The 144,179-nt window shown below is 38.6% G+C and overlaps 2 protein-coding genes, 1 long non-coding RNA gene and 1 pseudogene across 7 annotated transcripts; 1 reads left to right on the top strand and 3 right to left on the bottom strand.

Moving 5' to 3' along the window:
• Positions 1–52,500: 52,500 nt before the first annotated feature.
• On the bottom strand, positions 52,501–75,566 carry LOC103879248 (leukemia-associated protein 1). 5 transcript variants are annotated; one of them, XR_001896871.2, is made up of 3 exons: positions 75,176–75,566; positions 74,495–74,547; positions 52,501–53,097 (listed from the first exon to the last, which is right to left on the bottom strand). XR_001896871.2 is itself a non-coding variant. In XM_017951253.2 (2 exons), exons 1-2 carry the CDS (start codon positions 75,294–75,296, stop codon positions 52,982–52,984), a joined length of 237 nt encoding a protein of 78 aa, XP_017806742.1. In that variant the 5' UTR covers positions 75,297–75,505; the 3' UTR covers positions 52,501–52,981. The 5 variants fall into 5 exon arrangements, 1 of the variants encoding a protein (XP_017806742.1); XR_001896869.3 differs by having other exon boundaries at positions 74,495–74,740; positions 75,176–75,285; XR_639784.4 differs by adding an exon at positions 73,099–73,199 and having other exon boundaries at positions 52,992–53,097; positions 74,495–75,292.
• LOC101000475 lies at positions 57,590–58,392 on the bottom strand (annotated as a pseudogene).
• Positions 75,567–75,682: 116 nt separating the features above from the next.
• Positions 75,683–113,318, top strand: LOC100999664. Its single transcript, XR_162894.5, has 6 exons — positions 75,683–75,914; positions 82,091–82,182; positions 85,315–85,394; positions 89,479–89,545; positions 107,046–107,124; positions 111,995–113,318. It is a non-coding gene; the product is annotated as an uncharacterized LOC100999664 (long non-coding RNA).
• Positions 113,319–137,477: 24,159 nt separating this feature from the next.
• KCNRG (potassium channel regulator) lies at positions 137,478–142,620 on the bottom strand. The gene is given in 3 exon segments (XM_003919501.4): positions 137,478–137,802; positions 141,956–142,044; positions 142,047–142,620. Coding segments are annotated over 3 exon segments (819 nt in total). The 5' UTR covers positions 142,536–142,620; the 3' UTR covers positions 137,478–137,561.
• Between the last annotated feature and the right edge of the window lie 1,559 nt (positions 142,621–144,179).

The raw sequence follows: 144,179 nt of genomic DNA, 5'->3' as shown, positions 1-144,179 counted from the left end.
TCACATTCTACTTCATAGTCCAACCAAGTTTCATAATGAAAATTTTTCTCAGCCGACATCTCAAAAGCTTTATTTTTCAAATACAGTTGATTTGACCAATATCACTGTGGTTTGGAAATGTTTTTCTTCCTGTTGGTCTCTGCCATGATCTCCTCTGGATATAGTTCAATTAGATGCCTTCTCACTTTTTCACAAGTTGTCTGTTATTGTAAAAGTTTGGGAAAACTTTGAAAAAGAACTATAAAACGTTTTCACTGTCAATAGAAAAAAAAAAAAATGGATTGCTTGAGCCAGACACAGCTCCCCGTAGAGCTAACCTTTTGATCCTGGAATCCTTTCATGCACTTAAGTCTTCACTAGCGTCAATGGGAGTGTTGTGTATGCAAGGGCAGCAGGATCAAGTTCAGTCTCTTCTTTAGTACTCTGTAGCCAAGTGGGGTAGCCAGCTGAATCTGGTTTAGTTAAGGAAAAAAAAAAAAAAAAAAAAAAACTTTCCTGATGCTTTGAAGTTTTTTGGGCAGTGTAATAATGTCAGGATTTATAGGAGGTTATTTTGCATAATCCTTAATAAGATATTCTTATGGCTTCAAAAAGTTAGTGGGATAAGAGAAGCAAGAACCTCCAGCACTCATATGAAATATTATTTTAAGTTCTGGGTAGAAATGGCTCATAATGCATCTTGGGAAGACACATAATTATAAGACTGTCCAACTGTGTGTTCAGGCAGGAATGCACCTAAAACTATTCTTGATAGAAAATTTCTACTCTATCTTTAAAAGATAGAGATATAATATAATATCTCTCAAAAGCTCTGATGAAAAAAAAAGAAGCTTGCTGGAGGATTCTACTATGTGTGTGGATTAAATAACTTTGTGACTAATCCAACTATTTGAATCAAAACAAGGCATTCCTTTAGAATCTTTATCACTCTAACCTCACACTCACTCACTGATGAGGACTTTTTTCCAGGCAAGGTCAAAGGGCTGACCAAGGTGATTCTGCACCACCAAGTAGAAAGGAGGCTGGAGAAGGGAGAAGTGCTGGAGCAGGACACAGAAACCACAAAATCTCTCTGCTGGAAGCCAGTTCACTTTATTATTACCAAGAAACTGAGGTTCACTTTCTGGCATTTTGGCCTGAGCATTAAAATTTTAAACTAACACCATTGAACACAACCTACTATTTTTTTAAATGAGCATTTTATTATCACTTTGTGGAAGGGTACTGAAACCTCTGATTTAGTATAATCATATGAATATGATTTATTCATATTGGGAATTCAGCAGCATGGGCAACAACAACTCAGGTCTGGGGGGAGGAAAAAAAAAAACAGCCTCACTAAATAAGTGATGGTCCCACCAGGGGTTAGGAGTGAGTTTCTCATTGGTTAAGAGTGAGTTTCTCAAGCATGCATGTTTCAGTAGCGCGATGAAGCAAAAACAAACAGAATAAAGGTGAACATTGTACTTAGTAGTTGGAAATGAAGTGTGTCATTTTAATATATATGAATAACTGATTTTTCCCCCACTTTTTGGAATCCAGATGTTGGTAATCTTTGCTTCCAAATAACGATTGCCTTTTTAAGAAATCTCTTAAAACTTTAGTAGTAGTCCTCAGACAAAAAGACACTGGGTCTGGGCGCGGTGGCTCATGCCTATAATCTCAGCACTTAGGGATGTTGAGGCAGACAGATTACCTGAGGTCAGGATTTCGAGACCAGCCTTGCCAACATGGTGAAATTCTGTCTCTACTAAAAAATCAAAAAAAAAATTAGCCAGGTGTGGTGGTGCATGCCTGTAATTCCAACTCCTCGGGAGGCTGAGGCAGAAGAATCGCTTGGACTCGAGAGGCAGAGGTTGAAGTGAGCTGAGAACATACGACTGTACTCTAGCCTGGATGACAAAGTGACACTCCATCTCCAAAAAAAAAAAAAAAAAACTGACCTAGAGGTAAAAATATTCAAATTCCCTATTTTGCTACCTCTGACAAATGAGAACTATGGGTCCACACAAGTTCACTTATCAGTATACCCAACTAAAAGATGCATCTTTCCCTGTTTGGGGGCATATGATAGAATTATAAAAGTAAATGACTTCATTAAGATAAAATAGGCCTCCGGTGTTTCAAGACAAAATCACTGGGCAAAGAACAGACAATGCATAAAAGAAATACATAATGGCCAATAAATATACAAAGAGATGCTCAGCCTTGCTTGTAATGTAAATAATGCAAGGAAAATGAGTACAGCAATTTTTATATCAGAATGGCAAACTCTAAAAGACTAACAGCAATGTATGCATGCAGGCGAATGTGTGGAAACAGACACTTTTGTGTACTGCTCATGATAATGTAAATTTGTATGACTTGAGCATAAACTCAGCCAACTCAGCAAGTTTATCACTATCAAACTGTTAAATGTTTCCACCTTTTGACCCAACTTTTAAGAAGGTTTCCTTAAACAGATAATTGTACATGTGAACAAAGAAGATGCAAAAACATATTAATTGCCATGTGATTTATAATAGTGAAAAACAGAAAATAAATTAGGTCCACTAATAGAAGATTGGTTAAATAAATTATTGCTCATTCATTCAGTCATTGGTTGAGGGCCTACTGAGTGCCGGGTAGTATTCTATATACAATATATATAATGCATCCATTAAAATAATGATGTAGATCTATAGTGATTAGTATGGAAAAGGTTACAAAAGTATGTATTGTATTTTTTCATTCTGTAAGAGTATGTATATGTTTACCTATATATATTTATATGTGAATATATATGCATTGAAAGTCATCTGTAAAGATGACCACCAATATGTTATATTACCAGTGGTTATCTCTAGGATTGTTGTTGTTAGTATTGATCTTTATGAGAGTCATCTGTAAGGATGATCACCAATATGTTATACTACTAGTGGTTATCTCTGGGACTGTTGTTGTTATTATTGATCTTTATATTTTTTCAATACTGCTTGAACATTTTTACATAAAGCTATATAATCTTTATATTCTAAAAATATTAGGAAAAATTTTGGAGGAAAAAAAGAAAACTTTTGGTCAATTTAATCTTATTAATATGCAGGAGAAAATACCAGACAGCCACAGAATTCCAGAAATCCAGCTGCAGTTCTAAGAAGTAAGACACAAAAGCAGATGCTTGCCCACAGGATGAGGTAAACAGGGACGAAGCACAACGGTTCCATAGAGCTGAAATGCACAATGCAGCTGAATGTACTCTACTAAACTCAAAATCCAGGCCAGCAAAGTCTCCAAAGACTGCAAAGGCTAAAAACTAATAACAATAAACATATCATACACAGGGCTTTTATATAACTTGGATGTCATTTGCATTGAAACATTGGTCCTTTAACAGTCTATAATGTTCCTTTCTAACTCTATATATTATTCTTCTGCCTTTAAAAAATAATTTTCCATGCACCCTCCCCATCCTTTTAATCCTACAAGACAGTTTTCAGTCTGAGCAGGTGGGGAATGCATACCTTGGTTTAAAGGCTAAAATACACTTGGCTTTACCTGATTTATGATTATCTTAGCCAAAGTATCAAGTGCATATCAATGACACTATCGTAATGCACATATATTTCCTTATTCTGCCATAATAAGTAGAATCAACAGGATGTGCATCATAAAGATAAAGAAACCATAACACAGAGTGATATACCAGACAGAACTCACGCTAGAAATTCTCCCATGAATCTGATGAATCTGAATACATGAATAGCTGGCTCAATATGAGCAACAGCACAGAAACTTACAATCATATCCGATCTTCTTTCTGTTAGGAATGAACATTCACAGATTTCTCATGTTAAATGCTTGCAGCAATTTCTTAAAAGCCAGGACTTCTACTGTGAGAGGTGTACTACATATTCAACTTTGAATTTTTTAAGTTTTTGTTATGCTGTTATTTAATCTTACTGGGTTACATTACATTTTTCTACCTTGTACTATGTATGCACATAAAACAGCTGCTTTCTGAAATCCATATAAACTTCTGCTCCAGGTCTTTAAGATGGAATCAAATCCCAGCAGTAAGCAAACACCTTGCTTTCACGGTTTTTACGATAAAAATTGAAAACGAAACTTGAAGACATTTGGTTCAGTCAAACGGAACAAACAAAGCAAGTACTGTAGTCTGGTGTCTTTTATTAGGCCAACTTTTAGTTCTGAACACTCAGCTCTCTTGACTACACAGAAGTCTTAAGAACACATGTTCATATGCACATGTATCTAACTCTACCACAGACCCATAAAATGCATCAAATATTCTACCTTTGTTACTTTCAAAAAACTGTTTTAAGGAATCAGGATAACCAGTCAGGGGATTTTTAAAAACTGAGAAAAATCTTCCGTGGCATATGACCTTTCTGATTAGAGAAAGGGCATATACAGAGGGTTGACCAAGCTTCAGGTGGCCATTGTTAGTGAAGCCAAAAGACTTGTTGACTTGAGTTAACTGTGTTACCTGTGCCAGAAGCACCAGGCTCCCTCTGGTTTCTCAAACTTACTCCCCATTTGTTATATTCTTTAGGCGAAAACTCCAACCTCAAGTACTCCGCTAGTGTTCCTAAAAACAAATTAGGCTCTATAGATCTGAGTGTCTTGCAAAAGCAAAGAAAATTTAGGAAGTCCCAAAAATATCACACTGACCTATGTATTTTTCGGACATGCACCAAGTTAGTGAGAATAGGTCTTGTTATCCCTGTTGGGCAAGAAATGGTAACAGTTCAGGTTTCTGGGATTTACATTAATAGTTCAAAGTTAGACAGTGTGGTCGGAGACAGAGTGCAAGTCCTCTCCTTGCCTGCCAAAGCACGTCCTCACTGTGGTTGCTTCTTTAAGAATCTTTGTGAATGAAGCATTAAAGGAAATGATTAAAAGAGAAAGAATACACCATGTTCATTATTCTGATGCTGCAGAGTAAAAAGTTGCTTTCATTTTCTTTAATGACATTTTTGTAGAACGGTATCAGAAGTATAAAACAGTTTAATCTCAAACCTTCTTAAATAGTTGAAAGAAAAATCTCTAGGCTAACAATTGAAGTAGTATAATCTTTTCTCATAACTATTCAGGAATAAAGGGCTTATGTTTGGTTTTGTGTGTGTGTGTGTGTGTGTGTGTGTTCATAATCAATGATTCATACTGAATCAATACCTTTTGTGGTTTTATTCAATAATATGCTTGAAGTAATCAAGAAAATGTTTAACCTTGATTCAAATTTCAATACTTAAAGCTTGGTAAATTATTTAAAACTTCTGTGCATTCAAAGGGAACAACCAAAAGAGTGAAAAGAATGGGAGAATTCACAAATCATATATCTGATAAGGTGTTAATATCCAGAATATCTAGGGAACTTGTATTTTTACAACAACAACAACAACAACAAACCTGATTTAAAAATGAACAAAAGACTTGAATAGACATTTCTCCAAAAAAGATACATAAATGACCAAAAAGCACAGGAAAAGATACTCAACATCGCTAATCGTAAGAGAAGTGAAAATCAAAACCACAATAAGATATCACTTTACACTCATTAAGATGGTCACTATCAAAAGAACAGAGAATAACAAGCATTGTGAGGATGGGGAGAAACTGGAATCTTTGTGCGCTGTTGGTGGGTATGTAAAATGGTGCAGTGATTATGAAAAACTGTATGGAGGTCCCTCAAAAAGATTAAAAATAGAACTACCATATAATCCACAAAGATATTATGCAAAGCAAAACAAGCCAGTCTCAAAGGACAAGTATTGTATCATTCCACTCAAATGAAGTATATAAAGTAGTTAAAATCATACAAACAGAAAGTAGAAAGGGAGTTTCCAAGGGCTGGCAGGGAGGAGAGAGGGAATCGGTGTTTAGTGGGTATACTTTCAGTTTTGCGTAATGAAAAAGTTCTAGAGATCTGTTGCACAACAATATGAATATACTTAACACTGTTGAAATATACATTTTAAATGGTTAAGATGGGCAGGCACAGTGGCTCATGCCTGTAATCCCAGCACTTTTGGAGGCCAACGCAGGAGGATAGCTTGAGACCAGAAGTTCAAGATCAGCCTTGGCAACATGGAGAGACCCCATTTATACAAAAAATTTAAAAATCAGCCAGGCCTGGGGGCATGCATCTGCAGTCCCAGCTACTCAGGAGGCTGTGGTGGAAGGAGGATCACTTGACCCTAGGAGGTCAAGGCTGCAGTGAGCCATGTTCATACCACTACACTCCAGCCTGGGCAATAGAGTGAGACCCTGTTTCAATTAAAAAAAAAAAAAGAAAAGAAAAATTAAGATAGTTAATATTGTGAAATTTTTTTTACCACAATTTTTAAAAATCTTCAATCTAAAAAAAGGAATATATTGTCAACATAAATAATGAAATAAATTTAAACAACAGAGTTCAATTCATTGAAAAATATTATACTAACATATTGTTTGACAAAAATAATAAATGCACTGAGTTGTTTTTGTTAACATGATTATACTTAAATTCTTGTGGTATTTATAATAATGTATTTATGTCATGGCAATATAATTTTGGGATTATTAAGCCTAGAAGTCTAGAAAAACTTATCCACTGTGTTAAACTAAACGATCTCTCCAACATTCCATCTGAGTCCAAAATCCCATAGTCCTTATCTGTTTATTAATAAGAACTAAATGGAACACTTCTTCCATTTCTTAGAGACACACATACACTCTGTATCTCAAAAGCCTAAAGGAAGGAGCAGTTTACATGAAGAAGGTATAGTGTTGAGGAAAAACATTTGAAGTCTTAAAAAAAAACTACAAGGACCCTTCACACTTCATAGGCCTCACCTTTATTCACTGAAGTATTGTTTGAGGGAGATCTTATGTATGTTTTAGCTGGTTGAATTTTTTAACCTCCTTCTCATCCCTGCTCCAATTACTACTTACCACCAAATAACAATTAGATATCAAGAAAACTGAGCCTGTGACAAGGTGAACACTGGCTCAGCCTCTGCTGAAACAGTCAAAGGCATGAACTAGCCTGGCTCTTCTCCATATCTTGTCTGGCTGAGGTCCACTTGGCTTGGTGTAGACTTAAAGGACCAGCAAAGAGCTTCCACAGGTCATCTGGTTGATTCTCCAGGAACTTAGGCAAGCCTCCACCTATCTAAACCATTCCTTCCACATCAGTTCCTGTCTTTTTTCCAAAGATCTCCAGAAAAAGAGACGCCATGGTAATGCCTTCTAATGTTTAACAAACCTCACCATTGGGAAATCCTTCTTTATTTCCAAGCTAGCTCCCCGCTGCTGAAGTTAAAGATTATTTCCTTTTGTTCTCTTCTCAGCAGCAGGAGAACAGCTGGTCACCAGTCTCCATATAATAACCTTTCATATACTTGAAAACTTTTACTAAGCCACCCACTAGTTTCTCTTTTCCAAGCTGAATAATCCTAGCTCCTTTAACCTTTCTTCATAAGTCTTACTTTTCCAAACTTTTAATCAATTTTGTTCTTCCCGCTGTATTCTCTTCTTGCCCTAGTTTGTGTAATAGCCTTAGACTACTGGAAGTGAAATCTGAGCTGTTAAGGCACTACAGTGGACTGGAGAGGGAGTTCGAGGCCTGTGAAGCAGGAGCTAGGGGTGGCAAGCTGGGATGAGAGAGAAAAAACTGGAGAAAGAATTCACACAGTAAAGATAATCTTAGGAGTGGTCTTAACAGCCATTCTAAATTTCCCCCAATTTCTTGCAGATTCATCATATTTTCAAGGCTGTCATTGGATAACATTACGTCCAGCTTTAAATTCTGTGAATGTCAGTCTTGACCAACATTTGGAGAACATGTTTTCCAAGGCATCCTTCAGTACAACTTTAGACCGCAATAAAATAGGTCATACTGGCTGACTCAGAAGAATGCAAATCTCCAGTAACTCATCAGCTAATAAATGCTGAACACAAATATTAAACACACACCAAGACACATGGTTTGACTCTATCCCAGTCTTTCATCAAGAGATAGGGCATAATAATGTCTGAGACAAACATTCCTCGTTCTGAGATGGTCTGACACGCACTGCAGTTTTGATCTAAATCCCAGGTGGCAGAAAGTCCTGAAGATGTCAAGGTGTTTAAAAGCACCCTGAGTTCCTGTGCCCCAAAGGAAACATGCCATTTGTAACTCACCGAAAGTTTTCTTTACAAGTGTATTTTTTCTATTTTTATTAAATAAGAATCCATGAATAAATGTATTCAGATGTATAAAGTTAAACTTTTTACTCTTGATTATTATAGGAGAGTTCAGAGAAAGAAAAAAGGAAGGAAAGAAAGATAGAAGAAAAGACGGAAGGAAACAAGGAAGGAAAGTGGGAAGGAAAGAGAGAGGGAGGATGGGAGGAAAACAAGGAAATAAAGAGGAAGAAAGAAAGCTGGGTTTTGCAAAATTAAAAATGAAACCTTTCCTACTTTGTAGCCTCAATAAGGTTAAACACCTTGGCAAAATACTACTTCTGTTACACCCATTTTAACAAAGTGGAGCGTTCCACAAGTTCTCATTTCTCAAATACAGCATTTCTATTAAAAGTGCCTTTTTTAGGACATAATTTTTCCCCAAATAAATGGAGTTCAGTTTGTATTTCTCAACTGTAGATGAAATTATATTCTTCAGGACCAAGGCAGCTGCCTTAACAGTTGTATGCATGTACCTGCATACATCTGTGAGTTTTGTGTATATTTAGAATGTGTCTTTAATTAACCATCCTATTGTGTTGAACGAGTTGGTCTTAACCACTGATTGAAAGGGTTGAGTTGCTTATCAAAAACAAATTGTTGCCATCTGTATAATAAATGACGAATGGTATTAACACCATAATGAAATTCAGAAATCAAGATTGATAAGGAGAGGGATATTTTTAATACCCAAATATTGCTTTTTTCCCTCTTCCAACCTCCAGGTACTGAAAGAAAGTCAGGCAGCAAATTGCACAGATGGGCTCTTACCTCCTACTGCGGAGCCGGAGGTAGTGAAGGTCTTGACAGGGGCATTTACATTGCAATGTAGAATCCAGGGGTGCCAGATGTACAGTGGGCTCCTTTTATGTGTCTTCTGGCCTGACTCCTCTGACTCCCACCACTGTAAACTGAAATGGATAGCACAGGACCTGGCACATAGTCTACATGGCCATGTTCAAATAAGCATTTGCTGAACAAATGAAGACAAAAACTCATAGTTTCTGAATCTCACGTTATATTGGCACCAACACTTTTCTGTAGCTGGAAAAATTAAGACAGATGAATAAAAGGCCTATCTGTATAGCATAAACTGAACACAGTGGCCAGGTGATCTTTTTATCCAGTTGTATTATGATCATCTGATCTAATGAAGATGTCATGGAGTGTTAGGAGCCCACTTTGAACTGCTTGGTTACAGTGCTATTTATTAGAAGCATATAAAGCATGTATTGTCATGACCTAAGTTACCTACCCAGAGTAATTCAGGATACTAATTGCACAGGGCCAAGAATTAAATGCAGGCATCCTGCATTAGGGTTGTACCTGTTCCCCATTATATAATGATCTCAGTTCCTTTGTGACTAGTTATGGCTGTATTCCATTGTCATAAACTGAACCCCCACAGTGGAGTGCTATATTAAAATGGTATTGGCTATATATCAAAACATTGCCTATTTGTGAACTTTCTTTCCAAAAAAAAAAAAAGCATAGCAATAACTGCAGTGTATCTTCAGAGTCACAAAATCTAAAGATCAAGAAACTTTCAACTAAAATGTAACACATGATTTGTCTTCATGGATTTAATGAATGGCTTATTACTAATGGTGGTAAATCAACAAAGACTCTTTCCCTAGGACCAGGTGCCCTACCTACTGATCTTGGACACTTTTCTCCTCCCTCCCTAACAAGGATTTTTAGAAGCTCAATCAAACCAGACTCTAGCTCCTGGAATACAAATCACAACATTCGATAATATGTTATCATTCCCAAAGGACTTTATATTTTAATAAGAGAGGAAATCTAAGTCAGTCAGTTTCTAAATTTAAGCAAAGGAATAAGTTATCAATCTATGAGTCCATCATACCAAATAAAAATAGAAATATAGTATAGTGGAACTTATAACTTCCCAGGATTCTTTACAAAGTCTCATCAGAAAAGTCAAAGATGATCAAGGCACCAGGGAATCTGGATGACCTTTTCCCCCATACTCTGAAAGGAATGTCCTGGACTCAAATTGAGATAAAAACTGGTACAGTAATGATGAAAAATATGCCTTAAGTTTTGATCAGTTCAGAGTAGGAAAAGGTCAGAGAAGGGCCTCTCATATACATTTTGCAGGAATGTAAAACAGGATGACCTTTCTGTAGGGAAACGCAATATCAAAAGACACACATACATCCCAGTGGACTCAGGGTTTCATCCTAGGGAAATAATCAAAGATGCGCCCAAAGATTTGGATACAAGATATTATGCAACACTTTTTAAAACAAAATAAAATAACTTCAACCAACCACAATGTCCAGCAATAGGAGATTGAGTAAATAAAAACAGACATCCGGTCGGGTGTGGTGACTCATGTCTGTAATCCCAGCACTTTGGGAGGCTGAGGCAGGTGGATCATGAGGTCAGGAGTTCAAGACCAGCCTGGCCAACACGGCGAAATCCCATCTCTACTAAAAAATACAAAAAAATTAGCTGGGCGTGGTAGCACGCACCTGTAATCCCAGCTACTGAGGAGGCTGAGGCAGGAGAATCACTTAAACCCATGAGGCAGAGGTTGCAATGAGCCAAGATCATGCCACTGCACTCCAACCTGGGCGACAGAGTGAGACTCCATCAAAAACAAACAAACAACAACAAAAAAAAAAAAAACAGATATCCACAGTGGGAATCACTGTGGAGCCATTACTGTGAACTAGCTGGGGCAGTGGATATTGACTAGAAAATACCTCCTCACTCCTAGTAATGCAGCATGAAAGATCACAGAGTGTAGAATACTGTGAATGGAATGGCCTGATTTAAGTAAAAAACTCTCACACATGGTCATATATAAATATTTAAATACTTACATCTATTACATTTATATACTTACATCTATTACATGTATCTACTTACATCTATTACAGACCTTAAGAATATACCCCAGACTATAAATGGACTTCCCTATAGGGAATATGACTGAGAAAGAGAGAGTGGGTTGGCAGAATGCAAGAAGAGAGAAAGTTTAATTTTCTGCTTTATAAAATAAAACTACATATATATAATTATAATTATATATAAGTATATATAATTCAAAAACAAAAATTAAAAGCCTTTAAAAACCATCTTTTGGAATCAACACATGGGAAGCAACTCACAATGTTTCCCCAAGTGAAAAAAACAGTACAAAATGATAGAAACAGCCAGGCGCGGTGGCTCACGCCTATAATCTGACCACTTTGGGAGGCTGAGACAAGCAGATAAGTTGAGGTCAGGAGTTTCAGACCAGCCTGGCCAATATGGTGAAACCCCATCTCTACTAAAAATACAAAAATTAGCCAGGCATGGTGCCACGCTCCTGTATCCCAGCTACTCGGGAGGCTGCGGCAGGAGAATCATCTGAACCTGGGAAGCGGAGGTTGCAGTGAGCAGAGATCACATCATTGCACTCCAGCCTCGGCATCACAGTGAGACTCCATCTAAAAACAAACAAATGGAAAAACAAACAAATGATAGAAAAAATATGATTCCAACTTTGTAAAAATAAATCATAGATGGCATAGAATATGAGAGAAATATAGAGAACCAAAAGGAATGGAAATATATCAAAATATTGCTAGTTAGTTCTGAGTGGTGAGATTAAGATCGATTTTTTTTGAATTTTATAAACTTTCTCAGTGAACATCGATTACCAGTATAACGGATAAAAACATTAAATATTATTAAGACACAAATTTTTAAAAATTGTAGGTTCAATAAGTTAATGGCATTTGCTTTTCTAATACTGTTTGGACTTCAACCTTCTGACATTGATATTTGTTTTTAAATACTAAGCGGGGTTACTCTGAAGCTTAAGATGTCAAATTTTTACAGATGAGTTTGCATTTAGCTCACTATGTTGTGCATATTCTAACAAAGATGTAAACTGTTCAATGAAGGTAGGGACCTTATGTAGTGGGCCGACACAGCTGACAAAACTGAGGTCCAAAGAGTTAAAGTGATTTGCCAAAAGCACAAATCTTTTCATTTAATGGAAGAGCTGAGATGAGAATTGATTCTAACTCCCAGTCTAGTGTTTTTCCATGACATGATGTAGCTATGTTTTGGATGAGAATCACTGAAACCACAACAAAAATAGCACTTTAAGAAATGTACAGCATAATGGCCAATGGATAAAATTTGTATGTGGCTTCACAGAAAACTGGTAAGTCCAGCAAAATACCAGGTTCCAGTGTCAAAATGCCATTGGCTTTTCTGAGAATTATATCTAGAGAAATGATTAGATTCGACCTAAAAGGATACTTAAGGGAACTTAATTTTTATTCTAATAGTAACACAATTCAAAGCTGAAATGAACACATCTGGTTTCATTTTCTTTACTGATTAGGATAACCAGAGATTCTGAGACATCATGTATGACTCTGTCCTTTATTTGATATGCAAATAAAGTTCCTGGCTTGAGTGTAAATCTTCTACTTTCAGCATGCCCCTCATAACTAATTATTTTTTATATCCCTTCCTGGATCCAAAAAAAAAAAAAAAAAAAAGCTTGAGGTATAGTTATTCATTAAGAAAGGCATCCTTCCCACAAAATGCCTACAGGCACAATTCCCTAAAAAAGGAGAAAAAAAGTAGGCCTTAATTAATTAGAATCCAGATTACTGGGATAATTGCCAATTCTGCTTTTTTTCCACCCTTCCCCAAAGGTTGTGACCCAAATCCAAGGATAAAACGCCAAATGGAGGGAAGGAGGGACCACATGGCCCAGGGGTCAATTTCTATTGCAACTATGAAGCAGACCCATTTATTAAGAGCCACATAATGTATTAAATGATATTCAAAGATTACCAGAATCATGTTGCTTTCAATGGGACCAGACCCTAAAAACTATTCTCACACTGCCTGACTCACATTAAACATCCCCTACACACATACACACCCTCCAAAACAAACAAAAACATCCATAACCTTCATCCCTCTCACTAATCAATCAAGTTTGATATAACAGGATATTGGGCACTTTCACCTTTGCTAACGGAAACCTTGCTTTGTACCACAAAGCCAAACATGTTATTCTTTTTTTTTTTTTTTTTTGAGACAGAGTCACTCTGTGTCACCCAGGCTGGAGTGCAATGGCACAATCACGGTTCACTGCAACCTTTGCCTCCCAGGCTCAAGTGATTTTCCTGCCTCAGCCTCCTGAGTAGCTGGGATTACAGGAGTGAGCCACCACGTCTGGCTAATTTTTGTATTTTTAGTAGAGATGGGGTTTCACCATGTTGGCCAGACTGGTCTTGAACTCCAGACCTCAGGTGATCCGCCCGCCTCAGCCTTCCAAAGTATTACAGGTGTGAGTCACTGAGCCCAGCCAAACATGTCATTCTTGATCTCAACAATGAACTACAATTGCTTGGGACATGTCGCAAGCAATCCTCACACTTAAAGGGGCTTAATGCCTATCTTTCCTACACAGGGCATCCCATCCTAGTTATGAATTATGCGCATAACTGACTGACAGATTCAGGGAACCAGAGTGTGGCTATGCATTCATTCGTGTCAGACAACATGATGTTTTAAGAAATGGGGACCTGGAAGCCCCTCTCCCTCAGTTCTATTTCATCAGACCTAGATATAAATGATAGTTCCATCTGAACTAGAGACACCAAGAAGAAAACTTGGTAATGGGGTACAAATACATCCCTTTCCACACTCAAGTATCATTGTCTCCCTTCACAATATTCCCAAATTTGAGGCAGAGGAAGTAGAATCCAGAATATACAGTACCTTAATTTATTTAAGCAAACAGAGATTAAATGAATGGGGAAGAAGTGACACACAAATCACAATTTGTTAAACTGCTGTTTAACTTTTAAAGTAAATAAACAAACTAGCTAGTTCATATAGCCAGATTTTTATTTGTTTATTTATTTTTATTTATTTATTTATTTTACAGAGACAGGGTCTCACAAGTGATCCTCCCATTTCAGCCTCCTGAGTAGCTGAGCCTATAGGTGTGCACCACCAAGCCCAGCTCATTTTTTTTTGAGACGGAGTCTCACTCTGTTGCCCACTGCAAGCTCTGCCTCCCCAGGTTCACGCCATTCTCCTGCCTCAGCCTCCCCAGCAGCTGGGACTACGGGTGCCCGCCACCACGCCCGGCTAATTTTTTGTATTTTTAGTAGAGACAGGGTTTCACCATGTTAGCCAGGATGCTCTTGATCTCCTGACCTAGTGATCCGCCTGCCTCAGCCTCCCAAAGTGCTGGAATTACAGGTGTGAGCCACAACGCCCGGCCTTATTTTTTTAAAGTTTTTGTAGAGATAGGGTCTAACTATGTTGCTCAGGCTGGTCTTGAGCTCCTGACCTCAGGCCATCCTCCAAGTTCGGGATTGGTGCTAGGATTACAGACATAAGCCACTGTGCCCGGCCAGAATTTTAAAAATATGTTCTGCGACCTACTTGTATGAGATAAGGGCAGATGAACAGCATTCAGAATAACAGCAGAATTATAATCAAGTAGGCAACTGCCAGGTTATACACTAAATTTGTATTAAGCCCAATCCCTATACTTCCTACATGCCTGATGCTCCAGAGTAACAATTGTCATTCATAACCCATTGAAGTTCACAGCAGTAATTGTGGTATCCTAAAATGCCTATTAAAAAAGTCAACTAGATTAAATTATATTTAGTATAGTTATACCAATCAATATATGTCATATTTTTTCTCATATGTTAACTAATTATAAACTGGCAAGTCACATGTAATGCAGTCTAATTAGTCAAAAATAGTTCAATACTGACCATTTAAAACCACACCTGTCTTAGTACAAATATGATAAGTAAACCAGAAATACAGAGCCATACTGACAACCAGGAAGCTATCAGTGCTGTACTGTCTCATCATCTAATATTACATACTGAAATATTTAAGTATTTCCAAATTTTTACATTAGTCCTGATAGCACATCAATAAATAAACATCAACAATGTCCTAAGTGCAGAAATCAAGCTGGTTTTTCTTATCCTGGCTTCCAGAATGTTCTGACCACTGCCCTACCACCACCACCCTCTCCCACACACAGACATTTTCACCCTTGAGACACTGCAGTGTGAGGAAGAGAATGGAGAAAGAAAGGGAAGTCTCATGACTTCTGAAGTTGAAAGAGGAATTATGTTCTGAAAAGGAGAAAGAAGATGGCAGTTTTGCTTAATTCAAGTATTGAGTAAATATTGTTGCTTAATCATTTTTTAAAAGAGACATTAGTGGCTATTTTTTTGGCACAGCTGTTTTTATATTTAATTTAAAAGGATGACACCATGATGTAATTGAAACTTGTGTCACACACAAAAATCGCTTTGCCCCTCATGCATAACAACATCCTGCTCCCCCAAACCCAAATCATACCTTTCACAATATGGCCTTAACCTGTGTCCTCAAATATGAAGCAACCTAAATGCTAAAGTGAAGAGCCTGACACAGCTAAACTGGGAAAAACATGAAGTGGAAATGTATCTCCCTTGGAAAAGTAAGTAAAATGTATGTTAAGGAAATGGGTAATTCAGGGAACCCGAATATTCAAACAAATTCCCAGATGTTTGTGCTGCTGTCTGTACGTTTTAAAAAGGAAACAGCTTTTCATTACTTCATGAATCCTCCCTCATTGTGAAGACGATTTCAAAGCCTCCAGCATTTAAGAGGGAATGTCCGTTCTCAGAGTCGTGGGATTCCCGCTGTGTCTCCGGCACCAAAACGTTCCAGAAGCTCACGGAAAAAGCTCAGGCCTGTAAACATGTCTGATTTGGATCTCCCCCTCCTAAGTCTATGTTTATATATTGATAATTAAGATGGATTTATGAAGTTCAAATAATATCACATTTCATATTTCTCTAATCAGTATCTCAAAACAATTAAAACAACAGTCATTTTAACATTAACAGCATAGGGAGGACAGCCATGAATCCCCACACCTTCCCCTGGCCATCTATATGCTCGCACCGGGAAGTTGTAACTAGTTCTGGCAGTGCCAATGAATGAACACGGTTAAAAATCAAGCAGAAAACAGCTGAATGTGCACGCTCAGCTACATGATTTTCACTGTCTAAAACTGGGAAAAAAAACTCAAACAATTTTCACCCAATTTGGCTTGCCTTTCTCGCCTGTAAATTGCAACACTGCCAAGTTGCAAGTAAAATATTCTGCCAATTTCTCAGTTTTGTGAGCAAAGAAAGAAAAGAAAGCATACTTTCCCTAAAGGAATAAAGTGTGTGTCTCTGTGTTTGTGTGTGCCTCTGTGTGTGCGTGTGTGTATTTACAGCTGATTAATTCAACATCATATGGGACTCCTGTCCAAATTTTTCAAAATACACATGCACACACATACTTGGTGTGAGATCATGAAAAGTAAATCTCAAATCCAGACTTAACTGAGAGAGACTAGGAGAAATATTGTTAGTATCTCACTTTCTACTATTGTGCAAGTTAGATAGGAACTATCTACCGCTCTTCTAGATCTTTATTCCAACATGACTCGTATCACAAATGTGATCAAGTGACTAGTTTCAGCCTCCACAAAAATGAATTTAACTTCCAGAAAAGGTCCCCAAAATGAATTGACAGCCAAAGACAGTTTCAGTTCAGAAATGCTGGTAGTCACGGTGGTAGAGGTTCTAGGGTAATGTGTCATTGAGATGCGAGGATGAGGCTCTGAACTCAGGAAGGAACACTCAAAATGTCCTGCAGGCATTATGAACAGCAGTCACTGAATGCACTAATATCCTTCCTCAGACCTCACTGCTTTTTAAAGACAGCAAAATATTGAGATAGATTTTTAATTGCAAATTCTGAAAAACAGCCACACCTAAGCCTTTAATACCTCTCTTTCTTCTCAAAGTTAGGAAAGTGGTATGCTCAGTGTCAAATAACTAATGCTGATTGAAAATAGTCAGAATGCCATTGCAGATGAAAAGTGAAGTTCTAGTGTGTGGGACAAGAACCCAAATGCATTGTCCACAATGTCTACTTCAGTACAGCCATTCTAGAATTTGCCCATATGCATCAAAAGCCTTAAAAAGTAGTATGCCATCTGGGCACAGTGGCTCACACCTGTAATCCAGCACTTTGGGAGGCTGAGGCAGGCAGATCACTTGAGCCCAGGAGTTTGAGACCAGCCTGGGCAACATGGAGACACCCTGTCTCTACAAAAACTGCAAAAACAGCAGTGTGTGGTGGCGCATGCCTGTGGTCTGAGCTACTCTGGAGACTAAGGTGAGAAGATCACCTGAGTCCAGGAGGTTGAGGCTACAGTGAGCTATGATCACACTTCACTGCACTCCAGAATGGGCGACAGAGTGAGACCCTGTCTAAAAAAAAAAAAATAGCATGACATTGTACCCCATAAATAGATACACCTACTCAACAATTAAAAATAAAAATAAAAAAATAAGTAGCATGCCATAAATACTCAACAGACACACACTCAGACTACAGGATACTCAATGTAGCACTATTCATAATAGAAAAAAAGGGGAAATAACTCAAACTTTCAACAATAAGAAATTTGTTAGACAAAATGTGGTACATTCTTCCATCGGTGATGATACAGAAATTTAAAAATCATATTCTAGAACAATATTTAACAACATAAAAATATCTGCATATATTATTTAGTCATAAAAACAAGTTAAAACATATTTGGATGTTATATATGTTATCCTGCTTTATAAAGATATAAATGGAGGGATAGACATCAATGACAGCATTATCTCTGGGTGATGGCAGGGAAAGTAAATTTTGTTTCATTCGTTGGGCTTTCCTGTATTTTCCAAACTTTCTACGATAACAATATATTATTTATATAATTAGATGAATACTTTTATTTTTAAAATTAGCCATGTGTGAGTCTTACAAGAAAATTGTTTTCTTTCTCCCTCTTGGTCCTATCCCACCACTCACCCCCTAAAGTGCAGCCTGAATTTCACCAAGTTTCCTGAATTCATGTGGGTTCTTTTCCTGATTATGTCAAATGGAAACAGTCCTAGAGGAAATTGGACTGTAAAAGCCAAATGCTTCATGAGTTCATGTTCAAAGAAGGCAAGTAAGGACCCTGAGTAGCCAGAAGAATCTGGTGATGAAAATGAGCTGTTAAGTGGATTCATTACCTTGGTTTTTACTAATGAAAATGTTAGCAGCTTTGTGTTCCTCATTTACATTTTGAAGCAAAATGATGGCATTTCATTCATTTATTCATTCAGTCATCATATACTTACTGTGCACCCCAGATGTGGCTGCCTATTTCCAGGCCTGGAATACACAGAAGGCAAGACTTGATGTCAGGCCCCTCAGTCTACCGAATGCATGGCTGTTCTAGTGGTTGTCAGGGCATCCCTCTTTCTCATCCATCTTCTTCAGCCACTGCAGTTCCTTATATATTAGATTTTTTTAAAGTTTTATTTGAATAAAACATTCCTTTGCTTAGAAAAAAAAATGTTTAGAACTTTTTACTGTACTTTTTTTTTTTTTTTTTGAGACAGGGTCTCACTCTGTTGCCCAGGCTGGAGGGCAGTGGTGCTATCTTAGCTCACTGCAGCCTTGATCTCTCAGGCTCAAGTGATCCTCCCCCTTAATAGGTGAGACTGCAGCCACGTGCTACCACACCCAGCTAATTGTTGTATTTTTTGTAGAGACTGGGTTTTGCCATGTTGCCCAGGCTGGTCTTGAACTCCTGTCTTTGCTGTACTCTTACTAGATCGACTAGATGCCCTAGAAGTGAGTGGCATCCACTAATAGTTTTAAATGAACTCAGGGGTAAAACTATTAACCAAAATGCTCCCCCCCTCCATATAATGTTTTATAATTTATGTTGCCTATATCTGCTTTGAAGACTTCCCATCAACCTTTCCCATCCATGGCACGCTGAATTATCTAAATCTGTTTGAATCCTTAATCTCTGCTGGTAGAATATAACCACATCCTTGTCAACATTGTCAGAGGCTGTAAAGCTGTCTTTCTCTAGGCCACCTGACTCTAATCAAGTGGTCCAGCTCTCTTTCGCAAATGCCCGTGGAAGCAGACTTTACAAGAACTATTGGAAAACTTTAAAATGAAGAGTTGGGGCCAGGCACAGTAGCTCACACCTGTAATCCCAGCACTTTGGGAAGCTGCTTGAGCCTAGGAGTTTGAGACTAGCCCGAGCAACCCAGGGAGACCCCATCTCCACAGAAAATCAAAATATTAGCCTGGCATGGTGGCACATACTTGTGGTCACAGCTACTTGAGAGGCTGAGATGGGACCATGGATTGAGCCCAGGAGGTTGAGGCTGCAGTGAGCCATGATTGCACCACTGTACTCCAGTCTGTGCAACAAAGACCTTGGGCATCTGTTACAGCACATTTTTATAATTTACCTATTTATATGTCTCTCACCCGCCAGATTTGGGCTCCCTTTTGGATAAGGAATTTTCCCTTATCCCATATCTCTGTATCTATAGGCTCAGAAATCTCTGTATCTACAGGCTTGGCATAATTCTACTGTTTCCAATAAATGTTGGGTGTTAAATTAATAAAAGAAAAGCAACAATAATAATTTATCAAAATCTGATCCTATTGAACTAGGATTGTTTTTCTACCAATAGATTATTATGACACACCTGTTATTAGGGTTCATATGCTTTTTCTCCTATAAAATCAAATTAAGCTAAACAATTAAAAAGCACTATAAAAAAAAAAACTTTTTACCGTGTTTTGGGTTTTAAGAGTGTTCTATGAGGTGAACAGTATAAAAATAGTCACCCAGCTGTTTTAATTGAGGAAACAGGCCAAGGAGGGATAAAATGACTAACAAGTACTCACAATTTTTACTAGTTTCATGGTCAAGGATGTAGTATAGCATAGTGAAACAAACTTTGTCTTTATTGCTGGGTTTGAATTGGAGCGCTGCCATTTACAAGCTGTACGATCTTGAACAAGTTATTTAATTTTTCTGAGGCTCACTTTTTTTCTGCGCATGTACAGGGACAGACAGCAGTCCCATCTGAAGGATTAAGTGAATCTAGGAGAGCGTTTGGCACATGGCAGAAGCCAAGCAAGCCTTGTTTTCCTTCCTTCCTGATAGGCTGTCTCCATTAGCAAGGACCCAGTTTGTCTTGATCAGTGTTATATCCTCAGCACACAGCACAGTCCTTGGTAGGCAGAAGATATTCAACAGATATTTGCTGAATTGATTGATTGATGTAATCCTAGGATTTTCATTTTAAGTAAAAAGCTTTTTCTTGTACCTATAAAGTTTTATCAATTTATAAAATTATAGCATGACCATAATCCCTTCTCCAGTCACAAACCTCACATGGCCTACATGCTAATGACAGCCATCTTCAGTCACAACCCAGGGAAAGTGACCTAAGGGAATTTCCACTTAAGTGTAAGGCTAGACACACATGTGCTTCTCTGTGTAATAAAGCAAAACTAATAGGTAAGCATCTCTTTATTCTGAAAATTTTCTAGCAAGCAATGGCAAAGAGAAATTAATTGCATTCTGTTAATTTAATTTGTATAAAACATTCTTGGTGTTTATTTTGATCTCCTTAAGTTTTTATATTGGTAACCCTAAAATATAATTTATAGAGATATTATAAGTTCATCCAACCCTATTTTTTTCATAGGAATTTAAAATTTTCAAACGTGAATTCTCTTAATATGTTTCTTTTTTAGACTCATCACCCTCTGGGTTGGGAAGGCACTCCATGAGAAAAGGGAAAAGAACGCAGGCTTGAAATCAGATAGGTCTGCCGCTTACTCGCCAAGTGGCCTTGCATAACCTCATTGAGCCTCATTTTTCTAATCTAAAAAAATGGAAATAAACATACCTACCTGATGGAGTTGTCATGAGGATTAAAAGAGACAATATATGTCAAGGGCCTATGAAACAGCAGGCACTCAAGGAATTGCTGTTCCCTCCTGCCCCTACCAATAATGCTATAAAAGGATTCAATTAAAGGCATCAAGCCTGAATATTTTCATAATTAATCACTGTAACATCAAACTACCACTTTTTTTAGTCTAGTTAGTTGCAAGACCTTTCTTTTGTTTCTTTGGCAGAGTTAGTAGCCTTTGACAATCCTGAGCCCTGGAAATACTGTGAAGGCCTTAACATTTCCAGAAAGGACTTTTTAAAGTCTAATCAGTTGCAAGAATTTTCTTTTGTCTTTCTAGCACAGTTGTTAATTTACGGCGATTCTGAGCCCCAGAAATACTGTGTCTGCAGAGAGGATTTTGAATGCTATATAAGAATAAGGGCTCAGTCAATACACAAAAGTCATTCTTCTATGAATGATCTCCCAGATTTCTTCATGGGACCTCCCCAAGCTACCTTAAACTAAATGCCCCACTCCTATAACCCAACTTTCTGAGAGCATAAAGCCTGCTCTCTATTCTCCAGTGAATTCATATGTCTTGTATATATTTCTCTGTATCTTCCACTGGATGGTAAACTGTGAGGACAGGACAGTGTCTTGTTCACTATCTATGATTTAATCTATAACACCAATTCTCTAACTACAATATTCTTACAAAACTTTCTGCTAGATGAGTTCTCTCAAAAGCACTTTTTAGTTGCATATTGTTATTTTAAAGTCTGAAGTATTAATCATGTGCAATAGCACAGGGATATATGTGGGGCCTGGCAGGCAAACATCAGCTCCCTTGATAAAAGTGAATCCTTCAAATCTTCACATCAGAAGGAAACGTAGGGGGTATCTGATCTAACACAGCCCTCGGCTTCATCTGCTGTGCACCATGAAAGTCCTATGAGGAACTATTCACCCCTGGGTCCCCCTCTCAGGGCCCAGGCTCCTCTCCTCAAGCTGTCTCTCTGTTCCCCCAGCAGGTCCTCTGCCCTCTAAGTTTCAAGGATACTGAACTTCTTGTGAGTAGCCCCCAAATAGCCACGCTCCCTTCACTCTGGATCTACCCAGGTATCCCTTTTCATGGCATCCTTTAATTGCTTTTTTTCTCTTAAGATAAAAATTGGATTGTAAGCTGTAAGGACAAGAACTGTCTTCTTCACTATCCTCTTCCTGTGCCTGACATGCAGTAGTCTCTCAATAAATATCTGTTAACTGAATGATTTCCTTTTGGCAAGATTTTCAGAAACACTTGACTAAAGAGTAAACGGAAAGCAAATGAGAAAGAAGCTTAAAATACAAGAAGTTCAGCCAGGAAAATACAGATTTCCGATCCTAGTTTGGTTGCAAGGAACTCTGGCCTTGTCCCACCTTGAGACTGAGCATCCTGTCTTCTTACAACAGGCAGCAGAACTTCTCAGGCCTCCTTTTCACTGGGAGAGAGTTTTCCCAATGCCTCCAGATACCCACCCTTCACACATACCGGCCTAGGTCCTGTCTCCTGGTCATTTTCATGCCTTTCTGCAGGCCATGTGGGACTCTCCCTACCAAGTGGGCCAGATAGGCCTTTCCCTCCACACTCTTCCTAGAGGGAAGCCCACCTCCCTAGCAAAGCACAAGACCTCTCCTGACTGGCCCAGGAATGTGGAGAACACACAATGTCCCAAGAAAGAGGTACATGTGTGAACAGGGGATGAATCTTTCCCAGGCCTGTAACCCACCTTTTGTCTGTGACCAGCTGTGTGAGGAAGAGAAGAAGAAAGTCCAAATTCACTTTACAGGCAAAAATACTTAGAGGATTCTAAGAAGGTAATCGGCCTTGAGTTCCCAGATTGTAGAGTTGGGAAACTTGTGTAATTCTTTTTGGTCGCAGAAGAAACCTGAACCTGAGTTAACCCCCTGCTCAGAGGCCACTGGGGCCTGGAAATGCCCTTATGAAAGCTCTGTTCAGGCCGTAGCCTGAGGCTTCCCTGCCATTGGACCACGGGCAGAGGCTCTCTCTGAGGGGTAGGCCGGCCCCTATTTGAACGACCTTGGGCCAGATTGTGTCCTGCACCCAGAAGGCCAAGGCCGCTGCACTGCAGTGGCTGGAAGCTCTGGGTCAGGCAAGGTTTTACGGCTCCGAGCGGCGTCCCGGACCCACACCCCAAATGCTTCTGTTGACTGACAGAGACCCGAAAGATCCACAACTAGAATACAGAGTTCCCTCCGCCCCTGATCCTTTCCCCGCCAGACTTGCCTGAGCTACGAAGCTCTAGAAGCGGTTTCCCCTGCGCGCCCCTTGCTCCGGGCAGAGCCAAGCAAACGCCTCCAGTTTTGCTGCTGCGCCAGAGCCCGCGTGAGCTTCCCTTGGCCGCCGTTCCTTCGTGCCCCTGGCGGGGTCGCCAAGCCGTCCCCTCTGCCCCGCTGCCGAGCGTCCCTAGGTGCCGGGACACCAGAGGATCCAGGGAGCCGAGACCGCCCCGACCCTAGACATCCAAAGGGGAGAGCCCTTAGAATTATTCCCTGGCCTCAGGGCTTGGGTGGAGGCTGGGGGTCCACTTCAAGTCTCGGTTTGCAAAAATAATAGCATGTCCTGGTCACACTGATGCCAGTACCCCACAGAAGGCAAGGGATTGATTCCGCTGGCCCTTCAGGCGTGGCGTCCAATTTGCGCAAAGCACAGTAATCCAAGACCTTTGCGCACTGAGGACTTTGAGGGGACACTGGACCGAGACCCATCTTTTCAGAGCAGCTCCGGGCCGGACTTAGAATTTTTTCTCCCAATTCTAACCGGGATGTACAGCTCTGAACTTACAGTGACCTCCGCGCAGTGTTCTCGGCTCTGCGTGAGCGGGAACCCGCTCAGGACTCGGAAAGATTCACACTAGCACCCGGGGCTTGCAGACCATTGGAATGGAGGGCGAGGAAATAGCTGTGTATGTTCACGTAAGGTGTATTTTTCTAAACTAGCTAAATAGAACTAAAAAAAAAATAAAAATAAAAATAAAGTCCTGGTCCGGAAGCCAAGACTGCGCCCCTCGATCTGTCCAGATTCCCTAAGGGCGCCCGAGTGATGAGACGATATTGATGCCCCAAGTTTTCATAAGCAGGGCGCTTTGAACTTGGGTGTCGTGTGCAAGATGCACACACTGTGCCCACGCACTCATCTCCGCCGCAGCCGCGTACTAATTAGGTGCGACTATCCTCCGGCTCTCTCAGCAGGGCAGCTAGGCTCCTAGAGCCTGAACCCTTGCGGCACACACCAAGGTCACTCGCTGAGACTTGCCTTTTCATTGGGAGAAGGGGCAAAAAGACTGCGCGGAGCATTTAAAACAATATGAGGCGGGAAAGCCTATAAGGGGAGGCAAACTGAGGGAATTCTCTTCTATTTAAAGAGTAGTGCAAAGTTGCCAGGAAACTCGCTACTGTCTATTTACTCCCCGAGAATGGGCCCCAAAGAAAATAAGCCAAGACCAGGTGACCCAGTGGGATCCGCGAAGCGGCTCCAGGAGACTCTCCTCTCCAACGACTCCGCACCGGGACAAGAGGATCAGGCAGATGGGTTTTCTCCACCCGTGGGTACTACAAACTCCTTCTCCATTTTCTTATGATTTTTAAAGGGGAAAAAAAGCGCACCCGTCTCTCTTAAAAGTGGAAAGCTGAATAGCCTCAATATAAAATTGGCGCTCTGAAAGAGACAAGGTCTAGATAGATCAGTCTGCCGACGAAGGCTGCTCTAGCAGAAATGCTAGAAGCAAACGAGTGCTGACAAATTTCGTTTTTACTGTGGAAACTGGTAAACGAAATCAGGTGGTAATAGTTACCTATTGGAACCACCAAAAAATTCGAGTTAATTTAATGTGTTTTGGATTTAGCATATGTAATCACCATTATTTTTATTTTGCCTAGATATTTCCATTAAGGTTTAATAAGCTATTAAAGTTTCCTGGATACATTTTGTGTGTGTGTGCGTGTGTGTGTGTGTTTAAATAAGTGGAGATTACATGAACCAGAAGAGAAGTTTGAGCATAATTTTTTCAGCCACTGGGAAGTCTGTATTTCCTGCCAAAATTTTCAAGGACGGGGATTAGAAAATGGAGAGAGGGACACTAAATACTCATTAAGCACCTATATATGTAAGCACCCTGATAGAGCTAGCTTTACAAATTTCATTTCATATTAATAATTGTCCACCAATAGGGGTTCTTTTTTAAAATACCGAAACCACCTTCTTCTGCACCCAGACCTCAGATGGACAATTTCCATAATTTTATTTAATTCGAAAGAATTTCGTTCTTGAGACTTCCTTCTTCGAAGTGACATAATTGCCAAGGTTAACGGGAAGATCCATGCTTAGTGGTATTAAAGTCTGTTTTAACTGATTACATCGTTAATGTTAATCCTAGTCTGGGAAAAAAAAAGTGAAGGTGAGTCTTAGCACATGCTGGATTTCTCCTAACTCTTTGGTCCCTGTAAAAATAGATCCCTATAACTGTTTGAAAGGGGAAGGAACTTATCACTTGTGAGGAGAGCACCGTCACTAAACTCGATGTGCAAAAAAGAGAATATGCAAAGCAAAACTTTTCCGTCGCTGCAGATCAAAGGAACTGAAAACATGACCCATTTTGTGAGGGCTATGCAAACACTGTGGCTTATATTGACCATTGATAAAGGCTGGGCTAGACTAGCGGGATACACACACACACACACACACACACACACACACACACACAACTGGATACGATGGACTCCAGTACCCGGAGCTTTAAAAGGGATGGGGGGCGGGGGGTAGGGAAAGGAGTTGACAACCAGATGAAGTGGGGAAAAGGAGGGGAGAAGAATATAGTCAGGAACTGCAGCAGGCAGGTAAATCATCAAAAATTCAGTTCCTGCAACTAATGAAAAAAACAATCTCACTATAGTCTGGGGAAAATGGTTCTCTGACGCAAGCCTGATGGTGAGTCTATTTATCGTGTTTATTTTCCGGACTATCAAAAAAGGTATTTCGAGATTCAACCAATTGTTTTGACTAGGAGACAGAAAAACGGACCAAGCGTTTCCTGATGTAACGCACCGACCGCGGCAGGGCCCAGCGCAGAGAGCGCCCGGAGCTGCCCTCCCGGGGCTGCTCAGAAAAGATGCTCCCCATGGCCCTGAGAGAGGCGAGCCCGCGATCGGCCTGAGAGGACTGCCTGTGTTCCGCGTGGGGCCTGACTTCACCCTTCCTTTGGAGGAATATGCCTTCAGTTTTGTTCTGGAAGGGGAAATGGGCGCAGCTCTCCACGCGGAGACCAAGATTCCCAGGCGCTTGACAAACTTGGAAACTCTGGGACCTTCTAAACTGAGTTTCCCTCGATCCGCAGAGTTCCTTGTTACCTACTTTACCAGTGCTAAAGGACTGCAGGCCGAGGGGTGCTATTTGAGAAGATTTTTTTTCCACGTCGACTGGAGAAGCGCCGCCGCCAGTTCCGAAGGCGACTTGCCGACCTCAGCGCCCCGGACTCGGCGAGGCACACCGCCCGCCCCTCCGCGCCCGCCCAGTCCCGCTCACGGAGAGAGCCGGCGAGGGAGTATCTTCTCCAGCAGCCAGAGCTCGGTGCCAGGGCGCTCTCCTGACATAACCCTGTCCAGGGGGGCCAAGACGTGCAATAGCCACCGCTGGGCTCCCCTGCTGCCAGCCCCATCCTATTCCAGCCAGCGTCTTCCCTGGAAGAGCCCCCAGTAGCAGAAACTCTGGCCTCACACCTCCCGGTGCTCCCGGCTTTTCCGGCCCTTTCCGGGATCCCACACCCCCACCCCGCTTCTCCCCCGCATCGGGACCGAACACTGGCAACATTCCCCACGCCCATCCAGCCGCGCCATTTTAACCCCTCAGAGGTTTCCGCTGCCGAAGGAGCCGGCCACGGAGAAGGTCCATCTTCCCCACCACTCTCCCCGCCCCGCCACCCCGGGCCCCGCCTGGGTCCTCGCCGGAGGCAGCCTAGAGGGGATTAGGAAATAACCCGGTGGTGGGCGGAGGTGGGAGGCACGCTACCTCCGGACTCTGGAAACTTTGGCAAAGTCTCGGGAACACTTGTGCTCCCCCAGGATAGTTCTCTTCGCCTCGCGGCGAGAGCGGGGTGTTCGAGTTTCTTGGCACCAACTGCAAAGAGCCTCTCCCTCTCCCCAGATCCTTTAAGGACATGTGATCTGCAGCCTCAAACTTTCTCCTCTGGTCGAAAAGCTTCGTCAGCCACTGCTAGCGACCCCAGGCGAGGCCGGGAAGGGAGCGCGCTGGTGTGGGGTCAATCAACCACAAGCCTGGCGCGCAGAGGTCGACTGAGGCCCTGCGGGTCGAGATCCCGTGCCTTGTTTGCAGGAGAAGCCCCAGGGGACCCACGCGGGGCGTGTTGCCCCAGCTGAAACAGGCGTTCCCTTTTCCAGATCATATTCCCCATAAAATCTAAAGCCAGATGCATCGTTTAGGCAACTTCCCATTTCACCGAGAAAGGCACGGATTTGTTTCCAAATTGGACTCTAAATCGAGGTTTCTGATGCCGGTTCCAATGGGGTGAGCAAGTCTGGGGCTTTCGATAGCTCTTGGGGACTGCCCAGACGCATAACGTTTTAGGTACCGAAGTCTGAACCTAGCCCAGGCAGAGCATCATTTGTGAACGCGGAGAAAAAAAAAAGGTGGGGTGCACAGCAAAGGCAACCACGGGCTTTCACATCCGTGTGCGTCCTTTTTGTTTAAACAAAGGCGAGTAGAAAACAGCAACTTCATAATTTTAGACGCACAGTTTAATAAGATAACCCAATCGAACCTGTTTCACAAAAATATATTACAAAGGAAAAAAAAAGAACTTGCAACAAAGTGAGAAAAGTGACTTCGTATGAAACCAAAGAGCGAGCATGGTGAAAGCAGGCATTTTTATAGTCTGTTAAGTCAAAAACAGCTTTTGCTAAGTATTTTCAAAGAGGAAATAGAAGGCTTTTTCTAAAAGAAGTGCCTAGGAGGCTATTTCACCTGTAGCTCGCCTCTCAATTTGGGCGGAGTGGGCCGTCCTTTTTACAGTTGGGACTTTCTGGTATTTACCGTTGTGGTAAAGAGGGGGGAATAAAAACCAACAAAGCTATCTGGGATTGACTACTGCCTGTTACCTGCAAAACATTAGCAGGAAACCAAGACTGCCTTCCCGAGGTTAGCCTAATCGAACTCCATCGTGCATCTTTGAAAATTACAGCTGTTTTTGAGTCCTGTTAGTAAAATGAATAATCTGCGATGCATAGGCTAAACAATGCAAACAGGTACACAATTACAAGTCTCCCAGGTTTGAAGAGCGAGGGGGCGCAGTGTGAAGATGCCTCCGAGCAGCCAGAGGTGTAATAGCCCTTGGCTGAGCCCTGAGTCAGGTGCCAGTGAGAGGAAGCACAGAGTCATTTACTCGTTGAGAATACTGCATTTCCACTTTTGACTCATTAGGATCAATAGATTTTAATACCTGCCAAAATCCACAAATATTGCCACAACAAAACGTGTTATTAAATAAAGTTAAGTGTTCATTGGGCTTAAAGATGGGGTTTTTCGACCGTTTGGCTACATAAATGTGCGAGAGCAACAGAGCGAGCGGCTCGCAGGCCAATCTGCCAGTATTGGTTCGCTGGGAAAGGGGGCGAAACCGAGGACACTTTTAAGCTGACCAGATTGGGGTTGGCTGCCCTACCTGCGGGGTGGCCGTGGGGAGTTACCCTCAGCTCTGAAGATGCCTCCCCTTAACTGAAAACGTCATTGACCGGTAAAGCCGCCCATGCGGGCCGCGCCTCTTCCAAGTCTGCGCAGGCCGCCTTTGTCCCTGCAGTGACTGCCGCGAGGGCAAGGAGCGAGAGCGGAGGATGTCACCAAAGTTTACTGAAGTGTTTATAAGCCTAGAACTCTGGTTTTTGCGGGGAGGCGGGGTGTTTATCCAACTTCACTGTAGCAACAATTCTGTGGGCCTCGAATCCCAGGAGGCCTCCGTGCACCCTCGCTGGCCGAGCCGGAGTCCGGGCCTCTCCCGAGGATCCGCAGCCAGGGGTCAACGCTCGCCCCCGCGCCACACTCCTTTGCCTCGTCGTGCTTTCAGCACGGTCCCATTCAGTCTGGAATTTCAGCTCAAGACCCGGGCCAAAAGTTCCCTGCGGGGCTGGTATATTAACATCCGCGTTCGCTTTTCCCAGGGGCACGAGGGGCTCCGGACAACTTCTAGCAGCTCCCGGGCGCCCTCCAGGGACCGCCCCCACCCAGTTTCTGCGCAGCTCGGGCCCCCACCTTCGCCTCGCGACCCCAGATCTTGGCCTCCCACGGCCGCGCTCGGGGAGGCTATTGCGACTGATGCGCCCCGGGTGCTTTCGTTTTACTTTCGCTCCCTCCTCTCCGCAGCTGGGAAGACTGCGCAAGAACAAAGTAGTGGCGAAAAGCGCGTGTCCTGACAAAGTGTCGGGGACACTGCAGCTTGGCCCGAAGCTAGGGCGGGGAAATGAAGGCTGAGGCCCGAGGCCTCGGTATCTCTGCCTCTCGCTAGTGTGGGACGGGCCAGGGGGCCCTGCCTAGTTTTCTTCATGCAAGGAAAAGTGGTTTGTAGATATTCAGAACAAAATTGGCGCGGAAACGAATTCGCCGTCTTAGGAGGGCTGTGGCAGGACACAGCAGAAGCAGGAAGACGGGCGGCCAGGGCCTTTGCCTAAATTGGAAGGAAACCAGGAGAGACAGCGCCAGCTCCCCTACCAGGCTCCGAGCACCATCAGGTGTGAGGGGACCAAAGCGCCGTCCGGTTAACAGGGGGGTCGACTAAGCTCCACGTTTGGCAACCCAGCAACCACTGCACAGGTTCGCTTTGGTTCCCCTCGCCTTCTTTAGAGCGAGTGCACACATTGGCAGCTGATGATCCCACCGCCTAAAGCCTCCCTCTTAAAAGGCAAGCCTGGAAAGGTTTCCCAAATAGAGACAAACTTACTACTGTCTTGACTGGCCCAGCGAAAGCGCTCCCAGGTTTGGAGGAGCCCAGTGCCCAGCCAGGAAGCTCGGCTCGGGGTGTGCGAGTCCTTGAAGAGTCCCCCACGGCCTGCGGTTGGGCCGAATGACGGTCTGTGCGCGGGAACGGTTTCCCCAAATTCCTTAAGTAATAACTTAACCCTTCCAAACTGTTCATCACACTGTTCAGCTGCCAGGAAAGGTCCGACGCGCTTCTTGCCCTCGTCCTAGCTCAGCTCTAGTTTCTTCCACCAGTGATCTGAGAAGCTAAATTATTTTATTCCCACCCTGTAAACAGCAATATACATAAATCACTCAGGGAAGCTGCTAAGGCAAATAACACTCAACTGAGCTACTTGCACTTGGTTTTATTGTAAGGCCTTCCTCTGGTGTTCACCGCTCTCCTTGTTTACATCAAGCTCAGGAACAGAGGCTTTAGGCCGGTAGGGAGCTCAGTTTCATTTCAAGGGTATGGCAAGGCCTCTCATTTCGTCATAAGGTTTTTAAGGATAGTTCGTCTGTTTTTGTCTCACATCTAACTCCCAGTAACTTCTCAAAAACTATATTCCTCAAACTGTAGCTCCGGTCCGCAAACTCCTGGCTCCCTAGCTGTCCGGGAAGGGGGACTCGAGCTCGCGCAAAGCCTCGCTGCACCTGCGGAGGAGGGAGAGCGTCTGGGTGCGCCGTGGAACGCCCGCACCGCGCTTCCCGCGCTCCGCCCGCCTGCCCGCGAGCGGCTGCGAGCCACCCCCACATCCCTCACACCTCTGCCCTCCCCAGTCCTGCGCGTGAGCAGGGGCTAGCACCGCAAGGTCTGGAACAGCGGCGCGCGAGGGGCCTGGGGACAGGTCAGGCTCCCGGCTCCGAGGCGAGGCCCGAATGCGCGCACACTCAGCGAGCGGGGCGGCGATTGGGAAGCCGGAGGGGAGAGGGGGCGGAAGTTCGGGACGCTCCGCAGCACTCCCACAAGTCCGGGGCCCAAGATCCTCGCCGGGTGGCGAGGGCGTGGGTGCCCACGCTGTGCGTGACGCCTGAGCCGTGGCCTGAGCCCACGAGCTGGGTGAGGCCGCTGCCGCCGCCGCCGCCGCCGCCGCCACGAAGCCTGGCGGGCGGCGCGGAGCCCCGGGGAGCTGGTTTTCCCGGGCGGGCACGTGACGGGGTTGGCAGCGTTCGGGCCCCGGCTGGGAGGGGGAAAAAGCGGGGAGCAGAAGGCCGCGGGCGGGCGGCTGGCGCGCTGTGTACTTAGGTCGTGTGCTGGGGCTTTTCTCTCCCAGGAGCCGGCGGGGGGAGGGTAGGGGGAGGGGCCACCGCTCCGCCTTCTCCTTTTCGCAATGTTGACGCAATCTATAAATAGTGGAACAAAAGGACCAACTTCCTCGGAGCTTTGCTGAAACTGCACAAAAAATCGAGCCGGGGGGTTCCCTGGTCCCCGGCGATGGGGCGGGGAGCGCGGCGCCGGGGGAGGGGGCGGGCGCGGCGGCGCGGGCCCCGCCGAGGGGGGACACCTGGCTGAGGCACAGCTGCCGCCGCGCCTTTCCGCGCGAGCCCAGAGCTCCGATCCCTGCGCGGGCTCGAGAGCTCGCCCCGAACGGGGGTCTTCCTCCTCCGCCGTTGACAGGTCAGTCCGTACCGCCCCTTTCAACACTGTGGGCTTTCTTTTTCCTCCCCCGAGCCTCCACTTTTAGAAGGGAACTGAGAGGAAAAATAGAACGAGGCGCTGCAGCAACTGCCACCAAATCTGCAACCCCAGCAGTCCACGGCAGGGGTGGCCGAGGGGGCTCAAGGAGGCGGTCCCCGCCTGGCCCCTCGTCGTATGGCCAGTGTCTGCGCCGCAGCCAGAGACGGAGGAGGCAGGACTGGCGTGCGCCACCGGGGCGGTAGGGAGAGCGGAGGCGCGGGCCGCCGGGCAGGGGTCGAGGACTGGCTCCCGGCTGCTTCTCCCGCCCGTGGGCCGACCCCCGGAGGCTACGCGTCAGGGCCCGGAGGCCGCTCCGCGCGCCTCGCTCCCTCCAAGCTCGGACCCGGCGCCTCCGCCTCGTCCTCTAACTGCTGTGGGAAGATGGAGCGAGAAGCGCTGTCGCCGCACGCCGCCGTGCCCCTTGGCTCTGGTGCCCACGCAACCAGCAAGCACTGAGCTGGGGGGCAGGGTGGGACCGGGGCACGCTCGCTTCTCGGAGCCTCGACCTGAGCGCGAGCGCCCGCCGCGCCGCCGTGGCGGTTCCACAGGGCGCGGGGAGGGGGCGGAGCTGGCGCTGTTGACAGCGGTGCCGGAGCGGGGAGGGCCAAAGTTGGGGAGAGGGGGTGGGGGAGAGGTGGGAGTCGGGGCTGGGGGAGAGCGCGCGCGCGGGCTTCGGCGGGGATGGGGGGGCCGGGTCATGTGATGTACAGACACCCCCGCTACAGGCTGGCTGCAGGGGTGACGTCACCACCCCTGACTGCAGGGGGTGGCACTTCCGTTCCCTCCCGGGCTGCTGCCCAGCCCCTGGTACCGCCGGCTGGAGCCCTTTCGCAGTTTGAGTGGGCAGAGGGAGAGAGGGGTTTTCCTTCTGGCCCCAGCCCCTGACTGCCTTTCCCGCCGTCCGGAGTCCCCGTCCTGGGACCGGAACGGGAGCCGCTGCCACCCCCTCCCGACGCGTCCCATTGTGTGAGCCGGCGGCGCAGGGCGGAGGCTGGTGCCGGCCCCCCGCAGCTCCGCGCTCCCGAGGGGGCGGGGGCGGACCCTGAGCAGTCAAGGCCAGGTCCAGCCGCCCGCCAGCTCCTCCTTCCCCAGAGCGCCGTCCGCGCGCGGGAAGTCCGACGCTCTCGACTCGGTCTGGACGTCGCGGCCTCGCCCGCGTCCCCGGGGCGTCGGGTGGTGAGAGACCCGCTGGGCCGTGCGGGCCCGCGGTCCAGCCCAGCGGGTGTGTGGTTGGAGTCTGTTACAGCCCCGAGGGACGCGATCCCAGCAGTCGTTACGCGCTATTTGGGGAAACTCGGGGTTTTGGTGACTCAGCGCGGTGAGCGCTATTTATAGGTAGAAGCGTTAGGAGAAGGGAAATAAGCTTCGCTTGAATCCGTCCGTTCCTCCGCCCGAGGACTGCAAAGAGCTCCGTTTGGAGGCAACAATTGAAAGACTTCTGAAAAAGATTTGGCAGTTAGAGCCTGTGCTATAAGACAGCAGGCCTCGCCAGGAGACTAGTTACAACAGTTTGTCTGAAAAAGTTAGAACGTTTTCTGGAGTAGATGGAGGAGTTTAAGGACACGTTATGACCCGTAGACTGTCTTTTTGGGTGTTAGTGTGTGAACCACGAGCAGTAATTCAGGTGAAAACCGAGCAGTCCTCCCAGTACATCGCAGACTATCGAGAAATGCGTTGTTAGTTGCAGGATTTGTAAAATACACATCATGTGGTGGATAGGTATAAAAGAAAACTGAATGATATTGAAAGTTACTATGCAATATTCTGTAACAGGAAGGTGTGGGTGCCGTTTATCTAGAATAAAAAATCTGGGGATTATAAATTACACGTTTATAATCCAATTTCTCCCTCCCGAAAAGCACTACGAAAAAAGGCCTTTGGTTCTTCAACAGTGTATAAATGCTACACAAACAGTTTTGGCTTCACTTTGTGATTTTGATTCTTTTTTCCCACCTCCACCCCAGTTTGTAAATCCGAGAGGTAGATGTTAAGAGAAAGCAATTGCCAGGTTAGCTGCAGGGAGGCAAGAGTTCACCCTCAGTTTGCTTAGCCTGCACAGCTTTCTGTAAGTAGTGTGACCGGAGGTGTTTCTTGAAAGAAGGTGTGGTTTCTTGGATGGCAGAAGTTAGGCCATTTAAGAAGGAAGGAAAGGGCCTCTGAAGCTGAGCACGCAAAGTGGCATGTACCCGGGCTTGTAGTGAAGAACCACAGCTAGATCAGTATAGGTGGAAGGTGAGGCCAGGTCGGGCAGGGCTTTGTATACGTTGCATGCTGAAGAATTTGGACTTTAGCCTGAGACGTACAAGTTTTTGGGGAAAACATACCTTTTGGGGGGGGGGGGGAAGCAATGGGCTCTTTCTCCAGAAGAAAAAATGCGCTTACATACCTATGCTAAAATTTTGCCTATAATTTTAGGCGGGTTACTCTGCTTTGTGAGTAAATTCCTATTCTGCCTCAGGACTAAAATATAGGAAAGGGAGAGCCATGAAAGGATTTTTAATGGAAATGTCATATTGAGGTGTACACTGGTTGAAGTCCTGGAGACTTGAAGATGGAATGTAAAACAGCCTGTGACCTAAGTAAGAATCAATTAGGACCACAGCTGTGTACCTAGGGATAGTGGGGATAGAGAAAAGAGGAATTCAAGGAAATAATTAAATTGGTGGAATTCCATTGGTGGAATGGAAAAACTGGTTGGTTGGCTGTATAGGGCAAGAGCAAGGGATACCCAGATTTCTGGTTTAGGATGTGGACTAAAAGGAGAAGTAGGCCTCAAGTCCAGGGGAAGGAACTCTGTTTTGTCCCTGTAGAATCTGAAGTATCAGAGAACTTCAGATTGGTAGCAGGGGGTGTTGAGGTCGTCTGGCTCTCTGGAGTCATTAAAATGTAGGTGGTAGCTAAAGCCTTGTGGGGGCTTAGATGGACCACAAAGGGTGCCTTGTAAGAAGTGGTCTGAGGAGGGAACCTTGGGAATACCCACATTCAGGGGAAGAAGGGGAGCAGAAGGAATCTTTGAAGAACAGTGATGAGTGACTAAAGACAGAGCGGTGTCCTTAGCATATAACTGATGAATAAATCCTGCTTCCTTGATAATAGAAACATGTTGCTGCTTTGTTCCCTTTATATGACTGAAAAAGCTGTGTTCTCTTGAATTTAGGAGGACAGTGAAGATAGGAGAGGATGAAATCTTGCTTTTCCCTTTTTATGAAACTAGAGATACCTAAGGAAGAAGAAAAGGAGAAATGGAAGAAATCAAACTTTCTCTTTCCCCTGCTCAGTCTCCAAGCCCTCAAGGAAAGGAGTTGGGATAGACTGAGTCCCCTTGATGGTGTTTTTTGCACTTCAAAACCACACTTAATCTCCAACAGTTAGTAGCAGAAGGTGCTAAAATCACTGTCTGGCTAAGGAAATAAGGAAGCAAGCATGGAAGGAAATGGTTTTCCTTTGCCTTGTCCATTTCCTTCCTTCCAACAGGTTAACCTGTTTCAGTTAACCTGACTAGGGATTTATTGGAAGCAGTGACTCAAGTACAAAAACCACCCCAAAATTTAGTGGCTTAAAATAACATTACCTTGCTCAGTATAGAAAACTTGTTTCTAATCCACTGGATGACAGCTGGGGCAGCTCAAAGGCTGGGGCTGGCATCATCTGAAGGCTTGTCCACTTGCCTGTCTAGTGGTTAATACTGAATGATGGCTGGAACCTTAGTTGGGGCTATCAGCCAGAATACCTACACGTGGCCTCTCCATGTAGTCTGGCTGCCTCACAACAGGGTGGCTAGTTCCACAGGTCCTAAGACTGAGAACCAGATGGATACTGTATCACAGAGTCTCACTCTGTCACCCAGACTGGAGTGCAGTGGCACAATGTTGGCTCACTGCAACCTCTCCCGGGTTGAAGCAATTCTCCTGCCTCAGCATCCCGAGCAGCTGGGACTACAGGCCCCCACCACCACGCCCGGCTGATTTTTGTATTTTTAGTAGAGATGGGGTTTCACCGTGTTAGCCAGGATGGTCTCGATCTCCTGACCTCGTGATCCACCCACCTTGTCCTCCCAAAGTGCTGGGATTACAGGTGTGAGCCACCGCACCCGGCGAAACTGTATAATTTTTTATAACCTAGTCTTAGAAGCCATGCTGAATTATATCCATCACTTCCGTTTGTTAAAAGCAAATTACTAAGGCCATATATGTTCTGGGGAGGGGAATTAGACTCCACCTTTTAATGGTAGGAGTGTCAAAGAATTTGCAGCATGTTTAAAATCACCACACATAACTTCAGATAAATAGATTTATAAACAGTACGTTTGTACATTAGAAAAGTTTAAACATAAGAAACCTAATAAATACCCTCTTTTTTATATTAGAATGAAATATAAAAACCCAAACATTTAAATGTTCCAGCAAACCTAATCCTGAGCCAACTTAAATAGGCAGTCTGTCTCATAATCTTCCCATACCACCTTCTCCCTGTGACCATTCCCTCCACATCAGGCCTCCTGTACACACATACCTGTCTGCCAACCTAGATAGGACATTCACAGTAGCTGTACCTCCAGGGTGATGAAAACTTTTTTCTTTGACCTCCATGAGTTGTCCCAACTTTGGACCTCACAGGATCACTAGCAATCAATGGCATAATGTCCTTACTTCTCAAAAAAGCAAAATGCTATGGAGAATATTCCAGTAAGTAATTTTATAATAATAATTAAAACAAAATGACATTTCCCAAAAGGGACAATATGCTTTTAGATGTTACAATATTGATGTTTATTGGGGCTTGTTTATTCATCAAAGTCAGTAATTCTAAAGGAACAGTTGAGGCTTTAAGTATTTCATAAGAATATGCATGTTTCCTATGAAGGCAATGTAACACTTGATTATTACAATAAAAAAATGGATACTTCTCCCACCTTTATAATGCAAACTGATTTATTTTTATTTTAAACCAGCATATATAATTATTTGTTTGGTAGAGATGCTCAAGAGTTATCCCTCTAAAAATCTAAAAATACTACTTTTCATTGAATAATCAAGGTTAAATAATCTTTTCTTATAACCTAGTATCTTGTAAAATTCTCCCTAAGCTGATAGTAACTTATACCTCTTTGGTGGTTTTTTTTTTTTTAAAGAAATACTAAATGTGCTTCCTCTGTTACTTAGATATAGTGCTTAGGCCATTTTGATAATTTGTACTTTCCTAAAGGCTAATCCCTCTAATTTTGGTAATTTTGCATATTTATATTTATGATGAGTCAAAATCACATTGTAAGTTCATACTGTAGAATACAGGTTTTTAAATAAGTACATCCAGATAAGAAGCAAATGTATATTTATGAGCCCTTTATTTTTTGGTGTATTACTTAATGATGTTTGAAGTAGCTTTTTAAAAAAATAAAATGAAACTATACCTTTGTATTTAAAGTTTCTCGTACAGTAATGATTAAAAAAAAAAAAGGGATGCAGCATTCAGGATAAACTGATAGACTTTGCTATCAGCTCCAAACTGTACTTACTTCTCTGTGAGCTCATAGCTACCATGGAGGCAGCCCAAAGGAGCTTAAGTAAACACTAAAATTACATAATGCGGTTCTGAAGGAGCAACAACCCCAACCAAACTGTGCCATATAGTTTCACAGATGCTGTTTTTCTGTATGCCAGAATGCTCTCCTATCTATAGAATGACTTCACAGTAATGATAACATGAAAGAAAATTGGAAGAGGGCCAGTCTGTCTCCAGACATTTTGAATGAAAGCAGGGTTGAGGAAATTATTTCAAAAATTTTTTAAAACCTTATAAACTAAGCATTTAGTAGCATTTTGGAAAGTGCTATAGTGAAACTGGCACATCGAGAAATAAATTCAATACAGAAAATAGGATACCAGGATCACATAGTTTAGGGTCTTAAAAAAGAATGTATGATCTTGCTAGCTAATAGTAATAATGCTCTGTCCACAAATACATTAAGAAGTAAATGCAGTCTTCTTAAGTAAAAGACAAAGAATTACATGTCCTTAAGGTAGTAACGTTATTCCTATGAATATGTGAGTAAAAATTCAACTTTACCTAATTAAATTACAGAAACAGACCCCTCCCCCGTCAGATTAACAAAGATTGAAAATAAGTGCTAATAACCAGTGCCACTAAGAATGCAATAAAACTTTCAGTCTTGGCTGGGCTAGATGGCTTAAATGCCTGTAATCTCAGCACTTTGAGAGGCCGAGGCAGGCGGATTATGAGGTCAGGAGTTCGAGACCAGCCTGGCCAACATGGTGAAACTCCATCTCTACTAAAAAATATATAAAAATTGGCCGTGCAGGATGGCGTGTGCCTGTAATCCCAGCTACTCGGGAGGCTGAGGCAGGAGAATCACTTGAACCTGGGAGGTGGAGGTTGCAGTAAGCCAAGATCATGCCACTGCACTGCAGCCTGGGTGACAGAGCACACTTGGTCTCATAAAAAAAAAAAATTCAGTCTTATCTATTGCTGTATTACCTTTCTGGGGTCTTAAAAATGTCCAGCTCTTTGACACAGTAGTTCCACTAACAGGAACCAATCTAAAGGAGATTATCAGATATGAAATCAAAGATTTGTGCATATTCACTAGAGTATCTACACAGAGGAAACAGTCTGAATATTCAACAGTGAGACAGTGGTTTAATAAACCATGGTATATCAATCTAACAAAATATGTATCTCTTAAAAATACTTAATGACACAGAAATATTAATATTTAATATACACTTAAGGTTTTTAGGTTATAAAACATTTCTCATTTATTTAAAAATACATGTATATTTCCTGTGCATTTGTAAAATGCACAGGAAAAGGATGGAAAAAAGTACACCAAAATGTATTCTGTGATTATGGTCACTTTTACCTTTGTTTATTTTCTAAAATGAGCACATATTATTTTAACAATTAGGGAAAAAAATCATTAAAGCTAAAAGATTTTCTTCTAAATATTTAAATCAAATGACATATATTTACAACTTTATAGCACAAGGATAGTTAATAAAGTAACATAACCTATTAGTTACTTTTCATAAGTAACTTTTCATTTTGCATAGTTATAACAGTATCTACCAGTGAATAATCTGCTTACTAAAATAATGTATAGGCAAATATAGAGTATTATGCAAAGGTATAATTTGAGGTTTCACATTTTGCTGGAAAAGTTGTTCAGGCAAATGTTGGTAGAATCTGTAAGTTCATCTGTAAAGCTATTGTACATTAGCTATTTTACAATAGTATTTTTAAAATTTATTACTTTTAATTGTGGCAAAAGTTATAAATGGTAAATATAAAATTTACCATTGTCACCATTTTTAAGGGTACAGTTCAGTAGTGATAAGTATATTCACATTGCTGTATATGATACTATTTTATGGATAATGGCTATTGATTTTATAAAAATACATGCTCATTTATAAATAATTCAAACAACATAGAAAGTTACAGGAAAGTTTTTAAATCTCAGATGCTAGCTTTTACCATCAATATAAATGAATATCATTTTAGTATATATTTCTATGCATTTCTATGAATAAGATCATTTTATTTAAGATGAGAACATTACAGTATCTTTTTTTTTTTTTTTTTTTGAGATGGAGTCTCGCTCTGTCGCCCAGGCTGGAGTGCAGTGGTGCAATGTCGGCTCACTGCAAGCTCCGCCTCCCAGGTTCACGCCATTCTCCTGCCTCAGCCTCCAGAGTAGCTGGGACTACAGGTGCCTGCCACCACGCCCAGCTAATTTTTTTTTTTTTTTTTTTTTTGTATTTTTAGTAGAGACGGGGTTTCACTGTGTTAGCCAAGATGGTCTCGATCTCCTGACCTCGTGATCCGCCTGCCTCGGCCTCCCAAAGTGCTGGGATTACAGGCGTGAACCACCACGCCCGGCCGAGAACATCACAGTACTTTTAAATTGAAAAGTATTAAATTTAAAATTATTCTAATTCGGTGAAAGAGAAATGGAAGGAACTGCTGAACTTTTGAAAATGTTTATTTGTCACAGGAAAGCTTAGTTCCTAAAATACCCAAGATTTTAAAAATTAAGGCTTTAGAGACTTTTTAATCTGTATGTTTCAAATTCAGAAATGCCAGCAGACTCTGCTATGAAAAATATATTTTTATTGGTTATGTTATTGTTTTTACAAAGTCAAGTTTTAATGTTTGTTTTGTAACTTTCATTTCTTTAGTTATTTCATCTTGATCTGTACTTAAAAATCCAGAGCTTACAACATGCTGTGGTTCTGTATATCTTACTTATTAGTTTTGATTCATCACTTAGTCATCTGCTCTTTACTAAGAAGTTTTTTTTCCCCTAGATGGACTCATAGATGCTATATTTGCCTTTTTTTGTTAATTCCTGAACGGCACTTATTATTTAGATATAATAGTTTTGGGTCATGCTGGCTTTGCCTTAAAACTGTGCAGACATTTTTCCTTTGTTTCCTGGCTTCAAATATTGCTTAGAGGAAGTGTAAGGCCAGCTTGATTTCCTCCCTCTTGTAAGTGATTTAGTTTTCTGCCAAGAGATTTGAAAAGTTTTTTCTTCACTCTTTATGAGCATATGCCTCAATGTTGAATATATGTCCATTTTACATTGAACATTTTATTCTGCAGACTTGTTTATTTTGTGGAAATTCTCCTCTATTACATCTTTAATTGCCTTTTCTGATTCATTTGTTGCATTATATATGCAGGGGATGGATCAGCTTATATTATGACAGCTTTGTGTTACTTCCACATTATCTTCTTTGCAATTTCTTCCGTGTATTTTTCTTTTTTTTTTTTTTTTTTTTTGAGACGGAGTCTCGCTCTGCCGCCCAGGCTGGAGTGCAGTGGCCGGATCTCAGCTCACTGCAAGCTCTGCCTCCCGGGTTCACGCCATTCTCCTGCCTCAGCCTCCCCAGTAGCTGGGACTACAGGCGCCCGCCACCTCGCCCGGCTAGTTTTTTGTATTTTTTAGTAGAGACAGGGTTTCACCGTGTCAGCCAGGATGGTCTCGATCTCCTGACCTCGTGATCCACCCGTCTCGGCCTCCCAAAGTGCTGGGATTACAGACTTGAGCCACCGCGCCCGGCCTTCTTCCGTCTATTTTTCTACTACATTCATTACAATATATTAATTTCTAGAATTTCTTAAATTCATTTATTAACTAGAATTTGAGTACCTACTATATATGTCAGGCACCAGTGGTAAATATGATCACATCCCTGCCTTTATGAAGGTTACATTTCAGTTGAAGATGGAAGAGGAAGAAATAAACTTGTAGTGATAAGAAAAAGAAATGGAGGTAAGGAATTGGGGCGGGTGGGGTGTGGGTACGGAGAGGATTGTGCATTTCAGATAGAGTAGTTAGAGCAGGCCTCTCTAAGAGGGCATTTGAGAATAGGCCTGAGTGAAGTGAGGCAGTGAGCTAGGCAAAGACCTGGGCAGTCCAGAAACGAGAAGAGCACATACAAAGGCCCTGAGGTGGGAAAGCAGTGTGCTCAAGACAGAGTGATTAGAGCCAAACGAGTAACAGGAAGTGGGTGGGAGATGAGACTAGAGAAATGGATAGGCCAGCCAGATCACCAAAGGAGCTATACACCCTAGGAAATAATTTGATTTTTGTTCTAAGTGTGATGAGGAGCCGGCAGATGGTTTATGCTGTAGAAGAACCACTCTGGCTGCTGCTAAGTATTTCAAGAGTAATCACTGAGTATAAGAGATTGGTTAAATGGGTGTTACAGGACTGAAAAAAGCAAAAAGAGAGCACTGAGATAACAGAGTAACTTGGGGAAGCAGCTACTGCCCCTGGTACTGGGTAAACACAGAAAGACCTCAAGTTCCTAGAACCCAGGAGCTAGGAGGAGGGACTTGGCAGAGCTGGAACCCTGACCTCAGAGAAGGAAGTGCTGCCCATCAGCTGCTGGTACCCCTGAGAGGGTCTGTTGGGACTGGTGTAGGAGAGCCAAACATAGTTGCAGTTTTGAGCTAACTACCATTGTCAGGGTGAAGGCCCATAGCTGGGGCAACACTGACAGGCACAGAAGGCCTATGAGGGAGAGCAAGTTATTTTCCCCTCTTCTTGACTTCTAGTTTTTCCCTACTACTCTGTATTGATGAAACATAGCAGGAATTCAGCTGGCAAAGCAGAAATAAAGTTTGCAGAGTCCCAGTCCCAGCGTCACAAAGCAGTGTGTATGGAAAGGTTTATTGGTGAAAGACAACAGCTTAATAACTGGGACAAAGAGGAATTAAGGACAATTTCTACATTTTTGCCCATAGCAACTAGAAATGATGCCATATATTGACATGGGGGAAGATGTAGGGAGAAGTAAAATGTGGAGGAGAAGAAAATCAAGAGATTTGTTTTAAATATGCTAGCTTTAAGGTTCTCTTTAGACATCTGAGTGGAGTTGCTGGACAAGCAGTTGTATGTGAGTCCAGAGCTCAACAGAGGTATCAGGGGTAGAATGTAAGTGTTAGGAGTCCTATGATGGTAGACAGTATTTAACACCAAGAGATTGAAGACATGACCTTGGAGGGAAATGAATGTTGATGGTGGGTATGAGGAATATGCCTGGGACTCCCAAACATTTGAGAAGAGGAAAATGATCTGGCAAGAAGGTAGTTGGTAATCTCAACAAGAGCACTTTAACTGGTGCTGTGGAGACAATAATCCAAACTGGAACGGATTCAAGAGATAATGTAAGGTAAGGAAGTGGAGATTGCAATTATCGAGTCTTTGAAGAACTTTGATATAAAGGGCCTCCTATTCCCTTTCTAAGCAGATGTGGATATGGACTGTAGGGTGATGAGGGAGAAACTGAGAATGCAGGATACGGAGGGGATAATAACAGGAACAAAATGTTTGAATATGCAAGAGAAGATGAGACCTAGGACACAGTAGAGGGGTTTGCCTTAGATAAGAGCAAGGATAGTTGATCTTTATAACAGGAAGAAAGTATATTTGAGTACAGATAAAAGCATATTGGTAGATTCTATGTGGGAAGATAAGTTTCTCTTGTGACAACTTCTATTTATCAATGAAACAAGATTTGAAGTGAGGAGCATGGAGATGTGGGAGATTTAGGAGAAAAGAGATGGGACGTAATCATTTTGGAGAAGATAAGAATGAATTCATTAGGGGAATGTTCTGGGACTGCCAGTCTTCCCTCTTGGTGAGAATTTGACTTCCAGCTATGTCTTATTTCATTTCTTGCTGTTCCAAATTTATTTTGAAATAATTGCATTCTTTTGGCCTCTATTGCCTTAGGTTGTGGACATTTTCTTTTTCTAGCTGATTCTAGTAATGCTTTTAAAGGAGTTCTTACTGTTAAAAGAGTTCTTTTAAAGGAGTTCTTACTGTTGTTTTTCCAGTATACAAAATATACTGTTGTATACTTTTTGTAAAGTATATGTGCAGAGAGATTCTGTGGTCTGTTTTCACTCCCCATTTTATCTGGAAGTCTAGAAATGTGTTTTTATTTATTTATTTATTTATTTAACTATCTATTTATGAGACAAGGTCTCACTCTGTTGCCCAGGCAGGAGTGCAGTGGCACAATCGCACTTCCTTGCAGCCTTGACCTCCTGGGCTCAAGTGATCCTCCCACCTCGGCCTCTCAAAGTACTGGGATTATAGGCATGAGCCACTGCATCCAGCCCTAGAATCATGTTTTTAAATGGGGTACTACACTTCATATTTTTTTCAGATCACCCTATGTATAGAAATATAACAAAAGGAGTCATATTAATATTATATATTACAATAGCCACTATTTACTGAGTGCCTGTGAGCCAGGCACTATGCTAGGTACTTTACATACATGAGCTTTAAAACTTATAATGACCATACAAGGTAAATCTTATTTCCAGTTACTTCCACAAGAAACCTTTTTTACTGATCGTAAAATCTTACCTGAACCTCACACAGCTGATCAAAATGAACAAAGTAAGCACAAATTTTTCTTTTTTGTGTGTCAAAAATTAGCATTTAAGGCCGGGTACAGTGGCTTATGCCTGTAATCCCAACATTTTGGGAGACCAAGGCAGGAGGGTCACTTGAGGCCAGGAGTTCGAGACCAGCCTGGGCAACATAGCGAAACCCCATCTCTACTAAAAATACAAAAAAATTAGGCAGGTGTGGTGGCATGTGACTGTAATCCCAGCTACTTGGAAGGCTGAAGCAGAAGAGTCACTTGAACCCCAGAGGCAGAGGTTGCAGTGAGCCAAGATTGCGGCACTGCACTCCAGCCTGGGCGATAGAATGCGACTCCGTCTCAAAAAAAAAGAAAAGAAATGCAAAATAATAGTTTGCAAAAATGCACCACACAAACCAACTTTTTAATGTCATATTATATTATTAAATTCTTGGTGGGAGGGTTGCTGACAGACTCAAGGAACTTGGTAAATTAATTGAGGTATCCTTTCTCAAATTACCTTCATCATCAACTAACATACTGAAAGCCTGCTATGTCAGAATACTTAGTACATTGTATTAAACCATTATAATTTTATAAGTGATAGGATATGTATGTGTTTTTTGGAAATTTCATTATTTGGATTTAAGTAATACCAACTTTTCTCTTGGTCAACAATGTTTATACACACACATAAACATACACACGTATATTTATATTCGTGATGATACGGAAAACATATTAGTATATAAACACATATCTGATTATAGAAGTAGTACATGGTAAGTGAAGAAAGTGTGAAAATAGGTTAAAATAAAGAAAAAAAATATTTTAAAGGACACCAGGAAAAAATAACCAATAGTTCCTTTATTTAGAGGCAACTGTTGAGAGTTGACATATTTCCAGGCAGTTGTTTAAGCTGATGAGGTTTCAACTGCTTGTGTACACTGCCTTTTTATGTGACAGTGTATCATAAATGTTTCCTCAAATGTATCATAAATTGAAAACTCCTCAAAAGTTTCAGTGTCTGCATAATGTTCCTTGTATGGATTACTACTTCCCTAAGTGGTTATTTATTTTCTTTACTTATAAATAATATTGCCATGAGCATTTTATACATAAATCTGTTTTCCTAAACTAGAATTCCTAGAAATGAGCTAAAAGGTCAGCATTTTTAAGCTTCATTATCTGGTAAAATTTTTGCTGTAAAAATTAAATTTCACTTTTAATTCTCTGTATATTTTAATATCAAAAATAAATCTAAGGAGAAAAATTTATGTGGACTACCTTTTAAAGTTGAGAGTCATATTCAAATTTAGACCCAAGGTTTTTGTTTTGATTTTATTCTTAATATTTTAACTTTTAAGGAAAAGTCTGCTCTTCAAAACCAAACTGTTGCCTCCCAACTCAGCATCAGTTTAATCTCACATGTACACCACTAATTCATAGAATAAAATGACAAAAGCAAATGAAAAAATAAAATAGTTATCAACTGTAATCTAGTCAGCTCCATTACTCAGTATTATTTAAATGAGACAAAGAAATGAGTTGGGTTCTCCCCTAAGAATGTTTAAAGTTGTACTGAGTATGATACAGAATTTTTAGGAAACATAGGATCTCTATACATCTTTTATGACTCTGATCATTATCATTCCATTGTGCCCAATACTACTCCTCGAATTTTCTTTTTTTCTTTGTTTTGAGACGGAGTCTTGCTCTGTCGCCCAGGCTGGAGTGCAGTGGCCGGATCTCAGCTCACTGCAAGCTCCGCCCCCCGGGTTTACGCCATTCTCCTGCCTCAGCCTCCCGAGTAGCTGAGACTATAGGCGCCCACCACCACACCCAGCTAGTTTTTTGTATTTTTCAGTACAGACGGGGTTTCACCGTGTTAGCCAGGATGGTCTCGATCTCCTGACCTCGTGATCCGCCTGACTCGGCCTCCCAAAGTGCTGGGATTACAGGCTTGAGCCACCGGGCCCAGCCTACTCCTCCAAATTAAAAAAAAAAAAAAAAAGACAGATTTAAAGTAAGTTCAAACTCTTTGGTCTAATTTTCAGTACTTTCTATAATCTGGTCTGCTCCAACCTCAAACATAGCATATTGTAGTAGAAAGTAAAGAGTGCTGAATTTGGGAAGTAAGCAAACCTAGATAACACAAGTAGCAATGCTGGGATTGAAACTTTAGGTGAGATATTTAATTTTCCAGGTGTTAAGTTTCCTTTGCAAAATAATGGATTTTGATTAAATGATCTCTAAAATCCCTTCAAACTTTAAAATTCACTGTTTATGTATCTTTCCTGCCCCCAGTATATAAGAATTTGAACCTACATCTATCTGATTCCCCAAGTCTGTGCTCATAAACTGAATGTGCCACTTGCCACTTTCCCCCTTAAACCTTATTTTAGCTGCAGAACCCTTTTTTGACTTGACCTATGAAACATATGACAGAAAATTATTTATCTTGAAATTTTGTAATATGCCACAGTTTCATTGACAGAAATAATTAGAAAAATGTAAAAAAAAAAAAAAAAAAAAAGAACTAATTTTAAAGTCTGAGTTTAGGTCTCTCCCAGAAAAGTATCACAAAATTAAATACCCAGAAAAATGCATTAAAACTGCAGGATTAAGAGTTCTGATTTGGGAGGGAGTAGAATCCAATATATTTGCAAATTTGTAGCCAATAGTATGAATAACTTCTATTTCTTAGTTTTGCCCAGAAAATCAATTATTCCTCCAAATAGTTTGGATCTGTAGTATATCCAACTTTTTTTTTTTTTTTTTGAAATGGTATCTCACTCTGTCGCCCAGGCTGGAGTGATGTGGCAGGATCTCGGTTCACTGCAACCTCTGCCTCCCAGGCTCAAGTGATCCTCCCATCTCAGCCTCCTGAGTAGCTTGGATTACAGGCGCGTGCCACCATGCCCTGCTCATTTTTTGTGGTGGTGTTTTTTGTTTTTTTTTTTTTGGAGAGCCGGGGTTTCACCGTGTGCCCCAGGCTGGTCAAGAACTCCTGGACCCAAGCGATCCACCTGTGTTGGTTTCCCAAAGTGCTGAGATTACAGGTGTGAGCCACCACACCTGGCCAACTATATTTTCATTTATTATTCTTTGAAAAATATTATTACTAAGTGCTAACTGGCCACCAGTGCTGTAGCTTGGAAAACTAAGACATTCATTTAGTATGTACAAAACAGGTTGTATTAAAATTCAAGATGTGAAAATTGAAGAATGCTTCTATGCTTTTTTATACTATACATGTCATTTCAGAAAGTCTGAAAGTACATGCCTCTCTCTAGTCCTTTCACTGCCATAAGGAGCTCAAAATAAAATGAGGGTCAAGAAAAGTATTCTGTTACAGTGTCACTTTGAAAACTGTCAAACTCAATATTTTTGGTCTGGTTTTGATATACATAAATAAAATACATATGTATACAGATTTTATATAACCATATTTACATATATCACATTTTTTCTTTGAAAGTAATGTTTTAAAATTGTAAACAGAATGTGTTAACTAGAGAAATGTTGGAAACCACAAAAGTATTGTCATCTGTAATTCCACCAGCCAGAGAAAAACCAATGTTAACACTCATGTTTCCTTCCTGTATTTAAAATATATAGTTGCTAATTACTACAGTTGTATATCTTATTTTTGTCACTCAGTAGTCTATAATGACCGTTTTTTCATGTTACTGAATAGTTTTGAAAACCGGTTTTTAACATCTGCATAGCATTCCAACATACAGATACACCAAAATTTATCAGTCTCCTCATTTTTAAACATTTAGATTGTTCCTCAATTTCTGCAATTATGTAGAGATATTTTTAGAATCCATACTCGTCAACTAATAGTCAAAATACTATTGTTGGCTCTCTCTTCTGTCTTGTTCCTTTGTGTGTGTGTGGGCAGGGGGAAATTGTTATTCCTTCTTCTTATGTACTCCGGCCTATACATGGCTTTCTCTCAACATGAAAACTCCACTCTGGACAATGTTATACAGCTTGTCCTTTCTCCTTTCTAAAACAGTTATCATCCCTGAGTGAGGTCCATATTTCTGCAGCTCTCCTGCAGCAAAAGAATGTGAATTAAAGCCAATTCATGCTTGTATAAAGTCTGGATAGTGTATATTTTAGCTTTAACCAAAGTTGAAATCCAGGAGATTAAAACTCCACCAGCAGACAAAAAATCATTTCTGTTAGCTATACTGAAAATATGACTTAGCACTACATAAGTAGGGAGACAGGGAGTGTGTGTTAACTATGACTTAGCTGATTTTGCCATGATCCTGAATGTGCTATTATATGAATTGTTATTACATTGAAACATTACAGTATAAACATACAATTAGGAAAAGTAAAATTTAAGGTTTTTAACTGGTAAATTCACTGAAAAACTAAAATCTGCTGTCTAGTTTTTGACTTTTAATAGTATTATTTCAATAACTATCACATTCTGTATTAGCTTTGATATTATTTCTCCACTCATGGAGTAAAGTAGAGAAATCAGAGAAGTGACACAGTGCTTTAAAATTAACTAGCCGGGCACTGTGGCACACACATGTAGCCCTTACTACTCAGGAGGCTGAGGCAGGAGGATAGCTTGATCCCAAAAGTCAAGGCTGCAGTGAGCCAATCACACCTCTGCATTCCAGCCTGGGCGACAGAGCAAGACTTCATCTCAAAAAAATGAATAAATAATAATAAATAAAATTACTCTCAAAAACTTCGAGTGAGTGAAAAATCTTTTCAATTTAATAGCTTGTTTGGGAGAAGAGTATAACCTCTGTTGTGCCTTGGTGAGAGTTAAACATTTTAAAAAAATAATTTCAAGTTTCTGTGAAGCACTTGGGCCTCTATAATATCAACTCGAAATCTGAAGAAATGCTCATGTTAAGAATTATTTCAAATAGGCCGGTCGCAGTGGTTCACACCTGTAATCCCAGCACTTTGGGAGAATGAGATGGGCGGATCACCTGAGGTCAGGAGTTTGAGACCAGCCTGACCAACATTGAGAAACTCCGTCTCTACTAAAAATACAAAATTAGCCAGTGGTGGGTGGGGGAGGAGGGCGCCTGTAATCCCAGCTACCCGTGAGGCTGAGGCAGGAGAATCGCTTGAACCCAGGAGGCAGAGGTTGTGGTGAGCCGAGATCGTGCCATTGCACTCTAGCCTGGGCAACAAGAGCAAAACTCTGTCTCAAAAAAAAAAAGAAAAGAAATAAAAATTATTTTGGCCAGGTGCAGTGGCTCATGCCTGTAATCCCAGCACTTTGGGAGGCCAAGGCGGGCAGATCACGAGGTCAAGAGATTTAGACCATCCTGACCAACATGGTAAAACCCCATCTCTACTAAAAATACAAAAAAAAATTTTTAAAAAGCTAGGCGTGGTGGTGCACGCCTGTAGTCTCCGCTACTAGGGAGACGGGCAGTAGAATCGCTTGAGCTCAGGAGGTGGAGCTTGCAATGAGCCGAGATTGCACCACTGCACTCCAGCCTGGCTACAGAGGGAGACTCCGTCTCAAACAAACAAACAAACAAAAAAGTCGGCCGGGTGCGGTGGCTCACCCCTGTAATCCCAGCACTTTGGGAGGCCGAGGCGGGCAGATCACGAGGTCAGGAGACCATCCTGGCTAACACAGTGAAACCCCGTCTCTACTACAAATGCGAAAAAAATTAGCCAGGCGTGGTGGTGGGCACTTGTAGTCCCAACTACTCAGGAGGCTGAGGCAGGAGAATGGCGTGAACCCAGGAGGCGGAGCTTGCAGTGAGCCGAGATCGCGCCACTGCACTCCAGCCTGGGCGACAGAGCGAGGCTGCGTCTCAAAAAAAAAAAAAAAAAAATTTCTACCAGTAGCTCTGGACATTGTAGTCATAGATGGGAGAATATTTAGTGAAAAAAGGAAAGTTTTTAAGGGATATAATCCAACTCCCATTTTACAGATGAGGAACATGAAGCGCAGGTATGTGAAATATCTTTACCGCTCAAAGCAGTGTACTTTTTTTTTTTTTTTTTTTTTTTTTGGAGAAAGGAAGGGGCTTCTAATACTAGTATGGCCTACTGCCTGCCGGTAAATAAAAGGTTATAGGACTAATGTGTAGCCATCGCTATTGGACAAACCCAAGAAAGAGATCTTATTTTGATCCTAAGTATATATTTTCCCCTCAAGATTCTTGTTGGAAGATCCATTTCACCTTTATATATTACCATAGACACAAAAGGGAAGTTCCTTTACACAAATCGATATTCATCCACAATAAAACCCATGAGAAGTTGGAGTTAGTTGGCAAAGCCACAGCATTTTACCACTCCTAGGAGGAATATTTACCTATATTCATATGTATGCATAGCTGTAGCCTCAGTTGTGCTTCAGAAAAATCCCGTTTGCATACATTACCATGTAAATGGTGACCAGTGGAGTTGTGTATCATAGGGACATTGCATATATGTTTTATATATCAAATTAATGAGGGTAGGCTAATTGCCATAATAGGTCATCCCAAAAATATATAGTGGCTCAAAGCTGTTCTTGCTAAACAAGTTTACTACTTCTTTACTAGTTTCCAAGGTCTTTCTGTACCTAAGCATTTAGGAGCTAACTTCCAAGGTTTCCTTGGAGGGGTCAGTCTGTTGGGAGTGTTTTTTAGGGACAGGAGCTTAAAGTTGTTGATTTCTGTAGTTGACTTAAAGAGCTTAAAAGTAGTTGACTTCCATTCTCATCCCACTAGCTAGAGCTTAGTCATATGCCCACATCTTAACTGCAAGGGAGGCTAGGAAATGAAATTTATCTGTATGGCCATGAAGTAAGAACATGGATTTTGATGTCTAGCTGGCTGTCTTTGCTTACTTGAGTGCCCCCCTCCTTCCCAAATTCCTAAGTGGTTACCAAAAAATAAACTAGCTGACACAATTATGCTTCAAATAGAAAAAGTTAATAGTGAAACAAAGGGACTTTTATTTAAGAATTAACCTCTATCCTTTACCTCCTTTAGGCAGAATTGTTAATGCATACCAATAGTCAACTAGCAACTGAAATCTCAAAATGAGGAAAACCCAAATTTTTACAAGCATTACCTTTACATACATATTTAAATGCAGTTTGGCTTGGTTTTCTTATTCCATTACTAGTCAAATTCAGAACTCAGACTTACAGTTCCTTGCTTGTTTTAGGGGCTACCCTATTATTAAATGATGTTTGAAAAATACTCAGCTTTTTACAACAAAGATAGCAATTCCACAAATGAAAACAGCAGTAAGTTAGGTCTGTTTGTTTCCTTTGGATAAGTTGTCATAATCCTCAAACTGTACTCAACTATTCAGTTTTTCATAGAAGCACTGCATGGTTGCACTTCTGAAATCAAAAACAGGAACTATGCCATATAAATGTCAGTAAAACTAAAACTCAGTTCTATGGTTTGATGTTTCTCTTCCCCCTATATTTTCATGTTAATGTCTGATTTTATGTGTTCTTAGAATGACTGCATAAAGGTAAATGGTAATCTTACCTGATTCGTTTTCTTTGACAGCCTAACACAGTTTTAGGTTGGGTATGGGGGGCATGGAGGAAACCTGTGAAATAACCTAATATTGTAACTTTCATGGAGGTAAAGGAAAGGGCCAAAGAAACTGCTGTTAATTTGGCATCATTAGAAATTGCTTTATTACTGCCAGAATACAGTAAAGATAGATAAATAAAAGAGGCCAGAGTCTTTTAACTATTTGAAAATCTACTACAGAAAAAACTGTTACACTTTGTATAGTCTTATTTTGATACCTGAGCAATTCCTTGAATGTGTTCCACTACCTTAATTCCTTCATGAGACAACTAAGGAGTGGCTTAAATACTGTGAAAATCCAGGATATCCCTGCTTGTTCTCTGTGAAGAAGTAGGAGTCTTCTTATAGTTCATTTAATATTTCCAATATAACATAATTCCACATAGGTTTCTATAGAAATTCCAAGAAAATATTTAAACTGACCAGTCCAGAAGTTTTACATTACTTCAAATATTTCTGGAGAAATGTTACACATAGGTGTCTCTGTAACTTTAAAATGTTTTTCTTTAGGAAACTGTTTCTCTTCTTAGTTTGTACTTAAACTGAACACTGAAGGAACAATTTACAAAGTCACATACTATAGGAGTGAAGTAACAAAAAATAGAGCCTGACTATCTAAACTCCCTTGAAAGACCACACTGACCCAGAAAATAATGGCTTAAAGACAAAAAGGTACCCTTATTGTTTACTTTTTTTTTTTTTGCAGCATATGAGGCACTGTTGAGTGGCACATACAATATATATACAACATTTAAGGCATTATCTTTTGATTTAAAATACAGAAGAGATATGGGTATATGTGAGAAGTAACATAAATAAGGGTATGTTAATGAAGTGCAAACTACACATAATTGCTAAAGAGATGTGGGAAATGAAGTTATTTAACTCTAGATTGATATTGGGTAGAAGTTTGCTGGAATAGGCAATTTTTTTTTTTTTTTTTTTTTTTTTGGAGACTGAGTTTTGCTTTGCCCAGGCTGGAGTGAAGTGGCATGATCTCGGCTCACCGCAACCTCCGCTCCCCAGGCTCAAGTGATTCTCCTGCCTCAGCCTTCCAAGTAGCTGGGATTACAGGTGCCCGCCACCACGCCTGGCTAATTTTTGTACTTTTAGTAGAGACGGGGTTTTGCCATGTTGGCCAAGCTGGTCTCAAACTTCTGACCTCAGGTGATCCACCTGCCTCGGTCTCCCAAAGTGCTGGGATTACAGGCGTGAGCCACTGTGCCCAGCCAGCAAATCTTACATAGAATTTTTAAGGAGTAGTGAATTTGGATTGCCAGAGAAAAGATAACCATTCATTCATTCAGCAAAGGTTTATTGAGTGCTTACTGTGTGCCAGGCACTGTTCTAGAGGCATAGCAGCAAACAAAACTGTTATAGAACAGAAACAGGCAGGTCATCTCTCAGATATGACACTTTGATAGGAACACAAAATACAAATAGGAGAGCAGAAAGAGATGAAATACAAAGGGAAAGAGCTGGTATTGGGCTTATATTAATATTAAAAGGCCTTACATGCTAGATGTTTCTAAGTGGGAGAAACATGCTGAAAAGATACATGGCATGAATGAACTTATGTCCCTATGTTCAGAACAGACTGCTTTCCCTTCTCTGTTGGTTGGCTTCTAGCCTCCTAGGAACCTTTATAATCATCAGTGTGATCCAATATAAATACTGCACATATGAAGGTTCCCCGTTGAGGAGTTTGGAAGCAAAAAGGGAAAGAATGGCTGGAAAAGACTTCAATCTTCTGTCTCCTTTTATCTTCCCAATGGCTAGTAGAAAATACTATCATCAATCTCTTCCTTGCAATAATCTCCCATATGATATTTGTCTGCATTGTGACTCAATTCCTGAAGGTTCTGTTCTTTATTCCTTTCTGGTAGAATAACTGAAAAGAAAGGAGATTACATTTACATTTGCTTTTTCCAGTCAATCAGGTTTTTCTTATTCGCCCAGCGAGTTTGATGCAAAGTATTTTATGTTTTATATAGGCTAGTGGGGACATGGGTATGGCATGATGAGGCTATATAGTACAAGCTTGAGATTTAATAGCTTGAATTAAATGGGCAATTTTTAAAATGAAAAGAAACATATCTGCAGTGCCTTACAAAGAAGTAACTATAAGAAGTAACATGTTTAGTGATCATTTATAGGGAAGAAATAAAATAAGGAAATGAACCTAAGATTCTAAACTTAAAGGTCCAAAAACTTGTGTTATCACCAATAGTAGCCAAGAAATTTGGAAGAAATACCTTGAAAAAAATAAACTTAATGTCAGATCTAAGTGGGATATTACTAGAAGACAGAGGACAAGCTTTCTTGATAAGCTATCTGGCCTGCTGATGTACATGTGAAAGTCATCATCATACAGAAATTGAGTCCAGGCGCAGTGGCTCACGCCTGTAATCCCAGCACTTTGGGAGGTCTTGAGCCCGGGAGTTCAAGACCAGCCTGGGCAACATGGCAAGGCCCCATCAATACAAAAAAATTTTAAAAAGTTAGCCAGGCATGGTGGCACACCCCTGTAGTCCCAGCTACTCTGGAGGCTTAGGCAGGAGGATCACCTGAGCCCAGGAGTTAGAGGTTGAAGTAAGCCTGCACTCCAGCCTGGGTAACACAGCAAGACCCTGTTTCATTAAAATAAATAAATAAAAGAAAGAAAAATTGATTGACTCTCTATGGACTAATGAGGGAATGGAATGAAGATCAAATGTTTATGTATGAACTTTGATTGTAAGATAAGTTATCAATTTCTGACAAAAAAATTGAGTAATATACTGTATGATTCCACATATATCAGTTCTAGAAAATGCAAACTGGTCTATAGTGACAGAAAACAGGCCAGTGGTTTCCTAGGGAGAGGTAAGAGGAGGCAAGGATTATAAAGAGGCAGGGGGAACTCTTAGGAATGATGGCTATCATCAGTTGTATTTCTTCCTTTCTAACTTGAATGTGGTTTATTTCTTTTTCTTGCCTTTTCCCTGGTCAGAACCTCTGATGTTGAATGAAAGTGGTCAGAGCAAAGAAAATATCTTTGTATTATTCTTTATCTTAGGAGGAAAATGAAAGCATGCAGTTTTTCATCGTTACGCATAAGGCTATCTGTAGGATTTTTATAGATGTCTTTGGTTGAGAAAGTATCCTTCTATTCCTAGTTTGCTAAAAGGTTAGTGTTTTTGTTTGTTTGTTTGTTTTTAAATCAGGAACAAATACGGGATTTTGTCAGATTTTTTGTGTGTGTCTATTGAGATGATCAGATTTTCTTTTTTAGCTTAATATAGTAACTTACAATGATTAATTTTTAAATTTAAAGCAATGACATATTTTTGGGATAAACCTCATCCAGTAATACTAACTTTCTTATATCTTGTTAGATTTTACTTGTTTAGTTTAGAATTATTGCATCCACGTTCAAGAGGGAAACTGGGCTATAGTTTTCTTTTCTTTTAATGGCTTTGTGTGGTTTAGGTATCAGGGTAATGCTGGCCCCAAAAAATAAACTGGCAAGTATTCCTTCCTCTTCAGTTTTCTGGAAGATTTGTGTGTAATTGGTATACACAGTGTTATCACTAAGTGTTTGGAAGAATCTACCAGTGTTTTGTGAGAATATTTTTAACTATTAATTTAATTTTTAAAAAATAGATATATAGCTTTGGAGGTTATCTATTTTTTCTTTTTTCTTTTTTTTTTTTTTTTTTTTTACACAAGGTCTCAATCTTTCACCCAGGCTGGAATGCAGTGGCATAATCAAGGCTCAATCTTGCGAGCTCAAGTGTTCCTCCCACCTTAGCCCTGCAAGTAGCTGGGACTACAGCCATGCGCCACCACACCCAGCTAATTTTTTTGTATTTTTAGTAGAGATGGGGTTTCTTCACATTGCCCAGGCTGGTCTCAAACTCCTGGACTTAAGTGATCTGCCCACCTCAAACTCCCAAAATGCTGGGATTACAGGCGTGAGCCACTGCACCCGGCTCTATTTCTTTTTGAGTAAGCTTTGGTAGTTACGTCTTTCAAGGAATTTGACCATTTCATCTAAGTTGTTGAGTTTTATTTGCTTAAGGTTTTTCATAATATTTCATAATATTCCTTTGTTAGCCTTTAAGTATCTGTAGAATTTGTCATATTTCATCTCTCATTCCTGATATTGGTAATATGGGTCTTCTCTTTTTTTTTCCCCCTGAGCAGCCTGGCAAAAGTTTATCAATTTTATTTGTCTCAAAGAACCAGGGTTTGGTTTCATTAATATTCTCAATGGACTTTGTTTTCTATTTCATTTATTTCTACTTTGATCTTTATTATTTCTTTTCTTTTGTTTCTTTGTGTTTAATTTGTTCTTCTTTTCTAATTTCTTAAGGTGGAAGCTCACTGACTTGAGATCTTTAATATTTTCTAATAGAAGCATTTTGCTTATAAATGTCTTCCTACATACTGCTTTAGTGGCATGCCACAAAATTTGATATGCTTTGTTTTTATTTTCATTCAGCTCGAAATGCCTTCTAATTTCACTGCGCTCCTATTTTAATCAATGGGTTATTAGAAGGTTATTTAGTAGCATGTTATTTTGTTTCCAAACATTTGGGGATTTTCCAGACAGCTTTCTGTTATTGATTTCTAATTTTAATTCTACTGTAGTCAGAAGACATACTCTGCATGATTTGAATCCTTTAAAATTTACTGAGACATGTTTTATTGCCTAAAACAAGGGCTGGTAAACTTCTATAAAGGGTCAGACAGTAAATATTTTAAACTCTGTGGGCCACATATGATCTTTGTCACATATTTTCTTCCTTTTTAAAGAAATCTTTCAAAATGTAAAAACCATTTTTAGTTCATGGACTATACAAAAACAGACTACATTTGGCCTCAGGGCCATAGTTTGCTAACCTCTGGCCTAGAACATGATCTATTTGGGTAAATGTTTCATGTATACTTTAAAGAGAATATATACTCTATTACAGATTGAGTATCCCTTATCCAAAATGCTTGGGACCAGAAATGTTTCAGATTTCAAAGTTTTTTGGATTTTCTGAATATTTGTATATACATAATAAGATATCCTGGGAATAGGACCCAAGATAATTGGGTCATGTTGGTGCTCAAAAAATTTTGGATTTTGGAGCATTTTGTATTTCAGATTAGGGAAATACTCAACCTGTACTGTTAGTTTGGTTACAGTGTTGCTTGAGTTTACTATATCTTTTTAAGTTTCTACTTCTTTTAGCAATCATTTAAAGAGGGGTATTGAAATCTCTGACTGTAACTATGGTTTCTTTCTCCTTGCACTTCTGTCAGTTTTTGATTTACATATTTTGAAGCTTTATTATTTGAGACAAAACTATGTAGGATTATTGTATCCTTCTGATTAACTAGCCCTTTTATTATTGGCCTTCTTTATTCCTGGTAATATTATTTGCTTTGAAATCTACCTATTTCATGTTAATATAGCCACACCAGTTTTCTTTTGACTAATGCCAGCATCAGTATGATATATCTTTTTTCATCCTTTCACTTTTTTTGTTGGTGGTGTTGTTGTTGTTTTTGAGATTGAGTTTCACTTTGTTGTCCAGCCTGGAGTACAGTGGCATGATCACCACTCCCTACAGCCTTGACCTCCTGGGTTCAAGCTATCCTCCCACCTCAGCCTCCCGAGTAGCTGGGACTACAGGCATGCACCACCACACTTGGCTAATTTTTTGTGCAGGCCTCAGACTCATGGGCTCAAGTGATCCTCCTGCCTCAACCTCCCAATGTGCTGTGATTACAGGCATGAGCCACTGTGCCTGGTCATCCTTTTACTCTTAATGTTATTATGTCTTTGTATGTAAAATGTCTTTTTTTTTTTTCTGTCTCCCAGGCTGGAGTGCAGTGGCGTGATCTCTGCTTTCTGCAACCTCTGCCTGCTGCATTCATCCAATTCTCCTGCCTCAGCCTCCCAAGTAGCTGGGATTACAGGCACCCGCCACCATGCCTGGCTAATTTTTGTGTTTTTAGTAGAGACAAGATTTCGCCATGTTGACCAGGCTGGTCTTGAACTCCTGACCTCAGGTGATCTAACTGCCTTGACCTCCCAAAGTGCTGGGATTAAAGGCGTGAGCCATCGCACCCAGCCTAAAATGTGTTTCTTATTGACATTATATAGTTGGATCTTGTTTTTTATTTTCCCCCAGCATCCAAAATTTTTTGTTTCAAGACAGGGTCTCCCTCTGTCACCCAGGGTGGAGTGCAGTGGTACGATCATGGCTCACTGCAGCCTTGACTTCCTGGGCTCAAGCGATCCTCCTGCCTCAGCCTCCCAAGTAGCTGGCACTACAGGCATGTACCACCACTCACAACTAATTTTTTTTTTTTGAATTTTTTTTATAGACATGGAGTTTCACTTGTTGCCCAGACTGGTCTTGAACTCCTAGGCTCAAGTGATCTGCCCACCTTGGCCTCCCAAAGTGCTGGGATTACAGGCATGAGCCACTGCGCCCAGGCTAAAGTCTTTTTAATAAGAGTAGAGGATCCAGGTTTAGTTTTTATAGCCTTGGCTGGCCCATCGGCCTCTGATGTGCTTGAACTTGGAGTGGTCACAGGGCTTAGTGTGGCTGTGCTGGGTTCCCAGGGCCTTGCCAAAATGCCAGTACACCTCTTGGCCCTTGTAAGGACCAGAGAGCAGGATGGTGCCACAGCCTTTGAGGGTGTCCAGGGCCAGCTGGTTGAAGGTGAGGATCTTGTCCCCAGCCTTGGCGATCTGGCTGCAGGCCCAACTGCTCACATGCAGTGCACACACCTTCAGTTTGGGCACGTCCTGAACCCATTATGGTCCCCACAACCACAGCTGTTTTGTTTTCCTGGCCAGAAAGCTTCATCTTCCAGATCATCCAGGAAAGAGACAGAGATGGCCATTTGGTGCAACTCATAAATAACCTCTTCACCATAACTTGGTTGAAGGTAGAGTTTCTTCTGGCCAGAAACATATACAGCTTAACCAACAGCCTTCAGTAGATGTCCTGGCTCTTGGGCTCCTGGTGTTGAACCTTTCAGTCGTTGTTGTGGCAGGAGACGACTTCCATGATGGTGCTTCCTGTTCATCCAGGTCCAAAAGCAGTCTTGCTTTTTATCTGACAATCTTTGCCTTTTAAGTGGGATATTTAGATAATATACATTTAATGTGATTGCTGATACGATTACAGTCTATTGCCTTGCCATTTTTCTATTAGTTTCACCACTTATTTGTTCCTTTTTCCACCTTTTTTTTTTTTGGATTCTATCTTATCTCCTTTGTTGACTTATTAGCTATAACTGTTTTGTTATTCTACTGGTTGCCTTAAGGCAGTATACATCTTCAATCTACCACAGTCTACCTTCAGTCTACCTGATGGTAAAAAATCATTTGTTTTCGTATGTCTGAAAACATCTTTATTTTTGCCTTTGTTTTTTGAATGATATTTTGCTGAGTATCAAATCCTAGGTTAACATTTTTTTCTTTCAGTACTTTATGTTCTACTATCTCTTCACTTGCAATGTTTCCAATGAGAAATCTGCTGTCAGCCTTATCTTTGTTACTCTATAACATGTGGCTGCTTTCAATATTTTTTATCACTGGCTTTGAATAATTTGATTATGACATTCTTTAGTGTAGTTTTCTTCTTGTTGAGTTCTTGGATCTGTGAGTTAATAGTTTTTGTCCAATTTGAAAATTTTGGCCATTATTTTTTCAAATATCCCTTTTGTATCTGCTTTTCTCCTCTCCTTTGATGCCTTTGATTATGTTTACATAAGGATTCTGGAAGTTTGTCCCATAGCTCACTGATGCTTTTGTCATTCTTTTTTCTCTCTTTCATTTCTGAATAGTTTCTTTTGCTATATCCTTCAAGTTCACTAACCTTTTCTTCTGCCATGTCTAATCTGCTACAAATATCATTAGCAGATCTCAGATATTGTAGTTTTCATCCCTAGAACCACACTGAGTTTTTAAAAATGTCTTTCATGTCTCTACTTTCTGAAAATATAGAATATAGTTATAATAATGTTCACTGTCTTTACTAGTTCTAACATCTTTCTCTGCTTAAGGTCACTTTCAGATGATTGATTATTCTTATCATTGTGGATCATTTTTCCGGCTTCCTTGCGTGCCTGGAAAGGCACTGTGAATTTTATCTGTTGGCTGCTGGATATTCTTCTGTTCCTCTAAATGTTCCTGAGTTTTGTCCTGGGATGCAGTTAAGTTACTTGGAAAAGTTTGATTCTTTGGGTCTTATTCTTGTGATTTGTCAAGGAGTGCTCAGTCTATAGCTCATTACATAAGGAAGAATAATGCAATACAGCTAAATAATATACTTCAAGGCAATCTTTAAGTTTAGACTTAAGATTAAGTCTAATCTTAAAAGACTGCAAAAGACTTAACTAAATGATCTTAGCAACAAATTTAATCCTCTAATAAAAAACATGAAAATAATAATTTCAGAAAAAAAATCACTTTCATTAAAAACTGCAAAGCACTAGAAAGAAAAAGTGAGAGGGACAGAAACTGAGAACAGTGGGTACTTCACAGATTAATTTTGTGAGTAAAGATGACTTTTGTTTAAGAATTGGTCTCTACTATATGAATGTATTTCATTCTGAGGATAGTGGTTAAAAACAGAGACATTAGGGGCAGACAGACTTGGATGCACATCAGACTCCTCCACACATTAAAACTCAACATGTATGAGCCTCAGTTATCTCATAGATCTATAAAATGCCATGTTATTTTACAAAGTAATCTAGAAGAATAAAAACTCTTAATTTCACCAATTAAAATATACAGAAAAAAGGAACTTAACCATTCCCTGATAAGCAAGCAAACTATACATCTAAATTATACATCCAAATATTGTCCCCTTTTCTGGCTCCCTCACAATTTTCAAACGGTTTTGAATGAATCAACAAACAATCACAATTTTTAAAAAAACAACTGTAGTGACAGTGTATGATTCAAACCCTATACAATATTATCTTTGCTTTTTTCCTTGTAATACAACTATTATTCTATCTATATCAACTTAGTAACACTTAATTCTAGAGCCCCATAATTTTTCATTTGAATATAAAAGATAATGCTATCTCAAATAGATTCCAATGCTAAAATTTAATTCCATGTAACTCTTTACGTAGACAGCATACTGTTGAATATAAGCAGTCCAAAGTGAATTAATGCTTGAACCCATAACTGACAACGTAAGTTCATTATTCTTGAACAAATCTTACTTGGAAAAATCAGGTTAAATCATTTCCATTCCTAAAGTATGTATTAGCTTTTATGGCCAAATATGCCTTTTTCAAGAAGACAGTACAAAAGCTATATGAATCCCTTTTGTTTTATTCTACCAATCACTTATTTTACATTATTACGTATTAGCAATTTTTGTTTTGCCTAATAACTGGAACTGAAAACTTACCACACGAATAAACCAGGGACACTCTGTAACTCTTGACTAGGTTTTAGGTTTTTAAAAAGTAATGCAACTCATAATTTGGTAAACATATTAGAATACCACTAGATAGGAATCTTCAATAATTAGAAATCAAGAACCTCTGCTCACTCATTTTTGTGACCTACATTTTTTTTTCTACCAATGAAGGCTTCATTTCAGAAGTATTGATTTGCTTATTTTTACTCCAGTTTTTTCATATTCCAGCAGCCTCTTTCATGTATCCTATCTATTCCTTTCTAAAATTCTACTGTTCTGAGCTCTGAGCTTTATGTCCCAAGCTTGAGAAACAACAACAACAACAACAAAAAAAAAACTCTAGTAGTCTACTTTGTATCTTGGAGAGTACTAAAATATTTTTAACCTTTTAATTCTGAGAACTGGGGTGCTTTCGAGTTACCCCCAAAAAAAACGTAGGAAGAAGAAAGGAAAGCTGAAGGGAAGGAGAGAGGGAGGGAAAAAAAGAGACCACTCTTAGGATGGCTTAAAGTGGTTTTGTGGGGTCAGGTAGATAACTTATGTCTTACCTCTTGTTATATGTAACTCTTTCCCTTTTGGTGTAATTGGAAAGACCCTCAACTAGGAGTTAAGAAACCCAGACTTTAGTTCCAATTTTGCTACTATCCTTCAATGTAATCACTAATCTTCTGAAATGGGACCAGGCATGAAGAACAAAATTATTACACCTGGGCCAGGCGCGGTGGCTCACGCCTGTAATCCCAGCATTTTGGGAAGCCGAGGCGGGTGAATCATGAGGTCAAGAGATCAAGACCAGCCTGGCCAACATGGTGAAACCCCGTCTCTACTAAAAATACAAAAATTAGCTGGGCATGGTGTCACGCACCTGTAGTCCCAGCTACGCGGGAGGCTGAGGCAGGAGAATCGCTTGAACCCAGGAGGCAGAGGTTGCAGTGAGCCGAGATAGCGCCACTGCACTCCAGCCTTATGACAGAGCAAGACTCTGTCTCAAAAAAAAGAAAAAAAAAAATGTATTACACCTGAGAGGGTTTACAAGTCTCTGGAGTCATAATGCATGGATAGTTGAAAAGTTAATACTCTTTGGAAAAGTGGGGCTATGGCCCTAGCCAGCACGTGAAATTATTCTATTTGTATAATAAGATTGTCTCATGGCATTAATAATGATGAAGTATGCATGATTACTAGGGCAAATATAATATAAAAGGATACTTCTAAATTTTTACTCTGTGAATTTCACAGTTTCTGTGACACTCACATTCGAAGAGGGTGAACATCAATCAGTCTACTCCTTGACATACACTAGTATAAGTAGTCTTGGCTAAACCGTAAAACAAAAATGAAGGCTGGGTATGGTGGTTCACACCTGTAATCCCAGCACTTTGGGAGGCCAAGGCAGGCGAATCACCTGAGGTCAGGAGGTCAAGATCAGCCTGGCCAACATGGCAAAACCCCCTCTCTAATAAAATACAAAAATTAGTCAGGCATGGTGGCGCGCACCTGTAATCCCAGTTATTCAGGAGGCTGAGGCATGAGAATTGCTTGAACCTGGGAGGCAGTGGTTGCAGTGAGCCAAGATCCCAAGATGCCACTGCACTCCAGCCTGGGTGACAGAGCAAGACTTTGTCTCAAAAAAAAAAAAAAAAGCCGGTGTGGTGGCTCACGCCTGTAATCCCAACACTTTGGGAGCCAAGGCAGGAGATCTCTTGAGGTCAGGAGTTCAAGACCAGCCTGGCAAACATGGTGAAACCCTGTCTCTACTTAAAATACAAAATAGCCAGGCATGGTGGCGGGCACCTGTAATCCTAGCTATTCGGGAGGCGGAGGCAGGAGAATCGCTTGAACCCAGGAGACGGAGGTTCCAGTGAGCTGAGATTATGCCACTGCACTCTAGCCTGGGTGACATGGCAAGACTGTCTCAAAGAAAGAAAAAAGAAAAATGAAAAGAGGCATATTATTCAACCATGAAATGGCTTAGAACCTTGCCTCTGAAAGTCCTGCTTGGGGCAAGGGGGACTTTTGGTGTGCCAGCACCAAACATGGGGCATCTCCTTAAAGATCAGCCTCCCTCAGAGATTTTGAAAAAATGTATAATCATTATATTTTTACTAAATATAGGACCATTATGGTAAGTAACACTACATTTACATTAAATCTAAGACAAAACATGAAGCTAAAAAGAATTCTAGCTTGGGACCAAGTTTTTAAGGCAGTTGTTCACTCCTCTCTGCTATTAACCATACTTTTGTGGAAAAGTTTGAGGTAGAGTGACTTTGATGACTATTCAAGACTGGTATATTAATACCTCTACTAGCTACAAAGATGAATGGTGGTGATGGTTACAACATAATGAATGTATTTAATACCATTGAAGTGTACACTTAAAAATGGTTAAGTTGATAAACTTTATGAAGTATTTTGCCACAGTTTTAAAATTTATGGAAAAAAACCTCTACTAAAGTTCAATATTATCAACAAATATAGACTATTATAAGAGGTTTTTATTTAATTTGAATATACATTTCTGAATTGACTACTATATCCTGTATTCAGCTCATGAATCATCTCTTACTGTGCTCATGAAAACTATACTTGATTCCAAGTTTTAAAAATACCCATCATTCTTCTTGTGAAGAAGGACCTGTGATTAACAGTTCTCACTTTTGTGGCTGTCAGCATGCCTGCATCACTCAATACCTGCAACACTGTCCATTGTCCAGGATTCCAATCCTGGATGGAATGCACATAAATAAGCCTGTTAGAAATGGCCATAAAATAAAGATAAATAGGATCTCTATGAAGCCACACTAGAAAATCTACTTCTAAGAATCCTTATAATATAAGTAAGGCAAAAATTTAGCTATTATGCTGGGCGTGGTGGCACACACCTGTAATCCCAGCACTTTGGGAGGCTGAGGTGGGCAGATCACCCAAGGTTAGAAGTTCAAGACCAGCCTGGCCAACATGGTGAAACCTCATCTCTACTAAAAATACAAAAATTAGCCGGGTGTGGTGGCTGCGCCCGTAATCCCAACACTTTGGGAGGCCAAGGCGGGCAGATCACCTGAAGTCAGAAGTTCAAGACCAGCCTGTCCAACATAGTGAAATCCTGTCTCTACTAAAAATCAAAAATTAGCCAGGCATGATGGCACGCGCCTGTAGTCCCAGCTACTCAGGAGGCTGAGGCGGCAGAATTGCTTGAACCTGGGAGGCAGAGGTTACAGTGAGCCAAGATCATGCCATTGCACTCCAGCCTGGGGTGACAAGAACGAAACTCTGTCCAAAAAAAAAAAAGCTATTAGATTTTTCGTTTTACCCGTAGAAGAAACTTGGGTGGAATCAATATAAATGCCCCAAAATAAGGACCTGCTTAAATTATAGTACATCCTTATATTCCATAAGAAAATACTTATTTAGACATTAAAGTATACAACTGAATATTGCTAGGAAAAAAAAAATATGAACAACAAACAGATTTAAACAAAAAGTTTAATAACAAAGGGTGTTGGGGGTAGGTATTTCAGGCTGATGGGATTATTTTTTCCTACATCCTGCTCATTTGTACTTTCTTTAATATCAATTGCTTATAATAAGAAAAAAAAACCTGAAGTTTTCTGAAATATTTATTCAACATGAGCTTATCATTCACTTATTAATTCAACAAATATTTGCATTTGTTGAATTAATTCAAACATAGTCCTTACCCTCTCCTTACCCTCATGTCTCTTAATTTACAAGGAAAAAAAAAAAGGCATGATGAAACAATCTTGGAAATTTTTTACTCCTTTCTTTCATTCTTATTAATTACCCAGTCATTCCTTTTTGTTGAGGACTCTGGCCCTTTGTTGACAGTATCTGCCTCCCCTGCATTTTCTGCCATCACCTCCCACTTCAGTGTCCATATAGAAAACCCATTGAAAAACTATGAACTCTGACTCCGTAAAACCACTTCATTCAGTAATCCATACCCAAAGCTACAGCCTCTATATTCTGATAACCAAGAAATTATTCTACAGCCTTAGAGTCCAATATATGGATCTCTGACTACAACTACTTATTCTTGCAGTTTTTTACTCCATTACTCCCTAAATACCTGCTTTCTTACCTAATTTTGACACCCATTCCTTAACTATTCTCATTTCTTCAAACTACAATCTCCCACATGCTTCGTGTCTTTTCCTATCCAGCCTAGGTTCTCAGGTACATCACCCTCTTCTGCTAACAACCTTCCTCCCTCGTTAATTCCCTCTTCCATTACCTAGAGCATATGTTTTGTACCATCTTACTTCAATTCAAACTTGCTACTTCACCTCTACCCTTACCTCTTTTATGACTCCTTTATCGGAAAAAATAAAATTAAAAGGAAAACTATTAGCTATGAACTCCCTCAACTTCCTGCTCTAGATTTACAAGTTATACATAAAACTCTCTTACCTGTTCCCTTCTAGTCTCAGAGGAAAAGGGGTCCTTTCTCTTTTCTGGGTTAATTCCTTTACCTGCACCTTTATCTCCTACTAGATCTCACTATACTTTATCCTTTCTTATTTCTCCTCTCTGATGAGTCTGTCCCCATACTTTATAAAAATGTTAAGCTCTCTTCTCCTGTAGATCTCCTCCTCTATTCTGTAACCTCCTCCCTAAAATTATCTTTTGTTTTTAAGAAAATGTCAAGAGCCTTGAAATAATACACATTTATTGTAACCTTTCTCTTTTTTCTTTTTTCTTTGTGTTTGTTTGGGACGGAGGTTTGCTTTTGTTGCCCAGGCTAGAGTGCAGTGGTGTAATCTCGGCTCACCGCAACCTCTGCCTCCCGGGTTCAAGCAATTCTCCTGCCTCAGCCTCCTGAGAAGCTGGGATTACAGGCATGCGTCACCATGCCCAGCTAATTTTGTGTTTTTAGTAGAGACAGGGTTTCTTTATGTTGGTCAGACTGGTTTTGAACTCCCGACCTCAGGTGATCTGCCTGCCTCAGCCTCCCAAAGTGCTGGGATTATAGGCAAGAGCCACCGCACCTGGCCCCTTTCCCTATTTTAATATACTTTCAACTCAACACAAACAGAATTCTGCCACCATTGTTTCATTGAAAGTATTCTGGCAAACATTACTAATGACAGAACTGCCAAATCCTTTTATCTTTTTCAGTTTACTTAGCCTGTCTTTACCTTCTGACACTCCTAACTTCTTTCCTTTTGAAACCTCTCTACCACTGGCTCCTTTAACTCTGAGCTCTGTTAGTGTTCCTGCCCCTCTCTCTCGGCCATTCCTTCTCAGTCTTCTGCTGCTTCCTCTTACTTTGCCCATTTACTAATTTTGGTTCTCATTTCTCTATGTTTAGTCTCTATGAGCAATGGCATCCATTTCCCTCATAATCTCAACTACCACCTATTTAGTGATACCCGTTTCCAGCCCAGGCCTTTCTCCTAAGCCTCAGTCGTGTACGTTGAGCTCCTTACTGAACTTCCTGCTTAGGTATCCCATGAGTGCTTAATCTTTCATATTCAAAATGTCCTCACTGGACTTGTCATCTCCTTCTCCTGTCCCAGCGTTCCATCCCACACCCATAAACATACACACACACACACATACACACACACACACACTCTCTCTCTCTCTCTCTCTCTCTCTCTCTCAAAAGCCATGATCCTCCTCCACTCGTCCCTGTCCTGGTTAATGATACCACCATTGTACTCTACAACCAGGACAGGGACCAGGGAGTCATTACAGATTTTTCTCTCATCTTGTATACCAGTCATCACTGCCCTAGTCCAAAAGCTCATGATTTCCCACCATGACTATAAAACCACACAAAAATACTTCCATTTAAATAACAATAATAAAGAGCATTTTTACAACATTTTTACAACATTCCCCCTAGTATTTCAATTATGAAATGACAACAGATTACCTTATTAGCAAACCATGAAGGCTATACAGCTTACACTATTTGCAGCATTTAAAACCCTTGTTTATCCCAGTACCTGATACTGTTCAGCACATGGCAGCTTGTTGCTTATCAGTTCACTTCTTAATAAAGTGAATGTGGCATATTTAAAGATATCCATAATAATTATTAAGCTATATGTTAAGCAGTCTGGGGGTCAATAATATGATATATAACAAAATACAATTATCACACCTTGTTAGTTCACCAGAATCTCTTTAAAACACACCACCCACACATACCCATAAATCAGGAAGTAGAACTGCTATAAATGAGCTTCCATTCACTCCCACCCTACTGTCATGGATAATACTTAACCTATGTATGCTCCTTCAGTTTCTAACCATTCCTCACCCCAAAATGATGAAAGTAAATACACCCTCGTGGCCCCCTTAAAGTAAAAACAGTGTATCATTAGGTGAATCAGAGGGACTTTGCTTCTCTAAGTCTTTCCTACTTTGCTCTCTGATGACTGAAAGATGCAACCTTCTGTCTCACAAGATATCGAACTATAATTTTCCTGAAGAGAAACAAAGTACAGTATTAAATACTGCTAACTGGATGAAATGCAATCATGCTAATATACATAAAAGACAAACATGGAGCATTCTTTGGTCAACTGGGAAAGGAGATGAGGAGACAGGTATATTGGTAAGAGGCCTTCAGAAGCAATGGCTTCCAATCATTCCTGATTTTTTTCTCAGTTTTCTTTAATGCACATGTATTTTATAATTAGGAGAGAAAATGTTCAAAAGAAAGTCCACAGGTCTAGTTTAAAGGGCAAATAAGGTGGGTGCCATGGCTCATGCCTATAATCCCAGCACTTTTGGAGGCTGAGGCAGGAGGATCACTTGAGATCAGGAGTTTGAGACCAGCCTGGACAACATGGAGAAACCCTGTCTGTACTAAAAATACAAAAATTAGCTGGGCATGGTGGCTTGCGCCTGTAATTCCAGCTACTTGGGAAGCTGAGGAACGAGAATTGCTTGAACTGGGGAGGCAGAGGTTGCAGTGAGCTGAGATCACGCCCCTGCACTCCAGCCTGCATGATACAGCAAGACTCTGTCTAAAAAAATTGTAATAATAATAATTTTAAAAAGGCAAATAAAAGTTATGTACAAAGTAAATTACATCAAGTGGTTTAAAAGAAACCTTGAACTTAATTTAACTGTATATACTAACGTTTTTTATATCTAAAAGCTTAAACTTTAAGAATTTCATTTTTCTATAAAAGAAAGTAAACGAGCATAAATAAAGGTAGAGGGAGAATTGTTAGATTCAGTCATACACTATAAAAATTTCCTATCAGGAAAGGGTTTTATAGCTACTATATCAGTAGTCTTGCAGTTTATTAAAAGTATTGCAGTTCGGTCATGTCGGCTTTGGGTTGTTTTGCCAATGGCATAAACATCTAATTATTAAAAAACAAAAAACAAAACCTCTATGCTGATAAAAATGCATCCTCCAATAAGGGGGGAAAAGTTCTTTGATTAAATACATACGATATTTTGCTACATGGAAAGTTGAAATGAATTTAATCTTCTGTTTCATATCAAACCTATCTTTTTTTTTAAAAGAGTTTCCTTAAAATTAGGTAAACGGTTTGTATATACTGTCCCAAGTTCACTAGGTCAAAAATTAACAGTATGGGATCATCAAGTAAATTAAACATTAACAGCAAAACTTAAAGGACTTAAATTAAAAACATAGGGTCTAATCCTATGATGAAAAAAATAAGGAAAAAGTATTCCTATAAAAGCTATAAACTGCTCACCTATTTAAAATAAATTACTTCTTCAGAGCTGCCTTAAAAGGTTAATTTATTTTAAACATATAAGAATTTCCTAGCTCCTAGCCAGAAGGGATTTGCACTATAAGAAATAAATTTTATATATTAGGAATAGAAATGTAGTATGAGGCTCAACTGATCACACATCCTCAGTCATATCTCCTACAGACCAGAGTCTCAATTTTACTCCTGTTTATTAAAAATAAATAAGACATGAATGTAATAGATTCCTGGTTCCCTATCCTCCACAACTTCCAATTCATCCCAACTCAATACAGTCTCTGAGAAAGTCATAAGTTGTAATTTTTAAGTTTTTTACTCCTGCAGTTTACATTAAAACTTTCTTTTGATAAATTTCCAATACATCCATTTCCATTATTTATGAGTCCCTGTTATGATCTAAAATTGTTCTGTAAATACAAGAATTGTAATGGATAGGACAAAAAGTTAATGCCCACCCATGGTATATTTCAGACTATATATAGTGTGTGTATATATATATATATATAAAATTAATACCATTCTGGGGGTCACTGTTTGAGAGGGGCCTTGTTAAACAAGAATAACCAGAAGAAGGAAACCAAGATGGTGAAGGGTTTAAGATCATAAAACAATTAAAGACACATTAAAGGATGTTGGGGAGTGGGAATTCTGCTGTCATCATGATTCAAAAAAATAATGATCATATTTAAAGGGTTATTGTAAGCAGGTAGGAATAAATTTGTTCTCAGTAGCCTCACACTTAGACAATAGGTGGCAGTAAGAAGAGACATATTTTAAGATTCTATGATTCCAATCCTGAATAGGTTTTTATTAAGTTCTTACAATCCTTTATTAAGTTCTTACAAAGCATATATTATTTCAAAAGCAATGTTTCAAAACACTGTATTTAATATCTCATTTAAGGCCAACATTTTAACATTAATTTTAGAAAGATTAACAAAAACAAATGGGTTTATCCCTTTCCAGGAATCCTTATTGGTAGGTGAAAAAAAAAGTTCATACTTCCCGGCCGGGCGCAGTGGCTCACCCCACTTTGGGAAGCCAAGGTGGGTGGATCACCTGAGGCCAGGAGTTCAAGACCAGCCTGGCCAACATGGCAAAACCCCATCTCTACTAAAAATAAAAAAATTAGCTGGGCCTGATGGTGCGTGTTGTACCAGCTACTTGGGAGGCTGCGGCAGGAGAACTGCTTGAACCCGGGAGGCAAAGGTTGCAGTGAGCCGAGATCATGCCATTGTACTCCAGCCTAGACAACAGAGCAAGACTCTGTCTCAAAAAAAAAAAAACAAAGGCCGGGCGCGGTGGCTCAAGCCTGTAATCCCAGCACTTTGGGAGGCCGAGACGGGCGGATCACGAGGTCAGAAGATCGAGACCATCCTGGCTAACATGGTGAAACCCCGTCTCTACTAAAAAATACAAAAAACTAGCCGGGCGAGGTGGCGGGCGCCTGTAGTCCCAGCTACTCGGGAGGCTGAGGCAGGAGAATGGCGTAAACCCAGGAGGCGGAGCTTGCAGCGAGCTGAGATCGCGCCACTGCACTCCAGCCTGGGCAACAGAGCGAGACTCCGTCTCAAAAAAAAAAAAAAAAGGTCATACTTCCTCAATAAGTGTTGACCATTATTAGTTGTAAATGAATTTTAGTTTAGTTCCATGATTTGTGGCCAAGAATATTGTAAGCAAAATAACTCCTCATACAGGAAAAAAAATCTTAACTCAGTATCTTCAGAGAATCGAAGTTGAAAATGCTATATATGAATCTGTTCTAATCACTTTTAGAAATTGGAGCTCTAAACCATGTAAATTTCCCAAAACAATTACATTTCCTGATGTGTGTATAAATTTTCCCCCATGTAACTAATATTGGTATCCTTTAAAAAAATCACAAAAAGTTTCTTGTACATAAAACATTTATAGATAATTAAGTACTTGTATTAATCTTCCATTAAAATAATCTACCCAACTGCAAAATAAATCTGTTTCTAAACAGTTTATTCTCTTAAGCTGATACCTAAGTAATTAAAACATGTAGTTATATACTGTTTAAATAACCTCTGAGGAGAATTTTCGAATTGTTTTTAATCTGTCAGCTACAGGGAAAAGAAATTATCCAAGATACTTGACAGAACAAAGATACTGTCAACATAACTGTAAATCAAAATGTTGCATTTTAAAAAGGGAATGTAGATGGATAAATTTGTAGGAAAAGCTCATCACATTCTTACCAAGAAATTTCAGTAAATCTTGTGTAGTTATATAATTTCAGTAGCAGATAAGATGCTATATCTAATTAAATAGTTGTCCATCTTGAGGTCTGACACTTCACAGACCTTTAAAAAAGATAAAGAAGTACTTTTTATGGATTTGTTAATCCATTAAAAAAAAGTACAGAACAGCCCAGGCAACATGACGAAACCCCACCTCTACCAAAAAATACAAAAAATTAGGTGGGTGTGGTGGCAGGCACCTGTGGTCCCAGCTACTCAGGACGCTAAGGTGGGAGGATCACTTGAGCCCAGGAGACAGAGGTTAAAGTGAGCCAAGATCACTCCACTGAACTCCAGCCTAGGAGACAGAAACCCCACCTCAAAAAAAAAAAAAAAAAAAAAACAGAAAAATACCTAGGTGGTATTAAAATATATATATATGTATACATACACACTTAATGACTACCATAACCACACATCAACATACATACAAAATGACTTTTCACATCCTTTATTAGTTTCCTAATGCCATAAAATTACCATAAACAAATTACCATAAACTTAGTGGCTTAAAACAACAGAAATTTATTATCTTACAGTTCTGGAGGTCAGAAATTCAAAATGGGTCTTAGCGGGCTAAAATAGAGATGTAGGCATGGCTGCCTTACATAAGAGTCTGTTTTCTTGCCTTTTTCAGCTTCTAGGGCTCATGAACTATTCTTTGGCTCATGGCCTCCTTCCACCTTCAGAGTCAGCAATGGCTTTCTCACATCTCATCATTGACACGGATTCTTCTGCTTCCCCTTTACACACTTAAAAGACCATGTAATTAGGCCTCCTCAGGTGATCCGGAATAATCTATTTTCAGATCATCTGAGTAACAACCCTAATTTTTATCTGAAACTTGAATTATCTCTCACCATGTAACATATTAACAAATCCCACATAGATTAGGACATGTACATCTTTGGATATCTTTGGTAGACCATTATTCTGCTTACCATATGTATGAATGATATTTTCTTTACTTTTCTTCAGGAACTCCATGGACCATCATCCACCTCTGAAACTATATGCAAACTATTCACATATATGCATGATTCTAGAGAAAGGGTCTATAACTTTCAACAAATTTTCAAAGTTTAAGAATCACTGAGCTGGGTGCAGTGGCACTTGCCTACAGCCCCAGCTACTCGGAAGGTAGAACGGGATGATCACGTGAGTCCAGGAGTTCGAAGCCAGCCTGGGCAATATAGAGAGACCCTGTCTCTTAAAAAAACAAAAATCGGACTAGCTCATAGAACACCAATGTTCCTTAAAAGAATGGTTTCGCAGTGTCAACAATGCAAAATTTTAGATTGGCTTTTTGATGTGTATATTTTTAACTATAATCATAAAACCTTGATATGGATTGAAAGTTTTTTTCTTGCATTTTTCCTCTGTGTGTTTTTATAGACTGTGTATAGAGAGAGAGAGAGAGAGAGAAAGAAAACTCACCCATGTACAAGTGCAAGAAAATGATATGGATGTTCTTGGAACTCTTTTTAATATTGTAACTTTTTGTAAATTTGAAATTATTTCCAAAAAAAAGATGTATTTTTTAAATTAAGTCCATCTCAGAGAAACAAGACCAACAGGAAAATAAAAGGAACCCGAAAACCCTGCTAAGCAAACTTTTTAATACATTCAATAGTATATACTGCTTCAAAGTCTGCGTTCTTTCTTGAAAGACGAACAGACCTATAGCTTTCACAGTTTTATCTAAATAAGTTAATATGTTGAAGCCAACATTGCATCAGCTGTAGCTTACTCATTATAAACAGCAGGAGGGAAAAAAAGCATAGAAATTACAAGACCTCTGTTCTTCACACTACCCATATTTACCATCCATTTGCTGGTGACTGCATTTCAGTTTCCAAGAGCAAAACCCCAGATTTTAAATTATGACTTCAGTTCTACTCCTATGACAAAGAGGGGTATGCAGAGACACTAACTGTGAGTGGAAAGGGGTAGGGGAGGGATGATTAACTCTTGACTGTATTGAAGAAAGCAAGCTGACACTTCTGCCCTAATTGAGCACCTAAGTAATTGAGTTCTTTCTTCTTATAAAGTACATTACTTTTAGGGTATTAAAGTTCCAGGCAGGAATTCTTACTAGTTTTTAACCCACGAATTTAATGGTCTGAAGTAAAAGCACTTTTTCCGTTTTTTCTTTGAAATGTAACTCAGGAATTTGCACCCCCTTGTGGTCAAACATAAATTTCTTAGTTTTCAAAAGACCATTTTTTACAATTGGGCTCTCTGTTCAGGCACAGGAACTACTGTATGTTAGTTGGTTTTGTTTTCTCCCATTTTAGCAAATCAAGAAGCTTTCATGAAAGAATTTTTCGTAAGACTTTAAACACAATTGGACTTAAATCTTCTAAAAATGACTTCCACAGAAACTTCAGTCTCTGTAAAATAGAGATAATTGCACCCACTTCATGAGTTACATGAGGATTCAATGGGAAAATGCATGTACCTGTTTATCCCAGTGTCTGCCACATATTAGGTCTTCAATAAATGTTATCATTTATCATCATCACTTTAGAATTCTCTTAACAGATTATATCTAGAAGGGGACTAAGATAAAAAATTCTACAGTGAGGAAACCAGATTGTGTTACTTACTTATGTGTAAGTTCTATTACAATTTTACAGATGTCTCCCAAATATGCCACTTATCCAGACCCCCCCCAACTGATTGTCCCCAAAGGTACATTATATTTTTAAAATATAAACAATATGTAGTTATCCCTGGATGCTAGAAATTTGGATGACTTTTACTTTATATATTTTAGATGGGCCTGGGTTTTTTAACTTTAACAATCAGAAAAAGCAATAAATCTATTCCATTTCCATGTATTATGAGATGGTAAAATAAATTAACATCCTTATTCGCCTAACAGGGATCATTATTCATATTTGGGAAAAATCATTTGTCAGTCTGATTTATCGTTTTAAGGAGCTCTTGAAAAAGAATGCTAACCCCGACCGGTGTGGTGGCTCACGCCTGTAATCCCAGCACTTTGGGAGGCAGAGGCGGACAGAGAGGTCAGGAGTTAGAGGCCAGTCTGGCCAATATGGTGAAACCCCGTCTCTACTAAAAATACAAAAATTAGCCGGGCATGGTGGCGCGCACCTGTAATCCCAGCTACATGGGATGCTGAGGCAGGAGAACTGCTTCAACGCGGGAGGTGGAGGTTGCAGTGAGCCAAGATCGTGCCACTGTACTCCAGCCTGGGCAACAGAGTGAGGCTCCCTCTCAGAAAAAAAAAAAAAAAAAATGCTGACCCCTAATTGCACTAACTGTAGTATGATTTTTTTAAACAACCATTAAAGAAGCCAGTTTAAAAGATCAATGACTGACTGACAATAACATTTACTAATATGCCAAGCACTGTTGAAATTCCTTTAATATTAGCTCATTTACATCCTTACAACAATCCAATGAGGTGTTAATAATACTTATTTTACAAAAAGTCCAACAGATAATTTACCCAACAAGGCCACACAGCTAGTAAGTAGTGGAGCTGGGATTCAAACCCAGGCAGTTCGGTTCCAGAGTCAAGCCCACTTAAGTAGTGCACAAAAGTACCAGAGATTAAGTAGTTTATTTATACTACTCTGCCATGTTACTTCTTGATCTCAAATTGCTAAAATCCATTTCTTTTCCAATACACTTCAATAATGCAAACCATGCTACCCTTCTCCCACTTCCTTATTAGTACTTCAGGCACTTTCATATCTACTGTCTTATTTAACATTCACAATGAAGGTTTTAAAATATTTACAACTTTATTATCGTTAATTGTCCTATCAGAGTGCCCATTTTTTTTAAAGTAGACAGGTTTGCCTAGATATGGTGCTTCTACTTACCAGTTCTAAGACTTTGGGGCAGATTTCTTAATCTGAGCCTCAGGTGTCCTCATCTGTAAAGCGAAGATAATACCTACTTCATAAGGTTGTTGTGAGCAATAAACACGATTAATCCGTAAATCATTTATTTAGCACAGTGCACAGCACACAGTCAATACGTGGTAGCTGTCAGTTTACCAATGCGTTGCACAACAGAAACTCGTCTTTGCTGGATTCAGTTCTCTTGTCTTTGCTGGATTCAGTTCACTTACCACGCCATTAAAAAAAAACAAAAAAAATCCTAAGTGACACAGAAAACTGCCCATTCCTATCTCAAAAGTTTAAGAACACGTTAAGACGTAGGAGAAACTGGATTCAATGAAAGCGCGTTCGCAATAGGCAGCTTAGGACCGGAAAGAAGGGCTTCAGCAAACTTAATCATTAACTCTAGGCAGGCAGGGGCGCGCGCGCGCACACACACACACACACACACACACACACACACCATTGAGGAAGGAGACCACGCCTCCTGTGTGGGCTCAGGTTGGAGCGTACAGCGTGGTAGAGAACTCCAGGGCTGCTGAATCTGACAGATGTGGATTCATCCACTTCTGTGCCACTTGTGCTGTCTTGGGCAAATTACTTAATGTCTCTGAGCCTAGGTTTCCTGGTCTTCAAAACGAGAACAGTAATAGTTCCTACCTGGTAAAGTTGTTCCGAGGCTTAAGTGCGATAACCCCGGTAAAGCGCTGGCGAACGGCAAGAGCTCTACACGCCGGCGGGGCCGTTTTAAATGCACGTGTATCCATATGCAAGGTCTCATTGATACATTCCGTTGTTTGGAGTTTAGACACTGGCTGTAAGACGTTTTTCTTTTCTCCTAAGCTGGACCCGTATTTGTTTACCTCCAACGTAGACTAAATGCCTGTGGGCTGATAGCTATAAGTGGACCCTCGGCCCCACAGCCTCTACCTTCACTTCACCTCCGAGTCTTTGCAAAAGCGCTACACGCACGCGCAATAAAAGAAGCAAGAGGATTGCGACCGTAGAAGCAAAGGGAGAGCCGCGCACAACGATGATTCTGCGCATGTGCACGGCGGGAGGAGAGCGAGAGTTGGAGTTTGCGCATGCGCGAAAATGTCGGGAAAGCAAGAGAAGTGGGGGTTAAGAGGCGGTATTGACAGCTGTGGAGGCAGCCCGCGTTCCCGGCATGCCCCGGGGCGGCGGGGTTGGCTCTAACGAATTTGAATGAGGAGCCTCAGCGCTTTCGGCGCCATTTTCGAGTGATGCCTGATCTCATCAATCTAGCGGGAGAGACAGGATAACCTGTCCGAGAGTATAGCGCCACTGTGACTCCGCCGGAAAAATTACTTTAAAAATCACCAAAAATTACTTGGAGCAAAGGGCAGTCGGCGGAGCTTCGCCAAGGCTGGCGCAGTCGGTAAGAGCCTGAAGAAGTAGCAGAGCGGGACTTGGGAGGTGGCAGTGGTGGGACCCGGAGGCAGTGGGGGGTGCAGGGAGTGGGCGCACGGTCTGCTCTCAATCGCGAAAAATCCGAGGAAGTGGGGTTAGGGGCAACTTGGGCGTCTGCGAGTGGGCGGCGGCCAGCGGAATGTGGCGGGAGCGCAGAGAGACGGGGCTGTGGGGGGAGGGGAGCTGCAGTTTGAGCGGGACCTGGACCGGCTGCGGCGGAGCAGCCGCCGCCCAGCGGATCTGTCAGCAAGACCCCCCGCCCGGGACCGGAGCCGGGGACGGCGCACGGCGGGGTCTCTGCAGGCGGCCGCTCCTTGACAGGAGGACTGGACGCGCGCCCCTCCCCCATTTCCGAACCGGGCCGCCTTTTCTCGCCTTTTTCCCGACCCGGTGATGGCCGTCATCTCGTGACAAGAAACTTAAGGTCGACAGAAAATTCAGGACCCGGAGTCATGGGTCCCTCCGGTGGGTCGTGGCAACAGTTCCCCCCGCCACCGCCCGGCACCCATCTATCTATATTGTCTTTTGACGCTAAATGGTGAGGTGCCCCAGGAAAGAGAGTTTCCCAAGCCCTGGCTGCCCTCCCCCGGCGCGCCGGGTCCCGGTGAGGTCTCTAGGTAGGTAGGACTGGCCGCGGCTCGCGCTTCCAAGATGGGGCAGGGGCAGGCATTTGAGGTTGTAGCGGGCTCTTAGGAAAGATGCTGGACTTTAGCCTCTTTCTGGGGATTTTTGTCATTTGCTCTCGCAGCGTTGTCCTTTCTCAAGGGGGAGGGGTGTTCACGGGTGAGATGAAAGATGGGGCTTCGAGCTAGCGATTTCCTTCTGGCTATTTCCTCCGAGTCGCACTTTTCTTAGAAGACTTTTTTCTTCTCCGGTGTTTGAAACATTTCGCAAAGAAAAAAGCAATCTGTGAAACTATTGATGTTTTCCTCCCCCAAAAGTCTTTACCCGTACAACTTAACGGTAATTTTGCGATCCCCACCTTTTCTTGACGCTGCGGAGGAGGGACGAGAGTTGTTATTTGTCTTTCCCTTCGGTGATTTTTTTCCCCCCTTAGCTGGTGGTTTCTATCAATTCCTACTCCACAGCTCTTGAGTAATGTGAGCCAGTGACGGCATTAACTTTAGGTAATACTTTTATGGCCTTTGTAAAAATCCCGCGTTAAGGATGTATTAGATCTTGAGTTCTTTTCCGCGCTGGAGGCACCACTACATTAACCCTTTGCCGGTGTATTGCGTGTCGGGCGCACGGCTCTGGGTTGCAAATACTCCGGAGATGCTTTTTGCAGCAGCTATTCTGTTCAGTTGTTCGCAAAGAGGAATAACGCTTCCTGGGTACCGCAGTGACACGCTTCTTTAGGACTGCCTGCCTACAGTTTTTCTCCCTGGAATTGATATAACGATTGATTTATTTTTTATATTCTATGAAGACTAGGGGACCCGCCCTCGCTTAGAATGTTTCCCGGAGGAGAATAGAAGAGTGCAGTGTGATGTTTTTCAAATTGTGTCTAACGGAGCTCCCTAAACTCTGGACTTGTTACCCCCTGATTGGCTGGAAGGAAGCGGGCCTTGGGGGGTTTGAATGTTGAACGCTAGTTTATAATTCTCGACTTTACGAAAAATTATACTTTTAGCCAGAGAACCACGGAAATAGCTACGAAACGTTAGGATGAGAGTTTAGAAAAAAAGTTGGTTTTTAATAGTTTTTTTCTCTCAGAAAGGATTTTCGTGTAGTTCTCAAATGTATATTAAAAGTAAAACTGAAGAGGCTGTTTTCGCAAAATTATGTTTCTGCTGGTTGAAATTACAAGACATTTATATATTTGTCACTGTTCTTTATTGGTTAAAAACTGAGTGAAATATTTAGTTTTTTTCCTTTGATAGGACTTTTTCACCTTAAACTACATATATTTGTTGGATGCAGATTACCGGACAGTTGTTTCTTTTATTTTGATGCAAATAAACTTTAATTTTCTTAATGTTCACGAATGATCTTTTTAACATTTTCCATAAAAATTGAACATCTTGTTTAAAAAAACTTTTCGCATCTAGTGAAAATAGACATTTTGCTAATTCAGTAACTGCAGTGAACTAAAACTTTAATTTACAAGACATTCATGTTAATTTAGACAACAGGTAAGCACAGGTGCGTATATATTATTTCGTTCCTTTGATAAATTCATTATGAAGAAATATATTGTATACAACAGTGTCAGTGTGCTGTTTTATATGTGGTTGATTTTCAGTTGATTTTTGTTCGATGTTGCTTGAGATAGCCGTCAATATATTTCCATTTATTACCGAGCTTGTCATTCTATTTAATTGCATCTTGATAAAAGGCAGGTGTGGTTTTCAAAGAAAAGCGGTAACCTCACTGATAAACAGCTGTAGATACTTTAAGAAAGAATTGTTTTAATTTAATAGAAGTTTATATTCTTTTATGAATAGTAGTTAAAATTTTGAAGCTTATAGTGTGTATGTTCGCATTAAGTCAAATACGCATTGTTAAAAAATATTCAAATAAAAAATCTTATGGCTTTTATAAATCTCTGTAGGGCTGTAAATATAATTTATATTAGTAAGTGGAATGGCTGAGTTTATAATTCATACCATTTTGTACTGCCCTCATAACAAGAATTGTGATAACAGACCCCTTTTCATTACCTTTGTTCAGAGCTATTTATTTTGAGTCATCTTATGAAAATTTCATAAAAAGTGCTAATTATCTTCTCTATAAAATTTGATTTAATGAAATTGTAGATCTCATTTCTATTTTAAACGTAATTATACCTAAAGTACCAGAACTCCTGGGTTTTGCTTTTTACTGATGGTTTTTGTTTTGAGTTTTGTATTTTCATTCAAATTATGTGAGTTTTGGGGAGAGTTGGGGGCAAGCTTTAAATTCCACCAGGCTGGTTAAGTATAACCATACATTTTTAGCACTTTGGTTTATGGGATTTTTTTGTTTGTTTAGGGGGTTATGGGTAAAGGATTGTTTGTTTAATAAGCCATTTTTAAAAGAAGTGAGTGATTCCTTTATTTAAAATACATCACTTCAAACTTGAGAATACACTAGCGCCTAAATAAAATCCACAGCATTCAAAATATTTTCACTTTTATGTGATGCTATATAAGAGGAAGATGTTGGTTTTAGATTTGTGGGCATATAGATATAAGGTACAACAGATGTGTATTTTTTAATGTTTATGTGCACTTATCCATATTTTTCTGTAGAAATTGACAGCTGTAATTTGTATTATAAGGACTAGTAAAGTCATTTATTACCATAGGAAAGCAACTGCGGGGTGTGGTGTTGCTATAATAGGTCACCTCTTTTTAAAGCTATGTTTACATATTGTGGGGGAAAGGGGACTAGAGAGGGTAAGGTATCAGTCTTCCTGGTAGCATTGATTTTCATTTGTTTACCTCCACACTATTTTTAAAAATTCAAATAAAAGTGCAATTACAGACTTTAAAAAAAATGCTGTTAACCTTAGTTGTACATTTACAAAATGTAGCCTCGGGTGTTTGTATGTAACACTGCATATTTTTTCTAATCAGATTAATATCAGTTTTAATGTTTTGCATGAACTACAGCTAAGGATAAAAATTTTAAAGTAGCTTTCATAATCTGAATTCCTAGTTTCATCATGCTTTATGTAGTTTGTTTTTTTGTTTTGTGGAGACTTGTATATATTTTTGTTTGTTTGTTTATTGGTAGGTAGTAACTACTTAGAATGTCACAGAATACTTAAAGCCAGAAATCTGGGTCAGTTGATTTGGTTTACAAAATGAAAAAAAATTCCTAGAGACTGTATTAGATAATTCTTATATATGACACATTAGTTTTCTTCAAAAGATTATAAGTTTATAGTTTCAAAAAATTATTCTATAAAAATTTCTCTTATTTTAAAATATTACCTAAAATTGGCTCGTCTTTTTTTTCTTTTGTCTAATAAAGCTTAAAAAGTCACATATTAATTTCTTTTTAACCCCTTTTTAGAAGACACAGATTTTTGGTCTGATTATAACTAGAAAAAACATTTTAGAAAAAATTGTCATACATATAGTTTCGTGGGAGTTTTTGGTTTTGTTTTGTTTTTAATTCAGCAAACTTTGAAACATTGTATGCCAGGCAACTAATTTTGGCACATAATTAGAGCTCAAACTATGACTTGCTGAAATTTTGTAGCCCCAAATCTCATAACACCAAAGGAAATCAGTAGTAAAATACCACTTTATTTCAAATAAGCATTGAAAATGAGATTAAGCATTTAATTTTTAGAAGTGACAGTATTAAAACTTTAACGTGATTGTCTTAAGAGTAACAAGATGGATTTTTAGAATATCACATTACTATTATATGTTTATTTATCTCGTTATTTGCAAGTACAAATGATTGTAGATCCTTCATATAAATATTACTTTCTGGTGGGGAACTGAATTTTTTTTATTTTTTTGACTTGGTCGGTTTTTTGTTTTTATTTTTTGGTCTGTATAAGAGATGCTCTAAAGGATCTTCCTTTTAGAAAGACAAGTTTTAAATATTGGAATTGATATTAAATATATATTTGAATATTAATATTTCTTATCAAATTATAAGAAGTTTACTATACCTTTGTTTAATCCTGCCTTATTTCAGTAAAGAAAATTTGTACTGGAATAACTCATAGTGGTTTCTAAGAATAAATAGGAAGCTCTATTTTGTAATAGATTTTAGATTTGAGTTTTACTATTTGAAGTGTTTTTAATATCATCTTTTTTATCATACACATTGGTTTATTATTTTATTTATCTCCAAACCTCTTTTGCTTCTTATTGCTTAGTATTTTTCGTCTCCCTACTATTTAAAAATTTAACATTTGGCATGTAGTACATTTTGTTTTCTACTATTTTCCTTCTATGATTTTTAAACTTAAGATACCTTAATTTTCAGAGTGCTCAAATATAGAAAACTGTGTCTTTTGAGGAAGACTGTGTATAAATGATTGTAATTTTTTAAAATGTCATGGTATTTGGATTGGTGTTTGTAAGTTATGGATAATTGTGTGGGTTTTGTCATTAAACAATCAAATATTTGGAAACAGAGCAATAAACGTTCTTCTAGTTTTTATTCTTTCATTTTCCTATATAAGTGGAAAATTTATTCAGAGCATTATGATTTACATGTAATACATGATACACCTTTTGTAATTTAATATTTTTATATAGTCGATTGCCACTGAATCATTATAATTCAGAAAGGTGAAACAAATGAAAAAAAAAAACACTTAACATATATTCAGCTACATCTCACTGCTACTTAGAAACATTAAAAAACCATTTGGTCTAGTAGTGGTCCATTTATTATTTGTAAATATGTTAACTTGTTTAAAAAAAAAATAAGCTCCACATTTTGGTCTGTTAGGACTGTAATGTATTAAAATATTTGGAAATACTGATGTTTTTCACTTAGGCTTGGCAATAGAGTAAAGTTGAAAATAATGGTAAATTCTTAGCCAGGCATGGTGGTGGGCACCTGTAATCCCAGCTACTTGGGAGGCTGAGGCAGGAGAATCCCTTAAACTTGGAAGGCAGAGGTTGCAGTGAGTCTATATCGTGCCATTGCGCTCCAGCCTGGGCAACAAGAGCAAAACTTCGTCTCAAAAAAAAAAAAGAAAGAAAGAAGAGAATGGTAAATTCTGTCATCCTTAAAACATTTGATAATTTGGAGAGAAAGTTAAATTTTGTCCCTGTCCCTTCAGTAACTTTTTAAATTGTGTGGAATTTATGAGTTTTACAAGTACAAACTACGGTTCTGATATTTTCCTTATGAACTCCTCTTGTACCAGTCCTCTAACAGCTACCCGCATACACACTCACCCATACTACTTTGAACATGAATGCCCTAAAGAGAAATGAAAGCAGAAACATATTAATCTGATTTGTTTGAAGAGGCTTCGGATGATAAAGCATATCACAGGTGTTTCTAATCAAGTTATTTCTATTTTAAAAACATTTTCAAGTTAGAACTTCCCTCAGCATTGCCAAGATTGGGGTCATTTTGAAGACCATACCCCTGTGTTCAGGGATCAGCTGTGGAACTGCAGGAGATGGAAATCTGTTGAGTGTCTTCATGCTATAATACATGACATTTTTATTGCAGGTTTTGACCTGTAGCAGAGAACCAATTCTGGAGAACAGCCTCACTTTGATTGAATACTCACATAATGCATTGGAACATGACATGAGATTAAGGTATACTAATGAATTTTAAAACCATATAATTTTATGCCTTCGCAATATTTATTAATTGGACTATGCAATTGGTAAAGCTGAAACTTTTACGTGAACTAAAATCAATAATTACTAATAAACAGAAATCATCATGTGAAGTGGCCATAGCTGAGTTGTCTAGCTTACTAAAACTCCAGATTTTTTTTATACATTTAATGTTCTTTTCATCATCCTAAGGTGTAACTCCAACTGAATTTATTCCAAAAATATGTATATATAGTAATTTTTATTTTCTTAAGGTTATTACAGTGTACTCAGTAAAATATGAACTTTTCATCTTATAAAATGGAGAGTTTAAATCAAATGGAATTTGGTGCTTAGCTGTTTGACAGGTGGTAGAGTAGTAAGTAGAGCCCACAAAATTAGGTAAAATTGATGAGAATATTTTAAGAAAATGTAAAGTATTCCAAGTACTGCCCTAACCAAAAGTGGCAATATGGTCGAAACTGAAAAAACCACTTTCTTAAGCAGAAATTACTAGTGTCTTACTCAAGATACGCTGAGTAAAATAAGTTGTTAATATCAAAAGTTGCAGACTCTAAAAATAAAATTGTAGAATCCCTAAACCTCCAGTGATTTTTATAGTTTTAGTTGAAAATTTCAGATAGTATTTAATTAATACAGCTTTTATTTTCTAAAATAGTAATCTGGTATAGTGAAAATGAACTTATTGAACAGTATTACTAAGTATTACTTGGTTAATTCTTTCATAGTAAAGTATTATATGTACATATGTATGTGTTTATGTAAAAACTACTTGCTAAAGTAAGGTTTACTAACATAGTACAATATTTATTTTGATTTTTTCACCTAAAATATTTATATACTTAGAGGAAATGTCAAAAGTTGTTTTCATGAGAAAATTATTATTTAGTCTTAAGAATGAAGTATATCATCATGATCATAGAACTGCTTTTAACTTCCAACAATGTAAAATTTTTAAAGGTGAATTCTGAGATGTGTTTAAGAGTGAATGTTGAAATACATATCAAAATACTAAAAACTGAAATTTGATATTTCTATATTGTTGGATATTAGGTAGATAATCCAGGAATTAATCGATTAACAGTTGAAGTTAAACAAAATGTAAAAATGTTTAGAAATCAGAGTTTAATATAAGGGTGAAGTTTAAATACTTTTATATTGGTGTCATATTGTAATGTGATTGAGATAATTATAAGGTGTAGAATGTCTTCATATGTTTGATTTTATTTTATTTTATTTTTTATGAAAAAGCAGCTTAGTTTGAATAGAACGAAAATAAATGCAATTTTTCCCTCCCTGACTTAACAAGTATTTTTCAGGTTAGAGAACATTAAGATGAAAAGTGAAAAATATGGTTACATGAGTGTCTGGGGAAAAAAATCCAGGTTCAGTTTATCACTTTCAGTGCGTATCTTTACAACAACCTTAATGAGTTAAATAGGAAAAGAGAGACAACATTTGAGTTTATATGGTAGATAAGATATAAATCCACAGAGTTGTTCCAAATTTAGAGAGTTTATGATTTGTGATCTTTGAAGATATCCAAACTTATTTTGAACACAAATATATAGCATCACATAATTGTTCTTCCTATAGTTATTTTACTAGGTTATAAACTTCTAATAATTTAGCTTAGTAAATAATTTCATATCTAGAAGAATCAATACAAATATTAACAGTTTACTTGTATTTGGTCAATTCTTACAGGGTGAGAAACTTTAACCTAATTAGGAGTATGTTATTTTAGGAGACCAATTAACAAAGGGTTTAACTGCTATGTATGATTGGCTGTCTTTTAACTACCCCTTGAAAGACATTTTGTAAAGATTTTGACTGTTTTAAATTTGCAAACCTGATTATCTAAATTTAAGCCCTGATATGTAGTTAATTATGTCGGAATTTAGGGGAAGAGATTTATTGTGTTAATTTTTATCTTTTTTTCAGTGATTTGTATCGCCTTTATTCAATATTTATGTTTTTGGCTAAATGCATAATCAGGGTTAAATAACATTCACTTTTGGGAAAAATTCTTAGCTGTCCCTAAAATACAGTTATACCATGGTTGTTCCTGTCTTACTGAAATAGTTTTTTTAGGATAGAAAGAATATTTGAATAAACTAGAATAGAGGAAACTTAACATATCTACATATGAAGAAAATTATTTGTTATTTGTCAGATGTATAATACTAGTTTATAAGGATATGTTACATTTTAGGCAGTTTGTCAGCTATGACAATTTTAATAGAGGTTTTATATATTGCTTAGAATTTGTTAAATAATAGATACAATTAACTTTTTAAATAAAAGTTTTAAAAGTATTTATTTGAAGCAGTTTTGTACATGTGTGTATTTTATGTGTTTTTTCTTAAACTAGCAAATAACATCCTTAACCTATTTCAGTTGTTTTTCTTCAAATGAGATCTAATGTATCAGAATTATATTTTCTGATAAGCATTTTTCAAAGGGTAATAATTAATGTGAGGGTTTAAAATTCATATTAAACACATTTTGAGGTGAAATTTCTATTCACAGCACCACAAACCATACTTTTGATACTTCATTAGCATATTATTTGATTTAGTTTTACTTTCCAATTTTCATGGTTAGAATCTTGGAGGAGATATGTGAAGCATATTTCACATGTGGCTGCTGAGACTGATTAATCCTACTGGTTAATAGTTTATTAATCCATTACTGTTTCTAAGTGTCTAAATTTTTTAAAATCTTTCTTTAGGATTTGCTGTTAGTCTTTTTTATTTTATATCCTTCATACCAAACAAATAAAGTATCTTGGTATCCTCTGATCTTCAGAATTATTTTTATTATTATTAACATTTTTTGTTCCTCATTGAGCTGCTAAGCAGAAAAATTTTTCAATTTTGATAAAAATAGAAGATTGGGGTTGGGTTTTGATTTTTTACAAAATATCTAAATTTAAAATATTGCTACTGTTTCATACTTTTATTTTAAAATGTCTCAAACTTAGCCTTCTTGATTAAGTATTATTATTTAAACTTACTAGCCAGTTCTAGCCTATGTGGGTTTTTCTTTTTAATAGTTTATAGATCTCCAAATTTTTCTGACTTTTTATATTTTTCTGAATCACAGATTGCTGAAGGTTCTAGAAGATGAGTTGCCTTTAGAGTTAAAGCTGTAAATCTATAAATAGCATCACATTACATTTAAAGGTAATTGAACAATGAATATTTCTGTTACTCATCAATTAATACTATGTACTTACTGAGTTTTTAACTTTGTATTGCACATTTAAAATAGGTAAATTGCATATGGAAGTTTTTCTAATGGGATTTATGCAAAAACATTATGGTCTAAAATCTTACTTCTTTGCTAATAGTGTCTAAAGTCAAACATATGGTGATAATTAGATATGGGGGGTTCTTGGGAGCCAGAGGCATTTTGTAAGTAAAATAAAGTGTCATTTCTTGATTGGAGTTTGACACTTTCTTATTTTCCAGGAGAATAGGTAGGGAAGTTACTCTCTTTATGAATTTACCCCAACATTGGTTAAAACTCTTCAGAGAATTTTGATAATTGAGCGGTTAAATCTAAACTTACAAGGGGAAGATTATTATATACGTCATTAATTTCCTTTTCCTTGCATACATTATAGGTTCCCTTTCTAATCAAAACACCAATTTTGTCTTTTTTCTCTCCCCACCCCACTTTTTAAAGAAAAAATTATTTTAAAAATAATTTTATCATATAGTGATATAAGCAGACCTTGAGAGGTAGGTTGATCTCTGAACCATTTTTCCTCTGTGTGTCAGTTGTATAGTCTTTTCTCAGCTTGCTGTTTAAGAAGCAGCAGCAGCAGCAACAGCAGTGAATAAACAAGATATCACCACAGCCCTTGTTCTTACCCCTTACAGCTGGGAGCAGAGGCTGGGAGATCGATGCTGCTTGTCAGCTGTTGTGCAGAATAACATCAGTATGCAATAATGGTAGCCAAAGGAGCCTGCACCCATCCGTTTTTACAAACCTAGGTGGGAAGAGCCCAACTGTCACTGTACCACATACACAGTATAGAGAATACATTCTTTAGCAGAAAGGTTGCAGCATAAAGAGAACAGTAGATGCTTGTAGTTCTTAGACTCTATTATTTTTTTACTATTTACTCTGTGGCTTTAGTTCATTTAATTTTTATTCAGTTAATTCCATCCATTAGAATGGAAAACCTGTCTTGTTTCTAGAGGTATAGGTACTATGTTTCATGTATATATGGTATGTTTCATGTTTTCACTTTTAAGCAGGTAGACTGAAAAAAATTATAATTAGTTGCTGATATCACAAGTTAGGTAATATATTGAGGATAGAAAAGAAAAGTTGGCCATGGCCACACAGGAGTGTTTCTTTCACTTTTGGACCATATTATCTTTGTTTTATAAAAGCCCAGTCTAACAAGGCCAAATTCTTGTTGATTTCACTATAATAGAAGAAAGAAAACAACATTCTATGTTAACTTAGTGTTGTAAATAACTAAAAGCAGGCAACAGATGAAAACTTATGTCTTTTTTCTTACTACTAAACTATTTTTCTATTTACCATTTCTCACTGAAATATCTTTTATCTGAACTTTTTATCTAGAAAGCTCAGATTATTCTGAATCTTTTGGAAATAGGACTTTGTAATTTCAAATACTGTAGAAGAATGTTTTTATTTTTATAATTTGAATTTGCACAGATTTTTATAAAACCTAAATATTCAATTTTTTTTCTTCCTTTTACATCTAATTTCAATAGGTGAGAGTTACAGAGAAGTGTGAATATTGGATTTCTATAAATGTTCTGAATTTATTCGTAGAATTCTTGGTGGGAAACTACTAAGGGGGTGGGTGGGGGTGTGTGTGTGTGTGTGTGTGTGTGTGTGTGTATGTGTGTATGTATAAAGCCAAATGTCCTGATTAAAGTTTGACATTTGCAATAGCTTTCTGTTTAAAAGGTAATCATAGTTGCTTTCTGGTCATCTTCATTAAAATCACTCCTGATCACTCTCACTCTTAATATTTTCCTGTGCCATTCACAGTAAATTCAGAACATTAGTTCCCTGCTAATATTACTAAAAAGAGCTTTGTCATAGTATGTGTCTAGTTATCTGAAAAAATAAATGAGCCCACAACCTTTTCTGGCATTGTGAAGTCAAGCATATTCAGCCATAAATTGAGGTTACTTTTTCATTGTTGTTGACTAATGCTAGAGGTTTTTAAAAAAATATGTTTATGTAATTTAGCAGATAACATATTAATTACTGTTACCTCCCCTAACTAAAACATGAGTTACATAATCCTCTGTGTTGAAAACACCTCATTTTTAATCATTACTTACTGCTTATGCCTGCGAACCACCTGTATGAGAATAACCTAGAATTTAAAAAATAAAATAAAAACATTTTTCCAGACCTGGAATTTGCATTTTTTTACAAGCTCTAAGAGATTTTTCTTAGGAGCACCAACCACATTTGTGAGAAGCACTACCCAAAATGAACTTGGGGGAGGGATTGTTCATACCAACAAACCAGCTGCTTTTCCTGCATGTTTTTTTCCCTCTTTGGTCATCTTGAATCTAAGCTTAATATTTAATTAGGAATCTTATCATTTCTAGATTAAGTTCTTGAATCTTAAATTCGGCTGATTAAAAAATAGATTAGGTCTTGGTATTTCCTCAGTCATATAAGGAAAATCTGTGTTATCAGAGCTTTGTTTTCATGTAAGTGCCTTGGGCCAAATTTCAGTCTATTCTCTTTGTTTGGAACATTTAGTATACCTATGTTAAACCAATACTTGATGAAAACCAAAGGAATTGATCACTTACGAATTTTTAAATTTTCATATAGATAGTAGCTGTTTTTCTTAAATATGCTTCCAAATGTTGGAGGAAATATAAAATGAGGAACTTTTCATATGCTGCTCGTGGGAGCATTTAGCAGTATCTTTGTAAAATTGAAGATACAATAGGCTTTCACCCAACAATTTTATTCCTAGATGCTCTAGATAAACTCAGACATGTAAAAAAAAAAGTCTTGGTTATTTGTAATTGGAAAGAAAATGAAAGCAATGTAAATGTTAAGCAAGAAGAGAATGGCAAATTGTGACATCGTCATGTGATGAACTGTATAGCTACTAAAATGAGAGCTGTGTTTGTCATCATGGGTGAATATCCTACCTCAACAAACAAAAATAAGTTGCATAAAGGTTATATACGGAGTAACATGTATGTAAAATATGTATGATATTATACCATTTATCGATAGCTTGAAAGCAATGATAAAATTGGACATCATCTGTATGTGTAATCAATTTTCATAAAAAACAAAGTAAGCATGGCATAGTTTTAGATTTCAGTACAGCTGGATTGGGAGTCCAGAGATAGGATGTGGAGGTTCATTTTGGTATTCCCTTGATTTTTCTATGAATTTTGAAGCAAATGATTTTGAAAGTTTTAAAAACATGCTGTTCTTCTTCTGTGAAGATTAGTCTACAGTAAAACGTATACTTGCAGTTCTCCGTTAAGAAAATGGATGGGTTTGTCGTATTCTTTCTATTCTTTATCTTATAGTAAGTGCTTAACTATTAGTTGATGTAACAACTACATCTTAGAATCATGACCCACAGAAACCAAACATGCTAACCAACTCAAATTACCAGCATATCTTTAAATATATGTCATACGTTCCTTCCTTTGTGTACTTGGAATTGTGCAGTATATAATACATGGATTATAGATTATGCAATTGTATGTGTGTGAGAGACATGAATCAGTCTTGGGATGTGATCTTGAATTTATCTTAAAATATCTGCAAATATATGATGTCCTCCAGAAGCTCATTGGACTCCAAGTTAGAGTTTTAGCTTTGACTAAAATTTTTGAGTTAAACTTCAAGAGGGCAATAGTAATAGAATAGCAAATTATAAAAGCCAATGATAAGCAGGATGTAGTGGCATGCAGGCCTGTAATCCCAGCTACTTGGGAGGTTGAGGCAGGAGAATAGCTTAAACTCAAGAGTTTGAAGTTGCAGTGAGTTAGGACCACACCATTGCACTCCAGCCTGGTTGATAGAGTAAGACCCCATCTCTTAACAAAAAAAACTAACAAGAATGCTGCACTGGGCTGAAACATACAAATGCTGCTGGGTGTTTATAATCTGATTGTTCTGTGCTATATAAGGATCAGAATACAGTTGTGGCAACCTCAGTTGAAATGTTCTAACTTACATATAATATGATGAAATTTTTAAAGTCTTCCCTCTTTTTCCTAGGTTTAATAATGATGGAATGAAGACCATAATAAAAGAGATCTCTACTTAGCTCAGCAATTCTTACCTTGTAAGTATTAACTCTGAGTCTCCCTATCATTGTCATAGAAGGTTACTGTTTGGTGTCTTGTTCTGGTTTATTTCTGATTTTTTTTTTCCTGCTTATCCTAGTATGCTCACTTTCTAGCCTCTCCTAGCCCCTCTACACGTTGAGATTTGATGTTAATTAATAGTTTAGAGCAAGAATAATGCCATTGCCCTGGTAAGTTATTTAGGGAAGTATTTTATACCCGGGCCCTATAATCTCCAAGTCTGAGAATCACAATTTTGAGCCCTTTTCCTTCAAAGGAATTAACAGATAAGTAATTGTCTTTTTTAGTACTATCATTATTCAGGTTTATTGGTCTTATGGTTTTATAAATTGAGAATATTCTCTCCACTTGAGAAATTATTTTGTAAAATTTGTTTTTAATTTCATTAGGTTATACTGAAGACTTTGTGAAGAGCTTAACATTTAGCTGTTAAAACTTGAGGAGGTGGGAGAAACATGAAAGCAGTCCCTTTTCCTTCCCTTTTGTTTTTTTGTTTTTTTAAATTTATTCAGTACATACTTCTTGAGCATCTACCATGTTCCTAGTACTTTTCTAGGAGCTGAAGGTATAGCAGTGAACAAAACAGATATACAAGTAAGTACATAAATTAGAAGATTTCTGACATGGATTCAAAGTCAGAGGTTTCGGGTCGGGGCCAGGACCCTGCATCTTTAGCAAGCTTTACCTGAGTAGGATGGCAGCTGATCTGTGGTCCATGCATCGTGTAAAGAACCCGTTCCAAAGAGCCAGGGAGCAGTGTCCAGCTGCAAGTCCCCCTTTCTTCTGTCAGGGAAGTTTGCAGAAGTGAATCAGTGGATAGCAACACCCAAGTGATACCTTCAGGGTAGACAGGAAGGCAGTCTGTTTAGTTGAAGGTCAGGAGCAGTCACCTTAATTATTTAAGACATCATTTCTTGCCCTGGATTGCCCCATCACCTCCCAAGCTAAACCTCAGATATTTCCTGCAAATATCAAAATGAGGATTTGTTTTTCTCCTTTTTCCTTCCTTTTATATATACACATGCATACCTCTTTTTTAGAATAAGAAACATTTTTCCCCAATTCATTTAACTTTTGAGACACTTAGAAATTCTAAAAGAATAATTTTAACAAGTTAACTGAAATTAATATTGTGCCTCTGGAAAAACTCACAAGATCAAGGGCATATAAAATGCTCAGGATACTTGTTTCCATAGAAGTATTTGAGACCCTAAAATCAGTTACCAAAAAATGTCATTTCCATCCATTCCTTGAGCTAATTCTGCATCTCTGAAGAAAAACTCAAGGGCAAGACTTTCTGTTCTTAATGATGTTGAGGGCATGTCTCTGTTTAAATGAAACAAGTGCTTCAGATGCTTTTATTACATTATCTCACAGTGACTCAAATAATGTGTATGTGTTGGGGATGGCCTTATGATCATAGACAATCAGCCATTGAACTCAATAAGGTGAGAATTTTTAGGTAGGGGATCAATTAAATATTGAAAACTGTTCATAATAAGCCAGTTTGCAAAGTAGTAGCCAAATGCCACAGGTCACTTTCTTTTTCTAATTTTCTCCTGGTTACGTTTTTGTCTCTGGAAAATTAGAATGGAAACATTTGCAAATCCCTAAAGAATCCTATATAGTCCAGGCTTGAATTCCTTAATTAGTCCCTTGGAAGCCAGCTCAGCCCTTCTTCAACTTAACTCTTAAAAAAAGAAGTCTTTTTAATTCTTATTACACTCGGACTGGAGGGCAGTCCACTTTTCAAAAAGAAATAGGTATCATTTAATTTCTAACAGATACATAAGCACAGATAACGTCACATTCTTCATTTCATCTCCTTTATAAATTTCTAAGCTAGCAGTCTTTCTTGGATACTCTCCAGCATCTTTTAAACGTAAGCCATTTATCATATTTCATAGTTGGAATGCTTTCTGTTGTCTGTTCTAGGTAGATTCCCCTTAATCTTAGATCCTAAAATGGTGATGTTTCCAATTAAACAATACCCACAATAATAGGTACATAGTGACTTACAATAGTGAGTGATGCTGTGTGATTGTGTGTTCCCCTTCTCTCATTTTTTTAATGTTTGTTTAATGCCATTTTTTTAAGATGGGATATATATAAATAGGGATATATATAGAGATATATATTTTTTTCTTTCTTTTTTTTTTTCTTTTTTTGAGACAGAGCTTCACTCTTGTTGCCCAAGCTGGAGTGCAGTGGTATGATCTTGGCCCACCAAACCTCCACCTCTCGAGTTCGAGTGATTCTCCTGCCTCAGCCTCCTAAGTCGCTGGGGTTACAGGCATGCGCCACCACGCCCAGCTAATTTTGTTTTTTTTGTTGGTATAGACGGGGTTTCTCTATGTTGGTCAGGCTGGTCTCGAACTCCCAACCTCAGATGATCTGCCTGCCTCAGCCTCCCTAAGTGCTGGGATTACAGGTGTGAGCCACCTCGCCCAGCCTAAGATGGGATTTTTTTTTTAAGCTGTTCGTTTGTAGAATGTGGATGTTCTAGAAGTTGTAGAACAGTGATGTTCATGTATACAATGCTGTCAAACAATGGCAGTTTGGGATTCATTTTTACAAATTAAATATAGAGATGGAATATTTTTCAAGTTTATTTTTCAATTTAGAGATCTTAAACTTTTGTTGCTTAACAAAAAATTAAGAAAGAATTATATGTCTTTTCTTTTTCTTTTTTGAACTATTTTTATTTTTCACATGACATTTTTGAATAGATAAATTATATATTTCTGTTTGTAAATGTAAACATATGATTACCTGCAAAGGTAAATGCATGTTTACATCTTTTATGTAAATTTAAATATATATTTGGTGCTTAAAAAACATCTTTAGGTACATTGTCAGCAGTTAAGAACATTACATCTCTCTTTTTAATAATCCACAACAATAAAAAATCTTAAAACATTGACTTTATAAATAGAGAAAGAAAAGATGAAGCAGAAAATTCACCAGTGCTGTCAATGTTAGTTCCATAAACAAAAATGATAGACATAAATTGCTTCCTAATTCCAAAGACTTGCTAAATTTGGCTGCTATCAAGAACAAGGCTAGTAAAAAGAAATAACAAAATATTTCTCACATATGACTAGTTATCAATAAGTTTTTAGAAGTATTATCAAGTTAGCAATAAAAGCAATGGCATGTAATCATATCAGCCTAGAAAACATTGTCAATTGTTAAATTATAAATAGTACAAATGTAGGACTGACTGAAAATACTGCAAAAAAAATCACAATATTTTAATTAGTGTAGCAGTGAGTAATCGATGATAGGGCAAATGATATAAAATCTGTTGTGCTTTCAATAAAATCATAATGATGTAATTATGTTATGCACTAGACATAGCCAAAGTTTCTCCTATTTTTAATTATTGTGATAGAAATTTACTGTTGTGTAAATTGCTGTATACCTGTGCCACCGATGAGGAAATTCTAATTATCTTGAATAGTTTTAAAAATGGGAATGTTTCTGGGAGAAAGGAATTTCCCAAAAGAGAAAAAATAAATTGCTCTTTTGCCAGTTGGATTAGTGGTGAAGAGTGTTATAATCCAAAAATTTCATAAAGGTACCGGCTATTGTCAGCATTTGGTAGTAAAGAGAATGTCTCATAAACCTATTGATATGAAGTGCCATTAATTTAGTAAATATATAAAATCTAGGCTCTTGTGTATTCTATAATTTATGAATATAGAGAAGGTTCACAATATGCTGCAACTGTGTTTCATTGTTCAAATAATTGCTGTTTTGAGAATTAGACATTTAATAAAAATGCCAGGTGTTCCTTGTCCTCATTCTTCCATATTTGTCTTATATATGTTTAGCAAAATGATTGAGTTAAATATGAGCTTTTATGTTCAAACGATGGCTGTGTTTTTGCTCTTAATAAAATTGTAGCCATAAAATTTGATTTTTAGTGCCAAAATTATAAAAAGGGGTTGGGTTTGTTTCAACCCGAACAACTTCTTACCTTCAAGATGGATGATTCAAAGAGGAATAATAGGGAATTTCTTATTTATGAAGTTACTTGGTTGTTTTCTTAGGAAAACAAAAACAAGGTAGAATTTAACAGCATGGGGCCTGATTTAAATAGAAAATAAGTGTACCAATATAATCAACTCTGCTGTCATGGGGATTTCAAGTTATAAATGTAACAGGTAATATCCCCTGACTTATTCTATATACTTTTGCCCTAATCTACTACCTATTAGGCTGAAACTTGAGTTTTTAAACTTAATCTCCATGTAAAAACAGGAATAAATTGAATGCATAATTAAAATATATGTTGTCAATTATCATACCTTTTTGCCTAGACTATAAATAAGCTTCATTTTTCCTGTTATAGTCACTAAATTAATTTATGCTTGTTTTTCCATTAAAACAAGTTACTTTGACCGGGTACGGTGACTCATACCTGTAATCCCAGCACTTTGGGAGGCCGAGGCGGGCGGATCATGAGGTCAGGAGTTCGAGACCAGCCTAGCCAACATGGTGAAACCCCATCTCCACTAAAAATACAAAAATTAGCCGGGCATGGTGACCGGCACCTGTAGTCCCAGCTGCTCAGGAGGCTGAGGCAGGAGAATCGTTTGAAACCAGAAGGCAGAGGTTGCAGTGAACTGAGATCACGCCACTGCACTCCCACTTGGGTGAAGGAGTGACACTCCGTCTCATAAATAAATTAATAAGAAAAATTAGCCGGGCATGGTGGTGCACACCTGTAATCCCAGCTACTCAGGAGACCGAGGCAGGAGAATTGCTTGAACCTGGAAGGCGGAGGTTGCAGTGAGCTGAGATCGCACCATTGTACTCCAGCCTGGGTGACAGAGCAAGACTCCATCTCAAAAGAAAAAGAAAAAAACAAGTTACTTTAAAATGTCTTATAAAATCTCAGTTTCTTATAGTAAAACTATTTGTAGCTAATGAAAAGGAAGTTTTGATATATTTAACAGTATTACCACTAAGAATGCCATCCTTTCAAGTACTCTACCATTGGTCAAATTTCAGAACCTCAGTTTAAAATGTTTAGGGAGGCCAGATGTGGTGACTCATGCCTGTAATCCCAGCACTTTGGGTTACTAAGGCAGGTGGATCACCTGAGGTCAGGAGTTCAAGACCAGCCTGGCCAACATGGTGAAACCCAGTCTCTACTAAAAATACAAAAATTAGCCAGGCGTGATGGTGGGTGCCTGTAATCTCAGCTACTGGGGAGGCCGAGGCAGGAGGATAGCATGAATGCAGGAGGCAGAGGTTGCAGTGAACCAAGATCAAGCCACTGCACTCTAGCCTAGGCAACAAGAGCGAGACTCCATCTCAAAAAAAAACAAATGATTAGGAGAACAGCTGGGCATGGTGACTCACACTTGTAATCCCAGCGCTTTGGGAGGTCGAGGCAGGTGGATCACTTGAGGTCAGGAGTTCAAGACCAGTCTGGCCAGCATGGTGAAACCCCGTCTCTACTAAAAAATACAGAAATTAGTCGGGCATGGTGGCACGTGCCTGTAATCCCAGCTACTTGGCTGAGGTGAGAGAATAGCTTGAATCTGGGAGGTGGAGGCTGCAGTGAGCTGAGATCCCACCACTGCACTCTAGCCTGGGCAACAGCACGAGACTCCATCTCAAAAAAATAAAATAAAATGTTTAGGGAAACAGTATCTGAATTAAAATTCAGAACACTTCAATTTTAAATTTTCATTATTTTTAGTTTTTATATCCTTAGTTCAACTGTTTGTTTCTTTATGCCTCTAGTATTTGGTGCCCTGTAGTCAGAACTTAAAACTGGCAATCTGTCTTCCAAATCCTTAACAAGACAAAATAGTAAAGTACACTGAATTTTTCTAAGTCAATTTTATGTTAAATTGAACTTTATTAATTTTATTTTGACTCTAGAATATTAGAATTAGAACCAGAGTAAACAAATGTTTTCCTTTATGTTATAAATTACATTTATGTTAATTAACATAAAATAAATTTCTCATCAGAGGGCAGGTTTAAACTTAGGACAGTAAGTCCTCACTTAAAGTAATGAATAGATTCTTGGAAACTGCAGCTTTAAGCTAAGTGACATACAATAAAACCAGTTTCACCATAGGCTACTTGATAAAAACAAGAGTTAAGTTCCTACAGGCTATTTCTGGTCGCAAAGAACATCACCAAACTTCTAAATAAAGATCCAACACATTTCAACATTGTGAAATAAATGTGAGTTATACATACATTTAAGAAAGATTAATAGAAACAAGATCATTATTTACCCAATTTTTGATGAGTCAATGAGCGATGATGGTCATAGTGGTGGTGAGTTAAAATAAGGAATAAATGTTTGTAAAGCGGAAATTATAAGGAGCACCTTCTACCACCATGTTCAAAAACAAGCAATGACAAATAGAGCATGCTTGCTGAGCACTTTAATACTATATCATTTGTTGTCGTGCATTTGTATGATGATTGTATATTTGACAAGTTTTTATTTTGCAATAATTTACATTCATTCATTTTCCAACCCACTTACTCCACTTTGGGGTTGCAGGTGGCTGGAGCCTATCCTAGAAGCTCAGGATGCAAGGTGGGAACAAACCCTGGATAGGATGCCATTCCATCACAGGGTGTCCTCATACCCCCACACTCAGCCATACTGAGACAATTTAGATGTGCCAACTAACATAACATGCACATCTTTGGGATGTGGGAGAAAACCCACGCAGACATGGGGAGAACATGGAAACTCCACACACCGTGGCCCCAGACAGAAATCTATATATTTTCCCTCTTCAGTGTTAAAAATGAAATGATGTTGAATGAAACAACATCATTTGAAGATCTTCTGTGTATAACTTTGTTCTCTGGCCCTAGATCTGTCTAAAAATTGTTTTTATGTCTTTTCTCTAACCTGTACATTCTCAGGTCCTTCCACTGTTGTCACAGCATTAATTTCTAGACCATTAATATCCTGGATACCCCACTTTGCATCTGTTACATTTTGTTAGTATTCCTTTCAAAATAACTGTATATAGAATTGAGCTCAATATAGTTAATGTGGTATAGGTACAAAACACATTGCATTTATGAAGTTCTATAGTGCAGTCTGATTGCACTAGCTTTTTTGTTTTCATCAATACTATTGGGTCATGTTGAGCTGCAGTTCACTGAAACACTTAAGTGTGTTAGAATTTCAAATCCTAGTGTAAATTTAGATTCAGTAGGCATTTATTGAATACCTGTTCACTACTAGATGTGCTTGTATAAATTTCTACTGTTTATTTTACTGATTAAAAAAATGTAGAAATTGACCAGTAGATTTATTGTACTGAGAATGATTTTATAGTTTAGGAGACATGACGAGAATTTCAATGAGAACAGATTGTGAGGACAGAAATAAATTTTAAAAAAAGAATTTCTAAATGGTTTTGTTAAATGCAATAACAATTTTATGTAAACTACAGATGAACTAATATTAGAGCACATGTAAGAAAATGTCTAAAAATGTTATTGGAAATAAAATTAGAGTTGTAAATCATTAACAAGAAAAAACCATTATATACAGTTTATTTTCTCCATATTTCTTAAAATAATTAAATTCTAATATAGAAAGAAAACCAACTTAAGATATTTAAAGATTCCCATCCACTCAGATTTATTATATTCAAGTTGGATTATTAAGCAAAACATTTACTTATTTTGTCTCACCTTTCAACATAACTACTTTTTTTCTTGGAAGATTATAAGAATGGAGAGTTCTGGTATATCAAAGGCCAGTAGAGATGTTAAAGACCCACACCCCAGAATATAAGCCACCAGACCTGGAACTGTGGTTGTTGTATAAAGGATAAGGACTGAATGATTCTGTCTTCGGAATATTTTTGTGGTTTTTTAGAAGCTCTTTTCTTTGACTCCACATGTAGCCATTAGGGCTCTTTCTGTATCTGGTTAGGGAGTGTGGCTTTTCTTTCAACCAGCAAACGTAAAAGCAGAGATTTAAGGGATGGAGTCATGATGGTATTTCCAGTGGACTAAGATAAAGGATTAAAGAAATGGCATGGTCTATACTAGTAAAGATTTCCTCACAGCTAGTCCATTTTGAATGGAGAGATAGGTATGGAATAGGGAAACCAGTTACCTGCCCAGCATAGTACCTAATAATGAGAATATTCTGTATTCAAAAGTTCTTAGTGGTTGTTAATGTCTTAAAAGAGACCATTTAACTGGAATGGAAGTGTTTTCTTTGGAGAAAAGTAGGAAACATTGGATAGGTCTTAATTATACAGACCTTAGACAGAAAGTAGAGATTCTACTTAGGAAACTAGAAATTACTTTTTTTTTTTTTTTTTTTTTTTGAAACAAGGTTTTGCTCTGTCACCTGGGCTACAATGATGCAGTGCAGTGGCATGATTATGGCTCAGTGCTGTATCAGACTCCTGGGCTCAAGTGATTCCCCCCACTTCAGCCTCCTGAATAGCTGGTATTACAGATGCCCAACTGATTTTTAAGTTTTTTGTGTAGGGGGGCTAAATGATGAGAACACATGGACACATAGAGGGGAACAACACACACTGTGGTCTTTCAGAAGGTGGAGGGTGGGAGGAGGGAGAGGATCAGGAAAAATAACTAATGGGTACTAGGCTTAACACCTGGGTGATGAAATAATCTGTGCAACAAACTCCCATGACAGGCCTGGCATGGTGGCTCACGCCTGTAGTTCCAGCACTTTGGGAGGCTGAGGTGGGTGTATCACTTGAGGTCAGGAGTTCAAGACCAGCCTGGCCAATATGGCAAAACCCTATCTCTACTAAAAATACAAAAAGAGTTAGCCCAACTTGGTGGCACTGGCCTGTAATTCCAGCTACTCGGGAGGCTGAGGCAGGAGAATCACTTGAACCCGGGAGGTGGAGGTCACAGGGAGCCAAGATTGAGCCACTGCACCCTAGCCTGGACAACAGAGCGTGACTCCATCTCAGAAAAAAAAACAACTCCCATGACAAAAGTATACCTGTGTAACAAACCGGTAGTTGTACCACTGAACTTAAAATAAAAATTAAAAAATAATAATAATTTTTTTTTTTTTTGTAGAGATGGGATGTTGCTATGTTGTCCAGGCTGATCTCTCAAATTCCTGGGCTCAAGCAGTCCTCTGACCTCAGCTGCCAAAAGTGCTGGGATTACAGGCATGAGCCACTGCGTCCAGCCTAGATACATTCTTGAATATGTAAGTTTGGGAAGTTTTATTAATTGATTAAGGACTAGGAGGTTCAGCTAAAATGCAATTGGAGTTACAAGGTACTTAAACCTAGATTTAAGGTATAAAATCAAGAATGGCAAAGAAAGCAATGAACTGAGGTCTTAAGGAATCAATTGGCTTTATTGACTACCTGAATACAAGGGATGATTGACACAAGATGAAAATTGAGTGTTAAAGAATAACAATGGGCAATTATGAATAATTAGGACATAAAAGGAAGCAAAAGAAGAATGTAAAAAGAAAAAATGTAAATAGTGTATTTATTAAACCTTTTATATTACATTTCTTGACTAACATGATGTATTTGTAATTTAATCACTTATTATTTAGGAAGTAAAATCATCAAATAAAATATGAATGTTTGATTTCTAGGAAGTTTAACTTTTTGTATAAGGAAATGATTATAAGAGAATCTAATATTAAAATGACATTTGGGAAGCTTGTGTAGTCTTGACTTTCTAGAATAAATTTTCCAGATTGGAATCTACTTCATACATAGTTTTTAAGCAATCTTTCAGTCATTTCTTCATCAGAAGAAATCAAGGCAGTTTAGAAACAGTAAAAATTTATATTTGCCTAAACTCAACAACTAGGTTTTTTGTATTATATAACAGTCATTTTGGATTAAATCTGATTATTTTATTGAATGCCTATTCCTAACACTGAATTTTAAAGGTATCCTCTCTAGTTAATAGAGCCTTTTTGTTTTTAAGTATTTATATTCCAGAAACAAGAATCAAGCAAAAGCACATTTTAATCTTTCCTGTAAATGTTATATATTTGGACACTTTATAAGACTTTCAACTTCATAGTAGGGTAATAAAAAATTACCATGTTTCCCCAGGCATTGTGGCTTATGCCTGTAATCACAGCACTTTGGGACACCAAGCTGGGATCATCATTTGAGGCCAGGAGTTTGAGACCAACCTGGCCAACATGATGAAACCACGTCTGTAAAAATACAAACCTTAGCTGGGCATGGTGGCACAGACCTGTAGTCCCAGCTACTTGGGAGGCTGAGGTGGAAGGATAGCTTGAGCCTGGGAGGAGGAGGTTGCAGTGAGCTGAGATCATGCTACTGTACTCCAGCCTAGGTGACAAAAGAACACTCTGTCTCTAAAAAAATAATAATAATACCGTGTTTAGTGAAATTGTCATGCAATTTAGTTTAGACCCCATAACTCAGGCCTTTACATAAAGATATTAAAGAATAGCTATTTATAAATTTTCCATCTGGTATAATACTAACATACTGTGTATTATTCCACTGTCATTGAGCAAGGATAGTCATTCTGTGTCCCAGGCACTGTATATACACAGTTCCTTAGAGCTTCAAGTGCAGAATAGAATTAAGGCATATTTGGAGAAAGTAATTACCATTACAGATTGTGTTGACGCTGGATTGAAAGTAAAATTAAATGTTCAGAAAACCTAAAGTAACGTAGTGCCATATAAGGACATGTCTAAACAACAAACTAGTAAAACCATATTGACGGCATGTATTAGTATCTGAATATCCCTATCGTGTGAGTAGAAATAGTCTAAACTTATAGGCTCAAGGAAATTTTAAATGTAAAATAGTCCCAGTTTGAAGGCATAGTACAAAACCTACTTTTGCAGCCCCCAAGTCAAAGATAAGTAGAAAGGAAAAATCAAACCGTACCACACTGGGAGGAGATTATTATTGTTATTAAACACAAGAAAAGAAAGAGGTATATCTTCTCTATTGCCTGGAATTGTTCCACTAAATCTTCCAATTTGTTATACATTTAAATGAAGAATTTTCATTTTTTTTCTGGAGAATTGCAATAAATATTTTAATAGTTTAAATGTATCAGGCTTTCAAATATAAATCAGATAGTTAGAAATAAAAGGAAAATAGATAAGGAAAAAAATCTTCCACCATGGTTGTTTACTAAACATCAGTGATAAAATTGCAGCGTTGTTACAGATAGTAACAATCTTTAAGAGATAAAATTATGCTGAGATAAATTGTTGCACATTTGCTGATAGGAATCATGCAACAGAGAGGAAGATTAAAGATGCAGGAGAATATCTAAAGGAATATCCTTAAGTAAGCAAGTGAGGATAAAAGAGAAGGAATTTGTCTTATGAACAGTGACGGTTCATTGATAATAGAAAGAAGGAAAAGTTGTATGCGCACAGATACATGTTAGATCGATTTGGTGGGAACTGAGGAAATCTCTGATGGTTTCTGTTTGTCAATGAAAGTAAGAGTGAAAGGGAAGGTGTTGGAAGTTTGAAAGAAGAGAGGGGACACAGCTGTCTGATGTTTTTCTAGGAGAATTAGAGAATGAATGGACCAAGATTGCCAGAAAGCCCTTAAACCAATTTTAGATATAAAAGATAATAGTAAAAGAAAAGTTATCTCTGTTCACAGATAACACAATCATGTATGTAGAAAACCGTTAAGATTCCACCGAAAACGGTTAGAACTAATGAGTTTAACAAAGATGTATGATACAAAATCACACAAAAATCAATTGTGTGTGTGTTCACTAACAATGAACAATTCAAAAAGGAAATTAAAACAATTCCATTTACAAAACATCAAAAATAATAAAATACATGGGGATAAACATAACCAAGGAGGTAAAAGACTTGTGTACAGCAACTACAAAAAAAAAAAAATTGCTGAAAGAAATTAAAAACAATAAATAAATGGAAAGGCATCCCACATTTATGGGTTGGAAGACTTAATATTGTTAAAATGACAGTACTACCCAAAATGATCTACAGGTTGAATGCAATTCCTATCAAAATCCTAAATTTCATTTAACAGAAATGGGAAAATTTATTCTCACATTCATATGGAATCTCCAAGGACATGAAATAACCAAAACTAATTTTAAAAATAGAGTTGGAGGTCTCACTACCTGATTTCAAAACCTCCTTCAAAGCCACGGTAATCAAAACATTATGTTGCTAGCACACAGTTAGACATATAAATTCATGAAAATAGACCCAAGGGCCCACAAATAAACCCTTGCATATATGTTCAAGTAATTTTCACCAAAGGTACCAAGAAGTGCCAGAGATCCCCATTCAGCAAAGAAAGGACTGTCTTCAACAATTGGTGTTGGGAAAACTGAATATCCACACGAGAAAAGAACAAAGTTGGAACCTTGCCGTACACCATATACAAAAAGTAACTAAAAATTAATTTCTAAATCAAAGACCTAAGCATAAGAGTTAAAAATACGAAACTCTTAGAAGAAAACAAAGGGCAAAACCTTCAAGACATTGGATTTGGCAGTGATTTCTCAGATATGACACCAAAAGCACAGACAAAACAAGTAGATCAATTGGACTTTATCAAAGTAAAACTTCTGGCCAGGCACTGTGGCTCACACCTGTAATCCCAGCACTTTGGGAGGCCGAGGCGTATGAATCACAGAGTCAGGAGTTCGAGACCAGCCTGGCCAACACGGTGAAACAACACAAAAATTGGCCAGGTATGGTGGTGGGCACCTGTAGTCCCAGCTACTCGGGAGGCTGAGGCAGGCGAATCACTTGACGCTGGGAGGCAGAGGTTGCAGTGAGCCAAGATCGCGCCACCGCATTCCAGCCTGGGCAACAGAACGAGACTCCATCTAAAAAAAAAAAAAGAAAATTTAAACTTCTGTGCATCAAAGGACACTATCAATGTGAAAAGTCAGTCTATAGAATCAGATAAAATATTTGCAAATCATGTATCTAATAAGAGATTAATATCCAGAATGTATAAACTCAATAAAAAGTAAACAACCCAATCAAAAAATGGGCAAAGGACTTAAATAGACATTTCTCCAAAGAAGGTATACAATTAAGAAACACAAGATGCTCAACATCACTATTCATTAGGGAAATGGAAGTGGACAATGAGATACCACTTCATTTTCACTAGAATGGCTATTATCAAAAACAAAACCAGAAAATACATGTTGGCAAGGATGGGAGAAGTTGTAAATTGCTGGTGAGAATGTAAGTGTAGCCACTGTAAAACACAGTATGGTGGTTTCTCAAAAATATTAAAAGAATTACTGTATGATCCAGCAATTCCACTTGGGCATATACCCAAAATAATTGAAAGAAGGATTTCAAAGAGATATTTGTACACCATGTTCATGGCAGCATTATTCATAATAGCCAAAGACAGAAACAACCTAAATGCCTATCATGACATGAATGGACAAACAAAATGTATACACACACAATGGAAAACTATTGAACTGTAAAGAGGAAAACTTTGTTGCATGCTACAACCTGGATGAACCTTGAAAAAGTTATGCTAAATGAAGTAAGCCAGACACAAAAGGACAGATACTGTATGATTCCACTTACATGAGATAACTAGAATAGGCAAATTCATAGAAACAGTAGAATGGTGATTTCCTGAGGCTGAGAGGTAGAGGAGATGGGTGGGCAGTTAGTGTTTAAGCAATATCACTTGGAGAAGATGAAAAAGTTCTGGAGATGAGGGTTGCACAACAGGGCAAACATATGTATACCACAGAAGTATACACTTATAGCTGGTTAAAATGGTGACTTTTATATATATTGAACCACAATTTTAAAAATACAATTGACCCTTGAACAATGTGAGGATTAGAGGTGCCAGCCCCCGTGCAGTTGAAAATCTATGTATAACTTTTGGCTTCCCTGAAACTCAACTACAGATAGCCTACTGTTGACCAGAAGCCTTACCGATAACATAAAGTCAATAACACATATGCTATATGTTATGTGTATTATATATCATATTAAAGTAAGCTGGAGAAAATATATTTACTTTTAATTATATAGAAGTGCATCATCATACAGGCCTTCATCTTCACTGTTCACATTGAGCAGGCTGAGGAAGAAAAGGGGTTGGTTTTGCTGTTTCTGGAGTGGAAGAGGTGGAGGAGGTGGGAGAAGAGGCAGGAAAGGCCAGGCACATTTGATGTAACTTTACAGAAATACATCGTAATTTCTGCCTGACTTTTTTGCTCTTTTTATTTTTCTAAAAAATGTTTTTATATATTACCAATCCTCTGTCCACCCTTTGCTTTAGTTTTAGTGCCCATATTATAGACGGGTCCATGTCATAAAAGAAATCAAAAGTAGTCTTGAATAATTGCAGCCCTTCTGCCAGACTCTCTAATGTCAGTGCCAGTAGTGTATGTCTGGCACTGCTTCTATGTTGTCTTCCTCATCATCTGGCACTAGTTCAGAACCAATCATTTCCATCAAGTTGTCTGTTAATTTATCTGGTGTGGTATCTGTTAGCTATTGAATTTCTCAAAGATCCATATCTTGAAACCTTTCACCCCCCCCCGCCCCCCTGCACCATACCTTTTTTTTGTCATATCCACAGTCTCTTTCATGATTTCCTTGATTGTCTCTGTCACAAATCCTGTGAAGTCATATATATCATCTGGACACAGTTTTCTCCAGGAATGTGTTTAAGACTTGATGGCTTTCACAACTTTTTCTGTAACAACAGTGGTATAATTCTTCCAGACTTTCATGTTATTCTGTCAGGGTTCTCTTCCACAGCATTGATAGACATTTCCACAGAGTGCAATGTATAATGAGCTGTAAAAGTCCTTATGACCCTAATACAGAGGATGAAATATAGAGACATTGTGGGGGCACATAGACCACCTCAGTGCTTTTGGTGTTGAACTTGTGGTTCTGGGTGGCCAGGAGTATTGTCCAATATCAAAAGAACTTAAAAGGCAGACCCTTATTGGCAGGGTACTTCCTGACTTTGGGAACAAAGCATTGATGGAAGCATTCCAGAAAAAGCATTCTCATTGTCCATACCTTCTTGTACAACCAAAAGACTGGCTGCTGGTGTTTTTTCCCTTTGAGGCTCAGGAATTAGCAGCTTTATGGCTAAGGACAGCAAACTGACGGCATTTGCACAAAACAGTAGAGTTTGCTTATCTCTTCCTGCCTTAAATCCTGGTGCTTTTTTTTCTTCCTTACTAATAAATGTCCTTTGTGGCATTTTCTTCTGGAATAGGGCACATTTATCAGCATTAAAATCCCATCGTGGGCTCAGCGTGGTGGCTCACACCTGTAATCCCAGCACTTTGGGAGGCCAAGGTGGGCGGATCACGAGGTCAGGAGATCAAGACCATCCTGGCTAACATGGTGAAACCCTGTCTCTACCAAAAACACAAAAAATTAGCCAGGCATAGTGGCAGGTGCCTGTAGTCCCAGCTACTTGGGAGGCTAAGGCAGGAGAATGGCGTGAACCAGGGAGGCGGAGCTTGCAGTGAGCTGAGATGGCCTCACTGCACTCCAACCTGGGCAACAGAGCAAGACTCCGTCTGAAAAAAGAAAAAAAAAAAAATCCAGAAAAACCTATCCTTTCTCCCCAGTGATTTTCTTAGTGGTGTCTGGGAACTCTGCTGCCTCAAAGCTGCTTCTCCTGTTATGTTGACATTTTTAGAACAACACCTCTTTCTGAAACTCAAACCATCCTTTGTTGGCACTAAATTCTTCAGCTTCAGATCCTTCACTTTAAGTTGTCTTATAATGACTGCTCTTTCTGAAAAGACACTGTCTATCTGGTATACTACCAACTAGTGTAATAACTGGGACAGTGCCTTGCACATAGTAGGTATTCAATAAAATATTTGTTAAATAATTTACAGGCACCTTTTATGTTTGAAAAAAATTATATTTAAGTTTTTATCTGGAAAATGTACGTGATGAGAGGGACCCTGAAGGACAATTCCTTAACATAATTGATAAATACAAATATACGTTATATATTTCTCAAGTGAATGCAAACGGATTTATCTTGGTTACATGTTAAAACTTGTGCAGGCCAGGACAGGCGCAGTGGCTCACGCCTGTAATCCCAGCACTTTGGGAGGCCAAGGCAGGTGGATCACCTGAGCTCAGGAGTTCAAGACCAGCCCGACTAACGTGGTGAAACCCCGTCCGTCTCAAGGAAAAAAAAAAAAAAAAAATGTGCAGGCCAGACATGGTGGCTCTTGCCTGTAATTTTAGGACTTTGGGAGGCCAAGGCAGGAGGATTGCTTGAGGCCAGGAGTTCAAGACCATCCTAGGCAACATAACAAGACCCTGTCTCTACAATAAAATAAAAATGTAAAGAGCTGTGCGTGGTGGTGTGCACTTGCAGTCCCAGCTACTTGAGAGGCTGAGGTGGACACATCACTTAAGCCCAAGAGGTCAAGGCAGCAGTGAGCTACGATCATGGCACTGTACCCCAACCTGGGCAACAGAGTACTCTGAGATGAGAAATAAAACAAATCCTGTAGCTCTTGATCTTCCTATTCCCTACGTATTTCCGGTCCATTTACCAGGTAAGGAAGTATACTCCTAAAGTTCCCACTTACTCAGATGTAGAAATGAGGTTTGTTTTTTTTTTCCTCTAAAAGGTACAGAAACTGCTCTCTTTAAAAAATAAAAAAATAAAATGTTGTGCAGAAACTTGAGACAATAAGGAGCAGAGTTATATGTGAAATCCAGGTTGCTTAGATAGGAGATTAGCTACATATATTTTTTATTAATGGGAAAAATACTCAGAAAAAATTCATATGGAATGTGACCCTGTGCTTTGTATAGATAATTAGATATTAGAATGGAAGAACAAATTTTAGGGCTTTGGTTGTGTACATCGCCTTACTATTCTGTAACAGATGTATTCTAACTTCAGCATAGTCATTTTAATGATGAGAGCATGGGGCAAAAAAGATTATCTAGGCTTGAGTGGTGGCACCACTAGAGTGGTGGCAATTTTCTAATATCTTTTAGAAAGAAGGAATTTCATTTCTACATCTGAGTAAGTGGAAACTAGGAGTGTCTTCCTTACCTGGTAAATGGGCCAGAAATAGGGAATAGGAAGATCAAGAGCTACAGAATTTATTTCTCATCTCAGGGTACCAAATTAACTCATTATCCCAAGGATTCATATTTTAGAATTACTGTATCAAATGATATCCAACTCTAAGGGAACTTCTAATATGGAGATCAATGTTGAAAGAAAATATTTAGATTATTAATAAATTATTTAAGGGAGAATTGGTTTGTTTAGAGCTTTTTTTTCTTAACTAGAATTAAAATATCTTAATTAGATGTTTAATAAAATTAACATTTTATTTAGAATTAAAGTATTTTTCTTTAAAAGTGCATTTGCATTTTGCTAGCTTAAGTTTATTGAAACTGAGCTCTTGTATGTCATTTCATGTTTTTCTCTTGGTATGAAGTCTTACCTATTTGATGAAGATGTCTTTTGAAAGGTGTACTGCAAGGAACAAAATGTTTGTAAATTCTGCTTTTACCAAGGTAAAGATCAAATTTTATAAATTTACTTTTTTGTTTATACAAGGAAAAATAACTTCATATATTGAATATATTCAAAAGTTTAAACATTTAATTGTATTGCCCTGTTAAGCTGTCATGGCAGATAAATGCTTTTCTTTTCCTCATTTTATTCTTTGTGTTTCCTAATCTATAGCACTGTGCTGGACACAGAATGGACTTCAGTTAAGTTTTTGGTGTAGAAATGTTTTATTATTCTACTTAAAATCTCCTTTAAAATAATTAATGCGTATTACATCAATGTTGTAATGTTTAAACATAGATTTTTTTACATGCATTCTTTTTTTTCTGAAAGAAAATATTTTTTATATTCTTTAGGCATGAATGTGTGTTTAAAAAAAACAAAACCTTGGAGTAAAGTAGCAGCACATAATGGTTTGTGGATTTTGAAAAGGTGCAGGCCATATTGTGCTGCCTCAAAAATACAAGGATCTGATCTTCTGAAGAAAATATGTTTCTTTTTATTCATAGCTCTTATGATAACAATGTCAGCAGTGCCTTAGCAGCACGTAAATATTGGCGTTAAGATTCTAAAATTATCTCCAGTATTAACTGTGCTGCTGAAGTAAGGTTGACCATACTCTACAGTTGCATTTTAATGTATATTAATATTACTGTGTTTTCAGTTTTATTGATAGTGTCTTTTCAGTATTATTGATAATCCTGTTATTTTTAGTATGATTCCATGAAAATAATACTAATTTTTCAGATGTATTGTCTCTTAAAATAGTATAATTGCAATTTTATAAGTGTATTGAATGCCATCAAGAGTTTTTTAAAAGAGCTTATGCAGCATTAGAGGAATTTATTTTAATGTACATTTATATTCAACATAGACATTATCAGATTTTTTTACTTGGGATAAAACAAATTCTAGTTTTCCCTTTGTTTTGAAATTACTTTTAAAATATGTCTTTATAGATAAATATAAAATATATTAAGCATTTTGAACAGAGCTTAGAAGACAATATTTAGTACTGTTTCTGAATATTTCTTTATATCTGAAGGGGAAAAGCCGTCAAAATATGTGAATTAAATACCTGAAATTCTGGTTCTCAAAATGCCACACTTAACCATAACTTTAAAGGTAGGAAAACCTAACAAGTGACCAACCCACTCATTGGATAGCTGAGGAAACACAAAACTCAAATAATTTGCTACACATGGCAGATTCGGGTGTTAGTCCTATGTCTTCTAACTTTATAACAGTATACTGGTTTTTTTCATGTTTTTATTAAAATGTTTTCTTAAGTCCTTAGCCAAAGATTTTTGTTTGACAAGTCAAAAATACGGTCTTGTTTACTTTACTTTTTTATATTCAAGATTTAACTCAGAGTAAGACCAAATTATGATTGTAGTTAATTTTATAGATATAAATATGTAAATAATTTTTTTAATTGTTTATGTTTTTTAAAATTTCTATTAAAAGTAAAAGTAGATGGCTGGGCGTGGTAGCTCACACCTGTAATCCCAGCACTTTGGGAGGCCGAGGCAGGCGGATCAGGAGGTCAGGAGATCGAGATTATCATGGCTAACACAGTGAAACCCTGTCTCTACTAAAAATAGAAAAAAATTAGCCGGGCGTGGTGGCGGGCGCCTATAGTCCCAGCTACTTGGGAGGCTGAAGCAGGAGAATGGCGTGAACCCAGGAGGCGGAGCTTGCAGTGAACCGAGATCACACCACTGCACTCCAGCCTAGGTAAGAGAGGGAGACGCCCTCTCAACAACAAAAAAAAGAAAAGAAAAGCAGAGCTGGGCGCAGTGGCTCATGCCTGTAATTCCAGCACTTTGGGAGTCCGAAGCGGGTGGATGATCTGGGGTCAGGAGTTCGAGACCAACCTGACCAACATGGTGAAACCCCGTCTCTATTAAAATTACAAAAAATTAGCCAGGCATGGTGGCACATGCCTATAGTCCTAGCTACTCAGGAGACTGAGGCAGGAGAATTGCTTGAACCCGGGAGGCGGAAGTTGCAATGAGCGGAGATCATGCCATTACAATCCAGCCTGGACAACAAGAGTGAAACTCGGTCTCAAAAAAATAAATAAATAATTTAAAATAAATAAATAAAAATTTAAGAATTAAAAAATAAATAAAAATAGAGACAGGGTCTCACTATGCTGCCCAGACTGGTTTCAAACTCCTGGGCTCAAGCAATCTTGCTTTAAAGCTGCCCACTGTGCTGGGATTACAGGCATGAGCCACCACCCCTGGCCTAATTTAATTAAAATCTGAACAAAAGGCAGGGCATGGTGGCTCATGCCTGTAATCTCAGGCCAAGGCACGTGGATCGTGTGAGGTCAGGAGTTCGAGACCATCCTAGGCAATGTGGTGAAACTCTATCTCTACTAAAAGTAAAAAATTAGCCAGGTGTGATGGCGGGCACCTGTAATCCCAGCTACTTGGGAGGCTGAGGCAGGAGAATCACTTGAACCCAGGAGTCGGAGGTTGCAGTAAGTGGAGATCACACCACTGCACTCCAGCTTAGGCAACAGAGCGAGACTCCATCTCAACAGCAATAACAACAAAAATCTGAACAAAATTGCTCATTTATGTTCTTCTCCTTATCTGTGGTGTTTTAAAGTCATTAAACTTACGATTAAAAGTCATTAAATGATGTTTAGGAGAAGATGAGTATATTTGTGTAGTGTATTATAACTCTGATGTTATTTTGTACAAGGAGTGTCTTAGAGTTTTCAGTTGTAACCATGCAGAAAATCTACAAAATAAAAGCAGTTGTTAATTAGTCCTTTACAATCAGAATTGTCTATTTTGGAAATTTATGAAATACTTCAGATTTAATTTAAGAAATTGTATTTGAGCCAGGTACGGTGGCTCACACCTGTTATCCCAGCATTTTAGGAGCCTGAGGCAGGTGGATCACGAGGTCAAGAGTTCGAGACCAGCCTGACCAACATGGCAAAACCCCATCTCAACTAAAAATACAAAAATTAGCTGGGTGTGGTGTGGCGTGCGCCTATAATCCCAGCTACTCAGGAGGCTGAGTCAGGAGAATCACCTTAACCCAGGAGGCGGAGGTTGCAGTGAGCCGAGATCACACCACTGTACTCACTGCACTCCAGCCTGGGTGACAGAGTGAGACTCTGTCTCAACAACAGCAAAAAAAGAAATTGTATTCGAAAGGTAAAGAACCTTTTTGTTTACATTCTAATTTGAAGATAAAATATTATATAAAAACTCTCAGTTTTTATCCAGCAACATTTTGTTCCCAACATACGATACATAGTGGATAGACTAAATGCCAGCATTTACATGGAAACACTGTCTTGGTGCTTTTAAAAATCATTTATCAAGCTCTTAACTTGTTTTCTTTATTTCCTTTCAACCATTGCATGAAAGACTTCACCAAATATATAATTTTTGATTCCACTAAAAATATTCCAGGACCTAACACAAATGCTTAGAATATTTATTGAATGAGACCAGGCGCAGTGGCTCACGCCTGTAATCTCCCAGCACTCTGGGAGGCCCAGGCGGGCAGATCACGAGGTTAGGTGATCGAGACCATCCTGGCTAACACAGTGAAAACCTTGTCTCTACTAAAAAATACAAAAAATTAGCCAGGCATGGTGGTGGGCGCCTGTAGTCCCAGCTACTCGGGAGGCTGAGGCAGTAGAATGGCGTGAACCTGGGAGGCGGAGCTTGCAGTGAGCCAAGATCGCGCCACTGCACTCCAGCCTGGGCGATAAAGGAAGACTCCGTCTCAAAAAAAAAAAAAATTTATTGAATGAATTACAAAGTTTACCCAATACTGCCTAATATTTTTCAGAACAACTCAGGAGTTAGGTATTGTTTGTTTCTTTTTCTTTGTATTCCTAAATGTATCTGAAGTCAGATTTTAGAAAATTATATTCAATCTGTCTTCTAAATGACAAGAAAACATTTGTATTTTACATTCTCAGATGACTCTTTACATCTTTAAGTGCTCTTAAGCATGAAGAAGGATCATTTGGAGCTTTTATAGCTAAATGAAAACTTTTCTTGTTTTTAATCCTGACGGTAGATTTAAGGAAAATTGAAATATTTGAGAAGTAAGGAAAAATGCTTCATTAAAACTTATTGAAGTAGTATATACATTCCAGTCTCTTCTTAGAGAAGAAGAGGTGGCCTGTCGATACCTAATGAAAAATAACATTTAGGAAACTCTCAACAGTACTAGATGTTTTATTTGTAGAGTTGTAATTTTGAAACACATAAGGAGCCAACAGTAAAATGAAAGTTTATACCTTTCAGTGTTAATCTTATTTTGGCTTTTTGTTTTGCAAAACAAACTGCACATAGTTATATGGGGGTATATATTAAGTTTTCATTTTTTCTTATTTGGAAAAAAATACTAATATTTTTCATTTAAGTTTCTTTTTTAATTGATACCAAAGAGTTCCAATATTGAACATCTTAAGTCTGTTATTTGGAGTATGGATTGATTTTGGAGCTTACTCAGAGGACTACAGGAGAGTATCCAGGAGGTAGCAAGAAATGTATTTCAGTTACTCTGTTTGCATTTTGTATTCAAGTATAAATCTCTCAAGATCACACAGATTAATATGTGATAGTAGATTTGAAAACTCAGCCTAGCTGTAGACTAAGTTCCATATTTAACATTAAAGATTTTCTTCAGTTAGTTATGGATCTTTTTGGTAAATTCAGAGTTACAGGTGTTTTTAAGCCGCTAAGTGTCATTACTGGTACATGCATCAGTTAGCCCTACTTGGATTAGCAAGATTATACTTTCATAAATTATTCTTTCTCTAAATATATTTATATATTTAGAAGTTGACATTCTAAATCAAATTGTATTTTTTTCCTTTTGCAGGTGGATAATTACTGTACCTTCCTCATGAAAAAAGTTTTATTTAAAGTGTTATTTCTCATTGAATACTATCAAAAAGGAAAAAAAAAATGACCTAAACTTTTGAGATAGATTTGGCTCTAGTAAGTATTCAGATATATCACTTGCATATCTGGGAGAAGAAATAAGAGACTATCATCAATACATTCCCATCTACTAAAAAATTTTATTTTACACATGTCAAAGGATTACTTCCATTTTATCACTAACAGCTTGAACCCTTTTAATGAAGACCTAACTCCTCCACCAGAAATTTAAGTTTATGTTCTTTCTTTGTTTACTTATAAAATACATCTCAGGTATTTTGGATGTCTTTTTTTTTTTAAAGCCTATATGCAATGAAAACTATATTGGCAAAATAAATGTTTAAACCTTTTACGTTAAAATTACTGTGAAAGATGACAAGTTAGCTGCTGTTTTTGTCTACATTATACTGAAATTAAATGTTTATAATTTATATTTGGGGTTTATTTATTTATAAATCATGGAATTTATGCAAAAACATGAGTAGTACAGATTCTCCTCCAATTCTGTAGGACTTTAAATAATGTGATATTTTTCTTATAATTGGACCTTTGTGTTTTGAAGAAATGCCAACTGCTTGAAGAATCTCCTTGTTATTTGTATTATTTGCTATAGGGTTAGATGTTGAGAAATTCTGCTGACAAAAAATTTTAAGCCAGTTTTACACTAAATATTCCTCAGTCTGATTTTTTATTGGATATATTCTGTATCTTTTGTAATTTGTAACTTTTATCCACTTAGCACGAATGATTCTATTAAAGAAAATCTTTAGCAAGTGGTAGAAACATCAAATCGCCCCATAGTTTGCCTGTTTCCACATTTTATTATCTTATAATCTTCGGGCATGCTTACACTTATGGAGCTAACATTTTCAGAGATACAGGTTCTCATAGTACCACGAGAACTTTTTTCCTCTTTGGACTGAATACCTGTGATTATAACTATGTGGTAGTTTAAGTTTCCTTGTGATTAGTCAAAAATACCATTTTAGTATGAAGCAATGAAGTCTATTATTTGTTGTCCCATAATTGAGAAAGTTTAAATGTACCTTGTATTAAGAGTTTGTAAATTTTAGCTTAGTCTACACAGATTTTTATGTCAATTTGTTTATATTTTTATTAATGTCATTTCTGGAAGTGTGAAAATGTTAATGTTCGACAAGCAACATTAAAAATAGATTTGAAACATTTATATGTAGAGAGGTACACATTTATTTACTGTTTAGGTACTGAAGATTGTCACTGAATAAAAAAGATATATCCCAGCCCCCGTGGAGCTTGCTAATCTTGTGGGTAGGGGAGTGAGTGATGGAATGAATGGACAGAAAATCTGGTAGGTACTATATTTGGTATGGCAGAGAGTGACCAAAGTTCTGTGGAGAAAATAAGGCAGGGAAAGTGGGAATGATGTAATAAAAGTGTTTGTAAGGCAGAAGAGAGATATTTTTAAATAGTATGGTCAGGAAATACCCTACAGAGATGTCATTTGAACAAAGACCTAGAAATAATGAGGGAACAAACCCGTGTAGGTACCTGGGAGAAGACCCTTCTGAGCAGAGGAAATAACAAATACAGAGACCCTGAGGCTGAAGTATTTTGTGTGTGTACATGGAACAGCAAAGAGGCGCATGTGGCTGTGATCAAATGTAAACAGGAAGAATAGTAGCTAATAGGATCAGAGAGTTGATAGGGGCCATATCTTGTAGCTGTTTAAGCTTTTAGCTTGAGCTACAGATTCAGGTTTTCATACTTTGAGTAAGAGTCTCACTCTGTTGCCCAGGCTAGAGTACAGTGGTGCAATCTCAGCTCACTGCAACCTCCGCCTCCTGGGTCCAAGCAATTCTCCTGCATCAGCCCCCCGAGTAGCTGGGATTACAGGCACCCACCACCATTCCCGGCTAATTTTTTTGTATTTTTAGTAGAGACGGGATTTCACCATATTGGCCAGGTTGGTCTCTAAAACTCCTGACCTCGTGATTCGCCCACCTCGGCCTCCCAAAGTGCTGGAATTACATGCATGAGCCACCATGCCCGGCCCAGTTTTTCATACTTCTTTAAGACAATCTTGACAGGTGTATGTGCCTTATCCTATTTGACGTCTGCAGATAGAACAGAATATTTTTATGACTCTGATTTGAGACCCCCCCACCATCAGACCACTTAGAATACAAACAGAAGGCCAGGCGCGGTGGCTCAAGCCTGTAATCCCAGCACTTTGGGAGGCCGAGACGGGTGGATCACGAGGTCAGGAGATCAAGACCATCCTGGCTAACATGGTGAAACCCCGTCTCTACTAAAAAAAAAAAAAAAAAAAAAAATACAAAAAACTAGCTGGGCGAGGTGGCAGGCGCCTGTAGTCCCAGCTACTTCGGAAGCTGAGGCAAAAGAATGGCGTGAACCCGGGAGGCAGAGCTTGCAGTGAGCTGAGGTCTGGCCACTGCACTCCAGCCTGGGCAACACAGCAAGACTCCGTCACAAAAAAAAAAAAAAAAAAATACAAACAGAATGTTTAAATGAGTGGTTAATAGGTATATGTGTGATAATCAGGACTGCAAATTTTGCATTGATTGCTTTGAAATTGTTTTCTGCGTGATCAATTTAGGTGGATCCAAAACTAATGACCCCAAGAAACACACTGAATTTGCTCATGTTTGTCATATACCCAAATGAACCACAGTGTCTTTGATTCCTTCATCCTTGAAATTTCTACTATAATTAAGTACTTCGTTGTTTTTCACTTATTTCTATTTAGCAGCATTTTAACTAGTTCTTTTCCTCTAGCTGTTTTGGTGGTGGTGGTTATTTGTTTTTTGTTTTTGTTTTTTTGAGATGGAGTCTTGCTCGGTTGCTCAAGCTGCAGTGCAGTGGCACTATCTCAGCTCACCGCAACCTCCACTTCCCGGGTTCAAGCAATTCTCCTGCCTCAGCCTCCTGCAGATCTGGGATTACAGGCATCTGCCACCACGCCCAGCTAATTTTTGTATTTTTAGTAGAGACAGGGTTTCACTATGTTAGCCAGGCTGGTCTCAAACTCCTGACCTCATAATCCACCCACTTCAGCCTCCCAAAGTGCTGGGATTACAGGCGTGAGCCACCACGCCTGGTCACCTCTAGCTGTTTTAAACTAACAATTTCATCTTCTATATAGTATATACTACTATTTTAATCTTCCTAATTTTTTTTCCCTATAGTATAAAATTTAAATTTCTAACTTTGATATGTTGTGGTCTTGTCCCAACATTTTCTATGTTGTTTAATTTTTCTTCAAATTAACTAGTTCTAATCCATTTTTCTTTCTCTTTGCCTTTATTTATGCCATTTAATTATTCCAGTTCTCCCCCAACTAATGCCTGCACATTTTTTTTTTTTTTTTGATAAGGCAGAATTTCTCATGTGCACTGTTTCTTGACCTTAACAGTCTAACATTAACCATCCTTCCCATGGTATGACCTGAGGTATATAACACTTCTATCATTGTTTCTCATTTATTCATGTAGGTTAACCTTTTAAATGTATTAGCAATATGGAAAAAAAAAGTTAAATTTAAGAAACTTCAGAACAGTAGCCTAAACATCAGGTCCTGAGGTTCAGATATTAATTTTATACTGACAAGTTATATAGTTGACTTTTTAAATTCTTCAAATGGTTATGTATGAACCAGTTATGTTATATCCTTAAGATTTATGAACATTAAAAGAATAATTATCTCAGTTTTCCAATACTGTAAAAGCAGTTAACAGATCTACTTTTTAAAGAAGTAATCCATGTGTGTGTTATAGTATTGTTTATAAAGCATTCAGTAATAAAAGGCTGATTAAATAACGTTCAGTAGGATACTGTGCAGTTATTTAAAATATCAAGTGAATATTTAATGAGCTAAAAAGTTGTTCATTATTGAATAAGTAAAAGATCATCAAATAGTTGAATAGATTCACCAGAATAATTCATATGCTAAACTGTTTTGCTGGTTTACTCTGGGTGAGAGGTAAATCTTATTGGGGCAAGAGGGATCTTCTTGATTATAAATAAGCATGTATGATTTTTGTGATGGGCAAAGTGTTTTTTGAAAAGGAGAGAGAGAAATCCTTGAAAAATAAAAGTGATTATTTGAAGCAACCTTACCTCCACATGCGTACTTTGGAAATCTATAAAAGGGAGTCCTACTGTGTTCAGGAACTTTAGACATGATAATGAATTAACTGTCATGGAAGAAAACTTTCAAAATCAGATGAGTTTAAAATCAGTTTCAGAGGAACAGCTTGCTCTTAGGTTCTCAAAGCAATATTGAAAAGGAATTCAAGAATTACTTCTTGAGTTTGTGGTTGAGAGATTTCACTGTCCTTTCCCCACTCTTCAAGCCCCCCAGACCTCGAGAAAAGGTAAGTGTAAGAAAAGGGGTATTTAAATCTCTTTTAATTTGAAACTGTATTAGTAAACAAACTAGAGAAATACAAATCTGGTTTATTTTATACTGATAAAGATTTGATAATGCAATGAAACTTTCATATCTAAAAATTTAGCATTTTTCTGTTAAGTTTAATTTTTCTTATAAATTAAAGTACTATATAGACATAGAAACCTCAGGAAGAGCAAAAAAAATTTTATTTAAAAATCATTTTTATCATCCAAAGTCAGTTGTTATTAGCCTTACATATACCCTTCTAGTTGGATATTTCTATTAGTGAATTTATTTCTTAATCCAATTCATTACTGTGCCAGGGACTAGAAAGATTATATTTACCTCTAGAGAAGAGGTTTAGTGCTGTGCTTCTGGCTCAGAAATATTTTCCTTAAATTTGAATTTTATCTAAAAATTACCAACGTTATATATATTCCATAGTATTGTAAAAATGCCTAAGATTAGAATTTTTCCTCAAGATCGAGGATACAGGAAGATGCATCTTGTTTACTCTGGCTTCCTCCTCTACCATAGCCACATGTCATCCCCAAGGATACCTTTTCATAGTGGAAAAAAAAAAATTTGAGGCAAGGGAGGTCATGAAGTATTCTGAGCAGGAGGGTAAGAAAAATAACTTCTGAAATACGTGTACTGGTCAGAATTTGCTTAAAGAGAGAAATCTGGCCATGGTGGCTCACGCCTATAATCCCAGCACTTTAGGAGGCTGAGGCCAGCAGGTCACCAGAGTTCAAGAGTTCAAGACCAGCCTCGGCAACATGGCAACACCCCATCTCTACTAAAAATACAAAAATTAGCCAGGTGTGGTGGTGCACGCCTGCAGTCCCAGCTACATGGTGGGGGGCTGAGGCAGGAGAATTGCTTGAACCTGGGAAGTGAAGGTTGCAGTGGGCCAAGGTGGCACTGCTGCCCTCCAGCCTGGGTGACAGAGCAAGACCCTGCCTCAAAAAAAAAAAAAAAAGACCTGTATATCAAATTATGAGTTTGTTTCTTGTTTTGTACCTCAATAGTTACATTTATCAAAAAGCTGAGCTGTTATAAAATTGTGGAATTCACATTGGATATTCAAAAAACATTTCTTACTATTAATGACAGCCAATAGTTACGGACATTTCATTTTAAACATATGGTTATAAAATGTAAACATGACACGAATAATAAATGTTTGGCCTATCTAGTATAATAAGTTTTTCTCAGAATGTGACCCATTTATGATGTAAGCGAAAATGATATGTCTTAATCCATTTGTCTCACACACTAATTTTATAATTTAAAAGAGCAATAGTAGTTTCATTCAGAAAGGCCAAGTTTAAGGCCAGGCACAGTGGCTCACACCTGTAGTCCCAGCATTTTGGATCACGAGGTCAGGAGTTCAAGATCAGCCTGGCCAAGATGGCGAAACCCCGACTCTACTAAAAATACAAAAATGTCAGGCGCATGTAATCCCAGCTACTCAGCAGGCTGAGACAGGAGAATCGCTTGAACCCGGGGAGTGGAGGGTGCAGTAAGGCGAGATCCTGCCACTGCACACCAGCCTGGACAACAAAGTGAGACTCCATCTAAAAAAAAATGTTTAGAACCAGAGAAACAGCTGGGCTAACAGAATAAACTACATTATTTTGGAGGTCTAAAAGTCTGGCTATTTTGGAGGGGGGGTGTTTGTTGCCAAAACAGGCCTATGGTTCAGATTTGAAGTCAAACCCTCTGTTACGCCACTTTTGTCAGCATTTTAATGGGTGCTGGGCAAAAGCGAAACTCCGTCTCAAAAAAAGACAAAATGACTCAAATAGTTAAGCTGTTATGCCATTTTTGAATTAATGATTTTTAGATGTGTTTAGATACCTCCAAAACCCGAGGAATTTGGAGCTTTTCTTTTTTGTTTGGGTTTTGAGTTTTTTTCTTTTTTTTTTTTTGCGGCAGGTTCTTGCTGTATTGGCAGTGCAGTGGCACAATCATGGCTTACTACAGCCTCGATCTCCCAGGCTCAAGTGATTTTCCCCACCCAGCCTCCTGAGTAGTTGGAACTACAGGCATGCACCACCACACCCGGCTAATTTTTTAAATTTTTTGTTAGTGATGTGGTCTCGCTTTGTTGCCCAGGATGTGGTCTCACTTTGTCGCCCAGGCATGTCTACTTCTGGGTTCAAGCAGTCCTCCCGCCTCAACCTGCCAAAGTGCTGATATTACAGCATTAGCCACCATGCCTGGCCTGAATTTGGAGCTTTAAGAATTGATAACTTGTTTTTTCTAGAAAGTTCTACATAGGTATAACCTCAGGAAAAATTTGTAATGATTTTAAAATACTCCTTATATTCTATTAAGAAACCAAGTCCCTTTGATGTTTCTTTTCAATAATGCCAGATGGTCTTGATTTCTGTATACTCAAGTTGGAGAATTTAATTTGGAGTTTATAGGTAAAGGTTCAGCAAATTTCAAAGCTAGCATGCAAATTAGTTATTTATTTGGGTTAAACTGCTATTGGCTGATAAACATTTGTTTCCCCAGACCATTGTTAATTGGCAGTCTTGGTATGTAGCTCGTATCAGGCCACATGTAGAGTATGTAGATGAATGTGAACCAACTAGAGTGGATTCAGAGAATGGAAACTATGAGGTGTTTTAATGTCGTGAGGAGTGGCTAGAGGTACTGAGAAGCCTGCTTGAAAAAGGAAAAAAAAAAAAAAATCTTGAGACTTGTTTATTCTTTATTGCACAAGAGGGCAAAACTGGGCAAATCAAGTTTCAGGGAGGCAAATACTCCAAAGCAAGGGTTTTCTACTAATAGTGGATGTGTACATTATAGAAATGACTGCCTTATAGGACCTTAAAATTGGTAAAATAGGAAAAACACTGTTAGTCAAGATAATAAGGCATCTTTTGAAGTGAAGCAAATCACCATATCAGCTTGAACAAATCCTAGCTTTAAAAATGTAAGGCAGAGCCGTGCGCTGTGGCTCTCGCCTGTAATACCAGTATTTTGGGAGGCCGAGGTGGGTGCATCAGGAGGTCAGGATTTTGAGACCAGCTTGACCAACATGGTGAAACTCCGTCTCTACTAAAGATACAAAAAAAATCAGGTGGGCGTGGTGGCGCGCACCTGTAATCCCAGCTACTCAGCAGGCTGAGGCAGGAGAATCACTTGGACCTGGGAGGCAGAGGTTGCAGTGAGCCGTGATCGCGCGGCTGCACTCCAGCCCAGGCGACAGAGTGAGACTCCATCTCAGGAAAAAAAAAAAAAATTGTAAGGCATTAGTGCTAACAAAAGATGATTTTTGACTAAAGGAAATGGTAAGAAAGTTGGATTTTGTTTAAATTTTAGAATAGTTTTTACTAGAAATAAGCAGAGTTTTAACAGAACTGACAGTATTGAGGCCTATAAAACAAAAATATTGGCCAGGCACACAGGATCACGCCTGTAATCCCAGCACTTTGAGAGGCTGAGGTGGGCAGATCATTTGAGGTCAGGAGTTCGAGATCAGCCTGACCAACATAGTGAAACCTTGTCTCTACTAAAAATACAAAAAATTAGCCGGGTGTGGTGGCTCATGCCTGTAATCTCAGGTACTTAGGAGGCTGAGACAGGAGAATAGCTTGAACCCGGGAGGCGGAGGTTGCAGTGAGCAGAGATCGCTCCACTGCACTATATATATATATATATATATATATATATATATATATATATATATATATATATATATAATGAAAATACTAGGGCTAGGGACATAATTTTTAAATATCTCTAAAAGTTTTTGTAAGTTGGCGCTTGTCTTCAAGAAGAAGATTTCTTGGAGGCAGTAGGAAACCCAGTATAGAACTGGATTATTAAGTAGTCATTTCCATCTTAAGACCATAAAAGCAAATAAAGGTGAAGAATCTGGATAAACTGGAAGGAATCAATTCCACAAGGATATATAATCATAAACTTTTGATTTGGGGAGAATTGAGTTAATAATATCAAAAGAGGATTTTTTGATGTTTATATTCTAGGACGCTTAGACATTAGTGAGACTACAGAGCCATAGCTTAGGTTTAGAAGTACTACCCTTGGAATTCTTTTTCTGTAGTTAAATAGGAATTTAGCTTCAATTAGAGGTGTGTGTGTGTGTGTATATGTGTGTGTGTGTGTTTCCCACTACCAGGCACATGCTAAGTTATTGATTAAAAGGAGTGTTCCCAGTAAGTCAGTCTTACTCTGAAATTGACAGTGGGTCAGTTGATGCTGGCATTATATATATGCAGAAAATACTCATTCTGTACTGTCTTTGCCAGTCTTTTGAACCTAAATTATTGTTGAGAGTTGATTAAACAATATCACTTGGTTGAAAAGATTGTTTTTAGTGCATCCTTTAATGCAGGCTCTTCAGTTTTCAAGTACTTTTTAGACTACCTTGGTTCTCTTCCAAATTATAAGATTATGGATATGAGAAAGAATTGTAAATGAACATCAGCCCTGACACATTTGTTAATATTTATTTGCCCCTCTGGAAAATAGGCCAGTAAATTTTTATTATTTTATGTGATTATTATAGTGAAAAGGACCCAAACCATCAAATAAAAACATTTTAATACCTACCTGAAAGGGTTGTTGATTTTTCTAAAGTGTATATGGAAAACTCAAAGTTTATGTGCTATTATTAGCGGTAGAAATAGAACTGCTAACACATTTAGTATTTATCCTTTGCCAGCAACTTTCACATTTATAAGCCCATTTAGTCCTCACAACCACCCTCTGAGAGAGGTCCATTGTTATCCATATGTTATAGGTAAGGAAACCAAGTCACAGAAAAATAGCATGCCTCATGTCACATAACCAGCAAGCCAGGGAGTCCAGATTCAAGCTCAGATGCTTTGACTTCGAAGTTCATGCTTTTAGGAATTATATCTACAGCTTCTATCCTATAACCAATAAGAGGCAGAGGAGACAAAACTACATAAATAAATGCTCAAAATGATAGTGATGCCTTCCTTTTAGGTAGTACTTTTAGTTTCCAAAGTGCTTTTAGTCTTGCTTTATTGTCTTGTTTAATGCTGATGTCTTGTTTAATGCTAGTTTAATGCTTCTTTTATGCCCAGGTCTTCACACATTGTACTGACTGCTTCCATTGAAATAGAAATCAGAGATAGTATGATAGGCTTTTGCGCACTTGTTTTAGAAGGGAAAAAAATATTAGAGACGAATAACACTGACATTTTTACAACTTATTTTTTGTAATGTCTTAAAGATAGGTTTGTATGTGAAAATACTAAGTACAAGTTATCTTCTCATATTCTCTATTGGTCCCACCACCAGGGAGTCATGCAATGAGAAATATATTTGAGTAACATTGGAGATGAGGTGTATATGTGTTCATATCATGTGTGTATTTGTGATACATGGATGTACATACAGACAAATGAATTTAATAGAGTCCTTAATGTAATGGCATAGTTCCCTGAGAAAACTATGTTCACCCTACTGTCCAGAGTAAGTCTACACAATGTACAGGTCATACTTGGTTGTTTTTAAAGTAAAGCACCAGGCCAGGCACCGTGGCTCACACCTGTAATCCCAGCACTTTGGGAGTCTGAGGTGGGTGGATCACCTGAGGTCAGGAGTTTGAGACCAGCCTGACCAACATGGTGAAACCTTGTCTCTACTAAAAATAAAAAAATTAGCCGGGCATGGTGGTGCATGCCTGTAATCCCAGCTACTGAGGAGGCTGACGCTGGAGAATCGCTTGAACTGGGGAGGTAGACATTGCACTGAGCCAAGATCATGCCACCACACTCCAGCCTGGGCAACAGAGTGGGACTCTGTCTAAAAAGTGTGTATATATAAATATATATATATATGCACCAAATGTCAGTTAAGGACACTGTCCCTCTTTGGATGCTTACCAGAATCTAGAAGAGAAAATACACCTTTTGCAACTAAAAGGCTGCAAACTAAATAATCCAAATTCTAGACATACAATTTTCTTAATATTTCATATCAATTTAAAGATTTGGGCTTATGGCAAGGCTTAATAACATCACTAATTTCATTCTACCTCTTGTAGAGCAATCATGGTAGTGTAGCAAATTCCTATTCATCCTTCATTTTCTTAGGTATTACGTCAGAAGGGCAACCCCACCTCCCACACATACACTTGTGTTAAAAATTAATAACTGCCGGCTGGGCACGGTGGCTCACGCCTGTAATCCCAGCACTTTGGGAGGCCAAGGCAGGAGAATCACCTAAGGTCAGGAGTTCAAGACCAGCCTGGCCAACCTGGTGAAACCCTGTCCCTACTAAAAATAAAAAAATTAGCCAGGCACGGTGGCGCATGCCTGTAATCTCAGCTACTTGGGAGGCTGAAGCACAAGAATCACTTGAACCCAGGAGGCAGTTCTCGCAGTGAGCTGAAACCATGCCATTGCACTTCACCCTGGGCAACAAGAGCGAAAGTCCGTCTCAAAAAAAAAAAACAAAAAAAAAACTGCCTTTTCTCTACTATCACGCTTAAAACAGTCTCATTATTGCTTATGTTAAATCATCACATTATTTACATGCTTCTATAATTCCCTGCTATTAGCCTGTAAGGCTACTAGGCTTGAGCCCAGAGACTCTCTTAGTGAACTCAGGTCATTTGGTGACTAGTATAGTAAATAGAGCTGGTTACCTCATATTCAGTAATATGTTAATTCTCTGATTAAAAAATACATTGATACCAATATTGGTATGGGTACTCAGAAATTATATTTTCAGTAGAATTCTCCCAGCCTCAATTAGATCAAATTTATAGATCATCAACATCACAGTTTCATTAAAGGATCAGAGAGGAAAAAAATGAGAAGCATGAAATGGTACTTGCCAAGTACAATAATGTAGTTTCGCATCTAAGATAAGTCTTTGTAAGGGCTCTATTTCTCATTGAGATAATGTGTCAGCAGAGGAATAAATTTTACGCTTCTTTTACCTCTTTGGTAACAAGGACAAGAGAAACCTTGACAATATATCTGATGTAAATCTTAAGTCTCTTAGCAGACTAAACTGGATTCCCAGATGTTCTTTCTGAGATGTTGCAAGAAAGCACTACAGAGGTCCGGAATTCCAGTTAGTTTTGCTACTAGCTCAAGATACAGGATTTTTTGAAGTATTAAGTTGTAATACTTTCTAAAAGTATTTAATTGCTGTTTTTTTTCATTTCATCATTCATCTGGTTGACCCTATGGTTTCTCTACAGTTTATTCTTTAAGACAACTTCAAAATCCAAGGCAACCTTGCTTAGGCTGATGAATTCAAATTAGCTTGTATGTTAGAATCCAATAAGAACAGGAGTTAATAACTTCCTCGTTCTACCTCATTAAGAAACTATTTCATTTGTATCTGTCCCGCCTGAATTGTAAGGCGTGACCCCTTTTCCTAGCATTGCATTTGTGTTTTTCCCAGCATCTGAATTCTACCTGCCCACCCAGACCCACAGTACTCTGCCTCTGGATCTTGCCTACCTAAATCCGTATCTTTAAAATGCTTTGCCCTGAAATCATCTGGCTTTTGGACTACACTGGAAAATCGTCTGGCTTCTGGACGACTTTGTGTAGGGATCCAAGCATATTTCCAAATTAGGCCTTCTATGGAGAGAACTCCTTTTTTAAAAAGTAGTTGAGAATTCCCTTTTTGTTTATTTTGATTTTTTTTTTTTTTTTTTTTTTTTTTTTTTTTGAGACAGAGTCTTGCTCTGTCACTCAGGCTGGAGTGCAGTGGCCTGATCTTGGCTCGCTGCAATCTCCGCCTCCCGGGTTATTCGATTCTCCTGCGTCAGCCTCCTGAGTAGCTGAGATTACAGGCACACACCACTATGCCCAGCTAATTTTTGTACTTTTAGTAGAGATGGGTTTCGCCATGTTGGCCAGGCTGGCCTCGAGCTCCTGACCTCGTGATCCACCCGCCTCAGCCTCCCGAAGTGCTGGGATTACAGACATGAGACACTGTGCCCAGCCTAGTATTATAATCTTTTATATAAAATTGTGCTGCTTAATTTTCATTTTAATGTATTAATTTAGAATGTATAATTTTACAATTTGTGGTATCTATTTTAACTAAACATAATTTTCTTCCATATGTAAAGAAAACATTAAAATGAAAATGTCTGACACAGTAGATAATATCTGTTTGAATTAATAATGATTTAATCTGACTTATTTAGCATGGCAGTTTTAAAAGATAAATCAGACTTTTAAGAATCCTATTTCCAATAAACAAAATCTTAGGGCCTTCTCTGTTTTTCAAACTATTTACTTTTCATATTCAGTATTTTTGTATTTAGTTTCTCTCAGTTGAAAAGATAAAAGTTCTCATAGAAATTATAAAGTCAATTTTTTGGATTAAATAATCCTTTTTATAATCTTTCAATTATCTTACTTGCTCTTATGGGGGAAAATGCTTTAACATGCATGTCTAAATAAATAACTTAGGATTCATTGAAGAATTCATACAAGAATTAAGAATAATATGCAAAATGAAGTAAAATTATAAATTAGAAGTGAAAACATTCATTAAATTAATTTGATGATTCTTATGTTGAGAATCTATAAGTTATTTTCTGCATTGTCCTCATTTTTAAAGTCTCAAACAATGGTCAGTTATGTGTGTACAGCTATTCATTCATCCAATATGTCTCTGTTCAGAGGCACTTGCCTCTATTACTAGTCTCTTCAGTGTCATCGGGATGCATTTTATTAAGATAACAATTGAGCATGTACAAGAAGCTAAAGCTTACCCACAGGTTTAGAAGGCCATGACATGAATCAGAATAAAAGATTATAATGTGTTATAATAAAATTCATGTTCGTGAATATTGTGATAAAGAAGTATTTAGGTAGCTTGGTAACTTTGCCAGAGAAATGACAGTGTAAACAGAAGCTTAAACTCTTCCTGTCCCAGAAAAGTTAATTGTGGTCATATTCAAATACTTGAAAATTGGCTCTGCCATTGCTTAGTTGAAAGACCTTAAGTTATTGTCTTTCTCCAAGCCTTTAAATTTTAAATAAGATATTGAACTTGGCTTTATCTTGTCCCAGATTTTTATAATCCTAGAAGAGAGTCAGCCTTCAATATATTCATTTGTGAAATATTTAGCACACTGGTGTATTACTTAAAACAGCAGATGGGCAAAATTAAATATAATCTCATAGATTTATGTGGAAAATTCAGTATCATCTTAGAATTCTGGAAATTGTGTTTAACTTTACCATTATAGAAATTGTTAGATTTCATTACTCTTACCCTTTGTCAGATCGACACTTTGACTGTGTGAGACATGATTAACAAAAAGGAAAACTACCCCCACTGGAAGTTGTTAAAGGAAAGGCAATGTAAATGAAAAAAAAGAAGAAGAATTTCTAAAAGTTTTATCAGACAAAAATTTAATTGAATCAGTGGGGCAATCTGGAGTTCTGGATGATTCTGTTAACTGAAGTTTACAATCATTTTAATTTTATTTTTATTCATTTATTTACTTATTTATTTTGAGACAGTCTCACATTGTTACCAGGCTGGAATGCAGTGGTGCGATCTCAGCTTACTGCAACCTCTGCCTCCTGGGATCAAGCGATTCTCATGCCTCAGCTTCCTGAGTAGCTGGGATTACATGCATGCGCCACCACACCAAGCTAATTTGTTTGTTTATTTGTTTGTTTGTTTGAGACGGAGTCTTGCTCTGTCGCCCAGGCTGGACTGCAGTGGTGTGATCTTGGCTCACTGCAAGCTCCGTCTCCTGGGTTCATGCCATTCTCCTGCCTCAGCCTCCCAAGTAGCTGGGACTACAGGCATCCGCCACCACACTCAGCTAATTTTTTGTATTTTTAGTAGAGACTAGGTTTCACTGTGTTAGCCAGGATGGTCTCGATCTCCTGACCTTGTGATCTGCCCGCCTCAGCCTCCCAAAGTGCTGGGATTACGGGCGTGAGCCACTGCACCCGGCTGTTTTTTTGTATTTTTATAGAGATGGAGTTTCACCATGTTGGCCAGGCTGGTCTTGAACTCCTGACCTCAGGTGACCCACCTGCCTCAGCCCTCCAAAGTGCTGGGATTACAGGCATCAGCCACTGCACCTGGCCTAGTTTTTAAAAAATTTTTATTTAACACCTATAAAGCTTCTGGAGTATAATTATTTTAAACCTTGTTTGAATATTTTCTAAAACGTTAATAAAAATGGCACTATTTCAATATATTTTCTTGCCTTAATAAAGTGTATGCTGAATATCATTACATTTTATAAATAAACATGTACCTTATTATCAAGTCTTATGTAATACAGTAATGTCTCCCATTTTCCACGTATTTAGTTACACAGTCAACTGAAGTCTGGAAATATTAAATGGGAAAATCTCCAGAAATAAACAATGCTTAAGTTTTAAATTGTGTGTCATTCTGAGTAGCATGATGAAATCTTGCACCATCTTGCCTAGGACAGCAGTCATCTCTTTGTCCATTGTATCTATGCTATAGACACTATCTGCCTGTTGGTTACTTAGTAGCCATCATGGTTATCAGATTCACTATTCCAGGATCACAGTACTTGTGTTCAAGTAATCCTTATTTAATTCATAATGGCCCCAAGCCGCAAGAGTATTTGATGCCTGCATTTTTTTTTATTGTTTTATTTTAGTATTATTCTTGTTAATCTTACTGTGCCTAATTTACAAATAAAACTTTATCTCATATATGTATAGGAAAGCACATAGCATATATATATAAAGTTTCATACTATCCACAGTTTCAGGCATTCACTGGTGGTCTTGGAAGGTATCTCCTGTGGATAAGGGTGAACTACTACTGTATTCTGTAATGTAGGTATAGAGGTTTTAAAAATTGTGCTGAATGTGTTTTAAGTCAAGGATGTTTGATCGCAATTTTTCCTAAGATTGACTTTCTTTTTTTTTTGGAAGTAGAGTGCTAGTGACTAATGCAAGTTAACTAAAGCTTCAACTTGAATAATCTTCACTTCCTTTAAGCAAAATTTCACTTCATTCCAAACTGAACAAAATTACGTTGTATTTATGATTTCACTACACATTTGAAAGATGCATACTCCAAAGGATTCAAATTACAAACTTTTTCCATTATAGGCCAAGTGGTTGTTAGCAGGCTATGTATTTGTAAATCTCTACTACTGCCAGAAATTGTTTGGTTCAGAGGGGATTGGGTTATCAAGAATGACTGCTGCTTTTGTTCATGGCTGTGTTGTGTATAAGTGATAGAGTTGGACAGTTGTATTCATATGCAAATCTTTTTTTTTTTTTTTTTTTTTTAGATGGAGTCTCATTCTGTCGCTGAGGCTGGAGTGCAGTGGCACTATCTCGGCTCACTGCAAGCTCCGCCTCCTGGGTTCACGCCATTCTCCTGCCTCAGCCTCCTGAGTAGCTGGGACTACAGGCGCCCGCCACCTCGCCCGGCTAATTTTTTTTTTTCTGTTTTTAGTAGAGACGGGGTTTCACCATGTTAGCCAGGATGGTCTCGATCTCCTGACCTTGTGATCTGCCTGCCTCAGCCTCCCAAAGTGCTGGGATTACAGGCGTGAGCCACCGCGCCCAGCCGCAAATCTACTTTTTAATAGCATGATGATCTGAGGTGATAATTTGAGGTTTCAAGTTCTGAAAAGAAGAATGAATATAGTTTTATTTAATCTAAAATAGTTATTGTTAAAATACTACTTTTAAATGCCTTAAGCATTTTCTGCTTGCATTTTTAAAGTGACATTATCTTTATTATTAAGGGCCTATTCTAGGCCCAGTACTTCACTATAGTCTATAAAAGATAGTCCCTGTCAGCAAAGAACTGTAACCTATATGGGAGTATTATGCTAACATACAAGAAACAAGCAGAGAATAATGGAATGTAAACTCTGGCTTGCTAACTTAAGTGTGGTAGAAGCTTGAAGGAAATGTGGACTTAAACTTATCAGAGAAGACTTATAAGAGGATATGAAAGGCAAGATGGGCTGAAAAAGTGGTTAAGATTGATTATGTGAAATGAAGGAATGATAACTTGCAAGTGCAGAAAACAACATGAACCAAGACATGATGAAGTAGCAAGGAGTAAAGTATATACAGTAGAATGAAGGCAAAGAGTAGGTACTAGGGAATTGAGTAGGGAAATGAGTATAACCATGTTTGAGATTATTTTCCTTCCTTTGCATAAGGTACCCTCATTTCTAATCAAAGAAAACAAGGGTAGTCAGATTGCCTGCAGCCCTTCGAGAGCCATGGTGTGTTGCTTTGAAGAAAAAAAAAAAACTTGTAGGAAATACTGGAAGGAAACCTAGGCATAAATAAGTTTACCCTAAATAATTGGGGGTCTGTGGCTTTTAACTCAGCAAATCAGGTGAGAAATCTTGAGAGGAAAGGGTTAACTAGGCAAAATGCTATATCTAGGATATTTTTTGCCTTAAGTAAGATTGACTTTACCACTATGAGAGTAATTGTGAATGAATACCATAATACTGTTGTTAAGCCAAAGAGAAATAATACTTTTTCAAACCTCACTCAGATTTTCATACGAGCCTTAGCTCAAGTTATTTACTCCTAGAATGTCCTTTCCTTCATCTTCAATTGTCTAAAACTTAAGCTGTTTCAGCCCTACATGAAATTTTTCCAGTTCACTTTTCCTCCTCAGCCAAAAATACCATTTCTCTCATTTAAACTTCCATACCTGACTTAGAACAAATACATGCTGTCTTATGGGAAGGGGCCATCTTATTCTTCATTGTGTATTCTGCAAGTCTAGCCTAGTGTCTTAAACATAGTGGGTGTAAAATAAGTGACCATTGATTGCTGAAAATCAGCAGTAATACCTTTATGGTAAAGTGGTAGAAAGGCTGCATACCTGCTAAATACAGAAATATGCAGGTTATTTTCTGATAATTTAGGAGTGCTCTCTACCTTTTACTACTTCACTGATCAAAGCTCTTCTCATTCTATGTCAGCTATTAACATTCATTCCTCAGGTCTCAGGTACCTTAAAATGTCTTTTTTTTTTTTTCCCCCAGCAAAACCAGAAACATGTGGGTAGGGGTATGAATAATCAGGCCTGTGAAATTTTGATATCCTTTTGGGGGTCATTAGTGATCCAATTGATCATTTCTAACCTTTCCAATGAAGTGTGAAATTCTATAAAGTTTAACTGTTGTTTTTTGGCCTTTATTTGTGTATCTCTGAGGAGATAGGACGTGGTGGTAGAATAAAGAATCCTTACATTTAAAAATACTTTTCAAGAAACACCATTACCATAATCACAGAAACAAAAGCATTGAGGATCTGCTATAATTCTTTAAGGTAGCTCTAAAATTAATGGAATGTTTTTGAATGCCTAAACTTACTGGAGCCACCTTATTGAGTGATATAGGCTTTCTCATAAACTTTCTTGGACAATTTTATAGGAGACCAAATGCCTTTCCTCCTCCTCCCAGCTCTGCCCTTCAAAAAGAAACCAAGTCACACCAAAACTTTCAAAAAAATCTAAGAAGGCAAAGAAAGTTGTGCATCAAATAAGTACCATTTGTTTACTGCTATGACATTTAAATCATTTATAATAAGGATATATTTTTATGTACCCTTATACAGCATTTATATAAAATTTATAGGACATTTCTGTCTGTTTTCCAGAACCCAATGTATACATTACATTGATTGAAAAGCCTGTTGCTGTTGGTTTTGGTTTGGCTTTGAGGGTGGTTGACATATTTGTTATATTTACCTTTTAACCAAAAGTCAAGAATTCAACCAGCAATTAAATAATAATTCCTGTGGTAAAGCACTTTCCCTTCTGTATTGATTTTCTTTATGACCTGTTTTCCAGGTGTAAATTTTGATACCACCATTGCCGCCCTCCCCTCAAAAAAGGTGAGAACTGACTAAACTACTGGTACTTAGACCATGTACAGAAGGAACTGAAAATGGAAACAGAAACACGTCTGTACAGAGCAGAGTGTCAGACAATAGCTCACTTTAGTAGAGGGCAATAAATGCCACATGAGATGATCACCTCAGCAGAAAACTGTAAGTAACGGGGACTTGCAGGAGAATTGAACAGTTGTTTCTGCTGACTCAGTAAAAATGTCTTCATTTTATAATTTGTGGCCTGCATGCTTGTAAATTAAGATGCATTGAGTTGTCAAGTAATGGACTTGTCTGGTTTGTAGGTAGGAATTTAAGCCAAAATTGAATGCAACATTCCCCCAGAAGTAACCTGGGATCTGTGCCATAAAGCCTAAGGCAAAGGTTACATGAATTTGGATTACTAGGTTAGAACTAGGCTATTGAGCCTTTGCCTAGAAAACCAATTAGAGGATTTTAGTCTTGATATAGCAGGGAATAGGGAGGCATTATAGCCTATTGATTTGTTTGGAATTAAGTGTGGCAATACTATATATAGAAATGTCTAAGAAATAAAGTATGGTAGCAAGGAAACTGGGCATGTGACTATTGTAGTAATCTAGGGGTGAAGAAAACCTGAACAGCAATAGTGGCATGAGAATGGAGGTGAAAGAATAAATTTAAGATATTTCAAAGGAAAAAAATTGTTGAATATCATGATGGGTTGGATAAAAGGGAGGTGTAAAAGATTATACATTTTCTGTAATGGAAGACAATGGAGTTATCACTGAAAGAAAGGAGATAGTTAAGAAACTAGTTTAAGGCTGGGTGCGGTGGCTCATGCCTGTAATCTTAACACTTGGGGAAGCAGAGGTGGGTGAATCACTTGAGGTCAGGAGTTCAAGACCAGCCTGGCCAACATGGTGAAACCCCACCTCTACTAAAAATACAAAAATCAGTCAGATGTGGTGGCTCATGCCTGTAATCCCAGCTACTCAGGAGACTGAGGCAGGAGAATCACTTGAACCTGGGCAGTGGAGACTGCAGTGAGGCAAGATCATGCCACTGCACTCAAGCCTGGGTGATAGAGTGACTCTGTCAAAAAAAAGAAAAGAAAAGAAACTAGTTTAAGAGGGGGAAAATGTGTTCCATTTCTGCAATATATTTAAGGTGATATTTAGACATTAAGCTTGAAACGTCTTCATTTAAGGTCGCTGGATATACAGAACTGGAATTCTATGTAAAAGTCAGGCTGGAGAGGTAAATTTGGCCGTTACATAAGGCTGATAAGGGTAGAAAAGCTCACTGAAGCTCTTTATGAAGGACAGTGGGTCCCTTTTAAAAAAATATATGAACACATTTATGTAAATAAACTAGCATTAGGTATGTAATCTTAAACATTTCTAGAATTGAATAAGAACTCTCCCTTTTTTCCTTAGAGTGTCGTATCTCAAGCCTGTGCCTGTTAGAAAACCCCTACACTTACATCAATTATGAGAGTCAATGACTGAAATGTGTTAATACTCTTGAATCTTTCCTTCTCTTAATAAAACCAAGATCTTTCCCAGTTTTAGGCTAAGGGAATGAAATTGAGAACTTAAACTCAAATAATTCAGTCAGTTAAAACTTTATAAAATTGACATTGCTTTAATTTCTCAAATGGAAAGCAAGTAATTGAATTGGGGGAAGTGTGCTAGTCTCCAGTTTCAAGAAACAGTACGGCACAAAGACCTGGCATTCTAGCTGAAGAGCTGAAATAATAAACAGAAATTTGAAAACCAGGAAGACAAGTTTTCCAAGAGTGCAACTGTGGCATTTCAAAGGAGATTTAACAAGAAATTCCGGAAGATGGCCAAAAATAGGTTTAGATAATTGAGATTCTCTATTTGAATACTTGTTTTTGATGGAGAAACACAGTTAAGAGGAAATGAAGGTTCTGTCTAAGATCTGAAACTTTTTCTCACCCTAAAGCAGGTTTGCTTCTGAAGAAAACTATTAGAAAAAAAAAAAAAAAAATCAAATAGGAATTCAGTGCTGCTTAGATTGTAGGAGTTTAAAAAGTGACCAACGCAACCTTTTTAGAAAATTAATTGAAAGCAAATATTTTTGTTTTCTAGGAGCAAAACCTTGTTTTCTAGGATTCCTATTCGTAAAATTAAAGTATCACTCTGTTTATCCAGTTATTACTTGCCATGAAAAATAGCCTTCCAGCATCAGACAGAAATACGATGTTACTCTACATCTTTAATTGTTTTTTATTCCAGTCATAAAACAGCTTCTGAAATTGATTTTTAATATGGTCTATTTTAATGATATGTAAGGAAACATAAAATGTTAATCTGTGTTTTCAAATTAGCCTTGTAAAACCTCAGTAATATGTCTTCTGGATATATCAGGATCTTTTGGACCATTTTACCTTAATTCTTGAACCACTTGATTAATCCAAATTCAGTAAACTTGTGACCTCAAATTGAGTTACCCAGAACTAGGAATATTTCTGTATTTCATCCTACTTACATCTGATTTACATGCCTGGTCTGCTAACTTCTCCTTTCTTTTCATGACTCCTAAGTTATGGAGGTAAGTGAAGATTTACTATCAATTATAGTCATGTGACACTCATTTTGAACTTATATTCTCTTAGTTTTTTTAATTGCTAAGCATTCTGGTAGCATTACATTATTCTTAGTACATTAAGTATATCCCAATTTTAACTGGACTATTTTACTATGCTTAAACATACAATTTTGTGTAATTTGCAACAAGTTTATATCCCTATATACATCTATATTTTCATCTCCTTTCCGTATGGCATTACGCAAGTAAACTTCTTTTTTTCTTTTTTTTTTTTAATGGAGTCTCATTTCTTCGCCCAGGCTGGAGGGCAATGGTATAATCTCAGCTTACTGCAACCTCTGCCTCCCAGATTCAAGCAATTCTCCTGCCTCAGCCTCCCCAGTAGCTGAAATTACAGGTGCCTCCCACCACACCTGGCTAATTTTTGTATTTTTAGTAGAGACGGGGTTTCACCATGTTAGTCAGGTTGGTCTCGAACTCCTGACCTCAAGTGATCCGCCCACCTTGGCCTCCCAAAGTGCTGGGATTACAGGCGCAAGCCACTGCACCTGGCCCCAAGTAAACTTCTAATTGAAAATACTCTGGGGTACTTTCTGTAATCTGTAACTTGAGTCAACTCTTTCAGATTGTATTATTTAAATTATCCTCATCCGTCTTTGAATCTACTATAAATCTTGTTTTTCCAAGCATCTATTTACTGAGACTGTAGTTTACAAATGTTTCAGTTCAGCTCACTTGAGCTTGTTAGATGCCCAGCACAGTGGGGGAGTATGAAGACCACTATAGCACAGTGTCAGTCTTCATCTTAAAATAACTCATGGAACCTTAAACATTGCAGCCAGATTTCCTCAGGGTCTCTTATTACAAAAAGGGTAGACCAGGTGCAGTGGCACACGCCTGCAATCCCAACACTTTAGGAGAGTGAGATGGAAGGATTGCTTGCGCCCAGAAGTTTAAGACTAGCCTGGGCAACATAGTAAGACTTCATATTTACAAAAAAATTTAAATATTAGCCAGGCATGGTGGCATGCATTTGCAGTCCAAAGTACTCAGGAGGCTGAGGCTAGAAGATGGCTTGGGCTCTGGATTTTGAGGTTACAGTGAACCATCATAGCACCACTGCACTCTAGCTGGGTGACAGGGTGAAATCCTGCTTTAAAAAAAAGCGTAAAACAAATCTCTCCTATTTGGCCTCATACGCGTGAACCTGAAGAAATTCACATTCTTTCCAGAAGTGTTGTGAGATGATGAATAATAATATGAAATGAAACAGTTATTTGGTATGTTTTACCCTACTGATAAAAAGCCATTTGTTTAATAAAAAGCCATTTGCTTTAATGATTTCTGGATTTTGAGGTGTTGGTGTGAAATCTGAAGGTGCAGAAGACTACTTACCTAAAAGCCTTGTGTGGTTAGACAAGTCTTAAGCACATTTTAGTTTTGGGAGGAAGGTCCTATTTATTTTGCTATCTGTTTAGTTCTGTTTTCATTCTGTGCCATGCTTAATACCGATTTTCCATTTTCACCCATATAAGATTTTAGCCTTTTATCCATGAAAATATTTTTATGATTGGATCTCATAGTTTAGTTAAATATTAAGGTATTTTAGATGATGATGATTTTTGATACAATTTGTACTTTTCATTTACAATAGGCCCAACAGAAATCCTTTTTTTTTTTTGAGACAGAGTCCCATTCTGTCACCTAGGTTGGAGTGCAATGGCATGCTCTCGGCAGAGGCTGCAACCTCTGCCTTCTGGGCTCAAGCAATTCTCCTGCCTCAGCCTCCTGAGTAGCTGGGGACTATAGGCACATACCACCATGCCCAGCCAATTTTTGTAATTTTTGGTGGAGACGGGGTTCCATCATGTTGGCCAGGCTGGTCTCCTGACCTCAGGTGATCCACCCACCACAGCCTCCCAGAGTGCTGGGATTACAGATGTGAGCCACCTCACCCAGCCAGAAATCCTAATAAGTCTTGAGGTATAGTTCTACAGCAAAGCCAGTGATTGTGATTTTTGTTGTTGATTTTTTTTTTTTTTAAATAGAGAGATGGGGGTCTCACTCTGTTGCCCAAGCTGATCTCGAACTCCTGGGCTCAAGGGTCCTTCTGCCTTGGACTCTCAAAATGCTGGGATTATAACCACCAAGCCCAGCCCAGTACTTATGTTTTTTACTAGGTCATCGATATTCCAGAAATCTAAGTATTTTTAGTAATTTTTAAATTTCCTATCTTTATTTCTGAGCATTTGTTTAAAAATGCTAAGTCTGATGCCACATTGCTGTCTCCCATGAGTCTTTTGGTTCCAAGAAGGTAATAAAATTTCATAAATGTATTTTTGAAAATTTCCTCACAGTAGCTTCTACATTGCTAAACTTGCCATTACAGTCAACTTCCCTAGCACAGAGGAAAAATAGCGGTAGAATATAGAAGATTGAGTGCTCTTAGCAAATCCTTTATTACCCCAGCATAGTCTCTAGTGGTGTAATTCTCTATTGATGTGAACATTTCTATTATTTATGATAGAGAATCAGTACAAAAGTTTATAAAGCAATGAAGTTTATCACTTGTAAATGGTATAAATGACAAATTAGAAACAGATTATGATTTCCTAAACCATATATTTCTCAAGCTGCTTTCTTGTGACCATTTTATACTACTTCAGGCTCCTGATTTCAAATACATTTTAAAAGCAACCTAAATAGGCCAGGCACAGTGGCTCACGCCTGTAATCCCAGCACTTTGGGAGGCTGAGGCGGGCGGATCACCTGAGGTCAGGAGTTCGAGACCAGCCTAGGCAACATGGTGAAACACCATCTCTACCAAAAATACAGAAAATTAGCTGGGCATGATGGCACGCACCTGTAATCCCAGCTACTCAGGAGGCTGAGATGGGAGGATCACTTGAGCCTGGGACATTGAGGTTGCAATGAGCTGAAATTGCACTATTGCACACCAACCTGGGTAACAGAGTGAGACCCTGTCTCAAAAAAAAAAAAAAAAAAAGCAGCCTAAATTAATCTTGACTTTACCATACCCTAAGAACTCTTTGTAATTACAACTTGGATATTAAATCCAAGAGTAAAATTAAGCATTAGAGCTCTTTTTCAGAAAAGATTTGTAGGGAGAACTTCTAATCACTTATAAGGTAAATTATTAAGGTTCAAGAATCATAAGCTAAAATCTTGGTGCCTTGGCTAGGCATGGTGGCTCACACTTGTAATCCCAGTGCTCTGGGAGGCCAAAGTGGGAGAATCACTTAAGGCCAGGAGTTTGAGACCACCCCGGACAACATGTGAGACCTCGTCTCTACAAAAAATAAAAAATAATTACCCTGGCATGGTGGTATGCGCCTGTAGTCCCAGCTACTTGGGAGGCTGAGGTGGGAGGATCACTTGAGCCCAAGAGTTTGAGACTGCAATGAGTTATGGTTACACCAGAACTCACTACAGCTTCCAACTCTTGCACTCCGACCTGGTGACAGAGTATTATATAAAGATTATTAAATAAATAAAATATTTGGTGCCTTGCCAGAAATGAAACTGTGATTGATAAAAACATGCTGGGGCTGGGCATGGTGGCTCACGCCTGTAATCCCAGCACTTCCGGAGGCCGAGGCGGGCAGATCACGAGGTCAAGAGATTGAAACCATCCTGGCCAACATGGTGAAACCCCGTCCCTACTAAAACTATAAAAATTAGCTGGGTGTGGTTTTGCATGCCTGTAATTCCAGCTACTCAGGAGACTGAGGTAGGAGAATCACTTGTACCCAGAAGGTGGGGGTTGCAGTGAGCTGAGATCGCACCTTTGCACTCCAGCTTGGGCGACAAGAGCGAAACTCCATCTACAAAAAAAAAAAAAAAAAAATGCTGAAACAAACAAACATAAGTGGGAAAATACGGGAGGCCCAACTATTTTCTTGTTTACATATAATATTTCTACATATTTATTGGGTACATGTGGTATTTTGTTACATGCATAGAATGTATAATGATCAAGTCAGGGTACTTAGGGTATCCATCAGTTTGAGAGCAATTTTTTTTTTTTTTTAGACAGTCTTGCTCTGTCACCCAAGCTAGTGTGCAGTGGTGCAATCTTGGCTCATAAGCATTCATGATGAAGAGTAAAGGAAAGATGTATTGAAGGTAGAACATATACCAAAGCACCAAGTACATGGAGTTGTCTAGAGAGCAGCAAGCATTATGGCTTAAGCACAGTTGGGGCCTGGTTGCCCAGAGGTGGCATGGTAGCAGATGAAGCCAAGAGTTAGGCTGAGTAGGCCGGGCGCGGTGGCTCAAGCCTGTAATCCCAGCACTTTGGGAGGCTGAGGCGGGTGGATCACGAGGTCAGGAGATCGAGACCATCCTGGCTAACATGGTGAAACCCCGTCTCTACTAAAAATACAAAAAACTAGCCGGGCGTGGTGGCGGGCGCCTGTAGTCCCAGCTACTCGGAGGCTGAGGCGGGAGAATGGCGTGAACCCGGGAGGTGGAGCTTGCAGTGAGCCGAGATCGCGCCACTGCACTCCAGCCGGGGGGAAAAGGGGAGACCCCGTCCCAAAAAAAAAAAAAAAAAAAAAAAGAGTTAGGCTGAGTATAGATTTGGCTAACATGTATGCCCTAAATATGTAATGAAACAAGAAAAATGACAATTTCTCTTTAAAAGAGAATAGACAACTTCATTTCTTTATCTGAGATTGCTCTGGTATGATGATAGTCTCTGGTTTTGGTGTTTCGTTCATGATGAGCGCTTTAGGGCTTTTTATCTTTTCAAAGCTATAGCATTCAGTTTTGTCTTCAGAGGATACTGTTCTAGTGCTGACCAAATGAAAGCCTTCCTTTAATAAAGTATCAATCAATAAGCCGAGGACATTTGTTCCATTGGCCAATTTTCAGTTATCAGGTTTTATAGAAACATACCTAGGACACACAAAAAGAAGCTTAATTATAAAGCATCCCTTTAATAACTAGCAAAACTATACACATAAATTTGACTTACAACCTCAAAGGCATCATACCTTCTCAAGACAGATTTTTTTTTTTTGAAATTTCATTTACAAATCCAAATCAGTAATTTCCTTTTTTTTTTTTTTTTTTTTTTTTTTTTGACATGGAGTCTCAATCTGTCACCCAGACTGGAGTGTAGTGGTGTGATCTTGGCTCACAGCAACCTCCGCCTCCCAACCTCTGCCTCCCAGGTTCAGGTGATTCTCCTGCCTCAGCCTCCTAAGCAGGTGGGATTACAGGCACACACGGCCATATCCTGCTAATTTTTGTATTTTTAGTAGAGATAGAGTTTCACCATGTTGGCCAGGCTGGTCTCAAACTCTTGACCTCAAGTGATCTACCCCCCTCAGCCTCCCAAAGTGCTGGGATTACACGCATGAGCCACTATGCCAGGCTGCCAAATCAGTAATCAGGTGCTGAAAATCGAGACCCTGCTGTGATTTTGAAAGTCATTTCAATTCCATATTTAGAGGTAAATGAACACTCATCAATTTGAGAGATTATTTTCTAAAGAAAACATTTGATCAAACAATTAAATTGTCTTATTTTATATAACTATTTCCAATTTTGTTTTGAATTTGCTACTAATTAGTTGATTGAATCAAATATTTCAATGAATGCTATGCACTTACAATTTCCCCTCCAGATTTAATCTTATCAGTTATTAGCACTGACATTATGGATTTTCCTTTGTGACTTACTCCTATCAAATCTACCTTTTTTTTAAGTGAAAATTTGCAGATACGAAATGTCAAGATTTTATTGTCACTTTTTATGCAATAACTCTCCATTGTCAAAGAGCACAACTTGGGGTCAAAAGCCTCTGGAGTGGAAAGAGCAAAATCTTCTATTCACTAAGGTGCTCCACAGAACAAATGCAGTACACAGAACCAATTCAAGAAAAATGCACATGAGGAGGCAGAGCTTGCAGTGAGCTGAGATCGCGCCACTGCACTCCAGCCTGGGCGACAGAGCGAGACTCTGTCTCAAAAAAAAAAAAAGGAAAAGAAAAATGCACATGAACTTTTCAGATTAGCTATCTGTTGGCTTTAATAATGTCAGCATAGGCTGGGCACAGTGCCTCACACCTGTAATCCCAGCATTTTGGGAGGCCGAGGCCGGTGGATCACCTGAGGTTGGGAGTTTGAGACCAGCCTGACCAACATGGTGAAACCCCATCTCGACTGAAAATACAAAAAGTAGCCAGGGGGGTGGTGCATGCATGTAATCCCAGCTATTTGGGAGGCTGAGGCAGGAGAATCGCTTGAACCCCAGAGACGGAGGTTGTGGTGAGCCAAGATCACGCCATTGCACACCAGCTTGGGCAACAATAGTGAAACTCCATCTCAATAATAATAATGATAATGTCAGCATAACATATCTGCATGGACACAGCTTTATGACTCCTTCCTTACCTGCCATCAAAGATGTTTTCATAAAACTCTTTGTGTCCTCTCACCATTAGTTTATGAGACGTGAAGAAAAAGCTAACTTAGATTAGTTCAGGCAGAAACCTAAACCATCTGTAGTTTTAAATGGATAAAATGATCCTTGGGGACATCCCTAACCTTCTTCTAATGATCACACTTGAAGTAGAGTGGTTTTTGTAGTTCACATTTAGAAACTCATTCTAAGCAAAGAAACCAATAGTAAAATCTAAGAATTACCAAACTACAATGCACATCTCAAAAAATGTTTATTATGTTTGATACAACAGATTCTCAATATTAGCAAATCATTCCACTTACCCCCAAGCCCCAGATCTTGACTGTATAGTCTAGAAATATTTGTCAAAGAGAAAAAATGTTACAGAACATCTCATAAAAGAATTAAGATACAAATAGTATATACAGATAGTAGATAGTAATAAAGCGGAATGTACTTGCAAGAAATCACCTAGCTAAAATACTTGATTCCCTATGAGGACAAATTGAAAAATAAAAGATTTCAAGCACACAAAGAAAGGACAGAATAGAAGAAACCAAAGGAAAATAGAAAGTCTAAACTTATTTTTTAAATTTAAAAGCAACTACACTTTTCCATTTGAGCCAGTTCAAAAAGTCAGATAAAGACTCTAGAATCCTATGACCAACTATAACTTGAGCTTGATAACACAAATAGCCATCTGAAAGATGCAAGCCAAGTATTTCTAGTACTATGACCTTGAGAGATAATAACTGAGCAACCTGCTAGATTAACCTTGAGTGGTAAATCATATTGATAGAACAAACTGAATAAGGTGAATGATACACCAGACAATTAGGCACCAATTAGGCTCACTTCTCCATTTTCCAAACCAACCAAAAATATCTGAATAGACAGATTCAGAGCAGGGAGTGAGCAAAAAATAAAAATGATTGCTAATTAGGCAATTATATACTAAAAGTGGGCCTTTTAAGGCCAGAGTTTTCATCCCAATTACCAGAGATCTCCATAATGTCACTGTATTCAGATTGGCTATCTCTACTTTTAAATTGGCACTGTCTAAAAATTCACAAACATTTATGGAATGGAAAATATTTTGAGCTCCAAACAATTGAATACCATTTGGTGATGCAAGAAAATGCTAATTTTTAAAATAGCTTCTGATTTTGGAATTATGGAAGTCTAAATATGTTTTCTCACTTTAAAATGGAAAAAACTTTTGTGCTGTTTCTAAAACACAAACATTTAACATAAAAAGGGCACTCTGTACACACAGGAACATCCCAGTTTTAGTTTCTAATCATGTTTTTCAAGATAACAATTACTTTCTCCAAATGCATGGTTTTTAAAGAGTATTTCGTATTTCCAGGACATCTTCTTTTGACCTAGTGTGTTTCTTCTTAAAAATCAATGACACTTTTTTCTCTAGGTTTCTGACTTTTTGAAGCATGATCCCCAAAGAGGTCATAATCACTCAAATTTTAAAAACCAAAAAATGTTTCATTTTTGTTAAAGTATCCCATCAATTAAAATAAAGTTGTACAGAGGTTTGAGATAAAGATAAGGTATTAGATTTTCTTCACAATCAGCCTACTAGCTTGACTGGCTCTCTTTTCCCAAAATGACATTTCAACCTCTTTGGAAGGACAGGAAGTTATAAAATGTAAATACTTAAGAACTGTCATACTCGGTTATACTACCTAGTATCCTCCAGTTGGTAAGCAAGACCAAGGGGTGTGTTGTTAAGACAGAGAGACACTGGTATCCTTCCTGTTGACTACTGCTGAAGTTAAGAAAATATCTTAAAATATGTCTACCTTTACCAAAAAAAAAAAAAAAAAAGTATATTTTAAATGCTACCAATAAAGAACACATGCAGGCTTTTCTTTTCCTCCTAAAAACTAAAGCCAGCTTTCACAGTTGGTAAAATAATGGTAGGACAGCATTAAGACATTTTACGGGGGGAAAAAATGTTTGTGACAGCAGAGTGGAAATCAGCGTTAGGATCCAGCCAAGAACAACAGAGGGAGTAAGTGAAGAATTGACTCAGGAGCAACTAACCTTAACATACTGACAGCCTATCCCAATATTTTGAGTTAGGAGCCAAGGCTGTAACAGGATACCAAATTTGCCAGGAGATATATCTGTCTTTAAGGGTGTTTAAAAATACAGTCAGCTGAAGGAAAAACAGTAGTTGAATCATAAGAACTGAAAGAACAAATTATATAGTATGTAAGGAACTCAAGAGAAACCAGTGAGCGAGCCTTTACTTTATATGAACCACTGAAAGAATCTCTTAAAAATAAGGCAATTCTTTTGTAAGTCAAATTCATTATCAATGGAACATAATCTATTAAATTATTTTCTCCTATGATTTGAATGTCCATAGTCTCTGTTTTTTTTTGGGCAGTCTTCATTTATTCCTTTTGTCCCACCTAATAATAGCCCCTTTCACTCTAACAAGTATCCCAGTTTAGAAAATAATTATTTGGTCATTCTACCCAACTCCACTGGTTACCCCAAAACATTATTTTGAATAATCATCTTTTCCAGGAGAAGTTACAGGCCAGAGGAACTTCAAGTTTTTACAGAAAACATCACAAACTGGTATACAAGAGAAACACTGCAAAGTACAAAATACCTGACTCCAGTTTGGTTATCAGTACTGCTGTCAGAACCACACTGGAAAACCAGGTCATGGTAAGAAGGTCTTTGTGGAGGCAGTGGAAGTTTAAGGTCATCTGAGGAGGGAAAGAGTTACTACTCCAGGTCAGCGCTGAAGGTTGTTCTGTAAACACTGTAATCCTCCCAGTTAGCATCTCAATTGTTTTGCTGCAAAAGCCAAACACCCTGAAAAAAGCTTGAGTGTTCCGGCTTAGGAAATGCACCTCCACAAGAGCAGGTCTTGGCTGTAGCAGGTATGGGTTTAAGAGATCAACTAGAGAACGAAGTTCATAGAAAAGAGCCTCTCTCTGAAGCCTAAGATAGTCTGAAAAGTCAGTGGGTAATAAAAGCTGGTGAGTTCTCAAAAAATCTAAGATGAAACTAAATAAAACACCATCTCTGTCTACAAAAATCTGGCCACCAACCATCTTGAATTCTTGGTCTCTGCCATCTAACATGCATGCCAACCGAGAAGCAGGAAACTGCTTTATCATAGAAAACCTGGTCGTGAATATCTTCCCTCCCACATTCAAAGTGACCAGTTCCTGACTACTCATTCTTCCCTCACTTCAAACTAGAGGTGACCATCAGCCACACTTAGGAACTATCAACCTATAACCTTAAATGTTGCTAGTTATACATGATTATACAACGGAGAAGAGGGAAGAATAACAAAAACCAGAGACTTAGATTCCCAGGAAACTACTGTAAGGTAAATAGCGTATCCATGGCTGTGTTTGCAAATTTGAGTTGCCTGGGAACTTGCAGTATACAAAATGAAAAAGCAACAGATGAGGAACTAAATAGTTTTAAGGAAAACTGCCAATATATCTGAAGATAGACATCAAATAGATCCCTTTCCTGTCTTACATTTAAAAAATTCTCCATGAAAACCTGATAAATGTAACACTATATAGATTTTTTTTTTTTTTAATTACTGGGAGGGAAAAAGCACTTCTCCCTCCCCATACCTGTCTAGCACGCAGAGGCTAGACTTACACGTTTTTCTTAATTTCTTATGATCTCCTTAGCAATTTAGTGGCTAAATCATGAATTACATGTTAGGAACGCGACAGCCATTACCTCGCCTGGCAAGCTCAATTTGACTATTCTCATGGCTAGAAAGAAATCATTTCTTCTGTGCTTTAAATTTGGTTGCGACCTTTTATCCTGTCCCCATTTTCATTACCTCCTCTCAACCAAATTAAAGGAAGAGTGAGGTAAAGATCTCTATTTTCAGAAAGTCTATTCCACTTAATGGGCTTTCAAGGAGTATCTTACTCTATGCCAGAAATAAGGCAGACTAGAGAGCAGTTATAAGGTTACTTCTTTGTTATATGAATTCTAAGCAAGGTGAGTTTTTTTATTCCATGAGAGGATATCTTTATCTCCTGTGAGCAGACAGAACAGCGTTAGTGTTCAGCTGGTTACTTTGTAATAGCTGACAGACTGTTTTATCTGTTGTCAAATTAGCAACTACACTAAACATTCTTTCTGTAAGCAAGTGGATTAGTTTGGTTGTACACTTGCCATCTTTGGAACAAAACAACACATAGCTGCAAGAAAAAAAGGTAGTCTCCCCATTTTCTGCTCTTGCCATGTGTTTCAGAGAGAGAGAGAGAGAGAGATGTTTTTGTTTTTGTTTTTTTTGGTCGAGACTGGGTCTCGCTATGTTTACTAAGCTGGTTTCGAACTGGAACTCCTAGCCTCAAATAATCCTCCCTCATCACTGTCCCGGAATGCTGAGATTATAGACATGAGCCACCATGCCCAGCCACCTGATGCTTTTGCTTGCATAGCCACGTAACATTTCTAGTTGATCATCTTTGGTGAAAACTACAAAAACAAAGGAGAAAAGGGCAGACTGAAAGCTCCTCTCTCCTAAAAATGTAAACTTATCACAAGAAAATGCCAGGTTTTGTATGTACCATTCACATTTTGGTGATAATTAACTCTGTAGAAAATTTTGGAAATCTAACTCAGTACCCTCAGTTGTCTCCCACGCGTGCGTGTGTGGGAAATCTTCTACACTATCTTTCCTTTTTTAGAGCATGTTCACTGTCAAAAAGGTGCTTTAAGAGTAGTCTTTGGCTGGGCACAGTGGCTCACACCTATAATCCCAGCACTTTGGGAGGCCGAGGCAGGCGGATCACGACGTCAGATCAAGACCATCCTGGCTCAGTGAAACCCTATCTCAACTA

The sequence above is a fragment of the Papio anubis genome, chromosome 15 (assembly GCF_008728515.1).
Source record: "Papio anubis isolate 15944 chromosome 15, Panubis1.0, whole genome shotgun sequence".
Classification (NCBI taxonomy): Eukaryota; Metazoa; Chordata; class Mammalia; order Primates; family Cercopithecidae; genus Papio; species Papio anubis.
Note: the sequence above shows the minus strand (reverse complement) of the source record. Positions and strands in the feature narration are given on the sequence as shown.

What these genes read in the sequence shown, in the direction of transcription:
- LOC103879248 (XM_017951253.2), bottom strand. Translation starts at nt 75,296, where the DNA reads ATGAGACCTTGCATATGGATACACGTGCATTTAAAACGGCCCCGCCGG. An exon ending in CCTCGGAACAACTTTACCAG is followed by an intron (nt 53,098 to 75,175) that starts GTAGGAACTATT and finishes CTTTCTTTTCAG; the next exon opens with TTATTCTACCAGAAAGGAAT.